Source organism: Phaseolus vulgaris, chromosome 7 (genome assembly GCF_051622355.1).
Source record: "Phaseolus vulgaris cultivar YP4 chromosome 7, ASM5162235v1, whole genome shotgun sequence".
NCBI classification, from domain to species: Eukaryota; Viridiplantae; Streptophyta; class Magnoliopsida; order Fabales; family Fabaceae; genus Phaseolus; species Phaseolus vulgaris.
This window is the reverse complement of record NC_143504.1, coordinates 40622043-40766221: the sequence shown is the minus strand read 5'-3', so window position 1 is coordinate 40766221 and position 144179 is coordinate 40622043. Positions and strand designations below refer to the sequence as shown.

At 35.5% G+C, this 144179-nt stretch overlaps 6 protein-coding genes across 15 annotated transcripts; 3 read left to right on the top strand and 3 right to left on the bottom strand.

Moving 5' to 3' along the window:
• Window positions 1-33224: 33224 nt before the first annotated feature.
• On the bottom strand, window positions 33225-34826 carry LOC150025898 (uncharacterized). The gene is made up of 2 exons (XM_090304806.1): window positions 34752-34826; window positions 33225-34057 (listed from the first exon to the last, which is right to left on the bottom strand). Exons 1-2 carry the CDS (start codon window positions 34824-34826, stop codon window positions 33467-33469), a joined length of 666 nt encoding a protein of 221 aa, XP_090160932.1. The 3' UTR covers window positions 33225-33466.
• Window positions 34827-35398: 572 nt separating this feature from the next.
• Window positions 35399-44750, top strand: LOC137817448 (uncharacterized). Of its 3 annotated transcripts, XM_090305421.1 has the most exons (10): window positions 35399-35659; window positions 37044-37104; window positions 37803-37849; window positions 41686-42084; window positions 42162-42403; window positions 42477-42689; window positions 42771-42863; window positions 42952-43053; window positions 44065-44421; window positions 44509-44750. In XM_090305421.1, exons 4-10 carry the CDS (start codon window positions 41688-41690, stop codon window positions 44581-44583), a joined length of 1479 nt encoding a protein of 492 aa, XP_090161547.1. In that variant the 5' UTR covers window positions 35399-35659; window positions 37044-37104; window positions 37803-37849; window positions 41686-41687; the 3' UTR covers window positions 44584-44750. The 3 variants fall into 3 exon arrangements, with proteins under 3 accessions (XP_090161547.1, XP_090161548.1, XP_068476839.1); XM_090305422.1 differs by lacking the exon at window positions 37803-37849; XM_068620738.2 differs by lacking the exons at window positions 35399-35659; window positions 37044-37104; window positions 37803-37849 and adding an exon at window positions 41505-41602.
• Window positions 37856-40857, top strand: LOC137817447 (uncharacterized). Its single transcript, XM_068620737.2, has 3 exons — window positions 37856-40196; window positions 40272-40580; window positions 40674-40857. Exons 1-3 carry the CDS (start codon window positions 37951-37953, stop codon window positions 40831-40833), a joined length of 2715 nt encoding a protein of 904 aa, XP_068476838.2. The 5' UTR covers window positions 37856-37950; the 3' UTR covers window positions 40834-40857.
• A 3177-nt stretch (window positions 44751-47927) lies between the features above and the next one.
• On the top strand, window positions 47928-96693 carry SRS2 (P-loop containing nucleoside triphosphate hydrolases superfamily protein). 8 transcript variants are annotated; one of them, XR_011081964.2, is made up of 30 exons: window positions 47928-48140; window positions 48324-48930; window positions 49050-49091; window positions 49257-49420; window positions 51974-52172; window positions 53755-53811; window positions 53916-54021; window positions 54118-54251; window positions 54375-54449; window positions 59294-59419; window positions 59509-59640; window positions 59732-59815; window positions 65766-65879; window positions 66016-66116; window positions 66589-66655; window positions 76616-76666; window positions 77059-77136; window positions 78351-78557; window positions 78635-78673; window positions 79498-79569; window positions 79671-79757; window positions 79826-79882; window positions 84843-85054; window positions 85158-85251; window positions 88820-88870; window positions 93528-93590; window positions 93683-93742; window positions 95120-95262; window positions 95465-95527; window positions 96451-96693. XR_011081964.2 is itself a non-coding variant. In XM_068620734.2 (29 exons), the coding sequence occupies exons 1-29, from the start codon at window positions 48037-48039 to the stop codon at window positions 96538-96540; spliced, it is 3294 nt and encodes a 1097-aa protein (XP_068476835.1). In that variant the 5' UTR covers window positions 47928-48036; the 3' UTR covers window positions 96541-96693. The 8 variants fall into 8 exon arrangements, 5 of the variants coding, with proteins under 5 accessions (XP_068476835.1, XP_068476833.1, XP_068476836.1 ...); XR_011081963.2 differs by having other exon boundaries at window positions 95120-95389; XR_011081962.2 differs by lacking the exon at window positions 95120-95262 and adding an exon at window positions 94262-94673.
• Window positions 96694-116065: 19372 nt separating this feature from the next.
• On the bottom strand, window positions 116066-125919 carry LOC137817446 (Mitochondrial import inner membrane translocase subunit Tim17/Tim22/Tim23 family protein). Its single transcript, XM_068620736.2, has 8 exons — window positions 125267-125919; window positions 124674-124813; window positions 124402-124501; window positions 124179-124277; window positions 123246-123593; window positions 122235-122327; window positions 121932-122138; window positions 116066-116561 (listed from the first exon to the last, which is right to left on the bottom strand). Exons 1-8 carry the CDS (start codon window positions 125582-125584, stop codon window positions 116304-116306), a joined length of 1563 nt encoding a protein of 520 aa, XP_068476837.2. The 5' UTR covers window positions 125585-125919; the 3' UTR covers window positions 116066-116303.
• A 10279-nt stretch (window positions 125920-136198) lies between these two features.
• LOC137817449 (2-isopropylmalate synthase) lies at window positions 136199-140873 on the bottom strand. Its single transcript, XM_068620739.2, has 4 exons — window positions 140337-140873; window positions 137634-138863; window positions 137488-137558; window positions 136199-136649 (listed from the first exon to the last, which is right to left on the bottom strand). The coding sequence occupies exons 1-4, from the start codon at window positions 140781-140783 to the stop codon at window positions 136385-136387; spliced, it is 2013 nt and encodes a 670-aa protein (XP_068476840.2). The 5' UTR covers window positions 140784-140873; the 3' UTR covers window positions 136199-136384.
• Between the last annotated feature and the right edge of the window lie 3306 nt (window positions 140874-144179).

Below are 144179 nucleotides of genomic sequence, written 5' to 3'. Positions count from 1 at the left end.
GGAATCCTGGTAGGTGGCATCACCTTTTTCCCTCAGTTATCTAGAATGTTTAAGTAGCAATTATCAATCAATAAGGTCAACCCTCCACGATTGTATGATCTTTTCAATCTCAAACAGAGGGAATGAGAGTTTCTTAAAGAATATTTGAATAGATTCTGTGCGGTATCAGTAAGACTTCAAACTCAAGACGAAGAGATGGTGGTCATTGCTTTCGTACAAGGGATGACAACAAGACTATTCAATGATTCATTAATCAGGAATCTGGCAGAGATGTTATCCAAGGTGCGTGAACGAGCTACAACCCATATCGAGGCTGAAGAGGTCATGCTCAGGAAAAATGAAAGCTCACAGTTGAAACAACCCAAGCACAAGGAAAACAACCGAGAATATTCTTGTAGGAGCAATTAAGCATCCATCGAGAAGAGAACAAATCTGAGGTAGGAGGAGTGGTTTCTGGTCTCTTCTTCTTGAAGAAAAGGCCTGAGATGGTATGCTCGTTCTTGTCATATTGGATTTGAACAACCCCAACTGAAGCTTTTCTCTTTTGTGGCAAAGAATCCTTGTGCAAGCTTGCATTTGCCCTCATTTTCCTAGTGAGTTCGGCTAGCTCAGCCTTGCTAATATTGGAAAGCATGCTTTTTGCAAAAACGAATAAATATTTAGAGGTCATAGATTAACTATTCCCTTCAAGGGTGAGAAAGAAGATGTACCAATATAGGCTTTAAGAACACCAGTGAGATATACTTTAGTCAACAGTTTCAGAGTATCAAAGACGACTTTCAGATTCACCAAAAATTCATAAATGCCTTGGTCCCTTGGGGGCATATCTTCCAAGCATCGAGCACTCTGGAACTAAGAATTGAGTGTTCAATAAAAAGGAAAGCCATCCAATAAAGATGGATCTCCTCCTGAGGCTCAGACTTTGATAAATCAACCTTTGACATTTGATCCGGTCGATCATCGGTAGTCGATGACGTCAGCAAGCAGATAACCACGTGGACCACTCGCAGGGTGACACGTGGACCAGGTGACAGAGAGATCAGGGAGGCGATCACCCAGAACGGTAATCGATGGTCAGTAACCATGTGGCCACCGACATATCAGGTGGCAGAGAAGTCAGGGGATCGATCTTCCAGAACGGTGGTCGGTGGTCACACCAAGTGGCCACCGACAGATCAGTTCCCAGACGAACACCTGGGGGCAGAACGCGAGAAGCAATAGAGCACCGATCAGTCATCGGGGTGCATGGTCATCGGGGTTTCGTGTTACACGCAGTTAAACTGGGATTGAGATTCCCAGCGAGAGCGTTACGCATGGACCTCGCATGATCATACCTCAGAGAAAGAAGAGCTCATCGTCGGTATAATTGTGCACGAGAGTGGCCTGAGGAAGTTAGTAAACCAGTCAGTGATTGGTGACTTCCTCAACCCATTACGTGCATGACGTCGTGGAGGGGAAATCGCGTATGCAGAGAGCAGTGCTTGGTGAGTGTGCCTAGTCCAGCCACACCTGGTGTTCTCCTGGGAATGTGCGATTCGCCCAGATGGAAGAAACGCGCTAAGTTACTCCGCAAGGGAACAACTTATGCGCACAAAGAGATGCACTAGAGCTCTTCAGGTGGTGGCACGTGTACGGTTAGATGTGAGTTGCATGCCTCCACGTGTCACTGTCTGAGAGGGGCGCGGCCCAGATAAAAGTGCACTCCGTGTCGTGAAAGGTACAGACAGAAAACCCAGACACCCACGACCCTGACTGTGGTACGTTTTCGTACAAAAGCATAACAGAATTCTGACACACGCAGAGAACAGCGTAACAGAATTCTGTTAGGCACAGACACAGAGGGAGATAAAAAGAGAATCAGTGAGAAATACAGACAAATTATTTTTGTTAGTGATTCTGTGATCTAACTTGAGCGTTGGAGTGCAAACGGCCGCTAGAGGCGCCGTCTGTGTGTTTTGCAGGTTGCATTTGAAGTTCCCAGAGGTTCTAAGTGCACTCTTGCAGATAGCACAGTTGCCATAGGCGGGGCAAGGAAGCGACGAGGCAATTCCTCCACGCTTGAGTTGTCGGCAGGATCTACATTTTTGTAGGATGACTGGAAAAAAGTAAGCAAACCTCTCCCAGCAACACCGTTTAGATAAACCCATAGTTGACGACCTGAGTGTTTAGCTTCGAAAAAATATAGGAAAACCTCCATAGTCGGCGAAATGCCGACTTGGGATTACAAAATTATAAAACCTCAGATGAATGTCCGGCTATTCGGATGTAGCTGGGCAGGTGCTACGTTTAACTCGATTAGTAACTCCTTTTAGAAAATGGACAAGAGAAGACAATGTAAGACCTTTTTAAAGAATGTAGCATAGAAAAAAAAAATGGACCATCAGAATCCGATGACTCATCGTTATATATAGGCTCCCCTTCCCTACACTTTACTACTTTGACTAAACTTTCATGTTTTATGCTCAGACAACCCTCTGATTCCCTAAACTCCCTAATTCGCAAACGAGAGGGATAGTAAGAGGTCTCTTTAAGAAGTTCATTTTTAGCCTAGGGATACATATAACTATAATCCATCGTCGAAGACAACTAAGGCATAAACAAAGATAGAATACGAATACCATTCAAGACAAGGCAGAATGAATCGAATCAACAAAAACTAAGATGCCTTTCTCAAAGTATAATCAATAAGGTAAACAATAATCATCCAGTGAGATTGAGTGGATAAAGCATACCTGGTCTTCCGGTGGGAAATGGCAGTGCGAGGTGGCGCGAAGAAGGAGAGGGAAGATAGTTCGAGCACAATGATGGGTTCGGAGTGAAAGAGTGAAAAGTGGTTGATTCGAAGGGAGAACAAAAGGGGTTATTTTGGAAAAAGAAGAAGTTGAAACGGTAATATTTTCCCACCGTTGATAATGTGCCACGTGTACGCATCAGATTTAGTATGGTGAGATGCCTGTTCAGGAGACGTTTCAACAACCGTGCCCTAGCTACCCTTGTAAGAAACGTCATGTCAGTCGTCGGTGCAAAAGAGCCTTTTCGCCTCGTCAAGCTCGGCTTGAGCCTGGGGGACTTGTGTACTGGTCGGACATGCTCGAGTCCTCGAGTTAAACACTTAAGTGTAATAGCTCGGTTCGACAGGCCACTTTGAGAGATACTTAGCTCGGCCTAAGGTGAGTAACAGGCCCAATGGTTTGCCATGAGGTCGGTCCAGATGTTTGGCAGTCTATATCAAAAGGATGACTCAAAGCCAAACCACATGGTGAATAACTGAAGTAGTTGAGCATATATATATTTTCAATGTAAATAAAATCTGTTAGGAATAATGTTGCATTGTACTCGAAAAATAAAGATATACATCAACAAAAATATTCTTGTCGTTGAAAATTATATTTTTGCTGTTGAAATTATATTCTTGTTGTTGAATTTATATTCTTGTTGAAGAAATGTCTATAAAAAGGGGGTTAAGCCCCTGAGTAAGGCTAAGCTTTTCTCATAAATCTACACTGATACAAATTTTATACTTTGAATGCTCTCATTGACTTGATCGTCAGAGTGTGATCAACAGGTGAAGCTCCCTTTGTCACAAAGCGTCTTCATCTCGGTTCAATGCACCAAGCAAAGTCGTTTTAACCTGAAGCTCACTATCAAGTCCGACCGAGGTCAATCGGCGAGAATAGGCACTTATGAGTATTAATTGCTAAATTACATATAAAATAATCCATAATTTATGAATGTATACCTTTTTACATATTTTATGATCTTTATTTGAATAAGAACATTTTATTCCCAAATTTGGTGTTAATTTTAGGTTTCTAGGGAAGAATAGAGATGATTGGGCTAAAGAGGAATGATACCAACAACAGGGAATCTCGCTCAAGCGAGATCATTCTCGCTTGAGCGAGAATGCTCCAGTAGCGGTATAAAAAATCGACGCCTTTCTCGCTTAAGCGAGAATGCGTTAGAAACATTGGGCAACTTTTATGTTTTAATCAACAAGCCCATCAGTGCAAGGCAGGAAGTCATCTAACCCCAGCAAATTAGGTTAAATAGGGGGTTGAGGCTCAACCCCAATATGCCAGATTGAGAGGAAAACACCATTAAGTGACTTGTAACCTAATTGGGAGAATAAAAGGTGCTAGAAGATGTGTGGCTAATTCTACCATTTGGGATTGGGAGTAATCTATTTAAACTCTTATGTATTGAGGTGATATTTAAATATAGTATAATATTATGTTTTTGATTGATTATTGGTATTGTTGTTTGTTTCTAACTCTTGATCTAGAATGTTAAATATGTCTAGAAAGTGTTTTTATGGTTATGACTTAAACAACAATACTTAACATATTTGGGTGCTAGGAATAGACTTGGAATGTTAGTTGCTATCAACGTCTGAGTTTGACTCTAAGTTGTTTTTATAAATATGCGAGGAATCGATATTTTAGAAACATTCTTAATAATTTTTTATGCGAGAAATCGATATAAATGATTATACGGACATCAATTTCAATCAAAGAACATAATGTTACCATGCTAATCATAATACATGAGACTGAGAAAGAAGAAACTTAATCGTTACTTTTCCAACTTGAAGGAACCAATTCTTTGCCAGTTTTCTTATTAATCATCGCCAACACAATTACTTTCAACACACTTTTTTATTATTCTGTTTCATATTTAGCGAATATTGTATTTGATAATTCAAATGTTCCTTGTGGGATCGATATCCGTCCTTGGGGACAAATTATTACTTTTGACAATGCAGTGCACTTGCCGTAAAATATAGAAAATGATGGTGCTTCGAACTTCAAATATAGCAATATGTAGATACAATCAACATTCAGGATCAAACTAAAACAATAAAATGACAATTCATCAAAGAATTTCTTCTCATATTCTCACAGGTAAGTGTTTCTTTCTATTTTTACTGAATCCTAACAAATTATAGTTGTTTTTCATTTCATCTTCGTATCACATTCATATAATAAACATGAATCTTAAGGTCTTTTATAGGATTATAATGAGGTTGGGCTTCCAAAAAGTATTGGTTTTTCAAAAACTAATGCACTGAACAACAATTCTTGCATAACACAAAACAAATACCATTCCGAAATACCATATCTGGAAGGAAAATTTCCTCACCTCGTTGTTACTATATCTGACAACATTTTCTAAAATTGTTCCGGATCATGATATCTTCAAGATAAAAAAACGTAACCCTCACTTTTAGGGAAGTCACTAAAGAAAATGGTTTTTTTCCCACAATTTTATTTATTTTTTTGAAAAATGAGGGAATGGAAAAATTTCTATGTTCTTTTTTAATAAAAAAAATGGTTGATATGGAATAAAAAAATCTTAGAAAAAATAGTCTATTTATTAAATAACACTTATAAATGTCATATTTTGAATAAAAAGTGTGACAATTATAAATGTGTCATATTATAAAGATAATTCTGACAATTTTTTATAACTGTTACATTAAAGTTGTGATGTGGGTTGATTTTAGGATTGTACATTTTATTGGTTGCTCTTTGTTTAAGATTTTTTATTTAGCAATTACGGTGAGAACCCTAGGAAGATTCACACTGGACACGAACTTAACCAAGTGATTAAGTAAGTGTGAAAGTTCACTTCAGAATGACAAAGAGAAAAAGACAATTATAAGGTGACAAATGATGCAGTGGAAATTAAAACAAGGAATAAGTAAAGAATAAGAACAAAGCAAAGACCAATTTATTTACAAACATGTTTTTGTCTTTCAAAAAGACTAGAAGAAAGAACATTTGATGTTATGGTCTAAGCCCAGTTCTTCTTCTGGTGAGGTCCATCTGATCTTTGGTGGGGTCTTGACTTGATTGCTAAGATGACTATTCACAATGTGAATTGTCTCTTGAGTCCTTGATCATCTTTTTGGCTACTTGGATTGTATAAAGTTGTCCCTACTTACACAATTTTTTTATAGTGAATTCATAAGAAATAAGGTGACATGAGTAAGAATAAAGGGATATAATAAAGAACATATATGTATTTACTGTATTGACTCAAGTCAAGTTGATCTAATATGTTAAAGACACGTGACAAGGTGAAAGAGTAAGATGACACAATTAATAAGAATATTCTTATTATGGTGACTTAAGTCTTTCCAAGTCAATTTTGTTAGGTCTAACTTAAAAGATCACCCAATTTAATTGAATTTGCAAATAAAATATCAATGTAGTTTAAATTCACAGTATTTTAGACAAATTTCATGAGAAAATTTGTTAAGTTCTTCAATAATTCTAAGTAAATTTTCTAAATTCTTTCCAAATCCAATAGCTCAAGCAATTAATTCAAATGAATCAATCAATATTAGTTTAAAAGTCATTCTTGTTTAGATTTGTAATACCCTTAAAAGGATTGTCTAATGTCTTTTTAGTCATCTAATCCTCCTTTGACCATCTATTAAAGTGTTGACTGTCTGATTTAGGATTGATAATCCAAGGTTGACCGTCTAGTCAAAGTTTGGCTTTCTAAAGGCAGATTAATAGTCAACTCAAAAGTTAATTTTTATTCTTTGATTATTATTCAAAGATGTTTTATTTTAGACGGTCTGATGACTTAGTGTCATTATATCTCATTAGATGACTTGGTTAGGAAACTATTAATTTATTGAAAGTTTAGTAATTTCTACATTTACCATATGTATTATATTATATAAACGTCAAATAAACAATTATTATATATAAAAATATTATAAATTTATGGAGATTATAGAGCCACCACAATCCACACTAAAAAACATTCCCAGAAAACCTCAAACTAGACAAATACGCTCACAAATATCTACAAACTACTCACAATTGCTCTTAATCAATGAAAATGGAGACTCAATAATCAAGAAACACCGTTGTACAATGGAAGCCTCACGTTGTGCACGAGGGAAGTGCCAACCCTAAGTTTTATCGAAAATGATTATTTGACATCCCAAGAGTGCTTGCTCTAAATTACACCTGCTGACATGGATTAATTGATGATGTGGCATGGGCAGTTTTGGTAATTTCGAAAAGGGCAACATGGCATGGGCAGTTTCTGTAATTGTGAAAAGGGAAACACTCCAATTTGAAAAGGGTTTCAATTTGAAAATTCCCGCAAGCATAGCATCGTAGAGAGAGACGAACGACAAAGGTGCGAAACGGTGACGGCGGAGACGTACGGTGACGGCAGAGACGTACGGTGACGAAGGAGACGTACTTGGATAGTGACGGCGGAGACGTACTTGGACGGTGATTATATGCTTTCTTTTTTTTCAGAATTATATGTGTTAAGTTGATTGCTCCCATTTGTAAGTGTATGTTGCCCTGTTTGATGAGCTGAAGACAAGTGCCAATTGATGCCACTTTTCTGATGATACTGCTTACTAATTGCTTGGATGTCTCAAAACCTTTTGTATTGGGATTTTTTTTATTGGCTTGATTTCTCCCATTTGTAAGTGTATGTTGCCCTGTTTGATGAGCTGAAGACAAGTGCCAATTGATGTCACTTTTCTAATTCTGTAATGTCCTCCTGACAATCTTTTACAAATAATTTCTTACTAGCGAGATTGATATAGAGATATGATTTCTCTTAGTATGGAGAAAACTTTATTAGAAGAAGTGTATGTTGGTTTGGTTCTGAATGGGAAACATTCACACAAATTAATTTTTCTTAATTTGAAATCAACGAAGATTAAATAAAAAGGAAGATTTACCTCAAAGTTAGGATTATGATAGTCATTTTTGTGTGTTGTTTGCAAAGTCCTAAAGGGGGAATTGTTTGGGGTATCATATATATATATATATATATATATATATATAGGTTTATATTATTGTTTTAATTTTTTTAACACTGGGACTTCAATTGTGTCTATTTTACAATGTTCATATTTACCCTTATAGTGTAAGTGGGGACCCATGTGTTAATAAGTGAGGACCCATGAATTACTTTCTGCATGGTCATTGTCTTAAATTTTGTTTTTGGATTCCAGGAACTGGAACTGATTGTTGTGTGTAGTTTAGACATAGTTGGATGGTATGAATGTTAATTGGGTGGGTTTTAGCATAATGTGGTGGTCATTGGAACCCTTATAGTGTAAGTGGGGACCCATGAGTAACTTTCTGCATGGTCTTTCTCTTCAATTTTGTTTTTGGATTCCTGGAACTAGAAATGAATGTTGTGTGTAGTTTAGACATATTTAGATGATATGAATTTTAATTGGGTGGGTTTTAGCATGATGTGGTTGTCATTGGAACCTTTATAGTGTAAGTGGGGACCCATGTGTTAATAAGTGGGGACCCATGAATTCCTTTCTGCATGGTCATTGTCTTAAATTTTGTTTTTGGATTCCAGGAACTGGAACTGATTGTTGTGTGTAGTTTAGACATAGTTGGATGGTATGAATGTTAATTGGGTGGGTTGTACCATGATGTGGTGGTCATTGGAACCCTTATAGTGTAAGTGGGGACCCATGTGTTAATAAGTGGAGACCCATGAATAACTTTCAGCATGGTCATTGTCTTAAATTTTGTTTTTGGATTCCTGGAACTGGAACTGATTGTTGTATGTAGTTTATGTTGGGTTTAATAGTGCCAAAGTTCAAGAGGGGGGGTGAATTGACCTTTTAAAACTTTCTCGCAGAAACAATGTTTAACCCAGTTTTACAGAAAATAAATCGATTTATGTGAAAATGAACAGATTTATTTCAGCACTGTTTTTCTGTTTGAAACGCTTTTAATACAGCAAGGTTAATCACAAGACTATGCAGATAGTTTTTCCAGATGTACACACACAGATATCAGATTGAAAAACAGTGAAACACCAAAACAGCTAACTTCAGTTTCAAGCAAGTGATTAAGGTTCAATTGATAGCATGCTAGTTAATTGAGTGACCTTTGCAAACAAGCTGTTTCAGTGGCTTTTAACAGACTATGAGTGTTCTTCTTGATGACAAGCAATTTTCCAGAAATTAAGAACAATGAATCACAGAACAGCAAGCTTCAACTTTAAGCAATTGTTTAATGTTCAATTAATAGCATTGACAGTTTCTTGAGCAGCCTATCACAGTCAATCTGTTCCAATGGTTTTTAGCAGATTATATATGTTCTTATCAGATTCAAACACCTTTTTCAGAAATCAATAACAGTATGCACAGTGCCCAGAAAGAACAGATTTATTTTCAATTGAACAGATTTATTTCTTTGCTGTTTTATCAATTATGCAGAAACGAAATTGCAGAGAGTGAGAGAGAATGAACACAAGCAGTTATACTGGTTCACTCAACCTGAGCTACATCCAGTCTTCACCAACAACAGGTGGAAATCACTAAAACACAGTACAATCAAGTACACTTCCCACTGTTCTTGAAACCTACAAGAACTTAGGTACTCTTGCTGAAAAAACCTATTTCAGCACACACACACACCCACTCTCCAAGAACACCTATCAAGAAGAGGGTTCAACCAAACTATTACAAGTAATAAGAAGTGAAACGACTACACCTGATTGAGGTAACAAAGATCAGCCTTAAACCAGTAGGCAAGATTGCTAGAACAGTAGCTGCACCTCACACCAAACTTTTGGAACCAAACCAAGAACAAGCACTTTGTGATTTTGTCGAAATCTTTGAAGAACAAATGCTAATCCTTTGTAAACTTTTGATTCTCTGCTGTAAAAACTTGTTTTTGCAAATGTATGAACTGTTGAATTGCTTATTAACTCAGAAAATAAGTTTGCATTTTATAGAAAACCAGCTTATAACAGATATTTGAAAAACAGTTAAAGCTGTTATAAAATGAACCGATTGAAAATAAAAAGAACAGATTTATTTTCAAAAAACAGTTAGAGAATCTGTTAAGAGAGGTGACTTAGTCAACCATTCTGGTGCAGAGATAAAACTGAAAACGTTTAAGCTTGACATGGCACCAGAGACAAAAAGAATCTATTCATTTACAGATGAACAGATTTATTTTTCAAAACGAAAACAGAGAAAGTTTAACTATTTAAAACTCAGTCGTTTTGAAAAGAAGAAGACTTAGTCAAAATACCTGATGCACAAAATCTAATTTTTACAAGACTTAGCCAAGGCATCAGTGAAAAAAATGAATCTGTTTATTTAGAAAAGAACAGATTTATTTTTATGCAGTAAACGTGTTTTTGTGTAAAACATGTGAAAAACAGTTTAAGAAAACTTATGCTTGTTCTTATCACATGGCCAGTGGTTATGAGGTGAGTTACTCAGCAAAAAGCCCACTCTTAGACAACCTCTAAGCACTACCTAAGACATACTTAAAGCAAAGCAAAATACAAATGAAATGTACATATAAGTCTTCATCAAACACTACATATAAGTCTTCATCAAACACAATCTTGAAGGGGCAGCAACCATCTTCAACAGTTTAGACATAGTTGGATGGTATCAATGTTAATTAGGTGGGTTTTAGCATGATGTGGTGGTCATTGGAACCCTTATAATGTAAGTGGGGACCCATGTGTTAATAAGTGGGGACCCATGAATAAATTTTTGCATGGTTATTGTCTTCAATTTTGTTTTTGCATTCCTGTAAGTGGAACTGAATGTTGTGTGTAAGTGACACATAGTTGGACTGTATTAGTGTTAATTGGGTGGGTTTTAACATGATGTGGTGGTCATTGGTTTTTTGAAGGTTTAAAGAATGGAAACTTCACGGTCCAAGAATTTTGTCCCTCATGCAAAAGCTAATATGAAGGTACTAATTTTACATTTTGTTCATAATAGTTGAATATTTTGTGAATTGACATGGTTGAATAAATAAAGTTGTTGTTATTGGTTTATGTTCTGATGTTGCAGGTACGAGTTAGGCACAATGTGCTGACTCAATATATTGTTGATGTCAACCATAAACTTAGTAGGTTTCAACAAGAAAGGATTAAACAAATTTCATTTAAGTGGATGCTTGAAATGGACAAAGTGTTGGAGATTTCTAACAGCCTCATGAGATAACTAGTAAGTAGATGGGCAGCCGATAAGGAAGCATTTAGGATTAGAAAAAGTATAGTTCCATTTTCAACTCTTGATGTGTGTTTTGCATTAGGATTGCCGGTTGTGGGGGAGGAGGTGAAAATGGAGAATGACGGGGGAGGTGTTGTGAATACATTGTTTGATGAAGGGGAGGAAATTAATTTATCAACAATTTTGAAAAAGTTGGAGGATAAAAATCTGAACAGAAAAAAAAATGTTGATGATTTTGTTAGGTTATACATATTGTTAGGGATATATGTATTTTATGTTCCTAGAACTTCTAAAACATTTACTTCTTTTGCTTTTAAGTGTTTAGACAATTTAGATGCATTACAATTATATAATTGGGGGGTGCAGTGTATAATGTCTTAGTTACAAGTTTGACGAGGGCATCCCAAGTTTACTATGAAGAGAAGAATGTTAGTGAAATATATTTGGCAGGTTGTGTCGTTGTTTTGCAGGTTAGTTAAAATTTGTAAAATTATGTTGTCTTAAATTATTAGTGATTTTGTTTAATTGTTAATTAGTTGCGTATTATGTTTTTGGAAATAGGTGTGGGCGGTTCACCATGTGGGTGTTGGCGACCGTGCCCAATGTATTGGTTTTCCACGATTTTTGCATTGGCCGAGTGTTAATAATCGTGGAAGAAGGTTACATGAAGTTTTTTTTATTTGCTGAGGTATATTTGCGAATTGTTTAGTTTTTGGTGCATGTTATTGCAGAAAATTTAGATTAACTCAAAAGTAATTTTTTTTTTTAGATTGTATGGGATTGGCCAGTAAGTGCTGAAGAGGAAGAAATCCAAATTTTGAAAGAAGCCTTAGCAGATTCTGATGAGGGTGTTGGGGAAGGTAGTGGTGGTAAAAGTGAGTGGGATGACTTACTTTACCAGCACAAACTTTCTGAGAAGAAAGTTGTAGATAACGAATTAAAAATTGATCATTTGGATAAGCAAATTAAAGAGGTCAGACAAATGCTTGTTAAGGAAAACGAGTGGTCAGTTGGATTTGTGCGTGGAGCCAACCCAACCTCTCATGGAGCAACGTGTGTTGGTCCAAGCTCATGCAGTTTGGATATTTCCAAAATTTATAAAACATTTTTTGCATTCAAGTTTGACATGAAACGGTAAGTACATATAATTGTAGCCATTACTTCATTTGTTGTTATTGCTTGATTATTGAGTTGGTGTTAAATGTTGATGTAGTGTCATTGTGGATATACAAAACAACATGTTGACGAGGCTGGATTTGCAATCATTAAGGTCGCGGTCAAGAGTTGACATTATGGTAAAAATGTACATATTGTAGTAGTTGTTCTATTTACTTCTAATATTTACTTAGTTATGTTGAATGTGTTTGTAGGTTATGCTATTTGTAACCGGCTTCTTAAATATGAATCAAATTGTTCATTTTGGAGTGGTGAATCGCTTTTCATTCAATCCGTTTTTTGCGGTTAGTGTTGATTTAAATTGATTTTGATTTCTTTTAAGTTTTTGTTATTACTAATAATAGAGTTTGTTGTTGCAGACTCGTGTAATTAAGGAGATGATCAACAATGGGGGACAAAATTCATGGTCTAGTTTGGATTACATGTCATTTTATGAGAATGCTTTATTCCCATATCAGGGAATATCTTATTGTGATTATGTAAGTTAATATTATTGATGTTTTCTGTGAAATTTGTCGGTGTTTGTTAGAATGGTGATGTTGAGTGTGACTTTAAACTTTGCAACGTTTTGTAGGTGTTTGTCCCAACCGTGTTCAAGGAGCACTGGTGGTTGTACGCACTCAATTGTCGAACCAAGCAATTGCATGTATTGGACTCCATTGGTAATGGAATTGAAGATCGATTCAAGATTGATAAAGCAATGGTAAATACCTGGATGTTCTTGAATACTTATGAATATATTTGGTTTGGATTTCTTTATCATTGTTGTTAAATTGCATGTTGTAGGTTGATCGTCTACAACACCTTTTTGAAATTCTTGACGAATTTTCTGGAAAGAGTGGTGCTCAAATTTCATTGGTAAAAGAAAATGTTCCCCTACAACCGAATAGGTTAGTATTGACAGTAATATTCATATTTATTTTGATTTGATATTTTCTCTAATTTGGTTTGGAGTTAATATTTTGAATTGTTCTTTAGGGTTAAATTTATTTTGGTTGTATACAGTTATGACTGTGGTATTTTAGTTGTGAAATATATGGAGTTGTGGAATGGTTCACAGCACTTGGAAGGGAATACCTTTCCCAATTACACCACGGTAAGAGTTATTTTGATTACTTAACACGTTTTATTTATAGTTTGGTGATTGCAAACTGATTCCATGATATATTATTTAGAAGGAGCTCCTACTCTTTCGTCAAGAGATGCTATTTTCGTGGGTGTTGCATGAGTCTAACGTTCAACGAAAAGCCGTATTGACAGATTTGGAAGTAGATTGCCCTTGATTTTTATTGTACACTTTCAATTGTAACAAAAAAAGTGTTAGTTATTATGAGCTGATGATAGATACTTTTATTTCATGAATGGAAGTATTCTCAATTTCATTTAACTTATTTAGTTTAAGTATTGTTTTATATCATATTTTGGGCAGAAGGTTGTCATTGGAGCACAGTAATGTGAAGGTCTTTGTTAATAAATTAATTGGAACCCTTATAGTGTAAGTGGGGACCCGTGTGTTAATAAGTGGGGACCCAAGAATAACTTTGTGCATGGTCATTGTTTTCAAATATTTTTTTGGATTCTTGTAAATGGAAGTGAATGTTGTGTGTAAGTGAGACATAGTTGCAGTGTATGAATGTTAATTGGGTGGGTTTTACCTTGATGTGGTGGTCATTGGAACCCTTATACTGTAAGTGGGGACCCGTGTGTTAATAAGTGGGGACCCAAGAACAACTTTCTGCATGGTCATTGTTTTCAAATATTTTTTTGGATTCCTGTAAATGGAAGTGAATGTTGTGTGTAAGTGACACATAGTTGGACTGTATTAATGTTAATTGGGTGGGTTTTACCATGATGTGGTGGTCATTGGAACCCTTATACTGTAAGTGGGGACCTAAGAACAACTTTGTGCATGGTCATTATTTTCAAATATTTTTTTGGATTCCTGTAAATGGAAGTGAATGTTGTGTGTAAGTGACACATAGTTGGACTGTATTAATGTTAATTGGGTGGGTTTTACCATGATGTGGTGGTCATAGAAACCCTTATACTGGAAATGGGGACCCATGTGTTAATAAGTGGGGACCCAAGAACAACTTTGTGCATGGTCATTATTTTCAAATATTTTTTTGGATTCCTGTAAATGGAAGTGAATGTTGTGTGTAAGTGACACATAGTTGGACTATATTAATGTTAATTGGGTGGGTTTTACCATGATGTGGTGGTCATAGAAACCCTTATACTGTAAGTGGGGACCCATGTGTTAATAAGTGGGGACCCAAGAACAACTTTCTACATGGTCATTGTTTTCAAATATTTTTTTGGATTCCTCTTTGGAGGTTCAGGCCATTCATTGGTCAAAGACTACCTCGGTTTTTTGGTGTTTTTATGTAAGTGGGGACCCCTTTGATTTTAATTGGGGACCTATGTTGAAATTTTTGCACAGTCATTTGGTCCTCTAAGTGAGTTATTAGTTTTGGGTGTTTTGGCTGCAAAGAGGGTTCAGATGGGAGTCCAGGGACCTCTTTGGAGGTTCAGGCCATTCATTGGTCAAAGACTACCTCAAATTTTTGGTGTTTTTATGTAAGTGGAGATCCCTTTCATTTTAACTAGTGACCTATGTTGTACTTTTTGCACAGTCATTTAATCCTGCAAATGTAAGTGGGGACCCCTTTCATTTTAACTAGGGACCTATGTTGTACTTTTTGCACAGTCATTTAATCTTGCAACTGAGTGATTAGTTTTGGGTGTTTTGGCTGCAAAGAGGGTTCAGATGGGAGTCCAGGGACCTCTTTGGAGGTTCAGGCCCTTCATTGGTCAAAGACTACCTCAAATTTTTGGTCTTTTTATGTAAGTGGGGACCCCTTTCATTTTAACTGGGGACCTATGTTGTACTTTTTGCACACTCATTTAGTCCTCCACCTGAGTGATTAGTTTTGAGTTTTTTGGCTGCACACATGGTTCAGATGGGAGTCCAGGGACCTCATTGGAGGTTCAGGCCATTCATTGGTGAAACACTACCTCAAATTCTGGTGTTTTAATGTAAGTGGGGACCCCTTTGATTTTAATTGGGGACCTATGTTCAACTTTTTGCACACTCATTTCGTCCTCCAAGTGAGTGATTAGTTTTGGGTTTTTTAGATGCAAACATGCTTCACATGGGAGTCCAGGGACCTCATTAGAGGTTCAAACTATTCATTCGTGAAAGACTACCTCAAATTCTGGTGTTTTAATGTAAGTGGTGACCCCTTTGATTTTAACTGGGGACCTATGTTCAACTTCTTGCACTGTCATTTGGTCCTGCAAGTGACAAATTACTATTGGGGTTTTTTGATGCAAAGAGGGTTCACATGGGAGTCCAAGGACCTCATTGGAGGTTTAGCCCATTCATTGGTGAAAGACTATATAACTTTTGGGTTTTTTTGGATGCAAACAGGGTTGACAATATAATTGCCACCATTCAGTACAAAGTTGAATAATAAAAACAATAGTACATAATTAATCAATAACAATACTATTAATGAATAACAAAATTAATCCACTTACACATTCAGAGTTTCCACAATAATTACTCCTGAACAAAATTATTGGTGCAATACTACAAATTACAATGGTTTCAACAATGTCAATAAAGCATAAATTTACTAACTTAAAAACAGAAAGCACCTAAAAACATATCCATTAATGAAGCATCAATTTTTGGGTTTTTTTGGCTTCCTCCTTGAATATGTGGTCCAAGGTGTTTTCAAAACAGCACTCTTGAAACGTTTCCTTGGTTCACCGTTCATTTTAGGAAACATGTTCACTTCTTCATTTGGTTGGACTTCATCTACATGTAATTGTTTATCTTCATCTACATCTTCATGACTGTTGACTTCTTCATTTGGTTGGACTTCATCTACATGTAATTGTTTATCTTCATCTAAATCTTCATGACTGCTTTCTGCCTTTTTGAAGTATGTGCAATCCATTGCAAGAGGTTCAACTTCAACTACTTCTGACTGAGTATCACGACGAAGACAATTTCTCCTTGCAATTAACTCAACTATCCATACTTGTGATTAATACTTCTTGCTCCTCAGATTTCCGCATTAGTTCAAGAACTTTCACCCTCATTGCACGAACTTCATCCTTTGTTGGTTTCTTCTTCGTAATTCGACACCCAATTTGGTCAAAAGCTTCTTCAACAAATTTACTGCAAAGTTCTTCATTGGAAGCACATAACTCAAGAATAACCTATTTGTTGACATATATAATTCCAAAATTAATTATCTACATTCAAAACAACATTAATGTAATACAAAGTACAAAAAAAAAACATACCTTATTCTTACGCAAACCATGTCCAAGTTCATGGTCACCAACTCTAACATCCATCCAATGCATGATACGGGGATATTTATTCCCACACGTAGGTACTTGACGCTTATAAGAGAACAAATGTTCCATCGCCCATATCTGAACAATGAATACAAAAAAACCATTTATTAAAACGTCAACACAGATGCACAATTATTACAAACATTTACCAATAACAAAAATGTTTCATATTACCTGCAAGAGGTAAACGCAACCATCCACATGGATATACGACATATTTCCCCACGTAATCCATTTTGAAGCTGAACACAAACTATCAACCAAAATCTCATACACTAAACCCCCCCAATTGTACATATCAAGTTTGTCTAAATCATCAACAAGGTTAAACAACCCATCATGAACTAAACCCAATCTAGTAGGGAGAATAAACTCCGACAAACCTAACAAGATATACAACTTACAAAAGTTCTATGAGGAAATATCATTCCCAAGTTTCAAAATAACAGAATATATCATTTCCACAGTTACATGACCTTCTTCAAAAAAACTCCTTATGTGAGATATAATACTACTTTTCCTTAAATCAATTTTTCTACCAGCTACTCTAAGACCTACACCTAAACGCACATCTACCAAACTAAACAACACAAATTGATACTTGTACCGCCCTGATGGTCGGATGCGATGACGTGGCATCCTGTTGCAGTGTAGGCGTGTTGACAAGGCGCCAGGTTGACAGTTGAGAAGGAAGTCAGGAGGCACGTGTAGTCGCCCATAGTTAAGTTGGCGTGTTCCGATCTCTAGCTTACCAGAATAGGCGATCGCCAGGTTGAGGACGAAGTCGCCAGATACAGACTCAGGCGACCAGACAGTCGGAGATCGCTAGAACAAATACATCGCCGAAGTTAAAGGAGAAGCAGATTATGAAGGCGGCCGGCGAGACCACAGGGAAGGTGTATGAAGGCCCTACCTCGCCAGTTCCAGTAGAGATCGCACTCCTGAGTTAGCTATGCACTGGGCAGTACCATGCATAGGTAACTTAGCCAAAATGAGAGTAGAAGCAGCGCCAAGTCAGTGAGCCTCCAGATGATGGCACGTGTACGGTTAGATGCAGGCCACGTGTCCAAGCCTGTAACTGCCAGGAGAGAGAAAACCACCAGGTATATAAGAGTTCCTAACAGATTTTCTAAGGTACGCACGTTCAGTTCATACACTTTACGCTTGCGAGTGACAGAGCTGTTTGTGAGAGAGATTTGCACGGTTCCAGTTCTTAGTATTTGGTGATACCGTCACTGACTTGAGCGTCGGAGTGCGATCGGCCGCAGCGGCGCCGTATCGTTTCTTTGCAGGTTCTTGAGATAGATCCAGAGGAGGAACGGAAGTAAGAAGCGGCGCGCACGTCGATCCTTTGACGAGGCATTCTCCAGCGCTCTGGTCAACAGACAGGATCATCAGGCGCCCACCGTGGGGCCGTGTAAAACGTGCTCCCATCCACAGCGTGAGTTCGTGGAGGTTTCCGAGGTTTTCTGCGCGGTTGTGTGTTGGTGCAACCATCGTTCTTGGTTTCTTTGAGTTTCGTTCGGTGAAGTTTGTGTTTTAAACCGTTCGTTTGGTTTTTCGATCGGTGGATTCGAGTTTTTTCGAGTGGTTGTTTGGTTCGAGGGGAAACGGTGGTTTTGGTGAAGCAGCGGTTTTCTTCGAAGGTTTGCGGTGTTCTTGAGGTTCTTACGCGGTTTCTTGAATCTTCTCCGTTCGGTCGCTGATTCGTTCGTGGTTGAAGTGTTATTTGCTGTATTTCTGTGGTTCGCTGAAGTTGATGAGAAAGATGAGGAGCAATCGTTCCAGTCCCGTGGCTCCCGTCGCAGCTGAAGGCGACGCCGCCATGACCATGGCGCAGATGGCAGAAATGATGCGCTCATTGCAGGCTACTGCAGAAGCCTCGCGCGTCGAGCAGGCCAGGATACATGAAGACCTGGTCGCCTCTCGCGCCAGAAACGAGGAGCTCAGCAAGGTAGCTGAGGAGCTACGTCGAGCTCTTCAGGAGCAGCAGGTTCGTTCTTCCGCTGAGGAGGTGGCACCGTCAACGCCGCCTCGTGTTTTCCCAATGCCTTTCATTCAGGCGATTACCGACACGCCAATTCCCACGAGCGTGGTCCCGGTTAAAGCTGTTTTTACTGGCGTGGAAGATCCAGAGGCTCATCTGACCACGTTCCACACACAGATGATGCTGTCGGGGGGGTCGGATGCTGTCTATTGTAAGATGTTCGTGAGCACGCTCCAGGGAACGGCGATGGAGTGGTTTGTGAGCCTGCCTAATGGCCACATAACTAATTTTCAGCAATTCTCGAAAATCTTCGTCGAGCAGTATATTGTGAACAAGGCACCGCCCAGGGTGTCCTATGATCTGTTTGATATAAGGCAGTACCAGGGGGAGTCCCTCAGAGACTACCTCAATCGCTTCGGAGCACAGATGGTCAGATCGCCGGCCAAGGATGAAGAAATGCTGGTTTATGCCTTCAAGAAGGGCGTGCAGCCAGGGCCATTCTGCGAAGCCTTGATCAGGGCTCATCCAGCGACGTTCGCTGAGGTCAGGCGACTTGCGGTGGCTCACATCGCCGACGAGAGTGAGGTCGCCGAGAAGAGAGGCAGTGTGGCTCCCGTCAGGCCACGCGCCCCGACCAGGATCCAGCCACAGAGGGTGCTGGAAACGGCAGCGGCGACCAGAAAGGATCAAAGGACTCTCTATCCTTACGATAGGAGAAACAAGGGAAGAAGCCAAGCGCGCCAACCGCCAGCACGCCAACAACCAGCACGCCGGGAATACAACCGCCCGCCTAAGAACAAATTCGTTATGGGACTAGCGGACCTGATCGCTATCCCTAACATATCTGCTAGATTGAAGGCGCCCGAGAAGGTGGGCGACAAGGTGCTAGGGTCGAAGCCGGATGTCTGGTGCGAGTTCCACCAGTGCTTTGGCCACAACCTGGACTCGTGTTTGTCTTTAGGGTACCAGCTCGACGATCTGGTTAAGAGCGGGTTCCTAAACGACTATCTGCTGGACAGAAGGACCGGAGGAGCGTCGAGTTCCCAGCCGGCAGGGGGAGAAGCCCAGCAACACGAGATGCCTATCCATGGGGAGATCCACACCATTGCAGGGGGTTTCTCAGGTGGTGGATGCACCGCATCGCAGAGGAAAAAGTACGCGCGATCGGTGATGTCGGTGGACATGTTTGAAGATCACTCGCCCGAAGTGGACATTACGTTCACCAAGCAGGATCTTCGGGACGTTGTGCCTCATGACAACGATCCCATTGTTATTTCGTTGATCACGGCGGGGAGGAAGGTTCACCGAGTTCTGGTAGACCAAGGAAGTTCGGCAGACGTGATGTTCTGGCCGACTTTCACGCAGCTAGAGTTGCCCCTTGACCAGCTGAGGCCCTATGGAGGGTGCTTGTATGGGTTCGCCGGCGACCAGGTGGAAGTCAGGGGGTACATTGAGCTGAGAACCACGTTTACCGATGAGGCTGGGTCGAGGACGGAGAAAATCAAGTACCTCATCGTAAACGCCCCTTCAGCATATAACATCCTGCTGGGAAGGCCCACCCTTAACAGGATAGGCGCAATTCCATCGACTCGGCACATGAAGGTGAAGCTGCCGTCCATGGAAGGGGTGGTAATCACGATAAAGTCTGATCAGAAGGAAGCGAAAAAGTGCTATGAAAATAGCCTGAAAAATAAAAGATCAGTAAGCTATGTCACAACCACCCCACCTCCCGGTGTGAAGCCCAGACCGCCGATAATGGAGGAGGCCGCCGGAAGGGACGTAGAGATGGTAGATGCTGAGCTGGGGGAGAGGAATGCTGGCCCGGAGGAAGAAGAGGCGCGGAATCGACCGGAGGAAGCCAGGGAGCTGGCAATCACCAAGGCGGTGATCGCCAGAGAATCAAGGCCCAAGCCTGTCGAGCAGTGGCTCGAGAAGGAGATCGGGGGGAAAGTTTTCAAGCTCGGAAGATCTCTGGAGGTCGATCTCCAGGACCAGATCGCCAAGGTGATTGAACGGCATCTGGACGCGTTTGCCTGGTCTGCTTCGGACATGCCCGGGATCGATCCCGACTTCTTGTGCCATCATCTGGCGATGGACGACATGGTGAGACCGGTGCGGCAAAGAAGGAGGAAATTTAATGAAGAAAGGAGGCAGGCGATCAAGGATGAGACCCAGAAACTCCTCGCTGCAGGCCACATCAGGGAAGTCCAGTACCCTGAGTGGCTGGCAAATGTCGTGCTGGTAAAAAAGAGCAACGGGAAATGGCGCATGTGCGTCGATTTCACCGACCTGAATAAGGCTTGCCCAAAGGATTCGTATCCTTTACCAAGCATTGATGCCCTGGTTGATAGTGCTGCAGGGTGCAAGCTGCTGAGTTTCCTGGACGCCTTCTCGGGCTACAATCAGATCAAGATGCATCCCATGGATGAAGAAAAAACAGCCTTCATGACGGAGAGGTCGTGCTACTGCTATAAGGTGATGTCGTTCGGGCTGAAGAACGCGGGGGCCACATACCAGAGGCTGATGGATCGAGTACTTGCACCGATGCTGGGAAGGAACGTGCAAGCTTACGTCGATGACATGGTCGTGACCTCGCAGGAGAAAAGCAAGCACGTTGCAGACTTGGAAGAATTGTTCACGACGATCGCCAAGTTCAAGTTGAAGCTCAACCCGGAGAAATGCATTTTCGGCGTGGAGGCTGGAAAATTTTTGGGTTTCCTCTTGACTGAAAGAGGGATAGAGGCCAACCCGGACAAGTGCGCCGCCATCTTGGCGATGAGAAGCCCGACTACAGTGAAAGAAGTCCAGCAGCTGACGGGTCGGATGGCGGCCCTATCCCGCTTTGTGTCAGCAAGCGGAGAAAAGGGACATCCCTATTTCCAGTGTCTGCGGCGCAATAACAAGTTCGCTTGGACGAAAGAGTGCGAGGAAGCTTTCGTCAGGCTGAAGGAATATTTGGCGAGCCCGCCGGTTTTGTGCAAACCACTGGCGGGAATCCCTCTCAGGTTGTATTTCGCAGTGACTGAGAGGGCGGTGAGTGCTGTGCTCGCCCAGGACCAGGATCAGGCTCAGAAACCTATTTATTTCGTGAGTAAAGTGTTGCAGGGCCCAGAAACGAGATATCAGGCCCTAGAGAAGGCTGCATTGGCTGTGGTGTTTTCGGCGAGGAGGTTGTGCCACTATTTCCACAGTTTCACAATACTGGTGATGACTGACCTGCCCATCCAGAAGGTCTTGAAGAAACCTGACGTTGCAGGAAGAATGGTGAAGTGGGCAGTCGAGTTGTCAGAGTTTGACATTAAATATGAGCCTCGAGGCCCGATCAAGGGGCAAATCTTCGCAGATTTTGTAGTCGAGCTCTCTTCAGAGGCGACGCGGGTTGAAGGAGATGATTTCCGTTGGGTACTCTCGGTGGACGGATCGTGAAACCAGCAGGGTAGCGGTGCTGGGGTCATATTGGAAGGACCCAACGGCGTGCTGATCGAACAATCGTTGAGATTCGCCTTCAAAGCCAGCAACAACCAAGCAGAGTATGAGGCGCTGATCGCCGGGATTCTGCTGGCTAAAGAAATGGGAGCCAGAGTGCTGATGGCTAAGAGCGACTCGCTGCTAGTCACAGGGCAAGTAACAGGCGAGTTCCAGGCTAAAGATCCACAAATGGCGGCTTACTTGGCATATGTGCAGGAATTGAAGAGTTCCTTTGCCTCTTTTGAAGTGGTGCATGTGCCCCGGGAACAAAATGCCCGAGCTGACTTGCTTGCTAAGCTCGCCAGTTCGGGCAAGGGGGGTAGGCAGAGGACAGTGATTCAAGAAACTTTGAAGACGCCGAGGGCATTTGTAGCAGATCACCTGGTCCTTCAGATAAGCAGGTCGACGGAGAGAGCAGCGAGAAGCCATAAGTCTTTGACGCAAGAAACCCTGAGATCGCCAAGAATTAGAGCATGTCGAGGAGAGAAGGTGGACGTGATGCAGGTCTGCGCCACCCACGAGCCAGACACTTGGATAACACAGTACAAGCGGTGCTTGGCAGATGGTCTCCTCCCGCTGGATCCAGCAGAAGCTAGGAAGGTAAAGAAAAATTCCAGCAAGTATACATTGATTGACGGCGATCTGTACAGGTTCGGATTCACTCACCCACTCCTGGAATGTATACACGGCGAGAAGTGCACGAGGATTATGGCAGAGCTCCACGAAGGAATATGTGGAAGTCACGTCGGGGGTCGAGCTCTGGCCGCGAGGACTCTCCGTGCAGGCTACTATTGGCCATCCATGAGAGAAGATTGCAAGAAGTACGCCCAGTGCTGCAAACAATGCCAGCAGCACGCCGATTGGCACAAGGCGCCTCCCGAGGAGTTGAAGTCGATCTATAGCCCTTGGCCGTTTCATACTTGGGGAATCGACATCCTGGGACCTTTTCCACTGGCGATCAGGCAGATGAAGTACTTGGTGGTGGCGATTGAGTATTTCACCAAGTGGATTGAAGCAGAACCAGTGGCCCAGATCACCGCGCACAAGATCGAAGGCTTCGTATGGAAGAATATTGTGTGCCGGTTTGGAGTGCCTAAGCGCCTGGTATCAGATAATGGGACTCAGTTTGCGAGCCACCTGTTGAAGAAGCTTTGCAAAGGGGTCGGAATTCAGCAAGTGTTTGCATCCGTCGAGCACCCTCAAACTAATGGCCAGGTGGAATCAGCTAACCGGGTGTTGCTGAGAGGTTTGAAGAGGAGGCTCGAGAAAGCCAAGGGGAGTTGGGCTGAGGAGGTACCCCGAATAGTTTGGGCGTACCACACCACCGAGCAGTCAGGAACCCATGAGACCCCGTTCAGCCTGGTCTATGGGTGTGATGCCATGATTCCAGTCGAGATTCATGAGAGCTCGCCGAGATTCCAGAACTTTGTAGAGGAAGACTCGAATGAAGAGAGAAGACTGAACCTGGATCTGCTGGACGAAGTCAGGGAGGAGGCAAGGCTGAAGGCTGAGGCGGTGAAGAGAAGGGTCGAGCGAAGGTACAACTCAAAGGTGATGCCAAGGCAGTTTAGAGAAGGCAATCTGGTGATGAGAAAGGCCCACCAGTACGAGATGGAGAACAAGCTATCACCTAAGTGGACTGGACCGTTCAGAATAACCGAGGCACTCGGGAACGGAGCCTATCGCTTGGAGACGCTGGAAGGAGGGGCGATCCCTCGTACCTGGAACGCCACACACCTGAAGTTGTACTATAGCTAAGAGATTTGTAAGTAAAGACAAACACAAATATTACATTGCGATGCCTCTGTTAAAACAGTTTTAAGGGGGCACTCTTTTTTCCCTAAGGAGGGTTTTTAATGAGGCCACCCAATAAAAGAAGAGTTTTCGAAGTATAAGGTGTTTTCAGATCGCATGTGTGTTATTTCCAAAAAGTTTCGAAGAAAGACCTTGTCATTTGTACATGATTTCAGGCACGAAGAGATATGTCGCATGTTTTCTAAAGTTTTAAAGTCCTCATCGTTTTTCGGCGATTAAAGGCACCAGTTAAGTTTTAAAGTCCTCATCGTTTCTCGGCGATCGGAGGCACCAGATGGAAGACCTCAACGCCCTCGCGCGTTTTGAGGCAAGTTAAAGACCTCCTCGCCGTTGAGCGAGTGCAGGCGAGAAAGAGAAAAAGTCCTCCGTGTTTCTGGGAGCGAGAAGATGTAACTCCCGGGGCAACGTAGAGGCAAGTTAAAGACCTCCCCGCCGTTGTGCGGGCGCAGGCGAGAAAGGTCCTCAGTGCATCCAGGGGGGAGGAGATGTACGCCCTGGGCAAGTTGAGGCACCGGATAAAGTCCTTATCGCCGTTGTGCGAACTAAGGCCCATCAAAGACCTCCTCGCCGTCGAGCGAGTGCAGGCGTGAGAAAGAAAAGGTCCTCAGTGCATCCAGGGGGAAGGAGATGTACACCCTGGGCAAGTTGAGGCACCTGACAAAGTCCTTCTCGCCGTCGAGCGAGTTAAGGCCGTTTAAAGTCCTTCTCGCCGATGAGCGAGTTCAGGCGAGTAAAAGTCCTTCTCGCCGATGAGCGAGTTCAGGTGAGTTAAAAGACCTTCTCGCCTGTGCGCGAGTATAGGCAAGATAAAATCCTTCTCGTCTTGAACGAGTTCAGGTATGGCGGAGAGGGTGGAAGAAGCTTGAAAGGCGGCTAAGGCAGGTTCGAAGAGAACGCCTAGCCAGCCAGTCTTTAGCTCTGAGGTTCAGGAGAGGTAAAGGAAGGTTCCAAAGGGCATTTCTGCCTCAGATAAAGAGATGACTACCAAAGCCTGAGGCTAAGGAAAGCTGGTGTTTCCAAGAGGTCTAGGTGATCGCGAAAGTTCAAACACGGCGAGAAGGTTGAAAGACTTGTTTGATAAAGCGGGTCAAGTGGGATGTTGTTCGAACCAATGATTGAACCACAGTTCATTGCTCGGAACTTTTCTTACGATCAGGTTAGTGCCTCAGGGGTACGAGTTGTTTAAAGCGATTATTGCTTAAGTTTGAATTGGCTCGAAGCAGTTACGCCAAAGGTCATGTTTGCAAAATCGCTAAGTTAAACGCAGCAAAGTTAGGCATACAAAGAAAGTAAAGCGCTCAAGAGAAGTCAGAAGACATATCCAAATTTCGCTATTGAAATAAGTAGCTGTTCAAAATACATGTGCAAGAATTTTTACAAGATAAATACAAATGAATTCATAAAGAGGCAGATGGGGTAGAGTTGGTTGAGCCTTCGGCGGGAACGACCTTCCCATCTACTACTTCGTTGTCTAACGACACCATGCTAAGGTCAAGATCAGGGAAGAGGCATGCAAACTGTTCTCGAGCGGCATCAAACCCAGCAACCAGAATCTGAGCAGAGCTTAGCTTAAGTTCTTCAATTTGCTTTTGAAATCCTTCAACCTGCTGCTTAAGCTCCTTGTTCTGCTGCTCCAGCTCTTCGACCTGTTTTTGGAGTTGTTTGTTGGTCTCTTGAGCTTGAAGAAGGTCGTCAGCTACCTTCTTAGATTCTGTTTGAGCTTGAGCCAACTCGGTAGCCATCTTCACCTTTTCTTTGTTTGCCTCGGTGAGATCGGCCATGGCGTCGTCTCTTGCCTTCTCTACTTGCCCAAGTAGCTTCTCGCGGTCGATCGACCTTTGCTCCAGCCTCAGTACCTTGTCGGCATTGGCTTGAATTTGAGCCTCCAGGTTGCTCGCCTTGGTACGCAGAGGCACGATTCTGCTTTCAAGCTCGACTTTTTCTTGGGCAAGTTCGTGGACTTTGCGGCGAAGGTCGACAGCTTCCTTGCGCGCAAGCCTAAGCTCGGTGTTTAGGGCATCCTCCACTCGAGAATGTTCCATTTCCGCGAGCGTTAGGCTGAATGACACCTTCTCCACCTCGACCTTCATTGTGCTGTTCTCGGTCTTGAGGTTGTAGATGTCATCCTGTAGCCGCCTGGTGGAGCTCTCCACAGCTCTCGTTATGATTGATGGGATATCCTCTGCAATGGTTTTGAGCTTAGCAGTCAGAGGTTCCCACATCCTCGTCACCTCGAGGGAAAGATTTGCAGCTTGGAGAGGCGCCAGGGGGGCTTGTTGAGGGTTCTCGTCGCCGCCTTCCTTAGCAATATTTTCGGTGTTTGCTTCTTGGCGCGGCGACGCAATCGGGGACTCGGTGATTAGGATTGGAGAGGTGTGAGCGGCCTCATCCCCGACTGGAACGACTCCTGCAGCTGAGTTGTTGGAAGGAGGGCCCCCTCCTGCTGATATATGCGGAGTGGAGGCGCTCGGGGGGTCCTCTAAGAAGTTTGGCTCTTGGGCCTCAGTTGCAGGTGGCGCAGTGGCCAAGGGAACCGCTTGGACTGGTGGTGAAGGAGCTCGTGGCGTTGGCGACGAGGGAGGAGGGGCAGGTGTTGATGGTGGTGTTGAAGCTGGAAGGGGGGGTGGGGCAGGTAGAGAGGGTGGTGCCACCCTTGTCCTCTTTGTAACGAGGCCATCCTCAGTGACCTCGTCGTCCTCTTCCTCATCCTCTTGGACAACTTGGGGGGCTTTCCGTTTTGGCCTCTTAAGGACCAGTTTCTTTCGTTGGGCGGGCGCCTTAGGCGGTGATCGCCCCTGGATGATGGCCTTCTCGACCGCCGAGTTGGGAACCGTCTGGGAGCCGGTCGCCAACCCGTGGTTGCGGGCGAGCGCCTTTAGATCGGCGAGCATATTCTTACCCAACATGGTGTCTGCGTGAAATGAAAGTGCATAAGTTAGCTTAAAGGAGAATAGAGTAAGTGCACAAGGCAATGAAACAACAAAAGCAGGCATATGCAGAAAAGATAAAACCAAAGTCTTGTGTGTGTCGCACAAGACGCCCAGAAACAATATCAGAAGCAATGTGGAGACAAGGATGTAGCGTCCTAACCTATTTGGAATTCCAACTGGTCCTCGAAGAACTCGAAGGAAATCAGGGTGGGGGTCAAGAATGTTATGTGGGCATCTGCCACCCTCTTCCAGAAGAGACAAAGGTCTCTGTCCAAAGCTCCCATGCTATCAGGACTTCTGGGCCTCCTGAAGCAGCTCTTGGACTCTTTTTTCCCCTTGTCCACCCAGTACAAGGGGAAACCGTCGAGAAGGGAAGGGTCCTTGTCGTTTGCGCGGACCTGGATGAACTTCCCCTTCCAATCCTTATACGACTGCTGGAAGATGGTGAAGATGGATCTCCCAGCAATGGCGTTCAGACTGACCCAAAGGCGATCGCCTGGGTGTTTGGCCTCAAACAGAAATAAAAATACGTCCACTGACGCAGGCAACCCCAGGTGGGCGCACGTTACCTCAAAGGCTCGGACGAACGCCCAGCTATTGGGGTGAAGCTGGGCGGCAGCGATATTGAGCTCGGTTAAGAGTTCCCTCTCAAATCGAGTGAGAGGGAACCTGAGTTTAACTTTCTTGAAGAGGGTGGTGTAGACGAAGCAGAAGGGCCCGTCGGCGCTCACTTTATCATCTACGCACACTGGCAGAGTGGCTGGGCAAGGTAGCACCATCATTCTCTCATCGTGCTCCTTGTGGAATGATTGGTGGGCCTCGTCCCCATTGGTCAATCGCAGAACCGCTCCCGCGGTGTTCACCGACGACGTTTCCTTTAGGAGGGTTGAGTTGGCCCATGGGTATAACGTCTTGAAGTCTGGTAGTGGGGTGGGGGCTCCTCCAGCGTTTGGTGGAGTCGCCTGGGCCAGAGTGGTTTGCGAAGACGCGGGCCTCACAGCCTGCGAAGAGGGGGCACCACGAACTTGCGTAGAGTCGTGTGCTTGTGAATGGGGGTTTCGCGCTGACGGAGGGGGGTTCGGGGTGATCTTCGTGCGGGTCATGGTAGCAAACTGCAAACGAAGAAGAAAGGAAAAATAATCAGGAGGGTTACAAAGGCTGACTCGATCAGGGAGGGAAGGAGAAAGACGAACGAATGTAAGTTCGTTGCGACGATCGGCAGAGCCCTAAGTTACGAGAAGGAGAAATGGAAAACAGCCCACAGCGTATGCACCAGACAGTTATAGGATGATGCAAATCGGTGAAAATGCAAGAAAACCCAGCAGATGAAGGAAAGTAGTTACCTTTCGATGATCGGGAGAATGTTAAGGGGAGTTGATGATCTGGAGCGTCGAGGAACGTTGAGAGCTTTCGCAGAAGAGAAGGAGAGTGTATGCAAGTGTGAAGAAAGTGATGGAACAGTAGGAGCGTAAGGGGTTTAGGGGTTTTCGAACGGTTTTGGGAAGCGCTAACGGCAGATGAAGATGGCCGTTGATGAGAGCCACGTGTCGAATGATGCGCGAAGAGTTTGGTGGAGCGTCAGAGCAACAGAAAGTACTACCGCTTGGAATTCCGCGCCCATGCCACGTAGACCGGTGTTAACGAAGGTTTTTTCAGTCTTTTCGCTAGACAAGTCTTCGCTTAAGACTGGGGGGCTTGTGTACCGCCCTGATGGTCGGATGCGATGACGTGGCATCCTGTTGCAGTGTAGGCGTGTTGACAAGGCGCCAGGTTGACAGTTGAGAAGGAAGTCAGGAGGCACGTGTAGTCGCCCATAGTTAAGTTGGCGTGTTCCGATCTCTAGCTTACCAGAATAGGCGATCGCCAGGTTGAGGACGAAGTCGCCAGATACAGACTCAGGCGACCAGACAGTCGGAGATCGCCAGAACAAATACATCGCCGAAGTTAAAGGAGAAGCAGATTATGAAGGCGGCCGGCGAGACCACAGGGAAGGTGTATGAAGGCCCTACCTCGCCAGTTCCAGTAGAGATCGCACTCCTGAGTTAGCTATGCACTGGGCAGTACCATGCATAGGTAACTTAGCCAAAATGAGAGTAGAAGCAGCGCCAAGTCAGTGAGCCTCCAGATGATGGCACGTGTACGGTTAGATGCAGGCCACGTGTCCAAGCCTGTAACTGCCAGGAGAGAGAAAACCACCAGGTATATAAGAGTTCCTAACAGATTTTCTAAGGTACGCACTTTCAGTTCATACACTTTACGCTTGCGAGTGACAGAGCTGTTTGTGAGAGAGATTTGCACGGTTCCAGTTCTTAGTATTTGGTGATACCGTCACTGACTTGAGCGTCGGAGTGCGATCGGCCGCAGCGGCGCCGTATCGTTTCTTTGCAGGTTCTTGAGATAGATCCAGAGGAGGAACGGAAGTAAGAAGCGGCGCGCACGTCGATCCTTTGACGAGGCATTCTCCAGCGCTCCGGTCAACAGACAGGATCAATACTAAATTGAAAAACTTTGCTTCCTCTCCACCCAAGAACTACATAACTTACTTAAAAGTCCACGGCTCAATTTGATGTCCTCACGAACAACAAAAGTCATCCAAATGGGGTGGACTGTATAATACTCTTTTGTTGCAAACATATAACCATGTTCACAACAGCCAAACGCTTTGACCTGCAATTATGCCTAAACACCTGTATATCAAAATCAAATACAAATACACTATAATAATTAAAATTAAAGATAAATAAATGTAAATATCATGTCTACTTTAAAAAAAAAACATCATTTCAAAGAAACCTTAACTTCACCCTCAGGATGACGATCAATCGTAAGAACCTCCTCATTTGAAAATCCGCTAATTGACATTATATCTTCAAACAATTTTGTGAATGTTTCCTATTCAGAACCAAACCAACATACACTCTTATAACATCGGTATGCTTATGCTTCAATAAAGAACATTCAGTAAATTTACAACAACATGAACCGAGTTGGATGCCTAGTTTTAATGGGAAAGTGGACTTACAAATACCTCAATTCTTAAATATATGTGTACTTCTATTAATAAATAAGTTTTTTTATTCTACATGCAAATTTGGGTCTATGGAAACAGTTTTCAATCTTTTTTGGTGGCAGTGGTGGTGCCTTAAAGAAACGCCCTTAAGGATTGAGCAGTGAAGCATAATTCTACAAATGATTTTAAATCTTTATTTCAAAATCAGAAGGCAGCAAAATACATTTTGGATGACCTCAAAAAGTCATTCACTTTTTTTAAGCTCTGTTTTCATTGTTGTTTTGCACTCAACAAGGACTAAAAAGTAGAATGTCTAATAATACAAGGCTTTTCAAATCATAGGGATTAAATTTCTCAACCCAAATAATGTCAAGGACTACCAACACCTTACTCCTACTTAGTTTCAGTCGTGGTCTTATACTATATTTTGATCTTCCTGGGTAAATATGAACATTGTAAAATAGACACAGTTGAAGTCCCAATGTTAAAAAAATTAAAACAATAATATAAACCTATATATATATATATATATATATATATGATACCCCAAACAATTCATCCTTTAAGACTTTGCAAACAACACACAAAAATGACTATCATAATCCTAACTTTGGTTGATTTAAAATTAAGAAAAAATAATTTGTGTGAATGTTTCGTGTTCAGAACCAAACCAACATACACTTCTTCTAATAAAATTTTCTCCATACAGAGAGGAATAATATCTCTATTTCAATGTCGCTAGTAACAAATTATTTGTAAAACATTGTCAGGAGGTTATTACAGAATGGATGTTATCAATTTTAAATATTGGAAGAAGAGTTAAGGATCACAATTACTATACACTACAATTTAATTCCAAGCAATTAGTAAGCAGTATCATAAAAAAAGTGGCATCAATTGGCACTTGTCTTCAGCTCATCAAACAGGGCACACATACACTTACAAATGGGAGCAATCAAGCCAATAAAAAAATCCCAATAAACAAGGTTTAGAGACACACATTATTGACACACTTCATCTCTCAAAATATCAATATTTTCTTAGGTTTTGATCTATCCTTTTAAGCAGGCTAACTTTCATTTAAGAAAGAAGGCATATAATTCTGAAAAAAAATTTTACTTAACACAACAACTTACATGAAGTCAATTTCTTCTTCAAAAAACTAAAACAAAATCTAGAAACGAAAATTAACCTTTCCTCCCGTGACTTCTTCCTAAAGAAGAATAAGTGACCATACTTGTACTTTGATACTGGAATCGATGAGATTTGTTCTTGAGAGAGACTACGACTCTCACTTCCAACAGTATCACCTAATTCAAGTAGTTCCTGCGATAAATAAATTGATATCAACGTGAAGAATCGAGTTGGATGCCTACTTTTAATGGGAAAGTGGACTTTCAAATACCTCAATTCTTAAATATATGTGTAATTCTATTAATAAATAAGTTTTTTTATTCTACATGCATATTTGGTGGTATGGAAACAATTTATAATCTTTTTTTATGGTAGTTGTGGTCCATGAAAGAAACGCTCTTAAGGATTGGGCAGTGAAGCATAATTCTGCAGATGATTTTAAATCTTTATTTGAAAATTCGAAGGCAACAAAATACATTTTGGATGACCTCAAAAAGTCATTCACTTTTTTTTAGCTATGTTTTCATTGTTATTTTGCACTCAACAAGGTCTACCACTGCCATAGGGATTAAATTGCTCAACCACTACAAAAAAATGTGTAAAAAGTGGCGGTTTTAATATGGCGGTTATTAATAACCGCCACAAATTTCAGTATAATACGTCATTTCATTAACCGCCACAATTATCTTTCAAATTATGTCATTTTTAACTGTCATAATTTTCCTTCAGAATTGAAATTGCTTTATTCCTTTATTCCTATATTCACATTTTTTATTTAAAAATCCTTCAGTTTTTCAATTGAAAATAATTTTTTTTTTTAAAACTTAAGAAAATAATTTTTTTTTTGAATTTCAGGAAACCAGAGTGAACCTAACTCCTAACTCTTCACTCTCGTCTCTCTCAGCCTCACGAACCCTAACTTTTCACTCTCGTCTCTCTCTGCCTCACGAACCCTAACTTTTCACTCTCGTCTCTCTTTGCCTCACGAACCCTAACTCTTCACTCTCGCCTCTCTCTGCCTCACGAACCCTAGCGCTCTCTGCCTACTCACGAACCCTACCGCTCTCGGGCCCCACACGAACCCTAGCGCTCTCGGCCTCCACACGAACCCTAGCGCTTTCTACATGGAACCGATTTGAAGGTAATTAAATGCTCGCACGTTCTCTTATCAATGTCGACCATCAACTTCATTCAACTTTATCCTTTACATTTTAGGTTTTATGCAATGAACCCGCGCTCTCTGCCTCCACACGAATCCGCGCATCATTCTTCTTGTTGAGATGTTGCAGGTAACATGAATGTCAGCTCGTCCTGTGGTTTCTATGGTCATATAATTTTTAGTCTGTCTGTGTCTGGTTGTGATTGTAATTCAAGTTAGGTTCCAATGAATGCAGTAGTCTAACAAACAGAGGAGCTACTGTTGGGTAGGTTTGGGTGAGTAGCTGCCAAATTTAGAGACAATGCAATTAAAGTTCTCACTTTCTGTTTGTAAAATATTATGTCATTAGATTCTAAAACCCACACAATTTGTTCTGACCACCTTTTGGTCTCATGTCCGACAGCAAACTCTGTCACCGACCATTTATGAATCTTCTAGTTGTATATTACATAATGGTAAACTAAGTGCTATTTCTTGGTTTGCTAACTGGACAAACTCTTCTAACAGAGAGGTATGGCTAATTACAAAATGAAAATAAACCAAATTATCAAGGGAAAATAGAACAGAAAGAAATCAAACTGTCTGAATAGTTTGCACTTAATTGGTGTTCACTAGCGCTTTAAAAAGAATGCTCACGATTCAGTGTGAATTGAATGGGCTCATTTCTCCAGAAATTTCCCAGATCTATTTGCCACACACTCACCCCGTACCTTTTTTAAAAAATATTTTGCTCCTTTTTGATTTTGGATTTGGCCCACATCATGTGGCTTTGCTAGATTTCCTTATCTTGTTACATACTATATGAAATGAAAAGAATAGTAGGTCAAAAATGATACATGAATGGTTATGTTTACAGATAATTGTTCCAGTGAGAAAGACATTCATTTAAGAGAAACTGTGTTCCTACACCATCTAATTTATCATTTTAAGCTAAAAATTTAAAATTGGACCTACCTTTTCCTTGGCTTTAACTCTTCAAGTTGCCAAAATTATGAAATAGTAATCTTCCGGACAGGGCCATTAACATTGTTACCCCATTTTCTGCTTCTAGTAAATGACATGTTGGCATTACAAAGACCTATCCTTCCCTTCAAATCGCATTCTTACAACTAAGTTCGGACAACAAACATTGATGGGTTTTAATGAAATGTTAGTTCGCATGCCCACTGTTCTCACAACTACTACTTCCATTAGGGTCCTTACTTGAGACACTAATGGGGTCATTTCTTCATGTCAGTCCATCTGGAAAGTACAAATTTTACAGTACAATTACATCATACATAGTCATGAACTAAAGAAACTCTATAGCCTAGAAATTCACCCCTTACAGCTCTGTATTTTTTTTGTAATGAAAATGGCATCTATGAACTCTAGTTTACAAAGATGAGAATCATAATCTTATTAAACCAAACTAGCTATCTGCTTCACCGATTTCTGAACTGTGTTTCATGCCTGAAGTATAGGCATGAGTAATACTATTTCCTGCATTAATTTCCTCATCAGCATCGTTCTTTGATGCTTCCAAATTCACTTCAACAGTGTTATCTTCTACGTATGTGACTTCATATATGTGTCCTCTGAGCCAACTTCCTTTACTAACACTTGACAGGTTTTCTTCATGCCGGATGTGTGCCCGACCAAATACTATTTCAGTTTCATTGACATCAGGTGGGACACCATTTTCATCATGAAAGCTTTGGACCTCATCTATTTCTTCTGTCAATTCAGCATTTGTGGCACCCTCCACCACATTTTTCTGTATCCCGGTTTTCTTTTCTCTAATTATTGGCCATTCATCTCCATCATTCTCTTTTTCTGAGAAATCTAATGTAGCATTCTGTCTAGCAGGCACATCATTTAGCTGTTTCCTGAGTTGTACTTCTTTTTCTTTGCCATTACTTTTGGAATCATTTACTATTGATCCCTTTGGGTATTTCACATCACCATGCTCTTTGTGACCTGACTCACTTCTCCTTGATTCTATACCAACCTTTCCGCCATTCTATAAAAATTTAAAAAGTATTCTATAAAAATTTAAAAAGTATTTACAGTTAAAATAAGTTGAACTATGGATAAAGAATATTATTAAAAAACAAAGGGAGCTTGAACATTTTTATATCATAAAAAAATGAATTAAATTAAATACAACATTTTAGTGTATTCCAACTGATTCCCAACAAAATCTGTTTTTCAAATTTACAATTGAAAACATGAATGCAATGTTAGGGGAGGAGTTTGAGTGAGTATGTATAAAGGAAAGGAAAATAGTTAGTTATTTGAGAAATGTAGGGGAAGGAGATTGCATAGAAGAAGTGGAGCAGTTTGGAGCTAACTAGAATATTTGGTTGTTAGTGATAGTATGAAAGTGAAGAGAGAGTGACAGGGAGAGAAAGGTGAAAACTGATGTGTCCCTAACAATGGAAGATTAGAGAGTATTGATGGGAGAAGTTAATGCAGGAAAGGAAAATGGTGGAAAGCATAAGGGTCTGAAGTCAGCGGATACAGCTTGGGTGGCAGATGAATCCATCATAAATATACTCATACAATTTTTGCAGTACTGGAAAGCAACAAAAGCGAGAAACAAAAGCCAAGACATGGTTACAATACATGAATAAATGAAACTACACCAACAACTCTCTACCATCTACTCCCCCTAATCTTCCTAGAGCCTACGCAATTCATGCTTCGAAAGCGACCTGACACCAACATAGCCCAACGGTTTTATCAGACCCTGTGTCACCCTGTGTCACCCTGTGTTCTTCTTCTTCCATAACCCAAGACTAATACACTACTACCCTCCAACTTCTTTTTATTTACTTTCACATGTTCACCTCTCAGTATTACAATTTGCATGTTTTTTTATTAGTTTTTGAGTTGTGTTGTGGTCCAAAAAAAAAAAGATGAAGGGGGGGGTTTGGTTTGCATGATCTGAAGGCTGAAAAATGGAAACTGTAATAACATATGCTTCAACAGCTACCTACCTAGCTGCAGGCTGAAGCTATACTATTTATATATTGTGTGCACTTGATGTGTCTCTTACATTTAGTTATACATGCTCTTCAAATGGAATTATTGGGTAAGCTCACCACCACTGAATAAAGTTCCTTTTTCCAGCAATCTGGTTGATTTGAATGTGTCCCCATTCCCTTACATATGGTCCCACCCTCTATTTCTGTGGTCTCCCTTTGTCCCATGGTGGCCAGATTTTTTGGATCATTGAGTCTGTGATAGATCAATGATGTTTTGTCCTTTTGATAAACTCTCCCTCATCAGATCATTTTGTCCCATCTGTATGCATTGGCTAATGGCTATTTTGGTAGGGCTATCCTCTTTCATCAACTCCATCCCTCATCTCATCATTTTTTTTTTCTCTCTCTCTCTCTCTCAATATAGCTATTTTTCATATATATAGATTTATGTTTGAAAATCTTATTTTGTGAATCAGGACATTTTTGGAAAACCGCCATTCTAAGTAGAAAATCCCAACACTTTCTGGAGGTGGTGTTAGCAGTGTTTTCATCAATGGTTGAAGGGTGAAGAAAAGAAGAAGGTCGTGAAAAGAGAAAAGAGAAGTTTAGATAATTTGGAGTTATAGCAAAAAAGGGTACGTTTGAATATCAGATTTACTCTCCCTCCCTTGACAGTTGTAAAAATCAATCTACCTCTCTGTCTGTCTCTGACTAGCTAGCTCGTGATTATGTTAACTGTTTGACCTGTGCTAGGGACTTCTCACTTTTATGCTAATTATCACACGCACAATAATTATACGCTTTCTTTATTTGAAAATTTATTTTAAACCTCAGGTTTATGACAAAGAAAATAGAAAGGAAGAATGTGTTTTGTTTCTCTGTCCTTCTTCCTTAAAAAAATATAAAATATGAGTGATATATGAATAATATTACTGTCAGCTTAATTGAACATGCTAGCTATAACTCCATATTCTTAATATAGGTGCATGTATGTTGTGGACCCCAGTTTTAATCCACCTTTTGTTTTCTTTCCAACTAAACTAAGACTTTTTTCTCTCACATTGTTGGTATAATTAATAAGCAAACAATAAAAATGGCTACTAGCTTGATGGTACCTCTTTACTGAATTTGTCTCTTGCAAATGTGAAGTTGTAGATTATAGTTTTTTATATATATATGTATGGAATATATATGAGAAAAAGCAAAAGTTAATAGTTTGAATGTGATTGTACCATTTATTTATAGTATTCTCTTCTTAATATGCTTTCATAATGTGTGGGGTGTAAGCAACTTTTGTGTGTGAGTTGTGCCCTTCCCTTCCTTTTAAATAGTCATAACCATTCCAGAATTACCACATTACAACGTCTTCAGTTTTTTCAGTCAACAATAATTTTTAATATACTTAAAAATACTAATGTTCAACAAAAACAAATATTAAATACCAGAATCTAAATGATTCCTAATTAATAACTGTTTTGAAAATTGATTTAAAAGTGAATGCCACAATTATAGTGCATTATTATTCTGAAAGCTGTTGATGAATCACACAGAGAAGGATTTGGTTTGCTGCAGAAACTGCTTTTCTGTATTAAGCATTGGATCTATGGAAATTGTTAAAGAAGTCAAGTCAAGGGATTTTATTAAGTCCTTAATCATGACTAAAAGATTATATAAAAGTGAGTTTATATTTTAATTTTTTTAGTTTTTTATTTAATTTTTAGTTTATAAAAGAATTGAGTTTTCACAACTCTTTTTAGAATTCAGTTTTCACTATGATGCCCATAACTTGTCCCTCTTGATGCTTTGGTGATGGTGACTATGCTCTCCTGATTGAGTGACTATTCTGATTTGCTATATTCTGTGTATTTGATTGACCAAACTTATCTAAGTTTATTTAAGTTGGATGTCACTTGTTTGGAATATTCTTACCCTGCTCTTTTAAGTTCATGTTGCTATCAATATAGTGTGTAAGGTGATTATTGTATTTTATGTACTAATCTGAATCATTTTGTGAATCAGGACTTCTTTGATAATTAGGAATCATAGGACAAGAATTGCTCTTAAGGCAGCACCCAAAAGGGTACGTTCAAAGACAAATTACTCACCAATTATATCAGATTTTATAAATTAATGTATTTTGAATATTGCTTAATACAATTCATATAGTTTATTATATGTTGTTTATATAGTTTATTATTTTATTTTAGATTGAGTGAGTTGTATTAATTTTTTTAGTTAACCTAATTCATAACATCTAATACTTTTACAATTGTTTTTATGTTTTATCATATTAATATTAATTATTTGTATATCATATTCTTAACATGTTGCCAATACTAAAGAACGTTAAATTTTATTTTGAATGGATAAATTTTTTATAATTAAAATTAATGAATTTGATAACTTGACCTAACTTAATTGAATTATAATCTGGTTGATTATTAAACAAAATATAAATGTCAATTTAATCTAATCAAATACTTTCAGGCCTGTGCAAAAGTTACTTTAGCTTATTTTTATATCCTTTCTGGGGAAAAGAGATACCCAATCTAATAGTTCCTAAGAAAGGCCAAATATAATTATCATAGTTATTGAGCTTTAGATGTGTCAAAAAATGTTTTAGATCTTAAAAAAATTACATTCCTTCTAAATTATATAATATTATTTTCATCCATTTTAAATTATGGATTTGCCAGAATAAAATGTAGTTTAGATTGTAAAGATTGATTATATTATGACTCAATTAATGGATAAAACCTACTATATTACAATTTCCAGCTTCACAATCATCTAGCAGTTTCACAACTTCACAACCATCACTCCAAGTAAGTTTGTTTTAGTTAACTTTTTTTACTTCAGTTTAATATATAATATATGTACACATTACTAGATAAGTAATGTTCTATTTTGCTGTTTTGGTGTAGTCATGCCAATTGATAAATCGTGGATTTGTAAACCACGAAACACCATTGAGTATGCAAATGGGTTGAATGTGTTTTTGGATATTGCATTTCAACATGCTAATGGTCCTGTAATTAAGTGTCCATGTGCAAAATGTGGTTTCAAAAAGTGGCAAACAAGGGATGTAGTTCAAGAACACTTAACATGTACAGCTTTCCCTCAGAACTACAAAACTTGGTATTTGCATGGTGAAGGATCAAGTGTAATTGATTCAATGGTCGCCACAAGTGCGCATGTCACTGAAGATTTATTGGAATCTCAAAATCCGATGGAAGACATGTTGAATGATGCATTCGGGTTTGCGGGGCATGATGAGGATACTGAAGCTGATGATCTGCAAACTAATATGGTGGGTGATGAAGGAAAGACAAACTTTGATGAATTGATGAGGGACAATAATGAACCCTTATATGAAGGTTGTACAAAGTATTCAAAATTATCATTCATGTTGAAGTTGTACCATATCAAATGCATGAGTAGAATGAGTGACAAAGCAATGACCATGATTCTAGAGTTGCTAAAGGACGCATTTGAACATGCTAAGTTTCCTAACTCGTTCTATGAGGCGAAAACTGTGATTACCAAACTTGGACTTAACTATGTCAAAATACCAGCTTGCCCAAAAGACTGTATGCTATATTGGGGTGAAGACAATGAAGGCTTAGAAGAATGTAAACGATGCAAAACATCTAAGTGGAAAAATAAAGATAAGAAGCAATACGCAAAAATCTTGCGTTACTTTCCATTAAAACCGCGTTTGCAAAGATTGTTTATGAGTTCTAAGACGATTGAGTCTATGACATGGCATGCATCAAAGGATAATCAAGATGGGTTGATGAGGCATCCTAGAGATTCCGAGGCTTGGAAATCATTTGATTTATTGCATCCAGAATTTGCAAATGATCCTCGAAATGTACGATTAGGCTTAGCTGCTGATGGCTTCAATCCTTATGGAAACATGAGTACAAACCATAGTATATGGCCAGTGGTTCTCATCCCATACAATCGCCCCCCTTGGCAGTGTATGAAGCAAACATCTTTTATCCTCTCCATGATAATTCCTGGAAAACAAATGGTAGGAAATGACATTGATGTTTACTTAGAACCACTCATAAGCGAATTGAAGGATTTATGGTTTGATGGAGTGCAAACATTTGACTATTCAAAAAAAGAAATGTTTACTTTGCGAGCAGCTTTGTTGTGGACAATTAGTGACTTCCCTGGGCTAGGTAATTTGTCTGGATGGAACACGCACACTGGTCTTGCTTGCCCTACCTGTAACTTTGAAACCGACTCTTCTTGGTTGTACAGGGGCAAATTCTGCTTTATGGGACATCGTAGATTTTTAAATAAAGAGCACAGATTCAGATTCAATAATCATCTTTTTGATGGAACAAATGAACTAAGGGATGCACCAAAACCTTTGTTAGGGTCAGACATATGGAATCAAATTGAGGGTATGAATGTTACATTTGGAAAACCATTAGACCCTATAGATACAAGTAAGAGGGCTCGTGGAAAGAATGTTGTTCAAGTTGGAGCAGAGCAATGGAGAAAGAGAAGTATATTTTTTGAACTTCCTTATTGGCGGACCAACTTGTTACGCCATTGTCTAGATGTGATGCATATTGAGAAAAATGTTTGTGACAATGTTTTGTACACATTACTTAATGATCCTAAGAAGTCCAAAGATAATCTCAAAGCCCGAAAGGTTCTTAAAGAAATGGGTATAAGGAAAGAGCTTTGGCCAAATGATAAAGGAAGATTTCGGCCAAGTGTATTTTCATTGTCAAAAACAAAGAAAAAAACGTTTTTGCGGACGTTGAAAAAGGCTAAAATGCCAGATGGATACTCAAGTAATATTGCAAGGTGTGTAGATTTGAAAGGTGGAAAGATTTTTGGACTCAAGAGTCATGATTGTCATATTCTTATGGAACAATTACTACCTATTGCCATACGTAATGTTCTACCAAACAATGTGATTGCCGTGATAGTAGAAATGTGTTCATTTTTTCGACAATTATGTGGGAAAAGTATAAGTCAATTTGATCTTAATAAACTTGAGTCTCGCATGATTCAAACTCTTTGCCACTTGGAAATGTTATTTCCTCCTTCCTTCTTTACAATCATGGTTCATTTAACATGTCATCTAGCTGGTGAGGCAAAACTTGAAGGACCGGTACATTACCGTTGGATGTATCCCATAGAAAGGTAAATTTCCTACGAACCTTTGTACTTTTTTTAAGTTCAAAGTTTGATTATTCTAATTGCAAAAGAATTTTATAGGTATTTGGGACACTTAAAATCGTATGTTCGAAACAAGGCACAACCTGAAGGTTCTATTGCTGAAGGATACCTAGCTGAAGAGGTTTTGACCTTTTGTTCTCAATATATGGAAGGGATGAAAACAAGAACTAATAGACCTTCACGTGTAGATGACTTTTTCAACACAAATATTTCAGAATTGAATACCCTATTTCCACCAATTGGTAGAGTTGTAAGTGCTGCTTCAACTTTTGAGATGTCAACTATTGAGAGAACACAAGCACATCGATATGTGTTATTTAATTGCCCTCAAGTTCAACCTTACATTGAGTGAGTATTAACACTCAATATAAATCTAATTATGTTGAAAAGTTGTCCTTTATGGAATTATTAGTAATATATTGGTTTCAAATTTTTTCTTAGGGAATTTAGACAACATTTACGAAGAAGGTCTAGAGGGAGAAGAATTCCAAATACAGAGCTAGAAAAGATTATCAATAAGGATTTCATGAATTGGTTTCCTCAAAGGGTAGGTACAATATGTTTTTACAAGTTTAAAATGTCAATTTCAAAGATATACTGACAACAAGCATTATTTTTGTAGATTAATAACACAGCCATTTCAAGTACAGTTGCAAATGATCTTAAGTATCTAGCTCAAGGTCCAACAACACATGCTAGAAGAATTTCTGCCTTTAATGTAAATGGTTTCAAATTTAGAACTGAAAGTCGAGAACATGACCTAAAAACCCAAAACTGTGGAGTGTTCTTAACTTCTTCAACATCATGTGTTGTAAGTGGTGTGGATCAAAATATTAGACAAGCAGATTTGGCATATTATGGAAAATTAGAAGATATAATTGAGCTTAATTACTATGGTCATTTTAAGGTTATCTTGTTCAAATGTAAATGGGCTGACACCACAAGGGACTGTGGGTTGAGGAAGGATCCTTGGGGTTTCACTTGTATTAATTTTTCAAGGTTAATTCACACGGGAGATCGTGAGGAGCATGATCCATACATTGAAGCTTCACAAGCTGGAATGGTATATTATATAGATGATGAGGTGAATAAGGAATGGTCAATTGTTGTCCATTTGAAACCACGAGACTTGTATGATATGGGAGAAGGAGATGGTGAAGTTTGTGAAGTAGAACCGTGTCCACAACAAGACTTACATGAATTTTTCAGCAACTCTGACCAATTGGCATTATTTAGGGAGGATGAAGATGATGAATTACTAAATGAGGACAACAATGATGATGAACTTCATGAAAATGACTCAATGTCAGAGTAATAATAACCTTGGTTCAGCTGCACTATTAATATGTTCATTCATCTACTATGTGCATGTATGAAGCTTTTAATATATCTCCACTTTTAATATATCTTCAAATTTAAATTATGTTGTTGATTACTTCAATTTTATGTGCAGATATGCCTAAACCTAAAAGGATCAAGAACTTGCTTAAGTCAGTTGCTGGTTCAGACAAATCTGTGGCCAACTATGTAAACATTAATGCTACGCCTTCTACTACACAGGACCAGACAAGAACTACTTCTGCAAGTCCATTTGGATCTCCACTACCACAAGCTTCTCAATCTATTCATCAACAAACCTCACAACCTACACAATCACAAACTTCACAAGTTCCACAATCACAAGCTTCACAAGTTCCACAACCACAGACTGAATCTGAAAATCTTGAATCATCTGAATCTGTACCTCCAGCAACTTCTGAATCTGCACCTGCACAACCAACTTCTGAGTCTGAAAGAGTGCAACCAAGAAAATCAAGGCAATCAAACCACTATTGGTTTGTTGATGCTATAGGTAAAATCTTTTGTTTTTTTTTCTTTACATGTAATAAGTTTCACTGCACATGAAATAATGTATTTGGATTTTTATAGATGGCGAAGGAGTTAGTCAAAAACTAAAGGTGAAGGTTAGGGATGCTCATAACTTACCTACCGGATTACGTGTGGTGGTGAACTATGATGACAATTTTCAACCAATTGGAGAAGCATCTGGTTTACTTGCTGGAGTTTGTGGACAACTAGCAGCAAATCATGTATTGTTCCCTATTAGTTTTGAAAAGTGGTCAACTTTGCCAGATACTTACAAGGATACAGTGTGGGAGAGTGTACTAAAGGTAATATAACTTACATTGAAATAACTTTAATTTATTCAATACATTTGGACTAACTTCTTTTCTTTTTTTGAAGTCTCGATTTTGTTTCAAAGTAAATGAAGATTTGGCTAAAAGAGATGTTATGTTTAAAATTGGGAAACTGTGGAGGGAATACAGATGCAAGCTTTGGAATGAATTTTATGACCCTCTTATGAGCAGAAGTGACCTCATCAAGAATGTTCCAGCTGGATTAAACATGGAACAATGGGCTGTTTTTGTTGATTATCGTTTGAGGCCTTCTACAGTGGTATAGTAAACTCTGTTTTTTATTATTATTAATAAGCTTACTTTAAGTTTACACAGAACTGATTTCATTTTCACTTTGTAGAACATGTGTAATAGAAATAGAGATATAAGGAAGAGACAAATTATTCCTCACACTGGTGGTGCTATGTCTTTGTCAAGAAGAAGAAATAATTTGGTATTTGTTTACTTATATTGTGCTCTTTATTTTAATATATTACAATTTCCACCACATTATACTTATATTATTATTGTTGAACATATAGAAAATTGAGACTGGTAAAAATATTGGACGAGCTGAAATGTGGAAGATCACACATAAGAGGAAAAATGGCATATATGTGAATGAAGAGGCGCTGGAAATTGGGGTAAGTGTTTGGACTACTTTGATGATGATGTATTGATCATAGAAATATATTGGACTGCTTTGATGATGATGTATTGATCATGGAAATATACTGGACTACTTTGATGATGATGTATTGATCATGGAAATATACTGGACTGCTTTGATGATGTATTGATCATGATGATATATTGATCTGCTTTGATGATGATGTATTGATCATGATGATATATTGAACTGCTTTGATGATGATGTATTGATATGGGAAGTGGTGGATAGGAAAAAGAAAAAGCAGGAAATCTAGAAATAGTAATAATAATAAGAATTATAATGATAAAAATGAATGGTAGTTTATGTGATGGTGACCGGCACAGAGAGGTATGATAGCATGAACTTAAGTGGAATCAGGGGTGGGTAATTGTTATGTATAGATGAATAGGTGCATCTATATTTAGGGGTATGATTTTACAGATTTTGTCTCTAAGGTTCCAACCACATGGTCTTAATTTGGATAGTGATTGATGAGTGAGAATGCTATCATATAGATTTTAGCACTAGATTGATTGATGACCAAACACATGGTCTGTTCTTAATCGCACTAGATTTTAGCATGCTATGGGAAATTAATAATGGAGTGCAGGTATAAAGAACCTTTTACCACAAGGGAATTTTAAAATTAATCAATATTTTCTTTTATAGCATGCTTTAATTATTACGTACCATTATTCCAAACACAATCACATTATTATGTATAAATAATTAATAACCAAATGATAAAGTCACTAATCAATATCTGCATGCATGCTCCCCTTTTTCTTTAGTCAGTATATTCAGGCCTTTAATTTCTCAGTTTTTTTTCTTACCTTTTTACCTTCTTTGGGTTTTAAGTCACTGTCATCAAAATTGTAGAGAATTGGGATGAACTTTGGATGGTTTCTTTTATACCTTACTCTCATTCTATGTTGTAGTTGAGAGTTCAACCATTTCATTATGTTTACTGCTGCTGCCATGATATATTTTCAATTTTATCCAGGAAAAAATTGATGAACTAATATTGACAAATCCAAAAGGTGGTTCAAATATATCTCCAGAAGATCCAATTGGTGTCATATTTGGTAAGGAGCATCCGGGTCGAGTTAGAGGGCTATCATATGGAGCTTGTCCCAGCCTTGCTTTCAAAGGATCCACAACAAGGCTAAGTGGTATGAACCATGCTTCCTCTAGTTCAACTTCATCAAATGTGGAGGACAAGATAACTCAAATGGAAAATGAGCTTGCAACTGTGAAAAATCAAATGAACACTTTGCTTGCTTATATTGCTTCAAGAAAAGACGTTCCAGAACATTTTGCTGCAATAGCAGCTAATTTGGTTCATGCATCCACCAATGAGGTATTAATATATTTAAATATTTATTGGTGTCTTTTATTTTATAATTATAAACATACAAATTCATTAACTTAAAATTATTTATTTCAGGCATCAGATTATGGAAGTGGTGCTCCATCACCTAATCAAGTAATAGGATCAAGTGCCGGAAGCAAAACTGATTAGAGATGTGTGTTTTAATTTTAAACTTGACTAGGAATGTATGAACTTTTGAACAACTATGTGTTGGAATTTTAAACTTAATTAGGGATGTATGAACTTTTTATGTGTTTTAAACTTTTGAACATTATTATGTGTGTTTTAACTTTCAATTACATATAAACATTTGAACATTATTATGTGTGCTTTAATTTTTAATGAAATGAATGGATGATTATAACTTTATACATTATTTTATTTTATTTTGAAAAAGTGGTGGTTAAATTTTATAATTGTATAAAACAGATTATAAAAAAGATTATAGAAAAGTGGTGGTTAAATTTTATAATTGTATAAAACAGATTATAAAAAAAATTATAAAAAAAATTATAAAAAAGTGGTTAAATTTTCCTTATTCAGTAATAAAATTACGTCAGTTAAAAACGCCACTACTTACGAATATTATGGTGTCAGAATCTTCTTCAATGATTGTAAATTGCGACAGTTATAACTGACACTACTTACAGATAAAAACCGCCACTACTTACACTATGTTTAAAGTGGCGGGTGTTGCGGCGGGTAACATAAAACCGCCACATTAAACTTTGTGGCGCCCAGTTCTATGGCGGTTTGGGAAACCGCCACAAGCGTATATTGTGGCGGTTATAAATGCCACTTTATACGAAAAAAACCGCCACAATATACACTTTTTTTTGTAGTGAACTCAAATAATCTCAAGGACTACCAACAGCTTACTCGTAGTTAGTTTCAGTCGTACTATTATACTATATTTTGATCTTGTGGGTAAATATGACGCTGTTGATATTCTCTCAGTTTTAATCTTTTTGTCAATAATGTAAAATAGACACAGTTGAACTCCCAGTGTTAAAACAATAATATAAACATATATATATATATATATATATATATATATATAGAGAGAGAGAGAGAGAACTATTCAGTGTGCTTTTTCTCACTGACCAAATGGGGCAAATACTTACTTACAAGATCGAAACAAAGAGGTACGATACATGATGTTGGAACAGGACAATTCTTTTAAAAAAAATTACAACTAATGAGGTATAATGAGGTGGAGAAAAATGTTTACCTGACTGAACATATTTGTCAAGTGGTCAAGAAGAGAAAAAGAAGAAGAAAATTAAGAATTGTGATGTGATAAGGAATTAAGGTTGTCCAAAATAAAATTGTTAAAATTAAAAATTTATTTTAATAATTGCTAAAAGCTGTTCACCTTGAACCAAATCCCTTTCACATGGACAGAGATCTGATAACTCCCACATTCAAGTTCAAAAGACTGCAATTGCTCAAGCACTACAAGGTTTGTTTCATGTTCTACGATCAATATTAGTAGTATGGTTCATGGTTTGCTAAAATGTGCACCACTTTTGGCTAAATAAAATCTCACTCTCTTGCCAACATCAATTACAAGATTGTATTGATCAACTATACAAGGAAGTAGATGACGCGGGGATTATATATGCAATTATGATGATTCAAAATTTTCCACATAAACCATTTTGATTTTTTTTTACACTTTGCTTCTTTCAATAAAGTGAATAGCTATAAACAAAACCTTATATTAATAGCAACTAAGCATATCCACTCATCCATTCATTATTGAAAAGATTACAAAATGATCGTTTCATAACGGAAATCAACCAAACCAAAATAAGGCAAACCCTAAACCAAACCAAAATACATACCTAATGGCAACGCTCGTCTTTAAAGCTTCTGTCTCCCTTCAATAATCGCCGCACGCTTGTTTACCGGCCAATCAAAAACCCTATCCGCCGCGCCCAATCCAAAACCCCACCAATCGAAAACCCTACCAATCGAAAACGCAAATTCGAACCTGTTTTTCCGCAATGAAGAGCAAAGGCAACAAAGTCCCTTCGCAATCCACAACACTACCTTTCAAACGCACAACTCAATGAAAGAACAAATCCTTTTTTCGAACGCACTCCCTCTCCCTTTCAAAAACCCTTTTTCGAACTCACTCCTTCTCCCTTTCAGAAACTCTTTTCTCAAACGCACCTTCCAAATGAGGTTTATTTTGTTTTTTTTTTCCAACTCAGCAACTGGACTCACACACTCTTTCTTTAATATTAAAAGTGCCATGTCAACCGGATGTAATTTGGAGCAACCTCAACAGAGGTGTCAAAATATCGGTACTCAAGTTTTATTTAGTACGCATTAAGGAAAATTAACCATCAAGTGCAGGTTCAAAATTATCAGGTGTAACAAAAGTTTGTCTATATTTGTAAAGAATTGATAATTTTATTTGAAAAAATATTAATACCGAAGACTATGAACATCTCAACTGGTTCTTACAAGTCATGCATAAGTTTTTATTATACTTTAATTATATTTATTATGTCACATATTTTTAAATAACATATATTAATTTTTTATAAATTTTGTTCTAATAAATAATTTTCATAAATATTTACACTTTTATAATTTTTTATTATTTTTAAAACATCATTTCTTATAAAAATAATATTTTTAAAATTTTAGAAGTTTCTTTTACCACTTATGAGAGATAGCTATATTTTTTTTATCAATGAGCGAGTGAAAATAATTTAGTATAAATGGAATATAAAGTAATATGAAATTAAAAATCTAACTATTAAATATAAAAAATTAAATTGGTGGGACTTTTCATTACCCGAAACTGATATTTTATTTTTTCATTTACTCTAGTTTAAATATTTTCTAGAATTTCATAAAATACTTTTGAAATGTTCATAAATTTATAAAAATATTTTTAAAGTTACTATATAAATTTATTAAAATTAAAATTACTAAATCTTAAGATTCTTAAAAAATTTGACCCACAATATTTAGACAAATTCTTTCTGTACCCAATAATTTCGAACCTACACCCACATAGTTTTAAATTTCTAAAATATCCTTTATTTCAGATAAAAATCTAAAATTAAAATAATATATTATGGAAAAGTAGATCTAGAAAAATTATTGTGTTCCAAAAATAAAAATTCGGAATGAAATTAAAAAATCAAAATTTCATTATGAATTTTTTTTTTCATAATACAAAAAATTTATTATAGAAAAAAATCTGAAAAAATATTCTAAAACAAATCCAAAAATGTATTTTTATAGGTACCCGTTTTATTTATTATTTAAAGGTATTTTCATCTGAAATTTGGTAGAGTGATATTATTATGCAAGAAGTAATTGCCTAACATTCGAACATGATATTTGAAATTATATAAGACATTCTTATGTAAAAATAATATTTTAAAATGACAATTATAGTTATTTTTCTCTAAAAGGAAATAAATAAATAAAAATGGTTTTTTAAAGGAGGGAAAGAAAGAAAACCCATTCAAAAGAGGGGGAAAGAGACGATAGTGATTAGTGGCTTCCTTCATGTACATAGCAGCATACTCTGTGAGTAACTGCGGCAGGGTTTGACGTTGTGCAGTTCCCACAGAAATGACAGAGCAACGAAGTGGCCGAATCAGCGCTTATTTCAGTTCTTCAAAGCCCATTCTCCCTCGAAAAAGACCTTGTGATTCTTCTCCCCGTCACCCTAACCGGTAACCCTCTCTCTCTCTCTCTACTCCTCCCCAATTTTCCATTTTCTGCAATGCCGTATTTCCTTTTAACTAGCTTTGCCAAGATCGAATGCGAGAAAGAGAATAAACGTCAATGCATTTTCAAACGCCTGCGCGCGAATTAATTTCGTTATTTGAAGCTCCGTAATCTATTGCTGTTTGTAGAGTCAAGAATGCTGGTGATGTTGGTTTGGATTCTGTTGCGGAGAGAGTTCCTCTTGCGGAGGTGCCGCTGAATGTGTTCAATGCAAGGAATGTGTCTGTTTCTGCACTTGGTTCCGCGAATCAGAATCTGTGTCAATCTCTTTTTGAAACTCCAAGGAGAGAACCTGAAGGCTCTAAACCTAAAGAGCTGGATTATTTTTCGGCGAGTGGCCTTCTTGATGACCATTTTGATGACTCTATTTTGGAGCAGATTGACATTTTGGTTGAGCAGAAATCTGCAGAGAAGGCAGCAGAGCAGCAGTTAGTTCGTAGATGTGACGAGAAAGTTTTGAGCAAGAGCAATGTTGCTGGTGAGGTTAGTGTGAGTTCAGGATGCGATTCTGTTTCTGGGGGTTTAGGAAATGATTACCTGCTTAGCTCTGGGGTTGAGCTACATACTAAACAAGAGGAAGTGGATACAAGCTTGCAAGGTTTACTAAATAGCAACAGCAGCATGCCTGAGGAATATTTGAAATACTTGCAGTCCCTAAATGACAGGCAAAGAGAAGCAGCTTGCACTGATATTTCAACCCCTTTAATGATTGTAGCTGGTCCAGGAAGCGGAAAGGTCTTCGTCTACTTTAGGGCCCTTTTTGGTCCATATTGAATGTGGATTTTCTTTTCCCCTTGAGTTTTTTGATTTTCATATTAAAGATATATTTTTCTTGTTATTTTTTTTTATATCAGACATCCACAATGGTAGGGCGTGTATTGATGCTGCTCAATGAGGTGATACAAAATAATTGTTCCCAAGAGATACATGCTTTTCACTTGAGTATCTTTGATCTCTGTCCATCTTTTTCTACCTTTATGGATTAAGTGTTTTTACCTCTGTAAATTTTGTTGCTCAATTGTTTGTAATTTCTATTTCTATTCTCTGCTAAATATGAGCAGGGCATTAGTCCATCAAAAATTCTGGCTATGACATTCACAACAGCAGCTGCTTCTGAAATGAGAGAACGTATAGGATCTATAGCTGGGAAGACAACAGCTAAAGAACTCACTATCAGCACTTTTCACTCATTTTCCTTGCAACTTTGTCGTTCACATGGAGAAAAGTATGTTGTTCTGAATTTGATCCTGATTTCACTTTAATTTGTCCTTGATATGTGGCTCATTAGATATAACTTGTGTCCTCCTCTGTTTTCTGTTATAGATACTAAAGTTGCAGTTAATTTCCTTGTTATTTAAATGCTAGTTTTGGCATTTGTCATAATTCACAATCCATTAATCAATTCACAAACTGATATTCCATTTGAATGATTAGTGTTGAATATATTTTGTTGATTTTTTCTAATGAACAAGTTAACATTCTGAGATTAAGCTAGCAGAATAGAACAGTCAGTTTAAGGACAATTTTCGTATATTTTACTTTGAAAGATAATGACTTCAACTTCTTATATTTTAGGAATGAATATTTGGAGACATAATTCAAATGAACTAGCTCTAGGGAAAAAGTGCTAGTTTGGCTGCAATATTTATTAGTTGAGTTGCAAGAGTGACTAGTTCCTCACCAAATTCTTTTTAAATTGTATTTCTTACAAACATATCTATAGTACAGCACATGCTTTCCTTGATCATGCTAAGTGTTCGAAATTCTACATCGACTAGAAATATGATCAGATTATATAATATGTAAGACTAGAAATATGATCAAATTAGAATATATAAGTGAGTGAAAATCTTACAATCTGGTTTTATGAGGTTGAATAAGTCTTAAAGTGTACTTTCTAAGATGGTGGCCGAACTTGTCCTAATAAGGGTGGTTGGACTTATTGTGCCATTTACTATCAGCCCACTATCAGACCACCCACAAATATCTATTCATTTGCTTGAGATGTCTAATTCTCGCCTGGGGATGTGTGTTGGAGATTTCACGTCAACGAGAAACATAATCAAATTATACTATATAAGTGGGTGTAAAACTCATGTTACAAGTTGATTCTGTAAGGTTGAGTTAGACTTAAGAGCTTTGACACTGTAATAAGGCTAAATTGTTTGGCTTTCATTCTTTCACATGCATGAGATAAAAATAGTGTACAAAGTTTCATGTGTTTTCTTTAACTTGCAATAAGAAGCCTAGATTAGACGTATGATTTGACAAATGATCCCACGCATTATGATTTGAAGATGGAGGAAGAAGGGAAAGGAAGGAATAGAAAGACTAGGTGTTTGGCCTTTTGAGGGGGATCCACCGAGGTGATTTGTTAATAATGAGACCTCAGCCAAACCGATATAAGGGATTGACACCACCTCCAATCGAAAACCTTAAAGCAATGAGTTTTTGAGTCTTCTTCCTCATATGTTGCTCAACTTTTTCATTTGTACTCAATGTAATACTTAGACTCACACTTGGATTTCTAACAATCTCCTCCTCAAGAGTGAGTCCGTTTCACATTGGTAAACTTCCCCCTCGAGCAGAAACATTCCAACCACAAGTACCTCAACGATGAGTTTTACTTGTACTAGTGTTTTACCACAACAACGTGATACCCTTGGCAGAAAATGAAGAAGGGACCGTGCGGTGCATGGAGATAGAAGACCTTAAACCTAATTTTGAAAGATCCCTAATAAGTTTGGGCCTTTGGCCCATTCCAACTTTTAACTAATAAAATCCTAAAACTCTAATTATTCAAATAAAATTTGAATGTGCTGCGGCTGCATGAACTCTTAAACCTAATTAAGAGTTCAAAACCAACGTAAAATTAGGTTTTTTTGGCCTATTTTTTGCCCAATTAAAACATTATACTTTTTAACTAATAAAACCTTAAACTCCAATTATTCAAATAAAATTTGAATGTGCTGTGGCCGCATGAACTCTTAAACCTAATTAAGAGTTCAAAACCTACTTAAAATTAGGTTTGTTTTAGCCTATTTTTGGCCCAATTGAAACATTATACTTATTGCAATCCACAACACATCTTTTTATCTTTCCCATAACATCTTTCGCCATAACCCGTTATAACTTTATAAATGATTTATGGGGTCTCCGATATGATCCGTTATCCAATATCGATAACATTGCTTCTTTTGCAACTTTTACAAGGATAAAATTGCAAACTCTCTTATGACACACAACTACCCTCCCCTTTACACCCAAGAGACTTATTGAATTGTGGTGATAATACTCATATCAACTTTTCATTTTTATAGTAGTTTCCATGAATAGTACTTTGTATATCAACTTTGTCTTAATGTCATAAATGGAAACTCCCATGAAAAATTATGAACACTGGGTAAAGGAGAAACGATAAAGATAGTCCTACCTTATAGGTCATCCTAGGGCAAAGAGACTGTGCTTAAATATAAATATAATTGCATTAACTGCCTCAAAATTTTTGAATTGAGTAATTGAGGCTCATTACTATGGGATGCCGCTTGGAGCCTTGGAGGAAACATTTTTGGTGAAAGGAGAGAAAGACATACAAGAACAATATTTAAGATCATTAAAAATGGTATATCACATTTTGTTTTAAAGCCATTGCCAGGTTCTTGATCACAGTGCATGCATTTATTATATGAATGGATCTGTGTGAACTATCTGTTGCTTCAGTAAGCTTTTTTCTCTTATTGTTAGAATGATCCCTGAATATATTTGAATTATGCTGCAGGTTAGGTCGTACTTCTGAATTCTTTATTTATGGACAGGGGCAGCAGCGAAATGCAATTATTGAGGCCATCAGATTGTTAGAAAATGAAAAGAGTGGAAATAAAAATGGTGCATTATTAATGGGTGATTTGTCCAATGGTCTAAAGGATCCTAAACAGTTCAAGGATAAGGCAAAGAAATGGCAAAAGTTTGTGGCTCAGGTACTTGGTTTATTTAAAGAGTCAGTCATTCTAAACCTCTGTTTTAAATGCTTCTGCAAAAGCTACATCAATCTCCCTCAGTTCTGATGTAAAATTATAATCATTCATTGTATATATTAAAAAACAATTTATATGTTTACAAGAAGTTCTATTTGTTGTAGAAGTTGGTGTTTTTTTATTAGAAGTATCTAGTGTATGTGTAAGGCATATAGCTCTAGTTAAAGTGAAAATCACTATTGTCTGTCATTTGCAATTAAAACTTTACTATTGCAAATATGTCACTGTGTGATGTGGCGTGATTTGACCCGTCTTGCTGCTCATATGGTAAGACCTTATGTATTCACTGCTCAACAATGCCTTAATGCATGCTTTTTGAGAAGGATATTCCCAATTAAAATATCTAAACAGTAAATTGAAAACTTTAATTTGAAGAGATACTTTATGTTAGAATATTGATATTAACAACATGTTTCATCTTATCACTATAATGTCAAGGAAAGAGCTCTCACTCCCTTGTCCTTGATGTTTGTATTATAAAGTGTATGTATGTGAAGTAAAGTGTCATTCCACTTTAGTTATTCCATTCACTTGGCTTGAAGGGGGTGTGTTTAGTCTAACATAGACTAAAGATATGATATGACTTGATTAGATCTTATAATACGTGAAGTAAAGTGTCATTCCACTCAGGCTATTCCATTCATCTGGCTTGAAAGGGGTGAGACAATATATTATGGGTGGTCCGATAGCGGGTGACACGATAGGCCCAACACAAACACTCGCTAGGATAGGCTCGAAATGGCTCTGATACCATATTACAAAGTGGACTTTAAGCCTAACTCAACCCCATAAAACCGGCTCATGAGGTTGAGGTTTGCACCCACTTATATACTATGAAAGACTCTAATCTCTAGTCGATGTGGGATCTCCTACAATTACAATTTGAATTTTTAGACTATTTACAACCTAATTAAGGAAAAAAAATAATATAGACTGAATTTGTTAATATTTTTACTAAATCTTACGGGGATCTAGAATTTATTATATTTGTAATAAGGTTGATATATACAATTTGTATGCACCAACTTAAGAGGTGTTTTAGATGTAATGAGCTTAGTCCATACTTTTTGTATGTTTTTTTTCTTCTATAAAGACATAACTTTATGTGTTCATTATATGCAAAGGATTAATTCTATACTTTTTACTTTATTTTCACAACTATAATTTCACCGTTTTTTTTATTTCTACTATTTTCTTAATGTGGATCTTGTGACTTCTTTTGTATGTACTGGGAGGCATTTACCTATGTACAAATGTCTTTATAATCTTTAGATTGATAGTTCTTTAGTCTTCTCGAGTCAATTGGTTGTTCATCTTGTTAGGGACTAGAAAGTTGAGTTGTAAGCTGTTTGCTTCTAAATTATTAATAAGAAATTTTGTGGTAAAATTATGCATTTCTTAGTGGCTATATTAAGCTGTCACCTATAATTGCTTCATAAGGATATTTTAATTCGTACTTTTAATTTCTTATGCTTAATAGGTAAAATTTTATCCTATCACATGTAATAACTTTACATTCTTTCAGGCCAAAGCTTCAGGAAGAACTTCTGCAGAATATCGTGCAATGGGCAATGAAATTGGAGTAAGCTGATAAATAAAAACTTTTTCCACATGCATGCACACATGAATACCAACAACTTGTTTTGCTTGTCATACTTCTAATTTTTTTTTCTGGACTGTAATAAGGCAGAAATTCTCGAGAATTACAACAACATATTAAAATCTTGTAATGCTTTGGATTATCATGACTTGATAAGCTGTTCTGTGATGCTACTAAGTGAATTTCCTGAAGGTAATACTTTGATTTTCATAATATACAACTAATTAAAATCTATTCATTTGTTACTGTTAGTTGGACTAAGTTGTGTTTGTTTAAACTATGAATAAGTGTTGAAAGAATGTCAGGATTCATGGAAAGCTATTGTTATAGATGAATTCCAAGATACTAGTGGTATGCAATACAAGTTTCTAAAGATACTTGCATCTCATCATAAAATAACAATTGTTGGTGATGACGATCAGGTATGAATATTTTCTTCTTAATACCTAAAGTTTGATAAGTCTGTGGTTGGATATTTGTATTGTTTTGTTTCTTAAAAGATCATCCTTTTAACTGTTGGTCTAATGTCTTAATTTTCCTGGCAGTCTATTTACAGTTTCAACGGAGCTGACATATCTGGATTTAGGTCATTTCGAAATGATTTTCCAAACTACAAAGAGGTTTTTCTCACTCTTAGACTAATTATGTTTTTATGCTAGATACTTGACTTTGTTTCCTCCAGCCACAAATATAAGCAAAATAAGCACTTGTGTTGGTCTCAAATATAAGCAAATCTAAACTAATTTTAACTGATTTAACGAGACCATTTCCCAAATACCCTTCATTTAATTGAGGTTTAATTTTCGGTGACTCACTTTTATTCTTGAATGATAGTAGGCAGTTTAGATAGAGAAATATTATTATTTTTAAATGAGATTACGATAGGAGACAAATAGGCAAAGGAAGCCATAACAAGAAGCAAAACAAAAACAAGAACTTGGAAAGGAAATGGAATCTCATCTATGCCTTGAAACGTGAAGGACTTCATGTGATGCTAGGATTCACGGATTCTTACAATTCAAGTACATATAGAACAATATATTAAAATAAAATTAAGATCATGAACCAAATTGAAAAGGAACTAGGTGTGAGCAAAACAAGCAAAGAAAAATAAGAACTAGATAGAACAATAGAGCATAGGAAAATCAAAGGAAATAAATAGGGATGAAGGAGACTTGGGAGATCGAAGAACATGCCACTTGAAGTTGAAGATCATCTTCAAGATAAATGCATCAAAGAATTTCCACTTGAATCCAATGATTTTTAAGAAGTAAATGTGAAAGAGTCATATGATGGAATCCTTGTGTGTCTCAAGCACAACAAAGGAACATATTATGCATAGATTGTACATTGCATTACATAGAGATGGTCCTAGGCCCATATAGTAAAATACATCTAATACTCCCTCTCAAGATGATGCATATAAATCATATACACCAAGTTTGTTACAAATATATTAAATTCTAGAACCCCATGATGATTTGGTCAAAAGTTATTCTTTCTTTTTATGTGTCTTCATCTAATCAAGTTAATATTCCTCTTGTTGTGCCTAGTGCACCTAAAGATTCAGCACCGCCACCAACTTTTCATGTGTATAGTCGTCGTCAGACGTCCCATTGTTCATCAGATGACTCTCTTCTAGTTCCAACACCTCCATCCCCTCCAGCTTTGACAATTGAACATGATCTTCCTATTTTCATCCGTAAAGGTATACGTTCTACCCGTAATCCTTATCCATAATATACTATTTTGAGTTACCATAAACCATAGTAGTTAGAAAGAATCGTATGAATCTTACGATACCAATCGCGATTTGAATCAAAATATGGCTTTGTCGATTCAAATCGGAAGATGAATCGTTTTAGGGTTTGAATTCGTGACATGAATCGAGTGATTCGCGATTTTGTTTCGTTATTTCCGATTCAATCAATGAACGACAGTGGAGAAGAGAAGAAAATAAATAGAAGAGAAGAGAAGAACAATGTAGAACGCATAGAAGAAGAAAATTGAGGAACACAGACAAAAGGTTTCCTCACCGGAGAAGAGGGAGTCCACAGGAGAGGAAGGGCCACAAACGAGAAAAAGAAAAGCTTCTTTGATAAAGTTTATTTGTTATGAGTAAGAAGCAAAATTTTAAGAAAAGCTGAACCGCTTAATCTGAAAAGCTGAACATTTACTAAAAGGCTGGACCACTCTTAATTTTTTTTATAGGATTATTTATTTTTAAAAAACCAATTTTATTTTTTAAGACTATTTAAGTTTCTATTCATTTTAATTAATTTTTAAAAAAAATTGTATTTTAAAATAAAAACTATTTATGTTATTTTAAAATCAATTTTATTTATGTTATTTATTCTTATTTAAAAATATATAATATTTTATTTATTATGTATCTTACGATTCATAATAAGATTCGATTCATGATTCTAAATAATCGAAAAACGATTCACGATTCGTATCTCGATTCTATAACCATGCCATAAACCATCTCAACCTTTTCATACCTGCTTTTTGTCTATTTCTTTTGTATTGGTTGGGCATCCGACAACGACTAGAGATTATGACATTTCATAATTTATAACTGGGTGCAAACCTCACCTTATAAGCCGGTTTTATAAGGTAGAGTTAGACTTAAAGTCCACTTCTTAATATGTTATCAGAGCCATTTTGAGCCTATACTAGCAAGAGTTTGTTGGACTTATCAGACCACCTACTGTTAGGCCGTTATCAAACTATCCATAACATATAGTTCCATGCATGAGTTGGTAGCCTTGGTATGGGGGGTTGTGTTGGAGATCCTACATCGACTAGAGGTTATGATATTTCATAGTTTATAAGTGGGTGCAAACTCACCTTATAAGTCGGTTTTAAGGTTGAGTTAGGTTTATAGTCCACTTTTTAATAATATCCATTCCAAAATGTGTAGGTGATGCCTTAGCCCATCTTGGTTGTGTTGGAGTTCATCGACTAGAGATTAAGATATTTCATAGTTTATAAGTGGGTGCAAACTCACCTTATAAGCCGGTTTTACAAGGTTGAGTTAGATTTAAAGTTCACTTTTTAATAATTTCCATTCCAAAATCTATAGGTGATGCCTTAACCCATCCTAGTTGGCGTCAGGCCATGCTTGATGAAATGAATGCGCTCTAGAATAATGAAACTTGGGAACTTGTTCCTTTACCTTCTAGGAAATCCGTTGTTGGTTGCAGGTGGATTGTTGCTATCAAAGTTGGTCTTGATGATACTATTGATCGTCTCAAAGCTCATCTTGTTGCTAAGGGTTATACCCAAAGTTTTGATTTAGACTATGGTGATACTTTTTCTCTAGTGGCAAAGATGACTTTTGTTCGCTTATTCATAGTCATGGACTGCTCTTCAGCTATGGCTTCTTTATCAACTGGATGTCAAAAATGCCTTTCTTATTGGGGGTTTGCAGGAAGAAATTTATGTGGAGCAACCTCCCGATTTTGTTGCTTAAGGGGAGTCTTCTGGATTGGTATGTCGTCTTTGCAAATCTTTATATGGCCTCAAGCAGTTTTCCAAGGCTTGGTTCGGAAAATTTAGCAATATTGTTCAATAGTTTGGTTTGACTCGCAGTGAAGTAGATCATTTAGTTTTTTTATCATCACTCGAGTGTTGGGTATATCTAGCTTGTAGTATATGTTGATGACATTATTCTTACATGCAGTGATCACCATGGCAACTCACAAGTAAAACAACACCTTTGTCCCTTTCAAACCAAAGATCTTGGCAAACACAAATATTTCTTGGGGATTGAGGTAGCATAATCCAATAATGATATTGTTATCTCTCAAAGAAAATATGCATTGGATATTTTGGAAGAAATTGAGTTGATGAATTCGTGATTTGTTGATACTCCTATGGTTCCCAATGTCAAACTTCTACTCAAACAGGAGGAGCCTCTTTCAGATCCTGAGAAGTACAAAAGATTAGTTGGAAAATTGAACTTTCTCACTGATATTCGTCCTGATATTTCCTTTGAAGTCAGTGTGGTGAGTCAATTTCTTAATTCTCCATGTGAAGACTATTGGAATGTAATCATTCATACACTGAAGTACATTAAAGGCTCTCCTGGAAAAGATTTGTTATATGGTTACAATAACCATACTAAAGTTGTTTGTTATTCAGATGTTGATTGGGCAGGATCTCCATCTGATAGAAGATCAACTTCCGGTTATTGTGTTTCCATTGGTGATACCCTGATCTCTTGGAAGAGCAAGAAACAAAGTGTTGTGGTGAGATCTAGTGCAAAAACAAATATAGAGCTATGACCTCAGTTACTTGTAAGCTTGTTTTGCTTAGACAATTACTTAAAGAATTGCAATTTGGTGATGTTACTTAAATGACACTTATATGTGATAATTAGGTTGCTCTTCGTATTAGCTCAAATCCAGTTTTTCAGAGGGGTGGCAAAGTGGGGCGGGCCGGCCCGCGGCCTACTTTAAAAAACGTGGGGTGGGTTGCTTATTTCAACCTGTTGGCCCGCACTGCGGGCCAAGTGCGGGCCGGGGCGAGTTGTCCCGCATTACCCACATAACTTTAAAATGTATAATTTTTTTTTTCTACACCCCCATATTTTCTTCATGTAGCCTCATATTTTACATTCCGAAATTTTTAATAACATCTTATTACGCATGTTTCATGAAAATAATATTATGAGACCATTTACCTAATGTATCTAAATAAAAAAAATTCAAAATATGTATTTAAAAAATTACTTTTTTAATAAATATTTCTTATGTGGGCTAGACCGCAGGCCCACGGGCCAACCCTTATGCGGGGCGGGCCAGCCCGCATTGCCACCCCTAGTTTTTCATGAAAGGACCAAACATATTGGGATTGATTGTCATTTCATTCGAGAAAATATTATATCCGGAGATATCTAGATTGAGTTCGTTAATTCAAATGATCAATTAGTAGACATTTTTACTAAACCCTTACGAGGGTCTAGGATTGATTATATTTGTAACAAGTTGGGTACATATAATTTATATGCACCAGCTTGAGGGGAGTGTTAGATATTATTATATATTATGAGATATTATATATATTGTTAGATATTTCTATTTATGTAATGGACTTAGCACATATGTTTCTTTTTCTATATAAGCATAATCTATGTGTTCAATATACACAAGGGATTTATCCTATTCTTCTTTTTATATTTTAATACTTGTCATGTAACCCTCCTTGGTATTATTCTTGTGCACTCTTGGTCTTTTTTATCTTCTCCATTCTTGCACTCTTCAGATTGGTAAAATTAAATAATGCTAACCAACTCTTAATTAGTGTGGGTTTATTTATTTTTGTTTAGATTCAAGGCTGCAGTGAGTAATTGGTTATGTTATACCCATATACATATATGATTTGATAGAAGAATGGATACGCTATATTTCCTTATTAAATGTCTTCATTGGATACTTGCATAACTTTTTTGGTTCAGATTAGGCTTAACAAAAACTATCGATCCACACGTTGCATTGTTGAGGCTGCATCTTCTCTTATTCAAAACAATTCCAAGCGATGTCAGCTGAAGAATGTTCTTACTGATAACTCCTCTGGTTCTAAGGTTACATCTTGCTGCATGCTTTTTTGAAAAGTATGTTTAATTGTGATTTTTGTATATATAGTTAAAATTATTTTGTTAATAATGTGCAGATAGTTATGAAGGAGTGTCACAGTGAGGATGCACAATGCGCATTTGTTGTTGACAAAATCTTAGAAATTTCATCAAATCATTCAGCAGATAACTGTTGTTTTGGCAACATTGCAATTCTCTACCGTAGGCAGGTGATGTTTATTGGTATTATAACTATGTACAAGAGCAATTACCCTATTTCTGACAGAATGGTTTTTCCTACTGCCTTTCTTCCTGTTTCAGGTATCGGGGAAAGCCTTCCAAATGGCTTTTCGTGATAGGAAAATACCATTTAACATTCATGGTGTAGCTTTTTACAGAAGAAAGGTAATTTATTTTTCAATAATATGAAACTGTGTTTATATTGAACAATTTATATTTGACTATTGTTAAAAATATTAACATTTCTGGGCCGCTGGGCCTCCACTAATAACTAATACCTTTGATTTTAAGTTGATCATAACTATTTTATGGTCATTGTAAACCTTGGGATTTTATTTCCTAGTACAGAATGATATCTAAATGTGGTGTCATAGGTACGTCAGCAAGTAACTGAGAAAGTATTGATTGTCATTTCATTAGGTTCAAAGTATTGAGAAAGAAACAGTGTATACCTATGTCTACGTCAGCAAGTAATTAATTCACAACAGGAAAACTAATCTGTTACAAAGAAAGCTAAACAAAATTACAATGAAATGAATATATGTATAGCTTCAAAATACTCCCGTTCAAACACAAGGTGGTTGACTGAGGTAGAATTGATCATATATCCAAGTTCTCTCATCTCATGGCTAGAACTCTAAGAGAGGAAAGTGGTTTGTTGAGGGTGTCTGCATTCTCGTCAGGATCTGGAATATGCTCAGCCATGGAACTTTTATTTAGTATCTTCTCCCAGAGATTCTAGCCTCATCATCTTTAGTGATGACAAAGTTTGAAACACAGGAATGAGAATGAATGGAAAGACAAAGTGACGTACCTCACATTTGGTAATGAAGTTCTCCTAGGACTTAAAGGATCGATAAACTCTTTGAAAGATTTACAACTTAGAACTCAAGATGGGAATATCTCATGGTGGTTTCAGCCATTGAGGAAAAAGAGAAAAAATAGAAAATATGGAAAGGATAGAGAATGGTAGAACACGCCACCTTAAATGAGACTTCAAGGATAATTGCATTGTAGATTCACTACTTGAAAAGGCTCTCTCTCCTAAGATAAGAACCTAAGCAAAGAGCCAAATTTTCAAGATACTCAAGTCTCACAAAAACATCATACAAGAGAGGAGCCTTCTATTTATAGGATTAGAAGGTGTATTCAAGAAGCTAACAAAAGGTGTAAAGAAGTCAAACAACTAATCCTAGGCGAATCTACATGGGTTTGCAAGATTATAGATGCATGAATGAGAGGGAGTTGCAACTCCTTTGGATCATGTAATGATGAGGTAGTTAGGTGTATGAAGTAGCTCTGAAGTTAGTTTATGACACTTAACCACTCTGTTTAGAACATGCTAGAAGTATCTAGAAACCTAAAATATTCCAACATATTTGAAACAAATAATTTCATTTTTACAGAAGAGATTTTTCTATTCTATGCTATCTAATCTCCTTCTCTAGTTTCTTTATTCTTGCTTTTGTCATTTTCTCTTGAGGAATCTTCATCTCTTGTTTTTCCTTTATCTGCAAATGATTGTAGATGGGTGGAACTAGAACGCCCAAAAACCAGGCCAGAATGGTCTGTTTTAAACTATAGAGAGCAACACATCCAACCAACAAGATGACAGTCAATTGTTGTTGAGAAACTGGAAGTTAAATGGCATTTTTTATGTCTACTAAGTCAATCGGCAGATAATGAATGAATTTATAGAAAGGGTGAAGAATTTGGGACCATTAATGTCAATTACATAAAACATCCATTTGTTCTAAGTGTAAATTATTAACAACTGTAATCTTGGTCACAACGGGGTGACGATAAAACTTTGGAAACAGAGAAATCGCCAAGGAAAACTACGAAAAATCCTTTCAAAGAAAGTGGTCTCGAAACCACATTTAGGTATGAGAGTTGATTACATGTAGGTAAGGTATTAGCGTCGTACTATGTTCGTCCAAAGACAATTACCTTTTATTAAATGTGCAAAATAAATTTGGTTTTTAAAATGTTTATTTATTTCCCTGAAACATAATGCATATTTTTATTTAGACTAGATAAGCAATGACCTTGCTTTTACGTATTTCCATTTACAATGAAAAATCAGTTCTTTGTCTAAAAAGATATTTTTTAATTTTAATATTTGTTAGTTTTTTTCATTTTCTATAGTTCACGCCAATTTGAGTGTAAGATAGGACAAACGACTATACTTGATGCACAATAAGCCAAGATATTGTAAATTATGCATTGATATTGTAGATTGTTGAATGAGTTTTATTTAGAAGAAAAACATTTAATCAAAATAAATTGCTATATAAGAATAAATTATTGAATATAAGATGATGTGTATGATTATTAATATACTCAAATGGTTATTTTTATTATATTATATTCTTATGATTTTCTTTTATTTTTAGATAATTAAATATAAGATGGCACATGCAGCTATACAAATATCTCAAATTTATTTAAGGTAGTACAAAATTATTTTACTTATCATATTAAAAATGCAGATGTATTATAATCAATAGGCACTAGGTACGAGATAACGTGACGTGTGTTGTCATACATATACCTAAATGACTCTTTAATATAAAGGTAATGTAATCTACACAATTATATTAAAAGAATCAAAAAAAGTTAGCACATAACAAACATTTGAAGATTGTCATTATATTTTAAATGAATCTTAGTGTGTATGATGATGCAATCCTACATACAATTATAAAATTTAATTTTTTACTATTAGAAGTAGAGTTACCTACACATGTTCTAAAAAAGGGGTACTAAAATTTAATTAACAAACATAATTAAGTAAATAGCCGTCAATAAAATAATTTAGAATAAGTAAATAGCATTTTAAAATAAAAAACTAAACAAAAATAATTGCAACGTACAAAGTTTAAAAGGTGTGTCCATCAATTGATTGTGGCACCAGGAAATCCCACATGCATAGTTGAGTTTTAATTTTACCATTCAGCAAAAAAACAAACATAGCCGTCAACATATTGATAACATGCATGCATTGAAGTGAAAAGGAGAAAATAATAACAACATGAATGTAGTTGTAATTGGCAGTCAAGGCACCCATCATTTCTCCTTGCCCAATATAAAGCCCATTACATTCAAAATAATAAGCATCTGTCTTAGGTCCTTGGAGATCAGTGCCATGTCATAGGAATTCCCCACCTCCCATTAGCACCCAACTTTGCGAAAACACTAAGCCATGCATGTGCATGCACGTATTGAAGTCTAAATTGCACTTGAATCAAGCAAACTATCCAGATGATTAAGTCTACACACAAACTAGTTCTCCATGTGATGCATACAAGAACACTAGAATCAAGGGCATGGCATTTTGAGGGGTTGCATTGTGAACCAAATTTGTCATTATCTTTAATGCAAAAGAGAAGGTTAAAATAAATATTAGCCAAACCTTTTTACATTGTAACAAAGGAAAAATATTTTATCTCCCTAAGAATATGGTCTGTGTTTTTAACCAAGATACCAATTGGAGTGATCGTTGTCATTTAGGCGATCAAATTGAAAGAAATTCTAGTTCCATTGCAGAGACTGTCTAACAACAATGTTAGACCATCTAACACTAGAGAAATGATAGTATAGATAAGTTCAGGTGATCCCAAGTTGTCTCTCAACAAATCCAATAGTGATTCTAGTAGATCAGTATTCATAATCTATCTGCAAACAATGAGCTTAGTGATACTAGTAAGGATTAAAGTGAGGTTTAAACGTGTTTTAGCAAAAGATTAAGATAGGCTATTATGAAACTGTAAAGAAAGTAGGTTCTTTAATGTACTCTTCATTAGTTGATATAAATATTTTATTCATTCAACCATCCAAACATAATTGAATTGAGTAAACATGCGTCAGCAAAGACAATGGAATCTAATTAATGAAACATGCGTCCATTAATTTATTCAGTACCTTACTCCTCCATGCGTCTACTAAGGTTTTTAAATCTTTTACCTCTTGAATCATGCACCCAAGAGATTGTTCATAATACTGCAAACTTAACAAGAGTTTTGTTTAAAGACAAAATTGAATAATTCTAGAAACAATTCCCAAAATAGAAACTAAAACTCAATAAGACCAGAATGTCTATATTGAAGAACAAAACTTTAATTACAATGAATCTCAGAATTCATTTTGTAATTACAAGAGAATCAACCCAAAGAAATCTAGCCTTCTATGCGGAGGCAAAACCAAAGAATTACAAAGAAAAAAAAAGAAATCTAAGAAAACTTATTCCTTTCTCCTTGAATCTTGCATCTTTTTATAGGTTTCTTTGCTTAAGTGATCTCATTATTATTTTTCGTTTCAAATATTGTTCACAATTTCTCACTTCCAACTTTTCAGAATTTTCGAATTTTGTGGCCTCGTATTTTTGCAAATGATTTATATCCAATTTTGTTTCCGAGATATTGTAGATTTTGTTATCTTATTCTTCTATTCAGATTTTGTTTCTCGTTTTGATTCAAAGAAACAACTTGGACTTTTGCTTGATTAGGCCCACTCGCAACGTTAATGATTCCTTGAGACAGTCTACTAGATCGTCTAGTCTATTATTTTCATCAGACCCTTTTCACAGGTTCATCTTCATTATAGTTGATGTTGAGGTGTTTTCTTCAGTCTTGCTAGATGGGTTGTTGGGCCTTCTACTCCATGTACCCACTCGATTGTCTAGCCAGACCATCTACACAAAGTAATATTGGACCATGTACTGCGACTACAACACAAGATTAGTAGAAATAACAGATAAACCCAATTAGATGAATCTGAATTAAAACAATTAATTTATTCATGATTACAGTCCAAGAATTTATGATTAAAGTTTTAAAGTGAGTAAAATTATGCTCATCATGGAGCCACCTTTTTTTTAGCAACAATAAACTGTCTTGTGCAACACTCATTTCTTATTATGCTCAATAGCTCAAATGGCTTCTTCACCTATTGCTTCCTCTTGACATACTTGAACTAAGGAATCCAATGGTATCAGATGGTGATGCATATGCCATTATTCCAAATCTTGAGACATGCATGTTGGCTTCAAACTTACAACACCACAAAAAGATGTTCGTTGCCTTACACCTCCAACAGAGTCACTTCCCAACGTTGTCGAATGTCACCATAATATACCAGCCTAAGATTGGGGAACCTTTGTGGGGTTATCACAGCCCACATCATTGGACTAATAGATAATGCATGTGGCGTTGAGGGTGGGGTAGTAGGAGTAGTTGCCGATCGAATCCTTAACTTGGAAGTGGTAGGTGTAGTTAGCTTAACAATTGATTATTATTATATGTTTTGGGGACGAGGAGGAGTGTGAAGCAATTGTAGCTATGATTTTTAAGAAAAACTAGTGATAATATTCGTTGTTATGCATTGCATTTGTAATGAAGCTAGAGAATACCATGAAACTATACTCCTAATCTAAATCAAAACCTCACAGTAAAGCATAATGAACGTTATGGAGAAAGAACATATCTCTTAGCTTTTTACTTTTTTTTGGATGTGAGAAAAATCCTTCTTTTCTTATGCTCGTTTCACTCCAATACCTCATTTTATAATCCTAGCCAACCGGATCTAAAGTAGCTTCTTAAGGAATTGGTCAAGTTTTCCTTTCTCTTGTTCTTTATTTTCTCAAAATATATGTAATTGTGTTTTCAACTAGAGTTGTATTTTTACTAGGATAATCAGTCACATGTATCCTATCAACATAAACCTCGCCTAATTTGTATCAACAAAACCCTAAATTCTATAGTGGACAATTTTCTTGTATAGAATCCTCTACCCAGGTTTTCATTGAGATAGTTCCAGGATGTGAAGAATGAGTTAAGTCATATTTACATGAACTGGCTAATTACACTCCCTAAGACTTCCCCTCTGTCAAACTAAGCTAGTGCATATATGTCTTGCATCCAGCTTCTTACATGTGTATGTTATCCCTGGGCTCAACAGATTTGTTTAGCATATCTTCTAGACTATTTTATAATTGAAGTTCACAAGCTGTTGAAAGTTTTATGATTATAATCTTACAACTATTGGACCTACAAATGATTGTATCTTTATCTCTGCATGTATGCATAATTTGTTTACTTTTGCCTTCTTATAATAGGTAGTCAGAACTATCATTGCCATGCTTCGAACGACACTGCCTGATTGTGATGATGGGTCATATAGTAGAGTCTTCAAGGCTTTATTGCCTTTGGAGAAAGATAAAACAATGAAGGTACATCTTTTATAAAGGTTTTCAGTTTTAACCTTCATAACAGATGGACCATATGGCCATGGAGGCTTCATATATTTTCTTTAGTTTTCATATATTGTTTCAGTGTAAATGTTTCTGATTAGTGTTTCCCTTGCAGATAATTGACCATATCAACAAAATATCAACAATTAGAAAATGTAGTTTCGTGTCAGCTGCCTTTGACATATTTAGTGCAAAGATTTCTGGTACCTTTAAAAGGTTTTGCATAAATTCTTCCCTAAAATGTTATCTTGCTATATTAAGTATTTGAAAAAACAATTGCTTTGTAAGAGTGTGCATGACACATTTTATTTTCTAAAGTGTTGTGTTTCTTTTACTAAGTAATCTAGTTATCCATGTTTTAATTGAATAACAATGGCTTGATCTTGGAACTAGAATGATCAGCCCTACACATCAAGGCTTCACTCTGGAATATTTATTATTACGAATATAATCTTTAGTGAGCAATATTTTTTTGAATCTCGGGTTGTTTTATTTATTTATTTAGGGCATATTTCTTGCTTTTGTGGTTGTCCCTTGAACTTCAATGTGAATTTCTTACTTGCGGGCATATACCATATGTTGATAATTACCTAAGCTAATGTTCTTTGTGCTTTGAATCAGTTCATAGACATGCTTTTTTCTGTATTATTATGTTGTATAATGACATTCATACCTGTTATTGCAACAGAAGTGAACTTACTCATGGAAGGAAGGTTTTAATGACTCTAGAGATGATATCAAAACATATTCAGAGGGTAGACTCTTTCTGCAAACTTTAATTACCAATCTAATTTATATTTGCAATGGCAATTATTGAAGCAATCTTTGTTGTTGAATGGAAATAAAGTATATTTCGGTGATATTTGATTGTTCTATCTTATATATGGGGAACACTGAATGAGGAATTTTTAATACAGGGGACAAACTCAGACACAAGCATTGAGCATTTGGTCATGCATTAACCGTTTGTATAAAATGGATTTCATCAATGATTGTTAGAGATCTTAGGTTATGATGCTGTATCTGCTGCAATCAAGTGCAGGGTATTGGATCCTGTTCTGGCAAGTTGGTTATCGGTAACTGACAGTTGGGTTGTCAGTTGCAGTTAGTCAGACTTTGTTGCAATTAGGATTAATGTTGCAATATCTATCTCTTGTCAGTTTGAATCACTTTAGAAAATGTTCTGTTTCAGAAGTTTAGGTGGCATTTACTTTGAACATTTTCTGTTTTAATTTCCAAAGAAAACAGAAAAGGAAGCTGAAAATATGTTTGATAGAATATTAGAAAGCATTTTCAGAAGAAAATGATTTTGAAAAATAAGCCAAAATTTTACTTCTTGATGTTGATGATAGATGTTATACTTTAGGAGCAACCATCTTTCTTGGTCCTAATTTGATATCTTGGTGGTCTCTTAAAGAAACAAGTTACTGCTTTGTCCAGTGCTGAGGCAGAATACAAAAGTTTGTCTCAAACTTCCACTGAACTATCATGGATTTCTTTGTGCGAGAAAAGGTTATGGCCAAGCAAATCTACATCTATCATATTCTGCTCTTGATCAGTGTTTAGATGTACTGACCAAGCCTCTATCTTGGGTTCGATTTATGTTTCTTCGAAGCAAAACAATGTGAAGAATTTTTCATCTGAAAAATCTTCTTTAGTTTGAGAGGGGATGGTGTAAAAATAAGTTTGTAAGTTTAGTTTGTACTACTGTTAGTCTTTTATAGCTATCAGCCATTGCTAAGAATAGCCTAATGGTGCCTAGCAAGAACTTATATTAGTTAAATGGTGCTGAGCGGCATACAGTGCCTATAAATACATTGTTGTAGTCCTATTATTGAGTGTATTGTGAAATTTATAAAATATCAGTTAATTATTCAGTTTAGTTTCTCTTAAGAGTTTTACTAGTTTCTTTTCGGATAAAACAAAAAGTTCTTCTAATATTAAATACGTCCGCATTGTTTTTTGTATTGTTTTTGTCATTCTAAAATTTAAATGTTTTTCAAGTTCCTCTAAAATTTAAGCATATACTTTTAGGTCTTTCTTAGTGTTAGATGTACGACCACTAGGCGACCACCATGCCGCAAAGATCACAGTGGTCGAAGCTCCTCGCCAAGCAGTGTCACAGCCAACACTTTCTGCCGAGCATGGAAGCATGTCTGATGTCTTTTCTGGCTGCAATTACCAATGTTGTTATCGCCTTATTGTCCTTCTACTTCACTACGCTCGATCCCCAATCTACTCTAATTATGTCAATGTACTTCTATTCATTGAAAAATTGGATGGAACTAATTATGATACCTGGGCATCAGATAATAAACTATGACTTAAGAGTTAGGGTTATGTTGATCATCTTACATAAAGTGTTGCCATTATTGCTAAAAATGAGGTTTCCCATTAGTTGAAAATGGCTTCTCAATTTTGCATTGTACTAAAGTCTATTATTCACTCATCTTTAAAACAAAATTTTTGTGCTTATGAGACATGTTCAGAGGTTTGGGAACAAGCCAAATTATTGTACACCAATGGTACTCAACTTCTTTATGGTGTTTGTAAAAAAATCCTCAATATTGTTGTCCACAAACATGTTAATGGTGCAATGGTCGTATATCTGGTTAAAGTTCATGTTCTTCTTCATGACTTCAATGAGTTATTGCCTCATGCCTCTACTCCATCTCAAGAACTCGAGCAATGGTCAAAGTTCTTGTTATTGGCTTTACATGGACTTCTTGATGATTATTAAATTTTCCACGATCTGAGTTTGGGATCCCTAGTTGTGTGTAATTTTTCATCCACTTGTTCCACCCTTTTGTGTGTCAGGTAAGCCAACTAATGATATATCTGCTTTTGCAAATGACTCTTCTGCTTCTGCTTTGGTATCTCAGTGTGATGATCACAATCGTCCTTGTAAGTCTGGCTGAGGGCGTCACATGTGTGGACATTGTCACAAGTTAGACCACAAAATTGACAAGTTTTATGCCTTACATGGTCATTCTCCTCGATCTGCTTAGTTGTCCAAACTGCTCCTTTGCAATTGTCTACTTTGACCCTACTTCATCAAATAACTCAGGACAACTTGTTATTTTCAATGAATTTCTCCAATGGTATAAGGATCATTAGAACTCTAGTTTAACTTCTTTTGTTGTACGCATAGGTATGTATTTTGTTTCTTTTAATTACTCCAATTCTCTTTGTTCTTTGGTTCTAGACTCAACATTCATAGATCATATTATTGATAACAAATCTTTTTTCTCTTCTTTGTCTACTTTGGGTTGTTTACCTTCTATTACCATGACATGGCTCTAGGGTCTCATTTGATGGTTTTGGTATTATTCATTGGCAATGTTCTTTATGTCCTGAGTCTCCATTTAACTTATTATCCATTAGTCATCTTACTCGTTCCTTTGATTGTATTATCTCTTTTAGCAAAGATTATGTTTGTTTATAGGGTCAAATGTGAGTCTCATGGTCTTTATCACCTCTGTGCATGCTGGCACAATATTGGATTCTCCATCTCTCCTCCATGCTCAACTGGGTCATCCTAGTCTTGCCTAGATGTAGTAGTTTGTTTTAGGTTAGTCCAAGTTATCAAGTTTTTCTTGTGAGTCATGTCAATTAGGGAAAAAAGTCAAAGTTTTGTTGTTAGTAGTGTCTCGTAATGTGTTTTGTCTTCTTTTGCTTTAATTCATTTTGACATTTGGGGATCAAGTTATATTAAATCTAATTTAGAATTTCAGTATTTTGTTACAGTGGAAAGAAATAGATGAAATATATTTCTAAGCTGTATTACAAATGTGATTACAATATCTATTTATAGACTGTTTTACAACCTAATTAAGGAAAGAAATAATAGGTAATGAAAGCTAGAAATAATGGGTGTTTAAAGCTGTACAAATCAAATAAAATCAAATTACTAACAAATTTGTCCTAATAAATATAAAATGGAATATGCACTTAATTATAACATAATTCTCCTGATTATGCAACACTCCCCCTCAAGTTGGTGAATGTATATCTATCATTCCCAACTTGCAAGTAAGATCTTCGAATTGTTTTGTGGGAAGTCCCTTAGTAAACATATCTGCCAATTGGAGTCTTGAAGGGATGTACTCAGTGGCTATAAGACCATCATCCAACTTCTCTTTAATAAAGTGTCGGTCTATCTCTACGTTCTTTGTTCGATCATGTTGAACTGGATTGTGTGCAATATTGATAGCAGACTTATTATCACACACCAAACCCATAGGAGCTTCATATTTTATTTTTAGGTCATCAAGTATGATCTCCATCCATAAAAGTTCTCACACTCCTTGAGCCATGGCTCTAAATTCTGCCTTTGCATTTGATCTTGCAACTACATTTTGCTTCTTGCTCCTCCACGTCACCTGATTTCCACCCAAGAACATGCAGTAGCCTGTGGTGGATCTCCTATCAACAATCGATCCTGCATAGTCAGCATCAGTATATACTTTCATTGATAAGTTTTCCCCCTTTTTGAATAGCAATCCTTTTCCTGGAGAGGCTTTTAAGTACTGAATAATTTTATCTACTGCCTGCAAGTGTCTTTCTCTTGGATCATGCATAAATTGGCTAACCACACTAATTGCATAGGCTATGTCTGGCCTAGTGTGTGATAGATAAATGAGTTTTCCCACAAGTCTTTGATATTGTGTCTTCTCCACTTTTGGGTTTTCTTCATCATTCCCAATCCTATGATTTTGCTCTATTGGCACTCCAGTGGGCTTACAACCCAACTTACCAATCTCTTTGAGAAGATCAATGATGTATTTCCTTTGAGAAATAAAGATGCCCTATCTCGAGTAAGCAACCTCTATCCCAAGGAAGTACTTCTGCTTCCCAAGATCCTTCATTTGAAATTGAGCAGCTAGTCTCTCCCTCAAATTTTGTTTTTCAATCTCATCATCACCTGTAATAATCATGTCATCTACATAGACCAAAAGTAGAGTGAGTTTACCATTTTGAGAATGTTTTATAAACAGAGTATGGTCACCTTGGCTTTGTCGGTACCCCAAAGATACCATAGCTTGAGTAAACCTTCCAAACCAAGCACGAGGTGATTGTTTAAGACCATATAGGGCCTTCTTAAGTCTGCACGCCTTATTCCCTTCATTAACAATACCATAACCACGTGGAATCTCCATGTATACTTCTTCCTCCAAGCTTCAATGCAAGAAGGCATTTTTAACATCAAATTGATGCATTGCCCAACCAAAGTGTGCTGCAGGGAGAGAATATTCCTGACTGTATTCATTTTTGCCACTGGAGCAAAAGTCTCCTCATAATTGATCCCATAGGTTTGAGTGTACTTTTTTGCAACCAACCTTGCTTTATACCGATCCAGTGTGCCATCAGACTTATACTTAACTGTGTATATCCACCTACAACCCACTGCTTTCTTATCTTTTGGTCTCTCTACAATCTCCCAAGTCTCATTCCTTTCTAACGCGCTCATTTCTTCATTCATGGCTCGAATCAAATTCTCATCTTTTAAGGCTTCTTGTACCGATGTAGGGATTTTGATAGAATCAATAGCTAAAAGAAAACTCTGGTGCTACATAGAAAGTTTTTCTGTAGACACAAATTGGGATATAGGATATTTGGCCCAAGATCTTTTTTCTTTTCTCAAGGCAATAGGTAAATCATTTAGGTTAGGTTCAAAAGCAGTATTTAAGGTGTCCTCAAGAGTCTCACTGGTATGAGTTCTTACCTCCGGTTCAAACAATTGAAGTTGTTGTTCGACCAGGACGGGTTCTTGTTGCCTTCGCTAATATTGTTTTCCAAAATATTTGTCTTCATTATTCTTCTCTGGTAATGATGTTGGTGAAGGGTCTTTATCATCCTCCCTAAGAATGAAATCCTGCAACAAAGGAAAAGGTGGCAACTCTAGATTCTCAACTTCTTGAATACTTTCCCCTGAAGCTGAGAACTAGGAAAGAAAGTCTCTGTTTCATGAAAGGTAACATCTTTGGAAACATAAACTTTACGACTTTGAGGGTGATAACATTTGTACCCCTTTTTGTTGGGGGCATAACCAATGAAGACACATTTGATGGCACGAGGATCTAACTTACCCCGATAAGGACTATGAACATGGACAAAAGCAGGACAACCAAAGACACGATTCTGAAGACTAGTCAACATGGGAATAGAAGGATAGAATGTGGTCATAACCTGAATAGGAGTAACACCCTCTAGAACCCGAGAGGGTAATCTATTAATCAAATAAGTGGCAGTCAGGACTGCTTCCCCCCAATAAGATCTAGGAACAGATGTTTGGAAAAGTAAAGCTCGAGTAACCTCAAAGAGATGACGATTTTTCCTTTCAGCAACCCCATTTTGTTGAGGAGTGTCCACACAGGTTAATTCATGAACAACTCCATTTTCCTGAAGGAACTTGGAAAAGTTTTGGTTCACATATTCTCTTCCATTATCAGAACGCAATCTCTTAATTGGACTTTCAAATTGTGTTTGAATCATTCTGTAAAACTTTACAAACAGGTGAAAAACTTCAGACTTATCTTTCATGAGAAATATCTAGGTAACCTGAGTACAATCATCAATAAATGAAACAAACCATTTTGCACCCGAGATATTAGGAATAGGTGAAGGTCCCCACACATCTGAATGAATAAGATCAAAAGGTTTAGAACTTTTATTACCATTGGGAGGAAAAGTTGTCCGATGGTGTTTAGCAAACTGACGAACATCACAATGAAATGACTCAGCAGACACTTTTGTAAATAAAACAGGAAATAAGGACTTTAGGGTACTAAAGGCAGGATGACCAAGACGTTTGTGTTCAAGCCATATCTGAGAGGATGACCAAGATTCACGACCTTGCTAGAGATTAGAAGTGTGTGCCTGTAGTCTAGCACACTTTTTATTTTCTTCATGCTGTAAATAATATAACTCGGCCTGCTCTTTAGCAATTCCAATAGTCTTCCCCGTGGCAAGATCCTGAAAAACACAATGGGAAGGGAAAAATACCACTGTACAATTTAAATCTTGGGTAACTTTTTGAATAGACAAGAGGTGATTGGATAATTTGGGAACATGAAGCACATTTTTTAAAGGAAATGAAGGTTGAAGGTGAATGTTACCACAACCATTAACGGGGGTAGTGGAACCATTAGCAACAGTAATATATGGGTTACCAGATAAAGCAGTGTAGGATGAAAAAGAAGAGTAATGAGGTGTCATATGATCAGTAGCACCAGAGTCTATAATCCAGATATTTTCAGTACTAGAAGCATTAAAGGATAAAAAACTTGAACTCTTACCACTCATAGTGAATGAACAATAGCTAGATGACTTACTAAGGGAGTCCATGAGAGCTCAAAACCAACTGAGTTTTTCAGATTGGCAAAATTGATCCAGTTCAAAAAAAATCCACCGAAAAAAATTTTCCGGTGGCGGTTTCCGGCGAACGGCGGGAGTTTCCGGTGATCAGCGTCGGCGGCGGTGGTCGGCGACAGCGGTCAATGGCAGTGGCAGTTGTTGGGTCTATTAGTGTCTAAGTTCAAGAGGGGAGGGGTGAATTGAGCTTATAAAATTTTCGCAAGAACACACAATTTTTAAGTATTCCAGAGGCAAAAAGAACAGATTGTTTTTACATGAAACAGATTGATTCTTCAGAGCAGTCTTGGCACAATTTGAATTTTGTTCAATGTAAAATTGTGATCAACAGAGAAATATGACAGAACCAGATCAGCTTAATATAGTGAGGATGAAGGATACAACTATGCTTAGAAATCAACCAAAAATTTACACAACACTAGATTTCAAGAAGTATGATCCTTTCTTAGGTTTTAATGAATGGTCAGTTTGTTCACAATTCACTTAAACCATTATATGCAGCAACCTTGTTTATGATCAGAAAACTTTAACAAATCAGGAAGAACAGTTTTCACTTAACCCAGAATTAACAGATTCAATTTAAAAAGAACAGATTTAGTTCTTGACAGAATTAAGCAAAAACCAGAAAAGAGTGCAGGGATGAGAATACAAGGTACACACGTTTTTATACTGGTTCACTCATACAGAGCTACATCCAGTCTCACCTTACCCCAAGGTGGAATTCACTAAAAACAGTGCCAAACACTTACAAAACCAGCAGTTCTTGAACACTACAAGAACAACACACACAATGCTGAAAAACCCTATTTCAGCACACCTTGCACTCCAAGAAACCCTATCAAGGAGTGACTAACACTTATACCTTTACAAAACAGAATAAAGGAAAGATTACACCTGAAAAGAAGATGCAAGAACTCAAAAACAGTAGTTCAATTTGCTGCAGAACTGCACCAGCACCTTCACCAAGATCAAAGGTTTCCTAGAACAAGCACACTTGAAAATCTCTTTGGAAAACCTTTCAAAAACTCTTTCAATCCTTCTTCTCACATGGGAATTGTTTGATCTCTGTCAAAAGCGTAATTCCTCAGCACTTATTCATGTGAGAGAGACTTTTCTTTATATAGAAAACAGTTTCTAACTTCTTTTCAAAAAACAGTTGAAAAACAGTTAAGAAAACAACAGATTCATTTTTGAACTTAACAGATTTATTTTGTGAAAACTGCCAACTCAGCTTAACAGAAATAACTGTCTGAGTGATACCTTTGGTGCCCTAACTAACTTGTGAAAAACCTTTCAGCTCACCAAAGAATAAACATGTTCTTTCACAGTAAAACAGATTAAAGTATAACACACAGGTCAGCTAAGCTTAACTGAAATAACGACCTGAGCTTTCCCTTGGTGCCTTAACAGAAATTTAGAAAAGCCTTTTAACAGAGAAGAAATAAACAGATTCTTTCTCCATAAAACAGATTTATTTGTGTACTGTTTTAAAACTGTTAAAGACATTTTAAAAAGCTTTTCAAAAACTATTTAACAAAAGCCTTTTTAACAGAGAAGAAATAAACAGATTCTTTCTCCATAAAACAGATTTATTTGTGTACTGTTTTAAAAACTGTTAAGAACATTTTAAAAAGCTTTTCAAAAACCATTTAACCACATCATGTGCTTGATCTAGACTTGGTTAGGCATCTAGGCTAGGTTATACAGCAAAAGGCAATCATACACACTTACAAGCCTAATACCAAATGAATCTAAAAACCTATTACAATCTTCAAAGCACTCAAGCCATTTTCTTCATCAAACACACATCAAGCCTTGGTGGGGAAGAAGCTTCCTCCAGCTTCAACAGCAGTAACAGTCAATGGTGCAAGGTGGTGGTGGTGGTCAATGGAGAAAAGATAAGTAAAATAAAAAAGTTGCAGCAATGAAGGCTGCTAAAAAAATATTGCAGAAGCAGAGTCTCCCAGATCAGGAGCTCTGATACCATATTGCGAAGTGGACTTTAAGCCTAACTCAACCCCATAAAATCGGCTCATAGGGTTGAGGTTTGCACCCACTTATATACAATGAAAGACTCTAATCTCTAGGCAATGTGGGATCTCCAACACACCCCCTCACGCCGAGACTGCCAACTCGTGCGTGGGACTATATATTATGGGTGGTCCGATAGCGGGTGACACGATAGGCCCAACACAAACACTCACTAGGATAGGCTTGAAAATGGCTCTGATACCAAGTGGAAAGAAATAGATGAAATATATTTCTAAGCTGTATTACAAATGTGATTACAGTCTCTATTTATAGACTGTTTTACAACCTAATTAAGGAAAGAAATAATAGGTAATGAAAGCCAGAAATAATGGGTGTTTAAAGCTGTACAAATCAAATAAAATCAAATCACTAACAAATCTGTCCTAATAAATATAAAATGGAATATGCACTTAATTATAACTTAATTCTCCTGATTATGCAACAATTACTTTTATTGATAATTATTGGATATTTTTTGGTTGTTTTTAATGAAAAATTGTTCTGAGACGTTTTCTATATTCCAATCTTTTTACAATGAAATTAAAAATTCAATTTGGAGTTTTGTTCGGAACTTGCGCAGTGATAATGCCCATAAGTATCGTTCTTATTCTTTTAAAAATTTTATGGCTTCTCATAGTATTCTGTTAGGTAGGAAACTAAGGACAGTCCTTGGAGGGTGTATCATAGAAGTAAAGTTTAAAATAAGGGATAAGGGGGTTAGTTAGTTGTTATGGGGGGTCTTTAAATAAAGACCAACCTGTTGTGAGGAGAGTATTAGGTATAACAGTATTAACTGTAGAGGTTAGCTGATTTGTTGTGTAAAGTTGACAGGATCAAGCCTGTGTGAAAGGAGCTATACACCTTTGTAATTCTTTTGTGAGTTCTGAAAAGTGCTGGAATAAACCAGAGTTTTCTTTCTTTTTACTGTGTTCGTGAGGGAGTCTTTGTTTTTCTTTTTGGGAACCTAACATATTCATCATCAAATCTCATTTGCTTATAAACCTCAACAATATGGTGCGGTTGAGCGCAAGAATAGATATCTTGTTGAAATAAATTGCACAATTTTAATCCATGATAAGGTGTCTCAACGTTTTTGGAGTGATGTTGTTCTTAGTGCGTGTTATCTCATTAATCGCATGCCTATTGCTTCATGTTACTAATTTACTAGGTTGTTGTACTACCTTTATTTTTCAAGTAGTTATTGCTTTTCTTCTGAACTTTTTAAGAGAGGATGCTTCATCAGCATGTTTGTTTTTCTCCTCTTCCTTAATAGTAATTTACTCGAGGCTATATTTATATTTATTTGACAGGAAAAATCAATCTCAGCTGTCATAACTTCTGTTGCAAACATGATACCCGAGGTTTGTCTTGCATCTTACTTGGAATCTTTTCTCTAATATCCTTTTAGTCCATGAGTTATTGCATTTTCTTAAAGTGGTACAATCAATTTGCTTACTGTTGTTTGAACGGTTTTTGTTTATTTTTAATTATATTTATTGCTCTATCTGTATGAAACATTCTTGTGTGTATGTGTCAATCATACAATTGTATTAGTGGACTACCTAGCATTTTATTTAAGATTTCTTGCTTTTGTTTTTAGATAAATATGAAGATACATTAATTTAATTTTGACCTACGTTTTAATGAATTTGAGAATAGGCACATAGTTTTTTTATCAAAATATTTCTTAAAAATACAATGTCATATTCTTCAATATCTATTTAATTATTATTCCATGAATTATGAATTTCAGAAATACCTTCTTGAGCAACGAGCAATTACTGATGTTGATGGAGGGACATTCCTCAATGAAGACTACGACATCAGATCTGTAAGTTTTCGATGCAAAAGGAAACATAGATTACCATTAGAGATTGTTGTGTTAGGAAAAAAATGGTTGTTGTGTTAGTAATGTATATATATTGAAAACATCAATAATTTTTTTATTTTGTAGTAATTATTGTGTATGTTTTTGCTCTTTTACTTGTAGTTGTAGTTGGACTCTTGCGTTATACTCGTTCTACATATTACTCACGTGCCCTTGTACTGCGCTTTAAATAATTTTGGGTCTATTCATTTTCAAAAGCATGGCCCCGCTCTTAGATCCTTTTCTCCCTCTTACACATGGTATTAGTTATTGGGGTAGAAGCCTAAAGTTAAAGTTATCGTTTTTCTCATACTAAGGTATTTGTTAAACGAGAGAAATTATAGACAATAGTAAGCTGAAATAATGTGTCTGAATACACAATGGATGTGGGTTTGTATATACTGTATTGTGTTAATTATACATGAATAAAATATATTCTGTTTCCTCTAAACTACACATTACATGTCTAAAAATGCAATTTTTCAATTAATACAAAGTATTTTATTTTCATTATGAACACTCAGTCTCTAGCTACAACAATATAAATCATATGCACTAAGTTCGTTGCATTTATTGCCAATTCTCAGACCCTTCAAGGTCTTGGTGAAGACATTTCTCAATTGGTCACTAGAGTTAACAGAGCTTGTGGCAGTATCTCATGACTCGATCATCTTCCTAGTGAATGACAATTAACCTTAATATACTTGGTACTCGAATGAAATATTGGATTAGAGACAATAGGTGAGGCTGCTTATCACAGGTCAAAAGTTATTTGTGTAGTCTCTTCAAAATCGAGCTCTTTGAGAAGTTTTCTGGTCCCGTAAGTTCGCAAGTTACTAAATCATATATGTTCTGCTTCAGCATGTGATCTCACTACACTATTTTGCTTCTTACTTTTCCAAGATACCAAGTTTCTCCAATCAATACACAATACCCAGTAGCAGTTCACCTATCAGTTTGTGAACTGATCCAATCTACATTTGAGTAGCTTAAATATCCAACCGAGCATGTACCCTTTCTTCATAAATGAGGCCTCAGCTGTTGGCATAAAATGTTTGAAGGAACATATTGTTCTAAATTTTATAATTTTAAGTATAACTTTGTATTCTTCTTTTGTGTTAAATTCATTTTGACCTAGACCTTGTTCATCCATGGTTTGGATTACACCTTTTCTTCAGGTTCTCCAATACCTGTTAGACGATGTCTCTGAGTTTCTATCCACTAAATTAGTTGAGGTAAAAGGGGAAAGGGAAATATCAGAAGATAAGGGCTGCACTTTTGTCTTAAAAGCATTCATTGATTATTTATTTGAATGTGAGAGAAAAAATTTTCGTGATCGGAGGAGGGACAATGAGAACTCCGTGACACTGACTACCATTCATCAGGTACCCGTCTCACTTGCTTAGCATCTAATTGAGTTTAGCTCAATGATAATGAAGGTTTTAGTTTTTTTTACCTGCAGGCAAAAGGTTTAGAGTGGGATGTTGTCTTCATTGTTAAGGTATGTGATTGCTCTTTGTCAAGCTCTTAAGCAAGTAGAGGGATATGTGATTTCTTATGTTTCTCGGAAATATATGATCAGATTTTTATGCTCCATTTTTCATCGTAACCTTGGATGCCTATATGGCTATATTTATACCTCAATAAACTGCAACATGACCATGCTGCTTATTGGAAGTCAGTGAGTCAGCATACTCGGGAAAAGGTGCACCAAAAAGACTTTTTTTCCCTTTCAGAAATTAATTGGAGATTGAGTTAAACAATTATCAATTTGTTGCAGTTTGGTACAAGACGAACACATCTTTGTTGTCACCTGAATCTTGATATTCGATTACCTTTTTCATATCTTGCCGTGTTTGGCATATTCTTTTGTTGTTATTTAAAAAGTTTAAGTTATTTTTTGTCTTTGATCCTTTAACAATTTATTGACCGACATTTTAACCTGGTTATCTGCAACAAGTCCTTGCAACTGCTCATTGGAAGTCACTAACTGATATTAAATTAGTAGTTAAATATTGTGTAAAAAGTTAATTAGGTTTCTTGTATATTTGTTTTTAACTACACCCAATGGTGTTGTATGGTTTATGCAGCCTACCTCACCTAGTAAGATTTACTATTCTGGTTAATGTTTTGAAGTTAACAAAGTGTCATAGTTTTGAAGATTGAGGAGTTTATCTTTATTGTGCTTTCACTTTTGTTGTTTGACTACCTTGTGTAGCGGGATGATAGTTCCTTGTTTTGTTCAACTAGTTACTACAAAAAGTTATGAATTACCTTTGTTTTTTGGCTGTGTTTCCTTCACTGATATTTTGTTGTATCAAATAGGCAAATGACTCTGAGATCCCTCTGTTACACAATTTCAAGGGTACTCTAAAGGACACTGCAGCCTTGGTTGAGGTACATTGTTATTGTTTTTTAGTTGGATGGATTATTTATGTGTTCATCTGTCTTTGACTGCATTCTTTAAATTATGATTCTAATTATTATGTCACTCCTAGGAAGAACGACGCTTATTGTATGTTGCAATGACTCGTGCTCGGCAGAAGCTTTTTATTCTTCATGTATTGATGGACTCAAACTGGCAGGTATGTTCAGTATAATTTTAAATTCAACTTTTTAATTGTCGGCTTTTGCTAATTCTTTGCATTTCTAGATGCTTCAACCGTCAAGATTTTTGAAAGAAATCCCTCATCATCTCATTGAAATTCAGGTATTTTTGCCTTATTATAAATTATTGACTATCAAACTATATTAGAATACTTGTTTTGAAATACTTATCCTTTTTGTTGTCTTGATCCGCTCTAAAACCATGACCAGCATAATGGTTAACACCAACTTAAATGACCTTTAGCTTGACAAGCTTACGGGTCACACTGAAAGAGGAATGCTTGCTCTAACAAATAAAAAAACGAGTTAATGAAAATTTGATGGAGTTTTCTATGTATCTCCAATATTTCAAGGATAACAAACACATGTCAATCACTTAATGGAGGTAGCTAGAATTCTTCAAAAAAGTTCTTATGATTTAAATATAATATAAAAGGGTGAGTTCTCAAACAAAGGTATTCAACCATGTCACATAAAGCCCAGTGAATAGTATGTATTGCAATAATTAACAACTCCTGTCCTTATAGTTGCATTATATTCTATACTAAATTTGAATCACCATACTAACCACCACCACTCAAAAGGATGAGGCCTAACAAGTGAAACTTTGGAATCTTCTCTCCTTGAGCTTTTGGATGCTCTTTGCTTTTGCAGTTACATTTCCCAAGAGAAGAAGGAACAAAGAGTTCACATGTTTCCTGAACAATTATAGGAACAAAAAGATATGACAAAGCATAGAAACAGGCATAAATTGTGACAGCTTAATAAATTATAGATAGGATGAGGATTGCAAATTGTTAGATTTCATCTTGAAACCAATTGATATTGTTAGATATTGAGAGATATCTTGGCAATCTTTGGTCTGAAAGTGTTGACAAAGGTGTTGTTTTACTTGTGAGATGCCATGGTGATCACTGCCTGTAAGAACAATGTCATCAACATATACTACAAGATAGATACACCCAGCACTCGAGTGACGATAAAAAACTGAATGATCGCCTTCACTGCGAGTCATACCAAATTGTTGAACAACATTGCTAAATTTTCCAAACCAAGCCCTAGGAGACTGCTTGAGGCCATATAAGGATTTGCGAAGACGACATACCAATCCAGAAGACTCCCCCTGAGCAACAAAACCGGGAGGTTGCTCCATATAAATTTCTTCCTGCAAATCCCCATTAAGAAAAGCATTTTTAACATCCAGTTGATAAAGAGGCCATTGTTGAAGAGCAGCCATAGCTATGAATAAGCGAACAGAGGCCATCTTTGCTACCGGAGAAAGTATCACCATAGTCTAAACCAAAAATTTGGGTATAACCCTTAGCCACAAGACGAGCTTTGAGACGATCAATAGTACCATCAGGACCAACTTTGATAGCAAAAATCCACCTGCAACCAACAACAGATTTCCTAGATGGTAAAGGAACAAGTTCCCAAGTTCCATTATTCTGAAGTGCATTCATTTCATCAAGCATGGCCTGACGCCAACCAGGATGGGCTAAGGCATCACCTACAGATTTTGGAATGGATACAGAAGAAATAGACGAAAGGCAGGTATAAAAGGGTTGAGATAGTCTATATGGTAACTCAAAGCAGTATAATGTGGAGAGGGATTACGAGTAGAACGTATACCTTTACGGATAGCAATAGGAAGATCAGGTTCAACAGTCGAAGGTTCAACTATAGGAGCCGGAGGGGGATGAGGTGTTGGCACCAGAATAGAGTCTGCTGATGGACGATGAGACGGTTGACGACGACTATACACCTGAAGAGTTGGCGGCGGTGGTGAATTGTTAGGTGCACTAGGCACAACAAGAGGAATATTAACTTGATTAGATGAAGAAATTGAAGGAGAAGGACAAGACTTAAAGTAAAGGGAAGATTCACTGAAGGTGACATCTGCTGAAATAAAATAACGGTTTAAAGACGGTGAGAAACATTTATATCCTTTTTGTGATCTAGTGAACCCTAAAAAGACACATTTGTGTGACTTAGGAGATAATTTATCAAGACCAGGACTAAAATTATGAACAAAACATGTGGACCCAAAAACTTTGGGAGGTAAAGAGTGGAGAGGGTCATGTGGGAATAAAATAGAATGAGGAATTTTGTTATCTAAAACTGAAGATGGCATGCGATTAATGAGATAACATGCACTAAGAACAGCATCACCCCAAAAACGCCGAGGAACATCACCATGGATTAAAATAGTACGAGTTGTTTCAACAAGATGTCTATTCTTGCGCTCAGCTACCCCATTTTGTTGAGGTGTATAAGCACATGAAGTTTGATGAAGAATACCATGAGAAGTCATAAAATTTTTAAAAGAATGAGAAAGATACTCACGTCCATTATCACTGCGCAAAATTCGGATGGAAATTCCAAATTGATTTTTAATTTCATTGTAAAATATTTGAAATATAGAAAACAACTCAGAACGGTTTTTCATTAAAAATACCCAAGTACATCTTGAATAATCATCAATAAAAGTAACAAAATACTGAAATCCTAAATTAGACTTAATACGACTTGGTCCCCAAATGTCAGAGTGAACTAAGGCAAAAGGAGATGAAGCACGTTGTGAGACACTACGAGGAAAAGAACTACGAATGTGTTTCCCTAACTGACACGACTCACCTGAACAAGCTGTTGCTTCTTGGCAAGACTAGGATGACCCAATCGAGCATGAATGAGAGATGGAGAATCCATAATTGTGCCAACATGTGCAGAGATCTGTAGTTGATAAAGTCCATGAGACTCACATCCGGTGCCAATCATCCGTCCCGAACTCCGGTCCTGTAAAGTAACAGAATCTTTGGTAAAAGAAATAACACAGTCAAGGGAACGAGTGAGACGACTAATGGATAATAAGTTAAATGGAGACCCAGGGACATAAAGAACATTATCAATAGATAAAGATGAAAAAAGATTAATAGTACCAACACCATGTGATGGTACCCTATATTCATTGGCCATGGTAACTGAAGGTAAATAACCTGTAGTAGATAGGGAAGAGAAAAAAGATTTATTACCAGTAATGTGATCAGTGGCACCTGAATCTAGAACCCAAGGGCCATGGGAAGTGGAGTGAGTGAGGCCAACAAAAGATGTACCTGAATGTGCAACAGAAGCCGTGGAACTAGGGTTCTGACGATCCTCATACCATTTAAGAAATTCATTGAAAATAGCAGGCTGCCTTGGGGTATCAATTGAAGTATGGTCCATGGTAGAAGGTTGCACAGGGGCAATTTGAGCAACCGCAACAAATCTAGGAGGACGACCATGTAAGGCATAACATCTGTCAATTTTGTGGCCAAGTTTGCCACAATGGTCACACTTGTGACGCCCTTTGCCCGGCTTGTGAGGCCGAGTACGATCATTATGCTGAGATACTAAAGCAGAAGAGTCATCAACATGAGACGTTATATCAGCGGTGTGTTTACCTGGCACGCGCAAAAGGGTAGAACAAGTGGAAGTAAAATTGGGCACAATAGGAGATCCCAAAATTTGATCACGAACGTGAGAATAATCATCCGGAAGACCATGTAAACCCAATAACATGAAGAACTTGGATCTTTGTTCTAGTTCTTGAGAAGGAGTAGAGGCAGGAGGTAATAACTCATTAAAATCATGAAGAAGAGCATGAAGTTTACCTAGATATTCTGCCATTGTACCATCAAGACGTTTGGGAGCAACAATTGTGAGAAGATTTTGACACACACCATAAAGACGTTGAGTATCATTGGTGTATAATAATTTTGCTTGTTCCCAAACTTCTGAACATGTTTCATAGGTACGAAAAATTTGTTTTAAAGATGAGTGAATGGTCGATTTGATAACAATGCATAATTGAGCATCAATTTTCGACCAACGAACAACCTCATTTTCAGCAAGAGTAGGATGAGTAAGATGATCAACATAACCTTGACTCTTAAGCCATAATTTAATATCTGATGCCCAAGTGTCATAATTGGTTCCATCCAATTTGTCAATGGAAAGATGAACATTGACGTAATTAGTATAAATAGATGAATCCGGCATAATGATTGAAGAAGAAGCCATAGTGGCAGCGGAAGCGGAAGAAGCCATAAAAGATAAGGACAAATCCAGTCACCGGTTAATTGGCGGGAGCAACAAAGATGAAGGCTCCGACAGCGATTCCGGCGGCGGCTACGGCGAAGGTCCGGCGAAGTTCCGGTGAAGGTCCGGCAAAGGTCCGGAGGCGGGTACGGCGAGACAGTGGGGGTGGTGGCTGGAAAATTCCAGTGAATAGTGGATTCACCAATAAAAATTGAACCCTAAACCCTAAACTCTAACCTTATGCTCTAGATACCATATTAAAGGAAAAGAAAGAATAGGGTAAATTCCTTGTGTATATTGAACACATAGGGTTATGTTTATATAGGAAAAAAGTTTCCTTTCAGATATATAAGTTGTACTTCAAGAATTGAGTAGGTGATGTAGTACTTCTCACCCTCGCCCTAGTGAAGATGGTAGGCGAGCATACCAAATATGCAATTTATTAAGATGAACTATATAGACTTTGATACCATTTTGAACTTGATCTTAAAACTAATTGACATTAAGCGAAGTTGTTCAAAAGATATATAAGCCACATTCCAAGAATTGAGGTAGGCAATGTAGGTTTTCCCAGCACAAATTTAACATATAATATCTCAAATAGCCAAGCCATGGTCTTATAATGGTTTAGCAGAAGAATGAATTATTAAATATTGGTGTTTAACTTCGAAATAATATGTTGATTCTAGAGGAGAGGTTGAATAGAGTTTAAATTTCTTCCACAAATGCTTGGAAAACAGTAAGCAACTGTAGACGATTAATAGATGAAAGCCTATACTTTTAAAAAGGATTTTAATAAAAATAACTATACCAAAACTTGAGTGTAAAGGTTTATCAAAATAGACAGTCTTCAAAAACTGTTCCTTTGTGTTACTTAACCAAATAAATGCCAGTCTTCTTCCTAGCATGTATCTAGGTTATGGGATTATCATATTTATGCTTAAGTATAAAAGAAGTTCAGTGAATTGTATATTCTTGTGTAGGGTGAAATAAATTTACAAGAACTACAGATAAAGCAAGAAGCCCTTCAAAAGGAGCTTACCCATTGTACCACTGACTTGTTGGTAAAAGAGAGACAATCTGAAGCAGATGAGGTCCCTATGCCTCATGAAATACTTAATAATCATGGTAGTGAGACTTCCAATGAGCTTGCGCAATTTGCTGAGGCAAACAATGGAAATGATTTCTTAAGAAGGTTTCTCTAATTCAATAATCATATTACTATTATTTGTCATCGACCTAACCTGTATTTGATTTTGGAATATTAATGTTAATCATTACGTATTATTTTTTTGCAGATTTAGTGTTGAGGACAGATCTATTGTTTCCCATTTATTCCATCAATGGGCCAAAAAGAAAGCATTTCAAGATCCAAAGAGATTGCTTGACAAGGTGATTACTCTGTTGGATCTATCTACATCTCTACCTACCCATTTATCAATTTTGTTGACAACTGCATGTAATTTTATTTTAAAATTAAAGATCAAGATCAGGTAATAGAAATTTGATTAATATTTACTCTAGAATAATTTGATTTTGTTTTTTATTTTCTTCCTATCTTGTCCTTAAATTTTTTATGTAATCATGGTAATTAGGAACTCTCCCAGTCATCTCTGCTTATCTAACTCATCTAATTTTGATCTATCAATATAATGAAAGATCATTAACTGCTCCTAAAATTACACGCACACTTGTACAATACTTGGCATATCAAATGAGAAGACCTTTTTTATGTGAGAGTGAGAGGAACAAATATCATTAAATCAACATACCTTACCATGAGACGGTAAAATAGAAAAATCAGAGTTTAATTTTCATGTTCTATTACTGTTAAGATTTCACTATTGACCAGTTAGAAATCACCCTAAATATAACTTCTAAAGCACTCCTTTCATTTTCAATACAAGTCACATTTTAATACAATTATGTTAAGTGACATTTTAGGTTTTCAGTTAAACATTAAAATTTTCAATCGAATCTCACCCTAAACAAATTATCAACAAGATGCTTTTTTAGTACTCGTGTACCTATGATGCAACAACCAATACTGATAATTTAACCCTTGTTTGGATGGAGTAATGGAAAGTGAGGAAGTGGAAAAGGAAAGAAAAAAAGAGAATTAGAATATCAAAAAACTGAGATTGTTTGGATTAGTGGAAAAATATTAGAAATGAGTGAATTTTGTTTGGATATATGTGATTCATTTGATAGAAGTGAAAAGGTTAGGTAGTTTTTTTTGTAAAGTCCTAATTGCCCTTATGCCATCTTTTTGTAGATTTAAACATGCAATGCACAAAATGACCGCTGTTGGTGGAAAAAAATATATTCAAAACGTACATCTTGTTCAAAAACAACCCAAATAGTAGATTATGCTAAAGGCATAATTGATTATGTGAACATGTTGCATTCAAAACACTGTGTTTTTAGCCCTATATAATTAATTGTGCCTGAGCCATGCATAATCAATTGTGTAGGTTTTAAATACAAATAATTTAAATTCAAATAATTTAAATACACATTGGCATTATTGTTCCCAAGTCACATCCATGGCTAAAAAATTGTGCAAAATGTTTGTTGTAAATAATGGATTAATAGGATAAAAATATCAATATCTTCAAATTGATTAGGAGAAAATATCTTTAGAATATTATTCATTTGAGCATATTTTTATTTCCTTATTTTAGAGAGTTTGATTATTTCAAAATGAGGTGATGAGAATGTAATAAGTGTGATTGTTATCTATAAAATAGTTCTTTATTTTCTTACGCAATTCAAGTTGGTATTAGATAGTTGCAATGTAAACAGCTGCCATGGCTGTTTTCACTCTCTCATTGTTATCATTGTGGTGGTGGTTGGCTTGAAAGGTTTTTCAAAAATGAGTTTTCTTTCTTATGTCCTTGTTTTGTGATTTTTTCAATGGTCTAAGGTGAAATTCATCTCTTGGGTATTAATGATCTTCCAAATGTGTTGATTCACTATTGCTTTGACAACCAAAATTATTTCCAATTGAGCCCGTATTTTTGGAGGATTCTCAAGGGACGATCAAGATAAGACCACATCAATGGTGGAGGATTGAGGTCAACTGACTCTAATTTTGTGATTTGGAATAAGGAAGGTTCTTTGATCATGAGCTGGATGTGGCATTCCATGGGTTCTAAGATAAGTCGAAACTATATATTCTATTCTTCTGCCAAAGAGATATGGGATGACTTAAATAAAATTTTCTTTTAGGAATGTTGGGTATGACATTAAGAACAATGTTTAATACTAAACATGATTTTCTCTCAACATTTATCACAAAATTTTGAATGTGTGTTGGATTGAAACAAAAGAACCTCATTATGATAGGCATACAATACTACCTCAACATGAAGAAACAAATCAACCAATTGCTCCATGTCAAAAAGATCTTGATATGAAAGTCTATAGGGAAGAACTTGCTCGTATGAGAACAATGATTGGATCAATGAATAAGTCTTTTGGATTGTGTATCCTATCTATGAAAGATAAGAGTTCATTCAATAGTGTTGGCCCAGTGTCTTCGGGTGTTTACATTCTTGATTCATAAGCAATTAATTACATCTCTCCATTTGCTAAATTTTTAAATTCGTATGTCAAAATGACTAGATAACAACTCATTACATTTGCAAATCACCTCAAATTCATCCGTGGTTACACTACTCACCCTGAAATTAGCGAAGCATTACAGTCTGCTTGGGTTGATTGCACTCATAGTAAATTGTCCACTCATTAAATTTTTTATAATTCTTTTTAATCCTCGGTAAAAAACCTTAAACACTTATTATTCTAAAATGGAGTGAGTAGATATTATAAATGTCTATAATGTTAACAAATGATTCTCGAAGGGTCTAAGTTAACAAATTTTGCTTCAATAGAGGTCTGGTAAGAACCAACATTTTATAGTTTTTTATTTGAAATATTGTATTTTATTGTTGAGATTCAGGTTTTAATACAAGATCTAGTTCTTAATTTTAAGACCCCATCATACCACATCAACTTGCTCCAATAGGAATTTCTTATTAAACTCGATCCTTAAATTTAATAACCTTTTTAAGACCTTTACATTGGAGATGTTTTAAGGTTTTCTTAATCAATAAAATATCCCCATTTTTATTATTTAAATTTCTGAATTTGTAGGATTTTACAAAATCTATTAAGAAGTGAACTTTAAGCCTAACTCAACCTTATAAAACCGGCTTATAAGGTTTGATTTGCACCCACTTATATACTATGAAATGTTTTCATCTTTAGTCCGTGTGAGATCTCAAACACATCCCCTAACACCGAGACCTGCCAACTCGTGTGTGTGACTATATATTTATGGGTGGTCTGATAATGGTCCGATAGCAGGTGACCTGATAAATCCTACAAACTCTCGCTAGGATAGACTTTAGATGATTTTGATACCATATTAAGAAGTGAACATTAAGCCAAACTCAACCTTATAAAACCGACTTATAAAGTGAGGTTTGCATCCAATTATATACTATGAAATGTTCTTATCTTTAGTCGATATGGGATCTCCAACAAAATTCCTATGCAAAAATTCATATGATGAAATATATATGAAAGTAAGGCCATTTTATCTTTAAAACAGAAGTGCTGGAAGACAATAACTACTCAGACCTATATGGGGGGTTTTAATGTTGGTATTACGAGGAAATAATGCTTGATCAAGTCCCTCAACATTGATTTCAAGGAAATAATGCTTGAAATGCTGACAAGTGTTCTCTTATGTTGTAATTATAAGATACATATATTTCATTATATTTCATCTTTATTATATACATAATTAACAACGATTGATAGCTAAAGCATTTATAGATATTGTGCATTATAATATTGAGATATCTTTTTAAATAAGTATTGTAGGATGCACACCATGAATGTAATTTATATTTTCTTATTTGGTAACTAAATCACTTTTTCCTCTTAACAGGTAAGTTTTGTAATTGATGAACGCCTGAGACAGAAGAGAAACAAAAACAAGGTCCACCAATATCCATATTTTTCTGACCTGACTTTTATGCTGCCTATTGTTCTCTCTTTCTTGTTTGTGTACTTTGCTTTGACAGACTTTCAGTTATATGGAATGAACCCTGATACAAAGAGACATGTTAGATATAATTAGATATTATGAGCTATTATAGATATTTCATATTTATGTAATGGGCTTAACCCATATGTTTCTTTTCTTATATAACCATATACCCCTATGTGTTCAATTCACACAAGGAATTTATCCTATTTTTTCTTTTTCTTTAATATGGTATCTAGAGCATAGGGTTAGGGTTCAATTTTAATTGGTGAACCCACTATTCACTAGAATTTTCCAGCCACTACCCTACCTCTTTGCTGGAGTCGCCGTCAGAATCTCGTCGGAGCCGCTGTCAGAATCTCGCAGGAACTACCGCCGCAATCTCGCCAAACCACCGTTGCGATCTCGTCGGAATTGTTGTCGGAGCCTTCATCTATGTTGTTGCTTCCAATTGACCGGTGATTGGATTTGTCCTTGTCCTCTATGGCTTCTTTTGTTCCCTCTTCCGCTTCCGCTCCCAGTATGGCTTCTTCTATTCCCTCTTTCGCTTCCGCTGCCACTATGGCTTCTTCCGTTGCCAATGGTCGTACTTGCCCTCACAAGCTGGGCAAAGGGCATCACAAGTGTGACCTTTGTGGCAAACTTGGTCACAAAATTGATAGATGTTATGTCTTACATGGTTGTCCTCCTAAATCTGTTATGGTTGCCCAAACTGTTCCTGTACAACCTTCTACAGTGGGTCATACTTCATTTGATACCCAGGCCAGCCTGCTATTTTCAAAGAATTTCTTAAATGGTATGAGGATCGTCTGAACCCTAGTTCCATTGCTTTTGTTGCACATTCAGGTACATCTTTTGTTAGCCTCACTCACTCTACTTCCATTGGCCCTTGGGTTCTAGATTCAAGTGCCACAAATCACATTACTGGTAATCAATCTTTTTTCTCTTCCCTATCTACTACGGGTTATTTACCTTCGGTTACCATGGCCAATGGATATAGGGTACCATCACATGGTGTTGGTACTATTAATCTTTTTCCTTCTTTATCTATTGATAATGTTTTTTATTTCTCTGGGTCTCCATTAACTTATTATCCAGTAGTCGTGTCACTCGTTCCCTTGATTGTGTTATTTCTTTTCCCAAAGATTTTGTTTCTTTACAGGAGCAGAGTTCGAGACGGATGATTGGCACCGGATGTGAGTCTCATGAACTACAGATCTATGCACATGTTGGCGCAATTATGGATTCTCCATCTCTCATTCATGCTCAGTTGGGTCATCCTAGTCTTGCCAAGATGTTGCAACTTGTTCCAAGTTTTTCTAATATATCTAGTTTATCATGTGAGACGTGTCAATTAAGGAAGCACATTCGTAGTTCTTTTCCTAGTAGTGTCTCAAACGTGCTTCATCTCCTTTTGTCTTAGTTCACTCTGACATTTGGGGACCACGTCGTATTAAGTCTAATTTAGGATTTTAGTATTTTGTTACTTTTATTGATGATTATTCAAGATGTACTTTGGTGTTTTTGATGAAAAACCGTTATGAGTTGTTTTCTATATTTCAAATATTTTTCAATGAAATTAAAAATCAATTTGGAATTTCCATTTGAATTTTGCGCAATGATAATGGACGTGAGTATCTTTCTCATTCTTTTAAAAATTTTATGGCTTCTCATGGTATTCTTCATCAAACTTCATGTGCTTATATACCTCAACAAAATGGGGTAGCTGAGCGCAAGAATAAACATCTTGTTGAAACAACTCGTACTATGTTAATCCATGGTGATGTTCCTCAACGTTTTTGGGTGATGTTGTTCTTAGTGCATGTTATCTCATTAATCGCATGCCATCTTCAGTTTTAGATGACAAAATTCCTCATTCTATTTTGTTTTCGCATGACCCTCTCCACTTTTTACCTCTCAAAGTTTTTGTGTCCACATTCTTTGTTCATAATTTTAGTCCTGGTCTAGATAAATTATCTCCTAAGTCACACAAATGTGTCTTTTTAGGGTTCACTAGATCACAAAAAGGATATAAATGTTTCTCACCTTCTCTTAACCGTTATTTTATTTCAGCAAATGTCACCATCAGTGAATCTTCCCTTTACTTTAAGTCTTGTCCTTCTCCTTTTATGTCTTCATCTAATCAAGTTAATATTCCTCTTGTTGTGCCTAGTGCACCTAAAGATTCACCACTGCCACCAACTCTTCAAGTGTATAATCGTCGTCAAATGTCTCATCGTCCATCAGATGACTCTCTTCTAGTGCCAACACCTCATCCCCCTCCTACTCCGACAGTTGAACCTGATCTTCCTATTGCTATATGTAAAGGTATACGTTATACCCCTAATCCCTCTCCATATTATACTGCTTTGAGTTGGTCCTGATGGTACTATTGATCGTCTCAAAGCTCGTCTTGTGGCTAAAGGTTATACCCAAATTTTTGGTTTAGACTATGGTGATATTTTTTCTTCAGTGGCAAAGATGGCTTATGTTCGCTTATTCATAGCCATGGCTGCTCTACAACAATAACCTCTAAGTCAAAAATGCCTTTCTTATTTAGGATTTGCAGGAAGAAATTTATATGGAGCAACCTCCTAGTTTTGTGTCTCAGGGGGAGTCTTCTAGATTGGTATGTCGTCTTCGCAAATCCTAGGGCTTGGTTTTGAAAATTTAGCAATGTTGTTCAACACTTTGGTATGACTTGCAATGAAGCAGATCAATCAGATTTTTATCGTCACTAGAGTGTTGGGTGTATCTATCTTGTAGTATATGTTGATAACATTGTTCTTATAGGCAGTGATCACCATGGCATCTCACAAGTAAAACAACACCTTTGTCAACACTTTCAGACCAAAGATCTTGGCAAACTCAAACATTTCTTGGGGATTGAGGTAGCACAATCCAATACTGGTATTGTTATCTCTCAAAGAAAATATGCATTAGATATTTTGGAGGAAATTGGGTTGATGAATTCGAAATCTGTTGATACTCCCATGGATCCCAATGTCAAACTTCTACCCAATCGGGGGAGCCTCTTTCGGATCCTGAGAAATACAGAAGATTAGTTGGAAAATTAAACTATCTCACTGTTACTCGTCCTGATATTTCCTTTGCAATTAGTGTGGTGAGTCAATTTCTCAATTTTCATGTGAAGATCATTGGAATGCAGTCATTCGTATACTAAAGTACATTAAAGGCTCCCAGGAAAAGGTTTGTTATATGGTCATAATAACCATACTAAAGTTGTTTGTTATTCAGATGCTGATTAGGCAGGATCTCCATCTAATAGAAGCTCAACTTCCGGTTATTGTGTCTCCATTGGTGATAACTTGATCTCTTGGAAGAGCAAAAAACAAAGTGTTGTGGGAATATCTAGTGCAGAAGCAGAATATAGAGCTATAGCCTCGGCTACTTGTGAGCTTATTTAGCTTAAACAATTACTTAACGAATTGCAATTTGGAGAGGTCACTCAAATGACACTTATATGTGATAACCAGACTGCTCTTCATATTAGCTCAAACATACTGAGATTGGTTGTCATTTCATTCGAGAAAAGATTATATCGAGAGATATCAAGACTGAGTTTGTTAATTCAAATAATCAATTAGTAGATATTTTTACTAAATCCTTACTAGGGCCTAAGATTGATTACATTTGTAACAAACTGGGTACATATGATCTATATGCACCAGCTTGAGGGGGAGTGTTAGATCTAATTAGATATTATTAGATATTTCATATTTATGTAATGGGTTTAGCCCATATGTTTCTTTTCTTACATAAACATAACCCTATGTGTTCAATATACCCAAGGGATTTATCCTATTTTTTATTTTTCTTTAATAAGACATATCTCTAACAAACCCTTGGATGCTTTTTTTGTCATGTACTTTAAAGTGCATGTGCATATTATCATTGAGGCTGGGTTGAATATTTCCAATATTTAAATTTAAAAGCATTGGACATGAAATGATATCAGGAGCTACTTAAGAACAGTTTTGTTGAATAGTACCTATAGCACTATTACGGGCGGAATCCCTTGGATCTGCAATTGCAACTGTGTCCGCTTCTGCGACCACTGCGGGTTTCTAGGTTGCCACATGCATCCTCTTGTCATCTCTGACAATTCTCCAGACAATAGGACTTTTGAGTTAATAATATGCTAATTTTTATTGATTTTGTTTTCATTTGCATACTCTTAATTTGTATACACATATAATTGATATATATTTCAACTATTATGCAAATTCAACTAATTGGCCGTTGTGCTATCTGCTATATAATGTAGACATAGCGGATTATAGGGTATCCTTCTTCAATCTAAAATTAATGACACTGCTTAAGAATAAAATTATTATGCTTAAATGTTTTGGGGCTCATGTGTTGATAATATCAGAAGCAAAAACAATTTCCTTTTTCTTTCTGCCTCTTACCGGACAAACACTGACACTTTGTTACAGTAATCTGTCAATTATTGTTCTCATTACTTATCTTAATATAAGTTGTCCAAACTCACATGACAACTGTCAATGGCGTGAATTCTTGTTTTCCGTGTTACCAAAATATCTTGTTAACTGATTTGTATGCTAATTTCTAATTTCATTTTCAGGACTTGTTGAATACATTAAAACCTTGTTTAAGCTGTGTCGAAGCATTTCAGTATGCTCAATATGTAAGCACCTTTATATATTATTTAAACTAAATATGTTTCCATATCTTGGATACTGCATCTGTAGAAAAAATCTGATATTTATTTCCTGATAGGTTTTGAGATGGGAGCAGATTCCTGCTGATAAACGTGCTCATCTTATGAGAGAAAAACAGGTTTTCTGGATTTTCACTAGTTACTGTTTGGCCTAGAAAATTAGTATAGATTAATGTGAATAATTTGTATCTTATATCATCTCATATTATTTTCAGAGTTTTAATTGTTTTCTTCTGTTGGAAATATTATAGTTAATGCGGATATAAAATAGTAGATTCATGCATAACATGATAAAGGCATTTACCATTTAGTACTAATGGATTTTATTTGTTCCTAGCAAGTTTTACATAGTCAATATCTAGAGACTATATATGTATATGATATGCAAAACCTATGTACCACACTCTATATGTAATATTGTGTTCTATCGTCCTTTAATCTCCCCCGATAAAATCAACATGATAACATATAAGTACCATACACCATGACTCCTAGACATGGAATTGTTCTGTTTCAATAGTTTTCCTCATTTTAGTGTCAATTTGCTCATTCAAAATCATTTTCCTTATTTTTTGAGTGACCCCTCTTTCAAACTTCCTAGCAACCTCTCCTGACCAGGCGTCGTCTTTCAATTGCAGTCGTGGCAGTCAAGCCTGGTGGTAGATTTGCTAATTTTCAGTTCCAAATTTGTCTCAAATATGGTCACACACTACTAATATTTGCTTTTACCGTGGAGATTCTTCTTATCAACCACATGAATCTCTTGTTGTATATGACCCTACTACAAATCAGCCTCTCTAGTCCTCTGCTACAATATCCAACCCTTCTTTCAAATCTAAAAGCTTGACTAATCCTTCTACTGCACTTATTCTTCCAAGACTCACTGCTGATGTGCCTAGTGCAGTGAAAGCAAATTCTTCTGCCCAAGAACCTGGCAACTCCAGTTGGGTACCTATTTCTGGGGGGACTTTTCATGTTATTGGAGACTCAATATTCAACAATTTAATTATTTTGAAGGCCCATATCAGATTTATGTTGGCAATGGTGAAGGTTTGAAAGTTCTTCGTTCTGGTTCTTCTTGTCTCAAGAAGTCTATTAATTCTAATCTTTTTCTCTGCTTACACAATTTACTGCATGTTCCCTCAATTACTAAAAATCTTCTTAGTGTCAGTAAATTTGCTCTTGATAATAATGTCTATTTTGAATTCTGTCCTCACTGTTTTCCAAAATTTGAAATCTATGGTTGAACTGCAGTTTGCTACCAAAATTAAGAGTATTCAAACTAATTGGAAGGGGGGTTGAGTTTCGGTCATTTACATCTTTCTTGCTAGTCATCATATACATAGATTCATTTGCCCTCACACGCATCACCAAAATGGTGTAGTTGAATGAAAACACCAACACATAACTGAATTGGGTCTAACATTACTACATGTTTTCCTTCCCTTGAAGTTTTGGTTTTGCATTTCAAACAACAATTTACTTTATTTTTTCAGACCCTACTCTTTATAGATCGGTTGTTGAAGCATTGCAGTATGCTACTCTCGCCAGACCAGATATAACTATGCTGTCAATAAAGTTTGTCAATTTTGTAAAATCCATTGGAAGCTCATTGGACTACTGTTAAAAGGATTTTACGGTATCTCAAGGATACCATTTCTTATGGTCTTCATATGCAACCTGCTTTTGCTTCATATGCATTTATGTAGTTTTTCCCGTGCTATTGAGTGGTTTGCATAAAAACTATTTTCGTGGATGGGGTTGAGGTATAAATATAACAACCATGATTTTCGTTGTTTTGATATTGAATGAGACTTATGACTATTTGTTTCACTTTTCAGGAACATTTCCTGAAATTAAAGATTGAGAATGCAATGTGTTCGGCAACACCAACTGCCAAGCAGGTAACAATTCATGGTGACAAGATATGTTAGACCTATATGGTTAATAAAAACTAAGATATCAAGTTATTTTTCATAATAAACTTAATAAAAATTCAGAAAAATATGCAATTTTAATGAGATTAATTTGATAACATATTTTGTTTGTGTTGCGCTTCTTACAAAATAGTTTAGGCCTAATTTAACCTATAAGCTTGACGATTGTCCATGTGGATATATATATATATATATATATATATATATATATTTATTGAAATAATCTCTAATCAATATAGGACTCAACACTAGTTCTGGTCGAATTTGGAATTTTTTTTTCCAATAGCGCTAGTTTATATTTTGACCTTTTACTGATTAGGGCAATGCAACCTACTATTACATTTATGAATACATGGTTATTTATCAATAAGTTGAAAAATTATCTTGTTGATTTTTCGTAGCAAATTCTATGATTAGGATTGGATAACTATACTATGTATCTTAATTCTTACCATTTTCTCTTTTTATATTGTTTGTACATTCATACCTTTCGTTTACTAACTTAATACCTAATGGTGGTGGTGTCACATTTCATAGGAAGTCTCATCTCCAATGTTTTCATTAATTAGTTAGCATTGCTAATTATCTGTGTCAACTTTCGTATAAAAAGACGGACTAAAAAGAAACTTTTTCGAACTTTAGTTCATTGATTTTCTTGTTGAAACTTGAATGTTTTCTGAAGTATCAAATTGTTTTCTTCGCATACCAAATAACACTTTCCATATAACCCACTTTGCCATTTATTAGATTCATGGATTGTTTCGATAGTAGTGTAGGTAACTTGCTTTTATTTCTTGGTAATGATTCGGTTGCTTTATTTTCTTTGGGGATATTGTTAGGCATCTAAATTTGTAGTTTGGTTGTGACATATGTAGCAATTGTTTTCGCAGATTTCATATTTGAAAAAACTGGGTTGCACTGTGACCCCTACATCCCGCCTTCATGCGTCTCATCTTATTGAGCAGTACAAATCACTGTAAGAATCCAATGTAAGATTATTGAATCTCTATACACTCAACTTCAATGTAAGATTATATCGCAGACTAAGCTGGTTTGCAAGATTACTACTGTTTGAATTTTAATCATCCACTAAATTTTTGCCCTTGTTATGGAACAGTTATTTTATGCTGTCACATTTGTTTTCTTTCTTTACATTTTGTAACTACTCCATCAAAATCTAAATTGAAGGGATTACTACGAAAAAGAACCTGCGTAATATTGGGTGGAGAACCACCGGGCTATAATTTTAAATAGTATATAATTATAAAAATAAATTATTCTTGTTTTTCTTGTGTTTTTTTGGATTTCGTCTTATACCTCTTCTATTTTTTTTTATATCTATAGAAAACTCTTTTAATTGTTATAATATTACACTAACACTATAAATTATATTAATTCTTGATTGGTAGAAAAAGTATCACTTTATATTATAAGGGTGATTGTTGTAAATTTGAAAAAAGAAAAGTTGTTATGTGTAATTCAAAAACATTTCGGAGTGTAAATGTGACTTCCTAATTGGCGTTTCAATAGTAGTGGTGTATAGGTTGTTTTTTTCCTTCACCTCATGTTCTCGTGACACTCAAATAATAAATATAAAAATATGATTTTGACCTTTAATAAAAAAAACCTTAAAGTTTTAATTAGTTTTTCACCTTCCTTCTTTTTATGGTCATTTCTTCTTGCACCATATCATTTAAGACATGCACCTAATTCAAAATTTAAAACCCAAAATTTAAAACCCAACATTGTTCTTGTTTCATTTTTGCATTCGGATGCAAAACTTTGGAAGTGACTCTTATAAATTTTGGATTTTGATATCTGGAAGGTTATTTTTGTACTTCATTTAAGTTTTTGGATGGCCATATTCAAAAGTGAGTTATGAGTTTTGGATTTTCATATTTGGAATGGTGTGTTGTAAATGGTGCTGAGGATCGAGATATGGAACTAATTTATGTTTGCTTACGAATCTTGGCATTTGAAAGGTCATTTATGTTGTTTAGGTAAGCTTCCGGATGTGACATATTAGTTCTAGACTTGTATATTTGGACTTTGTGATTTGACTTACATATATGAATATCCGAAAGACAAAAATTTTAAATCATTAAGGACAAAACAAACATTTCATGTCAGTGTGTTTGGTAAAAATTTCATTTGTAGTTTTTTTTTTCTTGTGGAAAAAATTAATCTTTATATTTTGTTGTTATTGTAATGTGTCTTTTGTCATTTCATTTTCTGTGTTTTATAAATATTTCATATTATCTATGCAGGAAGGCTTTTATAATCAGAAATTGTATTTCGATTTATTTAATTTGAAATATATTTTGTTGAAAAAATACTTTTAGATTCATGTATCTAAAAGTATACATTTGCTTTATATTCTTTCTTCTCTTTTGTTTGAGCTTTTCTTTTTGTTCAGACTTTTACTCTTCTTCTGCTTGAGTTTTGGAATTGAATAGTATGATGGGTTCAGACTAAGGTTGAGATTCACTTTATGGTAAATGCAAAAGAATGATGGTTTCATCAAGGAATAGAATTGCTTGAAGTGGAGTGGAACAATAAAGAGAATGACTACAAATTGAAATTATTTTCTTTTATATGTGAGATTTCGTGTTCATTCTTTTTGTCGTTGTCTTCTTATTTCCCAAAAAAAATCCCTTCCATTTGTGTCTTAGGTCCTTAAAATAAGGACTTGAGGGAAGAGTACCTCTCCCATTTGTGCCTTAGGCCCTTAAAATAAGGGGTTAAGGGAAGGGTATCTCTCCCATTTGTGCAGTAGGCCCTTAATAAGGATTTATGCTTTGTTTGGATTTAGGGAAAGAATTGAGAGAGTGAATTTGAGATGATTTGAAGGGAAAGTGTGAAGAAAGTTAGGGTGTTCGGATTAAGGTAAATAAAGTGAAAAATGTAGGAAAAGTTTATGAAAGTTTGTGAGTGATGTGATGGATTTGATTGAAATTGTATTTTTTTTAATTTATAAAAATGTAAGTTTACATATTTGTCTTTGTATTAAAAAATTGCTGAAAAAATAATTTGATTGATTATTTGTGAATTATAATAGTTTTGAAATAAAATATTATTTTTGGTAATTGAAATATTATTTCTGGTATTGTATTAGAACTAACTTCAGAAAAATATAATATAAATTATTTAAAATTTTCGTACCATGTTTACGATTGTCAGAAACTTTAATTAGAAAAAAAGTTGTAACTGTGATTTATTTATTTTTTAAATTATAGTTGTATGAAATTAAAAGATTATTTTTGTTACTACGTTGGAGCATATTATTTTCAATACTCTATTGGATATATAATTTGATGAAGCAAAAAATATTTATGAAATAAATATTAATGCAATAAATTAAAATTTAAAGCAAAATTTATGGATAAAGTTCGTGCATGAAAAATATTATAAATGTGCATAGAATTCATGTCATAATTAAGATTACAAATTCGAAAAGAAAACCACATATGCATAATAAAAGACAACCAAATTTTTACATAATTTAGAGATTTGTAGTCATTATCTTCACAAGCTTTCTCATTCGTCTCTCGAGAGGTAGGCCAAAAAGTTGTTTCACCGCATTAGGATGACCACACAGGAAGTCGTAACAATTATCCAACAAATCTTCATCCTGTATCTTCATCTCCACTAACATTTCCCAAATACCAGATTCAGAGTATTGAAAACTCGATGTACGACGGAGTGTGCTTGTGTGTTCACGAAATATGGAGTTTCGTTCTTCTTCTGCAACAACATGACATCTGTTATATTGCAGATTTTCTTTTGTAGCATTACCCACTCGTTGTGATGACAAAGCGACAACCTCATAAAATGGCTTATCGCTCAACAATATGACATAACCTATCTAACTGATCGTTACCCCTCCCAATAATATTAGTTAATCCTTCAAACCTTCTATTGAGCTTTTCCAATTGCATATCAATGACGTCCACCATGGGGGCTTTTCTTTTTTATCCCCTAGAGGAAGAAGTACTACCTGATGGCTGGGATGACTGAGGTGGCATCGATGGGGTGTCAGACTAGGGTCAGGATTGTATGAATCGACATTAGGGCCCACTAAGCGAGGAGTTTCACATTGGGTCGCATAAATATCTGGCTCCTCCGGGATGTACTCCATATTGTGATCGTTAACTGTTCGAGTTGATGACTGAGTCATGTTCTCCCATCGTGGTCGCTAGCACGATCAAGCTCTCATAAGTTTTCCATTAACTTGTAGTGTCTGATGGGTTTAACGCGCCATTTTGCGACTGTGGGTTTTGCCTGTTCATTAATGAAAAGAAATACATTGATATTCATAATTAATTGTTAATGTATACGATAAGTCAACATCAGGTTGAATACGTTACCTTTATCAACACCTCCCACACTTCATCCTCAACCTCAAAAATTTTCGAGCTTTGATTCTAAGCGAAATCACTCAGTCCACTAAATAGATCATGTATCTCACGCCATTTGTCCTTGAGGCTTTTCTGCTTGTTCTTCACATGATTTTTTTGTAATCCCTACCAATCCACTTTCATGTAGGGATTTAACGATGTTTGTGTAACCCTAGGTCGTCCAACTACCATCAATGTGATTACCCATAGATGTTTCATTGATCATGGCATTCAGCAGTCGGAAATCCATGTCAGTAGTCCATTTTTGGTGTTCACGGATACCTCCTTGAGGCTTTTCTACTTGTTCTTCACATGATTTTTTTGTAATCCCTACCAATCCACTTTCATGTAGGGATTTAACGATGTTTGTGTAACCCTAGGTCGTCCAACTACCATCAATGTGATTACCCATAGATGTTTCATTGATCATGGCATTCAGCAATCGGAAATCCATGTCAGTAGTCCATTTTTGGTGTTCACGGATACCTGCTAATGACTCCGAAGCAATACCCTTCCCACGATCCATGATAAAACCTAATAAAAAATATTGAACTTTTGCATAAAATAAATAGTTCAATACGTAAATATTAATAAAGGTGGAATGTCAACATTAAACCATGACATTGTTCTTAACAATATAAATATAAGTTCACGAATGTTACATCAAATTAATTATTACAATAATTTGTCCACATTTCATTTGTTGTAGTATCCCTAATTTGTGACTCAAGCCTATAATCATCTTCACGAGTTTGCGAGTGTAACACATCTATATCTCCTTGCATCAAGTCACAATCAACTTCTTCCAACAAAGACTCATCATTATCCACCCCGCGAAGAAAGTTATGAAGAATACAACATGTTAAAACAATATCGGTCATAGTGTCCACAGAGTAATGAGCCTTTGTTTCGCTAGTGATTATTGGAAATCATTTTTTTAGAACACAAATGTTCTTTCGATAATATTTCTAAGTGAGGAATGACGATGATTAAACATCTCACGTTCATTTTGTGAACCTGTTCAGGAATACTCTTTTAAATGGTATTGAACTTTGCGATATGGAGTTATAACTTGAGTTTTGACCATAAAACTAGTGTCTCCAAGGTAGTATTTGCCTAGAACTATCCATTAACACTTATTACTTATAAGTAATGTCACCAAATGAATATTTATTGCACTTGTAACGGAGCACTAAACTAACCTTCTGGAATGACCAATGGATCCTCTCGTATAAATACATCCTTCAATATCCTAGAATTAGAGGCGGTTCCTTCCCACCCGGAAAGAACATATGTGAATTTCATGTCAAAACCACAAGCAACAAATACGTTTTGAGTTGGCCAATCTTTTCTTCCGCGAAAACGAGGTGCATCAGATCGTGGGACTTTGACACGGACATGAGTGTCATCTATGGCACCTAAACAATCCTATTACGTAACAAATTCACATTTATAAATAACTTCAATTGTATAGAACATAATTTAAGTATTTAAGTATGGTTTCTCATATTCATATCTTAAAGTATGGAAAAAAATTGACTGTTTAAGATATGAGGTTCAACCTCGGTCCCAGATGGTTGAATTAAGAACTCTCATGCAACATCAATATTACCTTTAAAACATTATGAAAGTGACGAGATACTGTTTCCCCGGATCGATGAAAGAATAATGAAACACTTCGACTCTTGACGTTATGACCAATGATCTGTAAAAATTTAGCCACTTGTTATTCAACTGTAGATCGAAATGCATCTTTTGTTAGAATATATGGCCTTAAACGAGAGGGGGGTGAATTGTTTAAAGGGGGTTTTCAAAAACTTTTTAAGCTAAAACAAAATCCTTTGAATGAAACTCAATCAGAAATTTAGTTAGCAAATATATAAAGCACAAAACAACAAAGCACCAGAAAAACAATCGGTTGTTTCTGTGAAACAATCGGTTGTTTATATCAACAAAGCAATAACAACTGAATTTAAATGAGTTTAAGGGAAGAAAAAGAGATACACAAACAGTTTATACTGGTTCACTCTTAAACCAAGAGCTACATCCAGTCCCCAAAATCCACTGGGCAATCCACTAAGCAATCAAATACAGATTACACACAAAACCACCAAAGAAGTGACCTTGAACCCTTCAAGAAACACACTTCCTTTGGCACAACACACACCAAGAATGTTGATCTTGACAACCTCAAAAGCACACAACACTTGATATGATTCCAATAGCACAATATGAATGATTCTTGACATTCTTAGGAATCATCTTGAGTTGGATATGAGATAGGCACTTTAAGATAGAATTGGATCAAGGTTCTATAATCAAGAACTCACCAAAACTAGTACCAAAACCCAAACTCATATGGAAGTTCCATGTATTGTCAAATTGAACCGAACAAAATGGAAGAAAAGGCAAAGGCACCGAACAAATAGCACAAAAATAGAATTGCACCGAACAAAAAGACTAGGAATGAAGAAGAAACAATGAAGAACAACAAAGAAGCAAAAGAAGCGAAGCAAAACTCATAAGAACTGAAAGTGCCGAACTGAAAATCAAAAGAAGCAAACTAAGACATGAACATAAAAAGAGAAGGAAGGAAGGAGAAGAGAAAGCTCATGAAGATGGAGGAATGGTTGGATGATCACGCCACTTAGAGGATGGTGACTCCAAGATGAGTGTGCAAGCCGCCACTTGAGGTAACCAAAGAACTCTCAAGATAAGACTAAGTGAGGAAGGCACAAAGCTCTCCAATTGTTCTCTCAAAAATTGAGTATAGTTTCTCTAATCAAAATTCAAATCTGAAAAATACAAAGGCAGCACCTTAATTTATAGCCTAGAGGTGCTGAAATGCAAAGCTAATTAAATTCAAAATTCCCCCCAAATACAAATGAAAGTGGCGCCAAACTAAGTCATGAGGAAGGTGTGACCTCCTCTCTCACTTTGGCACCTCCCTATTACTCCTACACCTATCACTAACGCACACCCCCCCTAAGACTCCTAACTAAAGACCTAAAGATGCTTTAACAAAAGAGGTTTCTAATGTTTCCCTCTAAGCACCTTCAAACAAAGAAATTACAAAAAGAGAAAATAAACGTCCATTAGCTCCTAAAGCTTTGAACATGCTCCTTGTAAGCCTTTGAGGTGGGCTTTGACCTCCATGAGCGTCCTCTATTTGAGCCTCAACCTCTTCTTGCTCTTGATGATTGGCCTCCATGTCCACTTGAGCTTGATCTCCATCAACACTCCTTGGCTTACAACACCAGAAAGTATAAAGTATTCAAAACGAATTACACTTGTTTACGGAATAAACTTAAATCAATACAGATGTAATCCTATTTCACTCTCTCTTGAGAAAACCAAAGCTGAAAAGGTGAATGTTCAAATCTTGAAAGCAATTTCTCACAACTGATGATGTGATTCCAATAGCCACAAAGAGAAAGGTTCTTGACCTTCTTAGGAATCAACTTGAGTTGGACAATAGTTAGGCACTTTTTCTTAGAATTGGATCATTGTTCTAAGTCAAGAACTCTCCAAAAACTAGCACCAATTCCAAACTCATATGGAAGTTCCAATTATAGTCAAATTGAACCGAACAAAATGGAACAAAAGATAAGCAAACTGAATTTGAAGTGCTGGAAATTAAAATGCACCGAACCAAAACAGAAAAGAATAAGAACAGCTGCTGGAAAATGAAAGATAACCAAACCAAAACTCAAGAACACAAGCTAAACATGAACAATTGAAAGAGTAGGAAGGAAGGAGAAGAGAAAAGCTTATGGAGATGGAAGAGAAGGTGAGTGATCACGCCACTAGAAGGTTGGTTGCTCCTAGATGAGTGTGTTGCCGCCACTTGAGGACACCATGGATCCTTCAAGATAAGACTACAGAAGAAGGCTCAAAAGCTCTCCAATGCTCACTCAAAAATTGAGTATAGTTTCTTTACTCCAATTTCAATTCTAAAAAATACAAAGGGAGCACCTCTATTTATAGTCTAAGGTGCTGAAATGCAAGCTACACAAATTCAAAAACTCCCTCCTAAAAACTTCTAGAATTGGTGCCTAAAACAATGCATGAGGAAGGTGTGATCCCTTCTCTCACTTTGGCACCTCCTTATTTATTCCTACACCTATCTACTAACACACACCCCCTAAGACTCCTAACTAAAGACTAAAAGATGCTTTAACAATAGAGGTTTCTAATGTTTCCCTCTTAGCACCTTCAACAATATTCTTTATTATTTACTACTTGGCCTTGCCCTTCATAGGATGGACTTGGGCTTGGGCTTGGGCTTTGGGCTTGGGCCTCTCTTTATTTTATGTCTTCTTTTAATTTTGAGAAGACTAGAAGGAAGAACTTCAAGTGTGATGGTGAATTGCCTCTTCCTTCATTAATAAAAACCTCCTTTACTTGACTCTCATCAACTAAGAAACTCAAATATGTTTTTCTTGTTTGTTATAAAACATAAACAAACTATTTAAAGCTTTCAAAGATTGGTCAAAGCATTTAATACAAGAGTGTATTCAGTTGAAAATCATTTAAAGCACACTCAACTAACAAAACAGATTCTGTTAGGATTTTTAAACAAACAATCGATTGAAAGCACGAAACAATCGATTGTTTTGGTTTGACAGCAAGTCAACCAACCAAAACAGTTTTCAAACTTTTCAAAAACACCTAAGAGTAAAACAATCGGTTGTTTCGACACAACAACAAGTTATTTTTCACTTAGTTTGAAAAACACTTTCATCTTTAAAGGTTTAAAAACACTTTAGCTTTAGATTCAACAAAGAGTGGATTACACAGATAAACTACCCAGATCCTATTCTAAACACAGCAGCAACTTCAGCCTTGCATCAACCACTTGGATTTGGATTCTTCAAAGCCTTTGATCATACTTGTTTCAACAATCTCCCCCTATTTGATGAAGACAAATCCCTGGTTGCTTGTGTTGGACTTGTTTGAATCTGAAGCAGTTCCTGCAAAACAAAACTTGTGCAATACACTACATCTATAGCAGCAGGTTAGAATAGTAATTCACTAAATATTGTATCAGACAAACAACCAGTTGTTTCCTCGATTCAATCGGTTGTTTTCTGTCAGCATAAGTAGAAAATAATTTGAATTTCAGAATTTTGGAGAGATTTAACAGTTTGAAACATATTATAAAGAGCAGACAAGACAAAAACCAACCAATTCTCCCCCTATTTTTCTTCACAAATAGACTTTAAGAATTAAAAAAAATTAAGAGAGATTTTTGTTAAAATTGATGGCTTTAAACTAGAGGGGGTGAATTGTTTAAAGAGGGTTTTCGCAAACTTTTAAGTCAAGAATGAAATTATCTCAAGAAACAATTGATAAGAAATCCAGTTTGCCAAATCAATAAGCAAAAACAACAACACCAGAAAAACTCATTTTCATCCCATGATAAAGCTTTTTCTCCTTGCTCTTGTTTGGACAATCTGCCTCTATATGACCTTGCTCACCACAACCAAAACAAGTATAGTTATTGGAATTAAAATCATTAGATTTCTTGTTTTCATACCTATCTTTGTTGTTGTCCTTGTTGCGGTTCCTCTTCAAGAATTTGCTGAACTTTCTTGATAGCAAGCTAAGGTTTTCCTCATCACTATCATCGTTGGATTCTTGTTTGCTTTTGTGCTTGGAAGCTTTTAAGGCTATGCTCCTTATGTGCTTGTCTTCGCTTTCTTGAACATTGAGTTGATTCATCTCTAACTCATGTTCCCTAAGCTTACCAAACAAAGAAGCCATACTCAAGGATGTTAGATCTTTAGATTCAGAAATAGCAGTTACCTTGGGTTGCCATGCTCTATCAAGACATTTCAAGATCTTGATGTTCAGCTCTTCCTTTTCAAGGTCTTGTCAAGGCTCATGAGATGATTGATGATGTGCGTAAATCTTTTATGCACTTCAGCAATTGTTTCACCTTTTAGCATTCTGAACATCTCATACTCTTGGATTAGAGTATGCTTCCTAGCTCTCTTCACCTCATTTGTACCTTCATGAGTTACCTCCAAGGTGTCTCACATTTCCTTTGATGATTTGCATTGAGAGGCCCTGAAAAACTCATCAGAATTTAAAGCAGAGGTTATTATATTTTTGGCAATGCGATCGAATTTGGCCTTCTTGCTTTCTGAATAAGTTCATTGAGACCAAGGCTTTTCAATGACAGATCCATTTTTTTCAAACTTTGGGACAAAAGAACCATTTTCAATTGAATCCCAAATTCCTTTGTCAAGTGATTCCATAATGACAGATCCATTCTTACTTTCCAAAATTGGTAGTTCAAACCACAAAACAGAGGTGGTCTGTTGATTGAAGCACCTTCCCCAAAAGGTAGTCTATCAGTCATTTTAAAAATAGTTTTAGGATCAACTTGAATAACTTTCAAGAACCAAGCTCTTGATGCCAATTGTTAGAATGGATGGCTTTAAACTAGAGGGGGGGTGAATTGTTTAAAGAGGGTTTTCGCAAACTTTTAAGTCAAAAATGAAATTATCTCAAGAAACAATTGATAAGATATCCAGTTTGCCAAATCAATAAGCAAAAACAGCAGCACCAGAAAAACAATCGGTTGTTTCGCAGAAACAATCGATTGTTTATACTAGTAAACAAAATCAAAACTGAATTTAAAGAGATTAAGGATAGAGAGATTGCACACAGATGTTTATACTGGTTCACTCTAAACCCAGAGCTACATCCAGTCTTCTCAGAAACCACTGAGGAATTCCACTAAGCAATCACACCTAGATCACTTACACCACAACCAAGAAAGTGACCTTGATCCCCTCAAGACACACACTTCTCTTGGCCAACACACCAACACTAAGAATGCTGATCTTGATCCCCTCAAGAACACACAGCACTTCTCAGCAAACACACAGAAGAAACTTGTTCAACAGAATACAAGGATTACACTTGTTACAGAAGCAAATCTGAAATCAATACAAGCAGAAATCCTATCTTACACTCTTTGATCAATCACAAACTCTAAGCAATCTCAACTCTTTGAAAAAACTCAAAAACTTGTATTCAAAAAGATTGTTACTCAAATCTGTTTTTCTGAATTTAATCAAATATGTTTGTTATCAAATCTTAACAAACTATTAATTGCATTTAAAGATTTGTCAAAGCATTTAAAACTGGAGCGTAATCAGTTAAAACATTTAATGCTCAGTCAAAACTAAAACAGTTTTTCTGTTATGGTACCAAAACAAACAATCGGTTGTTTCCTCGAATGAATCGGTTGTTTTGGTTTTAACACCTCAACCATTTGAAAAACAGTTTTCAATCTTTTCTAAAAACATCTAAGTATAAAACAATCGGTTGTTTCGACAAAACAATTGGTTGTTTCGACAAAACAATCGGTTGTTTTTCACTTAGTTTGAAAAACACATTTCTTTTAAAAATATTGAGAATGCCTATGCTTTGGATTCAATCATAGAGTGGATTACAAAACTCAAACTACCCCAGATCCTAACTAAGACACCTCAACAACAACAAGCACAGTCAAGCCTTCAACATCCTTCAAAGGGTTTGGATTCTTCAAAGCTTGAACACCACTTGGTTCAATAATTTTGAGAGTCAAGAAAGCCTAACTCATATCTTAAGAAGAAAAACCTTTCTTTTGGTAGAGGTTTTGTGAATATATCAGCCAGCTGCAATTTTATTTCAATGAATTTCACATCACAGTCTCCATTGTTCACATGATCTCGTATGAAGTGATGACGAATCTCAATGTGCTTAGTTCTTGAATGCTGAATCTGATTTTTGGTGAGATTTATAGCACTTGTGTTGTCACAAAGCAAAGGAACCCTGTTGATCTTCAATCTAAAATCTGCAAGTTGTTGTTTAAGCCAAAGTATTTGTGCACAGCAGCTTCCAGCAACAATGTATTCAACCTCTGCAGTAGAAAGAGCCACACAAGCTTGCTTCTTACTATGCCAAGAGATGAGGCTTGATCCAAGGAGATGACAAGTGCCACTTGTGCTTTTTCTGTCTAGCTTACACCCTGCAAAATCAGAATCTGAATAACCAACTAAGTGTATAAGAGAGTGAGAAGGATACCATAGACCAACATTGGTTGTTCCTTTGAGATATTTAAGAATCCTTTTTGCATCTTTGAAGTGAGATTCCTTTGGATTTGCTTGATATCTTGCACAAAGACATACGACAAACATGATATCCGGTCTACTTGCTATGAGATAGAGTAAGGAGCCAATTAAACCTTTGTATTTTGTTTGATCTACCCCTTTTCCAGCAGTATTTTCATCCATATAACAGCTTGAAGGCATGGGTGTGTTTGCTTCTTTGCAACTTTCCATTTCAAATTTCTTGAGAATTTCTTTGCAATATTTTTATTGGCATAGAAAGATTCCATCCTTTGTTTGCTTAACCTGCAATCCAAGAAAGAAAGAAAGTTCCCCCATCATAGACATTTCAAACTCACCTTGCATAGCTGCCACAAATTCTTCACTCACACTATCTTGGGTAGCACCAAAGATGATGTCATCAACATAGATTTGCACTAGAATAATTTCAGAATTTTACTTCTTGATGAAGAGAGTTTTGTCAATCATTCCTCTTTCATAACCATGTGACAAAAGAAAATTGATAAGTCTTTCATACCACTGCCTTGGAGCTTGCTTAAGCCCATACAATGCCTTTTTCAACTTAAAAACATGATTAGGATGTTGATGATCTTCAAAACCCGGTGGTTGCTCAACATACACTCCTTCATTGATAAATCCATTGAGAAAAGCACTCTTCACATCCATTTGAAAGAGTTTGAATCCATTCATACAAGCAAAAGCCAGCAACAACCTCACAGCTTCCAATCTTGCAACAGGGGCAAGGGTTTCTCCATAGTCAATCTCTTCCTTTTGATTGTATCCTTTGGCAACTAGCCTTGCCTTGTTCCTTGTAATTACTCCAGCCTCATCAAGCTTGTTTCTGAAAACCCATTTAGATCCAATGATGTTCATCTCATCTATTTTAGGAACCAGAAACCACACATCATTCCTAGCAAACTGATTCAGCTCTTCATGCATAGCTTCCACCCATTTTTCATCTTTAAGAGCTTCTTCAATAGACTTTGGTTCAACTTGAGAGACAAAAGCAGTGTGCCTGCAGAAGTTTGAGATAGAGCTACGTGTAAAAACACCCTCCTTTATCTGCCCAATGATGTTCTCCACTGACAAATCTCTTGGTATTCTCCATTCTTTAGGTAGCTCATTCTGTTGCAGAATTTCAATCGGTTGTTTCGATGAATCAACCGGTTGTTTTTATGCACAACAGTCCAGCTTCTCCAGATTGATGTTCTGTTCATCCTCTTTTGTGCTATTCTTTGAGACTTGAATGCTTTTGTGATCAACTTCATCAAAAACCACATGAACAGATTCTTCTACAGTCATGAGCCTCTTGTTGTAGATCCTATATGCATGACTTTTTAAGGAATAGCCAATAAAGATTCCATGATCAGCTTTTTCATCAAACTTTCCTAGATTTTCTTTTCCATTATTCAGAACAAAACAGTTGCATACAAACACTCTTAGGTGACCGATTTTTGGCTTCCTTCCATTGAAGAGTTCATAAGGAGTTTTCTTCAAGATTGGCCTTATTAGCACTCTATTCATCACATAGCAAGAGGTGCTAACAACATCAGCCCAAAAATACTTGGGTAAGGAGGATTCACTTAGCATGGTTCTTGCTAACTCTTCAAGAGATTTGTTCTTTCTTTCCACTACACCATTTTGTTAAGGAGTTCTTGGTGCAGACAATTTGTGTAAGATCTCCATCTTCTCACAGAATTTGCTGAATTTCTCATTTTGAAATTCCCCTCCATGATCACTCCTTATAGAACCAATGTTGTTGTTTTTTTGTGTTTTGTAACCTTCTAGCAAGCTTTTTGAAGGTAGAAATGGCATCACTCTTTGATTCCAAGAAGAGAGTCCATGTGTACCTAGAGAAATCATCCACAATAACAAGAGCATAATAGTTGCCACCAAGACTCAAGATTCTTGAAGGTCCAAACAAATCCATATGGAGCAACTCAAGGGGTTTTAAAGATGAAACAACATTTTTAATTTTGAAAGAATTTTTAACTTGTTTCCCCTTTTGACATGCTTCACATATGTGGTCCTTCTCAAACTTAAGCTTGGGTAACCCAATCACAAGATCTTTTGAGATTAATTTGTTTAAGTGATTCATGTGAATGTGAGCAATTGTTTTATGCCATAACCAAGATTCATCATGCTTAGAAAGAAGACAACCTATAGAACAAGGAGAAGAAATATCCAAGAGATAGACATTGTTGATTCTCTTACCAATCAACACTACCTCTTTTGAGTTAGGAGGCAGATTTCACAAGAGTTTGTCTTGAAGATTACTTTATAGCTTTTGTCACATAGCTGGCTAATGCTGAGCAAGTTGTGCTTTAGTCCCTCTACATACAAGACATCATGAATGATCAAGATACTCTTATCTCCTATAGAGCCTCTTCCAAGAATTCTTCCTTTGTTGTTATCTCCATATGTTACATAGCCTTCTTGTTTGAAGGTGATGCTCACAAACTTTGATTTATCTCTTGTCTTGTGTTTTGAGCAGCCAATGTCCAGATACCACTGCTGCATGCTCTCCATCAAATTTCCCTACAAAGTGAAATTTCAAGTACAAAGATTTGGTCCCCTTTTAAATGTGGGTCCTTTTGATTTACATTCATCACTAGGAACTCCAGAATCTTTAGGAATCCATTTCATAATTCCTTTAGGAACAAAATATTTCCTAATTTTACAGAATCTGACAGAATGGCCTCTTTTCATGCAATAGAAGCATGTAAACAATCGGTTGTTTTTCTGGCAGTTTAGAAAATGATTTTGAAAACTTGTCTTGCTTGTTTTGTGGATTAAAACCTAATCCAACTTTTCCAAAAACACAATTTTGAGATGCCAAGACATTCTAAAAGTTGGATTTACCCTTTGAAAGCTTATCCACAGTTTTTACAAGATAATGAACTTTCTTTCCAAGATTTTCACAATTTTCACAAATAAGAGAGTCACACTTGCAAGAAGATTTTTTGTAAAGAATTTCAAGGTTTTCAAAATCTGTTTTTGAATTTTCTAATTCTTCTTCCAGTGACTTGACTTTGTTTTCAAGCCAGTTGTTCATTCCCTTAAACCGGATGTTCAAGAGAGTCAATCGGTTAGCTTCTTCATGTGTTTCTTGAAAAGCTTGAAGTAATTGACTGTAATTTTCAGCATTTGAAGAATTAGAGGAACTTACACTGCTTGAATCATCTTCCTTTTTGGCCATGAAGCATAGATTGAGACCTTTTTTATTTTGTCTCCTTTTTCTTCTTGTCTTTGATTTCTTTATTTCAGTGGTATTCTCATGAGTTGCCTTTGGGACCAAGGTTTTTTAATAAAAGATCCTTTCTTTTTAATTTTTGGAATGAAATGGTCATTTTCAATTGCATCCCAAATCCCTTGATCAATGGATTCAACAAAGATTTTCATTCTAGCTTCCCAATACTTATAATTCAAACCACATAACAAAGGTGGTTTGTTAATTGAAACACCCTCCTCAAAAGGTAGTTTTCCAGCCATTGAAAAAGATTTTAGGATCAAACTTGAGTATTTTTCAAGTACCAAGCTCTGATACCAATTGTTAGAATATATGACCTTAAACGAGAGGGGGTGAGTTGTTTAAAGGGGGTTTTCGAAAACTTTTTAAGCTAGAACAAAATCCTTTGAATGAAACTCAATCAGAAATTCAATTAGCCAAGATATAAAGCACAAATCAGCAAAGCACCAGAAAAACAATCGGTTGTTTCTACGAAACAATCGATTGTTTATACCAGCAAAACAATAACAACTGAATTTAAATGAGTTTAAGGGAAGAAAAAGATACACAAACAGTTTATACTGGTTCACTCTTAAACCAAGAGCTACATCTAGTCCCCAGAATCCACTAGGCAATCCACTAAGCAATCAAATACAAATTACACACAAAACCACCAAAGAAGTGACCTTGAACCCTTCAAGAAACACACTTCCTTTGGCACAGCACACACCAAGAATGTTGATCTTGACAACCTCAAGAGCACACAACACTCCTTGGCTTACAACACCAGAAAGTACAAAGTATTCAGAACGAATTACATTTGTTTACAAAATAAATTGAAATCAATACAGATGTAATCCTATTCACTCTCTCTTGAGAAAACCAAAGCTGAAAAGGTGAATGTTCAAATCTTGAAAGCAATTTCTCACAACTGAGAAACTCAAATCTGTTTTTCTTGTTTGTTATAAAACATAAACAAACTATTTAAAGCTTTCAAAGATTGGTCAAAGCATTTAATACATGAGCGTATTCAGTTGAAAATCATTTAAAGCACACTCAACAAACAAAATAGATTATGTTAGGATTTTCAAACAAACAATCGATTGAAAGCACGAAACAATCAATTGTTTTGGTTTGACAGCAAGTCAACCAACCAAAACAGTTTACAACCTTTTCAAAAACACCTAAGAGTAAAACAATCGGTTGTTTCGACAAAACAACAGGTTGTTTTTCACTTAGTTTGAAAAAACACTTTAATCTTAAAAGGTTTAAAAACACTTTAGCTTTAGATTCAACAAAGAGTGGATTACACAGATAAACTACCCAGATCCTATTCTAAACACAGCAACAACTTCAGCCTTACATCAACCACTTGAATTTGGATTCTTCAAAGCCTTTGATCATACTTGTTTCAACATCTTTAACCATTCTCGTTCCTCTTAGTCATTGACATAAAATAATAAATGCTTCTGGACCCAAGCGAATAATGTCACGGCATCTTTCAATATGGACCAAGTACGACATCAATTCTTGTCGACAACGCTATTTTTGTGGAACCAACTCCGGCATAACATTATTTGTCTCCGTTAACACACGCAACAGATTCAATCCATATCCAATCATGCAAAGGACTGTCATTGTTGCTACTTACGTCCACACATTTATTTGTTCTTGTATTTGTGAAATTAGTGTGAAATCAACACCAACAACATCAAAATTCATGTCATTCGTGCTAGACATTTCCACATTGTCGAAATACATAGACATATGGTTATCGTTATCCATGGTCACAAAATATTCACAATCATATATGTTTAACTATTAGGTATAAAGAACCACATTTTAGAAAAATAATAATAATACATAAAATAAAAAATTAAATTATATAATTAATTTATAAAATCTTAGCATAAAATTAATTTGGAGTTTATATTGTGCTTTTTTCACTTCTAAGTTTTTTTTTACTTCATCTTGAAAAAAAAAATATTATATGTAAAGTAGTGTTTTTATACTTATAAATCATTTATAAATTCAAAAATAATATTCTTTATACTTATACCTATTTTATAAATTCACAATAATATTTATCAACTTTTTTTTACTTCATTTAAATAAATATTATATCTAAAGTATTTGTACAGTAGTATTTTCAAAAACTAAAATATGCTTTATACTTATAACTATTTTATAAATTCAAAATAATATTTATAAAGTTTTTTTACCTGATTTATTTTTAAAATTCAATATTGTATGTAAAGTAGGCTTTTCCAAATATTATCTGTAAAGTAATATTTTTAAATCTTTAAATATTTTTTATACTTATAATTATTTCTTAAATTCAAAATAATATTTATAATTTGTTTTACTTGAATTTTAAAAACAAATTAAATACTGTAAAGTAGTATTTTAAAAAATTTAAATATTCTTTATAGTTTTAATTATTTTATAAATTCAAAACAATATTTATAAAGTTTTCTACTTTATTTTGTCAAAAAACATTCAGTATTATACGTATAGTAAGCTTTCCTAAAGATTAAAACGCAGAAGTAGTATTTTTAAATCTTTAAATATTCTTTATAATTATAATTATTTCTTAAATTTAAAATAATATTTATAAACTTTTCTTACTTGATTTAAAAGTAAAAACTAAATACTGTAAATAGTTTCTTCAAATATTTAATTATTTTTTATGCTTTATAATTATTTCTTAAATGCAAAATAATATTTATAAACTTTTTTACCTGAATTTTAAAAACAAATTAAACAATGTAAAGTAGTGTTTTCAAATATTTAAATATTCTTTATACTTTTAATTATTTTATAAATTCAAAATAATATTTATAAAAAAAAAAATTATTTTTTTCAAAAAAAATAATTCAATATATTATATGTAAAGTAGGTTTTTGAAATATTAAAATGTACAAGTAGTATTTTTAAATGTTTACATATTAATTTATATTTATAATTATTTCTTAAATTTAGAATAATATTTATAATATTTTTTACTTGACTTTTTCAAAAAAAAAAATTAATATTATCTATAGAGTAGGCTTCTCCAAATATTAAAACGTACAAGTAGTATTTTAAAATCTTTAAATATTTTTTATACATATAATTATTTCTTAAATATTGAAATTTATGAGGAATATTTATTATATTGGCTCAAAATCCGTTTAACAAGTTAAATATACATAAATTTTGATATCTTAACTAATTCTACTTAATATTATTTTCTCAAAAATATTTATAATTTTAAACCTAATTATCATTATCAATAATTATGCTATCAGATTTTGACAAATAATACACTTATTCAACAAAAACAAACCACCTAATTATCATTATATTCATTCAGCCAAACTAATTTATTTATTTTACATATATACATAAATCAAATCACACTACACATACACACATAAAAATAAAAAATAATTATTAAAACATCAGAACAGCACACATACATACATAAAATAAATAAAATAAAATAAAAATTATCAAAACATCAGAACGTGTAACTGGTGGTTTTTTCCAATACTAAAACACTCATTAGGTACTAGTTTTGACTTTTCACAACTCTCCATCAATTATAAGTTCTTCTTTGTGTACTCGAGACCACCGTGTACCGTTGTCCAACCACAGCCGTCGTGCACCACTCACCAATGGCAACCACCGCACACCACGACCAACCACACCCATTGACCACCACAAACGGACCACCACCGGCGGAGCCACACACCACCACAGGACCAACTTGCACCACACACCGCCAACATCCAAGGACCTCTTCACCAAGCCCAAACTCTTCATAACACACTCACATCCTTCCTCAACTCAATGCATTCCCTCTCTCATTCCACTATTTATTATTTCATTCACTCATCAACTATCACTTTTATGACCGTCACAGCTGAGAGAATCTCTGTTCTATGGAAGATGAGAACAGTTGAACACGTTTTTTTGTTGTATGAGAACTGTTGAACGCTATTTTCTTGTTGTTTTCTTTGGAAAAACATTTCTCTTCATGACATATAACACTGCTCAATGTCATGCTTTATTTGAAAAATCAAGGATAAAAATGTAAAAGCACAATTTAATACTAATTTTCTCTGCTATTGACAAAATTTGTAGTTTCTCACCTCTCCTCACCATTCTTTCCGCAACACTTCCTAGATACAAGCAGAAATTTTATGCGCTTTTCTTTCCAGGTGAACATCCGGAGTGCGTTAAAGAAAAAGTATGAGATAAGTTTACATACAAAAGTTGTCCTTAATATTAATTTAAAAATTAAAAATAATTTTATTTTTAAATAATTCATGTTAAATAACGAAATGCTCATTTTTATAATTTTAAAATATAAAAAATAAAATAATAAAATAAATATTAATAAAACTAAAATAGAAAAAAAAAATTGTGTTCACCAAAAATAAAACAGTTATGAAAAGAATTCTCTTTTAACAACTATCAAAACCGAAACTTGTTGCGATGTTAAATAAAATAAAGAAGTCATTTAATTGCAGCAATTTAACATTATAATACTTAAAATGTTCAAATACATAATTGAGAATTCAAAATAAGCTGAACACCACACCACCCTCCTCCCCCTTTCACTTTAAATAATTTATTTAGTTTCAAACTAATACAATCCACACAAGAATTAAAGTATGAGTCGATTTGAACTTTCTATCATGGGTTATGGCCCCTTTATTTGTCAGAATATGATCATGAAGGTTAATTGTTCCATCAAGCACTTCACTAAATTTGAAGGCACAGTCAGATCATTTTTTTATTTATTTATTTTTGGCACAACTTTTTCATTTTTGACAATTTCCGCTCACAATTAGAAAGCATTAAGAAGAACATCTAAACATTGAGAGCACCTTCATTGGCAATCAATAAATAATGAGGAAGCTAACATAGGACTGGCTCCCGATACAAGATAACCTATAACCTAATATAAGAAACATTAGTTCAAAGAGCATCCCTTCCCAATGTTAAAGCCCAGGAATAGATTCAAGATTGTACTTTTGGGAAGATTCAGTATCCCTCTTTTCCTGTAATGTTGGTGGCGACATGCCATCAATAGCATGCAGGTATGCGTAGGAAGCAGTCCGATTAAATGGTGGGCTTGGATTGCTGATTCTGCTGGCAAGGAAGCGACGGATCAGGCCCCTCAGAAATGGAGCCATGGTTTCTGGCTCGTGTTCCAAGTAATACATTATTCCTCCCATACACACAGAAAACAAGAAAACCTGTACAAGTTGAAAGCATAAAATGAAACAATTTCTATAGTTGTCATGCAAGGCGTCGCCTAATTTCTATAGTTTTCTATAACTGATAAAAAAAATAAAAAATGCAAGGCCTCGCCTAATTTTCTAAACTATAACCTTAAACCCTTAAGAAAAATGAAAACAAGAATCATGTACATGATTAACTAGGAAAAAGACAATAAATGAGCGGCAACGCTTGGAGGCATTGTTTTTAAACTGATAAAATACTCGCATTCTCGATCTGCGTGATATTGGAGGTAAAAAAAACCTCTAAAGAGGTACCGACTATAAAAACTAGCTTTCATCTCAAACAAAGTAAGGCTGTGTTACAAGAGTACTATAATATTATTTTTGGAAAAGGCTAGAAAAACAGATCAGATAAGAGTTTCCTTTAATTCATTATAAGTTGAGAAGTTAACAGAAAACTGAACAAGGAGATGTGATCGTTGAATCATGCCGTACTTCAAGAAACCTTCTTTCTCCTTGCTTGCGATCTACGGCACTTTCTTCTCTTGTTACTTTTAGTTAACTTCCTGTCTGCCATTATTCCTTGGAAATTTATTGTTTCTCATGAGGTCTCTCAGCCTTCTATACTACTCTGTTTCTGGTAAGGATTCATCTCGACCAGGTTCTACTATAAGGTTGTTGCTATAGCAATTAAAATTCCGGTAGATGAATACCTTGCGGATTTAGTAGGATGCAAGAATCATCATCAAGTACGGTTCATTCTTTATAAAAGGTGTTACTCTCTAGTGGTTAATGCTGTTAAAAATGAACTTTTGTCTCTATGGAGTCCTGTCAAGAACAGGATTTGATTTTTTTGGGGAGTGCTTATATTGAATTCTCCTTTGAATCTTCCAAGCATATGAAACAAGTGTTTTCTGCAGGTTCTTGGATTTAAATCCTACTGTTCTTCAGCTTTTTCTGTGGCCCCCTGATTTCAATCCAGAAAAGCAAAGAAATTATAATGCTCGTGTTTGGGTTCATAGCTATGGAATGCCCACATGAGTATTGGAGTCCCAAATTTTTTTACTCAATACTCAATGGGATTGGAGTGCCTATTAGGCTTGATGCAGCTACTTGGAATAGGTCTTTTGGTCACTTTCCAAGAATATAATTGACATGGATCTTAGTAATACTGTTCTTCATCAAATCTTCCAAGGCTTGCCGCTTTTTGTTCACATTGTCAAGCTATTGGACATGAAAACAGTAATTCTAAAAGACTTAATTCAGTTGATCCTCAAATCAAGACTTGCCAAGAAAAGTTTGGAAGTGTAAATTAGAGAGTGTGGACAGAGGTGCAGCTTTTGAGGTTGCTTCAGTTGACCAATTTTGTCTCCTCAAGAAGTAAAGATCATGATTGTGGTATAGTAAGGAAGTTGTGGTAAAGTGATCAAGTAGATGAAGAATAGATGAAGAAGATTGTAACACTGAAGATTTTCAGCTTGTTATTTCTAAGGCCATTAAGAAGGAACAAGCTACATGAAGGATGCTGTATATGTCCAATTGGCCAATAGTCTTATCTCTGTCGAGAAACTTACAAAATACTTGAATTGTTCAGTAATTTTTTTCTCTTTTTAGTGTGTATCCCAGTACCCTAGCATAAGGAAGGCGATTTTAATTGCTAAGGAGCAGACCAAATTGTATTTGTTAGAGTCCAAGGGCCAAAACAAAACAAAGGCATCATGCAACATCAGAATCATGGGCAAGTTTTGAAATATGGCTTCAACATAGAAGACTTGGACCTCCCTCATTCCGCCTTATCAAATTCTTGTTCACTCATTTGTTTGTTTACCAAAGAGTCCGAGTCTTTCAATTGTCAAAGTACCATCATGCATCTTATTCCATTAGTAATAAAAAGAGTAATTTGTCATTTGATTTTATTCACTCTGATGTTTGAGGACGTATTTTAGAATCTATTTCTTGAACAAAATGCTTTGTTACTTCTATTGACAATTGTACATGTGTCACTTGGACATATTGTATGAAAAGTAAATGAGGTATTTCAAATCTTTAATTTTTTTCGTCTTGTCCAAAATTAATTTGGAATAAACATCAAAAATATGATAATTGCCCTAAATATGTGAATCATGAATTCTCCAAATTTTTGTCTCATAATGGTATTTTTCATGAACTAATACATCTTAGCACTCCACAATAATATGGGGTTGCAAAAAGGAAGAATTATCTTTTTCTAAATGTATGTTCTCAAAAGCTATTGGGAAAAGTTGTGTCAATTGCCACATACCTCATCAATAGGTTACACATTTGTGTCTTAAATGACATTAGTCCTAAAAGTTGGGTTAATGGTCACATATCTCGTCGATAGGTTACACATTTGGGTCTTAAATGACATTAGTCCTATTGAGTCAATATTGTGTTTTGTTCCCTCTTCTTCTTTAGTGTCAAGTCTAACCTTGTTTTGATCTTCAAATGTTGTGTTTTTGTTCACTCTCCTAATTCTAATCATAGTAAATTACATTCTAGAGCACTTAAATGTGTCTTTATTGGTTATCCCTCTAACAAAAAGGGATGCAAATGTTATCATCCTCAAATTCGTCATGACTTTATCACTATGGATATCACCTCTTTGCTAGCCCTCCAGATCCAAAGAGAGAAAGGACTAGAAGCGAATAAGCTCATCTTCTTGTCATTACTATATCTGTGCAAGATGTCCAATTTCTCAATGATGCATACAACACATATGGAATAGAACTAAACTATAGTAAGGAAGTAGATTGATTCTTTAACATAAAATATTAAAGGTGTTAGATATAATTAGATATTATTTGATATTATGAAATATTATAGATATTGTTAGATATCTCATATTTATGTAATGGGCTTAGCCCATATGTTTCTTTTCCTATATAAACATAATCCTATGTGTTCAATTTACCCTATTCTTTCTTTTCCTTTAATAAAAGGAAACAATTCACTTTGGGTTATGAGCAAGAAAAGTTGTCTGACTCAGAGGTTAAGAGTTCCTGAAGATAATAGTGAGGAGGAGGTGAGTATTATTGAGATTTTACCCATTGCATTGAGAAAGAAAAAAATAGTGTTAAATATCATATTCCTCAATATGCATGCACTGATAATCTCTAATAAATATCGAAGCTTTATTGTTGTCATTAATACCACAAAAATTCATTCCTCAATTCAAGAAACAATGAAAAGTGAAAATTGGACTCAAGTCATGAGAGAAGATGAATATATTAGAGAAAAAACTAGACATGGAAGATTTTTGACAAACCAAGAGACAAAAAGTCAGAGGATGCAAATGGGTATTACATTGAGATATTACATTGAAAAAATATAAGGCATATTTGGATAATAGACAAATAGAAAGTCAAATTGGTCCCAAAGATTACACCAGTTTGACGTGACGAATGACTTTCTTTGTGGAACTTTACCGTCCTCATACTGATGGCAGAGCCCCGAGCCACAAGTTCTACTAGAGCAAGAATCAGAATACTCCAAGAAGAATGGAACTCAACAAAGACTATTAGAGGAACATTCTTAGGAATCCAAGGAGAATGGAACTTAGCCGAGACTCTCAGAGAGACATTCCTACATATCTTAGACCTTGTTCTAGTTATTAAATATTAGAATAAAATTTCATTTCTTATAAGATAATGTTAACCTACACAATTAGGTCAAGTAGTGTAGAAATTTGAATTGTATTTGCATTTAATTAAACTAGGTTTAGGTTTATGTTTATGATTTCTAAACCTACCTAGGGTTTAATTGGGCTCAATTATGACTCGTCTTAAACCCTAGGCCGATCATCGATAACCTAGAAGGTGCACATGAAACAGATTGCCTTCACATGGCAAGTGTGACTTGTTTTAAGCACCTATTTTCAAACTTTTGCATTTGAATTTTCCCACTCTTTTTTCTTGTAATTGGCCAGCCCTCTAAGCTATAAATTGGGGTTCTTGGCTCATGTTTTAGTAGATCAAATATATGTGTTATGCTGCCAAATTGCAAGCCTAAGCACTCTCTTGTATAGCCTCTCTAGGATAGACACCTTTGGTCTCTTTTTCCACCTCTTCCAAGTGATATGGCCGAACCAATCACTCTCCCACTCCTTACGACAACTACAAGGAATCCATGGCTCCAATGGAGCTCTCCTTGACTCACTACTTCCATTAAGCTTTCGCCAACTCTCACAAAATTCCAAGGAAAACCCATTCGGATGAAGATGTTATCAAATACCTGATGGGTATGAAATTTTCTATGGAGATTACGCTATAGACTTTCCTTGCCACATGATAATCTTAAATGTGGTTGGTATATTGTTTCTAGATGTCATCATTGTAGAAATCAAATTGAAATTGTTGTGCACTTGTCCATTTGTTGTTAAGTTCTAGTTAGTTCATATCTGCATGATCATATTAATCATCAAAGCCTTGATTGGGTGTTGCTATGTACTAATGCTTCATATTAATCATCAAGTTGCCAACTTGTGTCATTGATGCCATTCGGTATAGTAAAAAATCTATTTGTTTTGAAGGATACATGATTCATTATTCCAGCTTCAAAAAACCGTGTCTTCTCTATCTTGAACATATTCGGTAATATATGCTTTTATTCTCTGAAATCTAAGATCAAAGAGTTCAGCATTCTTAAAGAATTTGGCATCTCTATTAAATTGGGTCTAGCTCCTTCTGTCATACCAGTATTTTGGCTATCTCCACCTTGTTTTTGAATGAACTGTAATATTGATGAAGCTGCTCATGGTGCTCTTAGTCTTGCTGCTAGTGGGGACCTATTTCATGACAGAGTTGTTGCTTTTGTTGGTTGTTTCACTCACTATCTTGGTGTAGAATCAGCTAATTATGCAAAACTTCTTGGTGCTATCGTAGGTACTGAAATTGTAGTTGAGAAAGGATGCCATAGTCTATGGATTGAAAGTGACTATGTGTTGGTAATTCAAGCTTTCTCCAATTATCACGTTGTTCTTTGGCATCTTCATAATCGGAGGCAGAATATGTTGTATAGGTAGGAGTATGAGATTTCAAGTATCTCATATATATAGAGGGAAACCATTGTGCCAACAAACTTTCTGATTTGGGGGTTAGACATAGACGTACTATGTCATGGGATCTTATTCCAGATTTAAGTTTCATTTTTATAGGATTAGATGAAATCTACCAAGTAATAGGTTTGTTTCTTGAGTGAGTTTTAGTATAGTCCCCTCATTCTCTTTTCTGTTTTTTACAATATTATGTATGCAGCAAAAAATTAATATAGCTTGGGATGTCAACCTAATCGGAATTGCAAGTTATATAATGATGTTTGTGCAGTCCTTCTTTACTTAATAAATAAATAAAAATAAATCAGGAGTACCTCAGCGTTCCTGATATTTGGAAGGAGGTGCCTGTTTACCAAGATATACCATAATGAATCTCCTGCTCTGGGAAGAACATATAAAGCTAGCTCACCACGCTTAGCTTTTTTCTCCAATAGCACAGATAGGGCAGATATTCCACCTGCTATCCAATATACCAGCTTGTGATCTCTTGAAAAAACTTTTCTATGTAAACATATCACTCCCTGCATAACCAGAAAGACACAGAACATAAAAATTACATTTATCTATAAAAAAATATTATAATAATAATAACAATGAGAACAACAACAAAAATACACCTGAAAGATTCCAACAAAAGCAGACAAAAAAGTCGTTGAGCGAACACCTCCTTTAATGGCAAGCCAGAAAGTACGGAAAGGAGCATCAGTGAACTGAAAAACATAATTTTTCTCATCAGCAAAAAGAAATGTACAAAAATTACAGATATGTCAGCAATAAAAGCAAGACTTGTGACATTGGTTGATGTAGACAGAAGTCGGTTACCTGTCTTATTCAAAGCACAAAAATAACTCAATGTTAAAATTAGCAAGATTTCAGTAAAATATTTGTTTCGATCTTAAAATCAAGCAATGACATTGAAAATACCAAAAAAAATCACATTGGTTAGATTAAAGAAAAAGGTGAAGCATGAAACCAAGATTACAAGTAATCATCATGAGAGTTTGACTACCAAAACCCTAATGAACTAATTCATACTGAAGGAACTGAGGCACCTCAACAAGTGCATTATAGTAGGATAAAGATAAGGAGCCTATGTTTAAGAAATCCTCAAGAGGAAACTGGAAATCAGTCCTGAACTTTGAAAATTTCTTTATTTAACTATTCTCGTGTACTAAATTGCATGAAAAGGAAAAAATAACAATTTCAAACTTGAATGTCCACTGAGTATTACTATAGATTAAAACAAGAATGGCAGTAAGTAGCTAATTATGGGCATAAAGTTGAGTACTGACCAATCACAAAATGTCATAGGTTATATGGTCAAGTTTGTTGACTTTTACAATAGCAATACCTTAAAAGTCATACCCTGTGTGCTTTACATTGACAAGACAATGCATAAAAATTAAAAATTTAAAGTTTTATAAGCCCACAAAATAAAAAAGGAACCTAACAACTAGCAATTTACTTAGCTGTGGTTTCCTTCCAGGACCTTAGAAAAGACACTTGCCACAAACACTTCCAAATTAAGCATAACAGTTCTCTTTACATATAACTATTTTCTTGATAAATTATGCAAGTATTTGATTTGCTGATACACAAGTAAGAGAAATAATTAGGTAAGAGAATACCTTCTGTAGGTGCAGAACAACAAAAGGCACAAAGGTCAAAGAGAAGTAAAGCGGGAATGTTTTCTTAAACGTAGTTGAAGTTGCATTTACTTGATGGGCTAAACATGAAAGTGTTTCAGGATGAATGATGGAACACGGAATAGTGGAGGGAAATTCTTCCAACTTTATATAGTCAGACCTTCCTACATGAGATAAATAGGTATGTAGTGAAGCAACATCAACTGGATGACCTCTACAGCTATCCCTCACAGCCTTGTACACAGGCTCTGCAACTGGCCCTGTTTTTTGAATGAAGTCTTGATAGGATTTTGGCAAGCTCTCAGGACGCATAACAAAGGCATACATAACCTGAAATATTTTTTTGACTGTAAAATTAATAAAAGTAATTTCATGAAGCGTAATAAAAGATGATGCTATAGACAAAAATTTGAAGGTTTACATGAAAACAATAGTGACAAATATTTTAAAGACACTGAGGAACCATAAAGCATCTCCCTAGAAACAATCAAGTTTAAGAAATTAACTAGTAGTTATACAAGGTAATTTACTTAACATTTTGGGCATGGTTGGAATCAGCTACATGGGCATTATTAAGACAAATACAGAATAAACATTCTCACATGGCTCCTCTCAGCTTTTCATAAGAAAATGCAAAATGGTAGAAATGTGCTAACTTGTGAGAAAAGTAAAAAGTGTTGTATTTTTTCCAACAACAATTCATTTTTTTCTCTCGCCAGAATTGGCTGTGAAGCTTTGTAACAACATATAAAAGCTTTTGCATCAAATAACATTATTGCTGGTATTCATAAAAAAATTTCCCACTAGTTTTATGGCTATTTTACCAGTATCAATTATCAGGCACACATAAAGATTACAAGAGTGATAGTTAAGAGTAAACCCTAGCCCAAAAAAGTCAGAGTGAGGATTGAATACCTGTGCACAAGCAATAGCAAACAGCAATGAATCTCCATGCCTCCAATGACTCCCCCAAAGGTGAAACTTGTTCTTAGACTTTGCAGAGTTATAAGCACACTAATATATAAGAATATGTATTAGCCTGGCATATGCAAATCCTTTTCAAGAGGCTAAAAATGCATTAAATACATCCATGTAAGTCAATGTCCAGAAATCATTTTGGGGATGTACTTTAGAATACCTGGGCCAGCCTCGCCAACAGGTACAAAGCCAGTGTACGTCTCCTATTTGAATCATTCAATGCCAGAATTGAGAAACCCGCTATTGAACCTGCTAAAATTCTGCACCATCATCGCCCTAAACAAAGTCATAAATAAGCAACACGTGCAAACACAAACAGCAAAAAACAATCTCCAAGAATTTTAAATATAGATGAACAAAAACTTAAAATAAATAATTCAAATAGAAAACCTAGAAGAATAAATCAAGGAAGTTGTTCGACTTGTAACTTACGCATTAAGTGGTGCCTCCTTCTTCCTCAATTTACGCAACAAACATCTAAGAGCATGATAAGATCCAGTGAAACCACCAAAGAGTAAACCAATTCGGCATGCTTCTTCCCTTACTATTAGATCTTTCTCGGATACAAGTTGCTGGAAACAACAAAAAACAATATCCATAACCTCGTATATTCTCCACTTGTACAAATACCGAAATCATAACATCTACCACAATACTGTCAATACTTCCACGCTACATAAATATTACGCAACAACAACTAAAAGCTACAAAATTCCACTCAATAATATTAGCTACAAAAGAATTGAACCGAACTGAATAACATATGCAGGAACAATTTCAATAGAATATATTAAAATAAAGAAAATCGAAAGTGCAATTGCTTTAAATTCCGCTTTAAGCTACTCCAAAACGCCGATTCTGTTACTTTCTGCTCATTCAGATTAAAACATAATTGAATTTTAAGAGAAATGTTTCAGCTAAACAAATACACCTCAAATCTGACACGAGGACGATATTTGATTCAAGTAAGAAATCAATGTTGTTATAGAAGGAAAATTCGGAACCCTAATTTGATTTGAAGTAACCTTGAGATCGAGGAGAGAGGAGTAGGACTGCCTCCGAACGAGCTTGAAGGCGCGGAGGAGTATACCAATGCCGACTCTGACGCCATAGGAGAGAAGGAAGGTCTGACAGAGGTTGCCAATGGCGTGAGCGACACATGACTCGTCGGGGCCATGATCGCAGGGAGGCGATTCCACGCGGAGGTGTTGCTGAGCATGAGCGGCAGCCCGGCGCTGCCGGCGCTGGAGCTCCTCGATGGCGTCGCGGAGGCGCTCCTCCGCTTCGCGAAGACGGCGCTCGGCGTCGGAATTGTCGGACGGCGGAGGCGAGGATGGTGTCATGGGAGTGGAATAGAGTTACAGCCCCACCATTGCTTGATTTCAAATCCAATCACACCAAGGTAGCCATTTCATGCTTTCTTCTACTTTTTCCTTTTATTATTAATTGCTCTGAATTATTCAGAAATAAATAATAATTAATTCTTTAAATTAAATTATTGTAATTAGATTATTGATTTTGTAGAAATTTTATAATTGAATATCAAATGAGAATTTGAAATTCTTAGAAAAATGTGAATTTGCGGTTTCTTGAAAAACCTAATTTGTACACTTGAGAAAGCTATTAAGACTTTAACACTGACTTTATAATAATGAAATAAAATACAAGAGCGCTAAACGCGTGTCTTTCCGTTTTTGTGCATTTTATTTGGGAGAGTCTGACATGGAACTTTCTTTCTTACACTGCGTTTGGATCTATTTATCAGAAATTAAGAGCCGAGAAATAGAAAAAGGGGTGACAAAAGAAGAAAATATGAAAATACCTTCATAGTTCTATGATTTGTTTATTAAAAATATACATAAAATAATAAAAAAATGTCGAATAATAACATAATCAATTATCGTACCTTATACGTATAACATAAACAATTGATTATGTTATATATAACGTAATCGATTAAGTATATAAATATTTATATATAATATAATAAAATAAAACTAAAAATAATAACTAAAATATTTATAAAGTAAAATAATTATTATAATTAAAATAATTATATTATTATTAATATTAATGATAAATTATAAAAATAATACTATTTAAAAAATAATAAAATATATTTATAAAATACTAATAATATTGATGTTACAATTAAAAATAATAATAATAATAAGAAAATCATAAATAATAATTATAATAATAAATATAATTATAAAATAATAATAAAAGTAATAATAATATAAATATAAAATAATAATAACAACTTAATTTTCATTTTTATTTTACTTTATGGGTTTTTTATACATTTTAGATGTAACACCCCATCAATTACATATCACTATTACAATAAAAATTGTACCAGTTTCTATACAAACTTGGAGTTTTTCAAAACATTCATAATACATTATTAGGACTTATGGAAACACAAATATTTACAATATATAGTTCAAAAAAACATCCTAATGCCCTCCAGAACCTCCAACACCTGTATGGTCATATGCTCATGTACGTAGTATAGTCATCACAGTTCAAACACAATATGAAAAGCAAGGGTAAGCTAATGAAAAGAAATTTCATATCTTATCTAATTTTTGCAAAAAAAACCAATAAAACAGATCATTTATAAACATTTCTTTAAATGTTGTCATATAAAATTTCAATATCAATTTCATCATTCATATAGACCACACATGGATCTATTTTCAATCACAATCATTGGATTTCATTTCAATTCCACTTCATCTTCCGGAAGACTCATTAAGTATGCCCCTACCAGAGACTAACACTTGATCTAAAGATTACCAGCAAATCCAATAGAAAGGATCAGCGTAAGTTCAAGCATCCAATACCAAGTGTCTACCGTGGGACCCGGTGTGTATGAACTCTCTCTCAGCTTCTCACCACCTGATATCTTAGTCTACATGACTTAGATCATCAGTGAAGCCAGAGGATCTCCGTTAAACATAGGTTTTATTCTAGGGTGCTATTAAAAATTAAATTTAGCTCCCCTTACCTTAATTGCTTTATTTTCAAGCAACTTCTAGAATTTTATTCCTCACAATTTGGATAAGCTTCAAGATTTATGGGCCTAATGTAAATTATCCAAACAAAACAAAAATTCAGTATATAATAGAATAAGTTGGAAGGATTAAACTTTTCAACTGATCCCACCAAGATTGATGACTAAATCCTAAGGAAAAATAGAAAACAAAGGATATTTAGAGTAAAAATGAACTTACTCTATTTGAAAATATGATCGGGTAGAAATGTTCATTAACTCCTTCCTCAACTACAGCGTGGTATGATCAGATTCTAAAATAAATGAGGTATGGAGTGGAAAATTAAGAGAAAAGATAGAAGAGAGAGATGGAGGGAGAAAGAAAAAAGAAAAAGAATGGTGCGTGATAGTGGGGACAAGGATTCTGCTTCTTTATTTTTTTATTTTTATTTTTTACGTTGTTACATTAAATGTATGGACAATGTTAAACAATTTACAGTTTTATGAGTTTATGAATAATGCATTAATCAAATGTCAATATCAGTAGCTATAAATAACTTATCATCATCTATGTTTAATATTTATTATGTGCTGAATTTTTATACTATTTTTTTTTGTTTATTTTATTAAATTTTAGGAAAATTTACAACTCCAATTAAATCTTTTACAATAATTATTATTTTCAGAATCTATTTTCAACAATTTTATATGTATCCGTAATATTATATTATTTATATTTTTTAAATTTAAAAATCATAACGGAATAATATTTTAATCACACTCAGTTTCATATATAAATAAACAATTATATTTTAATTTAGTTTTAACTTAAAAAAAAAAATCTTACAATTTAAAAAAAAATTATCAATCACACATTATTTACAAATTTTTATAAATTTTCCCTTTATTCTTCTTTTTTTAAAGATCAGAACTTTCCATTATATTTTCTCTCAAATTCTTCACTTTTCATTAGCGTGGGATCGCCATAGGTGAGAGAAATGAAGAAGAAAAGCTGATGGTATGTGAATATTACTAAATCATTTTAAAGTATTATTATATATGGACACGCTTTTGTTTTCTCATGAAGATATACTTCCTTCCTTCAAAATGATTGTAATTTTAATTTTTTAAATAAATTGTCTATATTTTTAGTTTTAATGGACATTATTTATTTCTTTTCCAATACTTATATGAATATTTTTATTTATAACATGAAAATAATGTATTTTTATTATATTAGAACTATCTATAAAATGTTCTTTTTAAAGTTTCACTGAGTCTTGAATCTGTGTTTGAATTATGTAACAGGTTTTTTTTATTGGGAATCAATTTGACTAAGTAGTTGATGAAGCAGTTTCTCCTTGATACAAACAGAATCAAAGTGAGAAGAAAAAAAATCATTTACAAAAACAACGACAACGTTGGTATAAAAAGAATACATTTGTGTAATTCGATTTTAGAAGGTTGGTGGTTTCTTTGTCCACTTACTTGTACATTTACAAAAATTGAGTTTCTAAAAATAAGGTTTTAACAACATATTTTAATTGGGGTTACATTGGAAGTGCATCATGGGATCACTTTGAAACGAACCATGTTATGTGTGGGACAATGGGCAATGTTGAGAATTATTTTGAAGTTATTGAGATTATTAAAGAAAACTTGGAAAACAGTCAACAAACAGTGAAATTGTGATTGAGAGTTAATAATTCTGAGTATAGGGAGATTAATTTTGATAGTGTAGCATTATAGAGATAGTTAACTATGCTATTTCTATTAAGGTTGAAATTAAAATGTTTATGGAGCATGAAGGTGGGATGAGAGTATATTCAATGATAATCTCTCCTACAATACTCATGATTTTGTTATGGATGTTTAATTAGACTATATAGAGAAAGATAAAGTAATTGGATTTGATGTTTGTTTTTAATGTTTCTGCTTCATAATTCCTAATTTGGTAGACTGGAATAGACATGTAGAAATATGAAACAAAAGGTATGAAGGTAATCTGAGTCATCATGAATGATAAAGATAGTCATGTTTGTCATAATCAATTCAATCAACGTGTTTGTGTTAAAGTTGTTTATGTATTAGTTTTAAAAAGATGTTGAAGTTGTAATGTATCTTATTGTCTCTTTGAAAATAATTATATTTCTAACATATCAATGTTATATCACAACTATAACAACATACACTTTCATTCATACACATTTAATTTCAATTCAATTATTAATAGTATCATTCATTCATCATTTATCACATTTAATAGCAATAAACCCAAATATATTGATCAATAATATGATAAAAGATAAACAAAAATGCATTTGAAAAGCTTAAAAACATGTTTTCCTTAATTGTGAAACTACTTTCTCACTTAGTCATTACTTCGCTCACCCATTTAATTAAGCACATTTGTCCAACCACTATTTTGATCGATCATCCAAAGACATCAACTTGCTCAACAAATTTTAGTCACCGAGCGAAAAATATGCTTGCCAATGACCAACATATTTGTCCAACGACTACATCACTAGAAATTTATATAAAAACATCTTGATTAACGAGAATTTATTCACCCAACAATAAAAACTCTCTTAAGTTTTCAATTAATTGGTTTTTTTTAGCAAGACTAGGTTCACTCATGAACTAAATCACAAAGATTTTTTATTTAAAGAGCTCACCCAACAAATTTGATGTGGCATAGAAAGTGGTACAATTGTAAACATGTGGACTATATAGTTAGGTACATAGTGACACAATTGTGACCACTGACGTAAGATATTCACGCTCTAACCCCAAGACCTTTATCACCTCCACACATCGTGCATCCTCCAGTGACGCCGCACCATGTTCGTTTTAGTCATCTGCTTCTCCTTTTTCTTCTCCTTCATATCCTAGGGTTACCTTCCCACTGTCTTACCACCGACAATAGGCCTGGTGATTTTGAAATTAAGAGTCAGATTATTGGATGTTGTTGGAGCGGGAGTACTATAGAGAAGATTGCATAGAAGACATTAACATAAAACAACAGACAAAATACAAGACACTAATCTTAAGAAAGTGACATGTAGGGATATCGTGTGTGGAAGTGTGATAATTTCAACCAAATATTATGAGAAATTAAAGTAACAAGAAAAATGAGAATGATACCATAATTTTTAGGTGGAAAACCCCTTTAAATAAAGGTAAAAAACCATCGGCAAGAGAGCTAAAACTTCCATTATAATGGTCTGGGAGTACAATGAATTCCTCTAAGGCTAATAGATAAATAGCCCCAAAACAAATTCTATCTATGTGGGTTAAACTCTTACACTCAGGAGAAGAAATAGAGAGTATATGAAAGGAGAGAGGAAGCAATTGTATGTTGCTATTTTGTTGTGTTACATTGCTTGAAGGAAGTCACTATATATAGTGGTTCTAGGAGACAACAATAATAAAAAATAATTAATTGAGAATGGTAAGTAACCTCCCTTTGATAACAATTAATTGTGAACGGTAAGTAACCACCCTTTGATTTCTTTGGATATACTCCTTCAATTATGCCAAGAAAACAGAAAAGGTGAGTCATATCCCACAAATCTCCACCTTGACTTGCCTTTGACTGGAACACTCTCTCACCATGAAGCCTTGATTGTATGAATAATACCAACTAAGTTCAGGCAATGATCAAACTTAGCTGGTGGAAGTGACTTGGTCAACATGTCTGCAGGATTTTCGATCGTATGAATTTTGTCAACAATTATATCTCCCGTATCAACAATGTCTCGGATAAAATGGTGTTTAATTTCAATGTGCTTGGTCCTTGAGAGATACTTGTTGTTCCTGGTTAAGTGGACAACCCTCTGACTATCACAAAATATAACAAGAACATCTTGTTCAAGACCAAGTTCACTTACCAAGCCTCGAAGCCATATAACCTTTTTCGTACCTTTTATATCAGCGATATATTCTGCTTCAGTGGTGGACAAAGTCGCAATGGCTTGAAGTGAAGAATACCAACTGATAGCAAAACCACATGGGGTAAAAATGTAGGCTGAAAGTGACCTTCTCTGATCTAAATCACCATTATAGTCATCATCAACATAGCCAATTGCTCCTCCCGGATCGACTCTATGTTGATCCAATACCAAACCAAGATCTGGAGAACCTTTCAGATAACGATGTATCCATTTAACGGCTTCCCAGTGTGCCTTGCCTGGATTACGCATGAACCTACTAATAATGCTAACAACATAAGCTAAATCAGGCCTGGTACATACCATAGCATACATGAGACTTCCAATTGCATTTGAATACGGACATGTGACATGCGCCTTTTGTCCTCGTCTAATTTTGGACACTGATCTGATGACAACTTGAAGTGGGCGGCAATTGGAGTACTAACAGTTTTGCAATCTCGCATTCCAAATTTGTCAAGCATCTTAAGAACATACTTCTTTTGTGATAGAAAAAGTTTTCCAGCTTGACGATCTCTGTTGATCTCCATTCCTAAAATTTTCTTGGCAAAACCTAAGTCCTTCATATCAAATTCACTACTAAGTTGGGCCTTTAACTTGTTAACTAAAGATTTATCTCTTGCGACAATCAACATGTCATCAACATATAACAACAAGTATATGAATGACCCATCGAATGTCTTTCGAAAATGGACACAATTATCATAGCTACTTCTAGAGTAGCCATGTCCAACCATGAAAGAATCAAACCTCTTATACCATTGTCTTTGTGATTGCTTCAAACCATAGAGAGATTTCTTCAAACAACATACATGATCCTCCTTTCCAAGAACAACGAACCCCTCAGGTTGCTGGATATAAATCTCTTCCTCAAGATTACCATGAAGAAAAGCAGTTTTCACATCTAACTGTTCCAACTCCAAATCATACAAGGCAACTAAAGCAAGTAATATAAGTATTGAAGTATGACGAACAACAGGAGAAAATACTTCATTAAAGTCAATACCTTCCTCTTGATCAAAACCTCTTACAACAAATCTTGCTTTATTCCTTATACTCTCAACACCAGGAGTCCCTTCTTTTCTCTTAAAGATCCACTTGCAACTAATGACTCGTTTTCCTTCTAGTAACTTTACCAATTCCCATGTTTTGTTTTTTAGAAGACTCTCAACTTCTTCTTGCATAGCAGCAATCCACTTTATTGAGTCGTCACTAGAGATAGCTTTAGAGGAATTCTTAGGTTCACCTTCTTCACCCATCTCTTGTGCAATAGTTAAAGTATAAGCAATGTTGGCAGATTCTGCAATTAATCTTTAAGTCAGTTTTATTGGTCTCTGTTGTGGAAGTTCTTGAGCCATAGACCATGACTGTGGTAACCCTCGTCGTTGAGGTGAACATTGCTCATGTGGACTCAAATGTTCATTTGTACCATCAATAGCAGTGGCTTGATTATCTTGAGTATTGGAGGAATTGGGAATGTTTTCCTCATGAGCGGGTGTTTTAATCTCAAACTCCACCTTCTCTCGAGCATCTTCTTGGTCACTTGTATCAATTGAGGAAATGACTATCTTTTACAAAAGAGAGCATAGCATTTTCATTAAAGGTCACATTCCAACTGTGAATTACTTTGTGAGATTCTGGGTCATATAAACGATAGCCTTTAACCCGTGAGCCATAACCCAAGAAAATGCACTTCTTAGCACGAGGTTCTAATTTTCCCTCGTTTACATGAGAATAAGCAGGGCAACCAAATATTTTAAGATTAGAATAATCAACAGGGTTACCTGACCAAACTTCTTCTGAAATGTTGCAATCAATTGATCTGTTAGGAGAGCGATTTATCAGATAACATGTTGTTGAAGTCGCTTCAGCCCAAAAAGATTTCCTCAAACCAGAATGGGAAAGCATGCAACAAACTCTCTCTAGGATAGTTTTATTCATCCTTTCTGCAACCTCGTTCTGTTGTGGAGTCCTTGGGATGGTGAGGTGTCTGGAAATGAGTTCCTTCTTGCAGAAATCATTAAATTCATTCGAACAAAACTCAAGGTCATTGTCTGTCCTTAGCCTTTTTATCTTCTTGCCAGCTTGATTCTCAATCAATAATTTCCACTCTTTAAAAGTGGAAAATGCTTCATTCTTATGTTTGAGAAAATACACCCAAAGTTTTCATGAGAAATCATCAATAATTGTCATCATATAACGACATTTACCTCTAGAGGGAACTTTTAACAGACCCCAAAAACCCGAATGAATATAATCCAAAGTACCTTTGGTTCTGTGTATGACTTTAGAAAAACTAACCTTCTTCTGCTTACCAAAAATGCAATGTTCGCATAAATCAACCTTTCCAGTACAGTGGTTACCAAGGTGACCCTTCTTCTTAAGGATTCGAATTCCCTTCTCACTCATGCGGCCTAATCTCATATGCCACAACTTGGTGTTATCTTTGTTGGGTGACGCAACAGCTGCAAAACATGTAATTGTTGAACCCTGCAGCACAAACAAACTATCACATCGAATTGCCTTTAGTAACACAATAACTCCTTTAGACACTTTTAAAACTCCACCTTCAACTGAGTATCTACACCCATAAGATTCAAGGGTACCTAAGGAAATGAGATTTCGTTTCAACTCAGGGACATATCTGACACCTGTTAAAGTTCTAACAATTCCATCATGTGTCTTGATTTTGATTGTTCCTTCACCAACAACTTTACATTGAGCATCGTTTCCCATTAAAACAAGACCATCATAAATTGGTTCATATGTGGTAAACCAGTCTCTATTGTGAGACATGTGAAAAGTACAACTAGAATCAAGAATCCATTCATTTTTATACCTTTTGTTCAGTGTTGGAAGCTACAAAACAATCCCCATTAGATTCAGTTTCAACAATACTGGCTTCGACAGATTTTTCTGGTTGTTTACCATTTCTCTTATCTTCTCTATCTTGCTTATTCTTCAATTTATAACATTCAAAGATCTCGTATCCCTTTTTCTAGCAATAATGACAATATTTGGAGTTCTTGCCTCTAGATTTTGACCTGGATTTATAATCCTTCACCGGAGATTCCATAATGAATTTCAGTGTCAAATTTTTCTTTGGCTAGTAAATTAGTTTTGACATCATCAAAGCTTAAGATAAGATAATTATCGTATAACATAATTTCTATGAATTGTCGATACGAGGGTGGTAGAGAAACAATAAGTAGAGCGGCTTTATCCTCATCATCAATTTTAACATCCAAATTTTCCAAATCAATTATGATGGAAATAAATTCATCAAGGTGAGATTGGATGGGAGTACCTTCGGACATACAGAGTGTAAAGAGTCGCTCCTTTAACCAGAGTTTGTTTGCAAGACTTTTGGTCATGTATAGAGACTCCAATTTACTCCATATGCCTGTTGCAGTTTTCTCGTTGATGACCTCACGCAACACCTCACGGGACAAGCATAACTGGATTGCAGACAATGCCTTTTCATTCATCTCATCCCACTGCTCCTCCGTCATAGCGGTTGGCTTCGTCATTTTACCAGCTAGAACTTTCTTTAAACCATTCTGGGTGAGAACAGCTAACATCTGGACTCGCCAGATAGCAAAACTTATTTTACCATCAAATTTCTCAATATCGAATTTTGACATTATTGAATAACAAATCCAGGTTGAATTATCAAAAAAGCTTTGATGCCAATTTGTAGGGATATCGTGTGTGGAAGCGTGATAATTTCAACCAAAGATTATGAGAAATTAAAGTAACAAGAAAAATGAGAATGATACCAGAATTTTTAGGTGGAAAACCCCTTTAAATAAAAGTAAAAACCACCGGCGAGAGAGTCAAAACTTCCACTATAATGGTACTGGGAGTACTATGAATTCCTCTCAACCTAATAGATAAATAACCCCAAAACAAATTCTCTCTATATGGGTTAACACTTACACCCAAGAGAAGAAATAGAGAGTATATGAAAGGAGAGAGGAAACAAGTGTATGTTGTTGTTTTGTTGTGTTACATTTCTTGAAAGAAGCCACTATATATATAGTGGTTCTAGGAGACAACAATAATAAAAAAACAATTAATTGAGAATGGTAAGTAACCTCCCTTTGATAACAATTAATTGTGAACGGTAAATAACTTCCATTTGATTTCTTTGGATATGCTCCTTCAATTATGCCAAGAAAATAAAAAAAGATGAGTCATATCCCACCTGACATGTTTTTGCCTTGTTTAAAAGGGGTTGTAAGTATGTATTTTGTTGAAGGTTAAAGACAATAGCAGTGACTAGTCGGTTTAGTGCTTTCAAACTTTTTCCCGACTCAACTTTATTTTTTAATTAAAATTAAAATAAAAAATAGTTTAAAAGAATAATTTTTTTCTATTATATTATTTGAAAAAATACAAATATACAATAATATTATAAATATTAATTATAATGGAACTATTTAACCTGTAAAAAGATAATTATTTTAGTTTATTGAATTAGAGACATTAATTAACCAATTAAAAATTTAGAAAATATTTATATGATTAAATGTACTTTTAATATATATATATATATATATATATAAATTTTAAAAAAGCACAAGATTTTAAAAAAATTACAGGATTTCAACCTATTTTATTAATTATCAATTCTTAAGAAAAAAAAGTGGAATCTGATAACATCACTAAATTTGTGAATTCCAATGATCAATTAGTTAATATATTACCTATAGGCTCCAAGTTAAAAAAGAAGTATTATAATTATAAAAATAAAGAAATCAGGAAAATATTGAAATAAGCAATTAATTTTATATCATCAATAATATCTGGATTATATATATATATATATATATATTAAGAATTTATTTTATTTATTCCCGTATCATATAATTATTATTAGAATATAGAAAATCCTCTATTTGTTTTTTGAGTATAAATAAAGCACCTTGGTATCGGAGATAAAGAGATTTTCATCTCAATGTTTATAATGTTTATATCCTCCCTAGGGTTTAACGAAAACTATATTCTCAATAAATTCATCATCTATTGTTAGCATAAGAAGTTTTTTAACCCTTGTCTTGGAGCTGTGCTCTTGAATGAAGAGCCAAAATATCTCTGCACTAAAATATAGCTAAGAATGAAGAGCCAAAAAATATAGGTTATTCATTTACATGTACACGGGGTAAGATCATGGATTATATCTATCACCTTCAATGCTTCTTCACAAACGTACGCTTTTTTTTCATCTTAGTTTTCCTTAATTCTAGTTTTTTCTTATACTTCCGATATCTATATTTTTGTCGATCAGTCAACCACTTGGAATAATTTTTCCCAGTCTTACACTCAAGGAAATCTGCAAGTTCATCATAGTCGGGTAAGTTTTTGGGGTTTTCGAATAAGCAATTAAGAAACATTTTCCCATTGCAGGTTTTCTCTGTGCCATCCTCGTCGTCACAGGAGGTCAAGGAATCCATTCTGAAAAATACAGGATAGTTCAGAAAAAGCACAAAAGAGGAATAGTACAAAAAACGAAACCAATCAATTGGAGGACAACTTATTTACGCAAATCATGTCACTTTACCAAAAAAAATGAGAAAATATAAGATATTTGCCACTTAATTTCAGTGGAGATTATAAATCATTGCATAATCATCGTTTTTTGGAGGTCAGAGAAAAAGTTTATGGGAAGCTAAGGAGGGAAGGTTGCCTTGTTCTTGGGAGACAATGGTACTTGCATATAATTCAAACAAAAAATGAAGGATAGGATCCCTAGCCCGAAGTGAGACCAAGACATTCCACTAGAGTTAACCCTCGTCGCTTGATTGCATAATGTTTGTTACTACATTTGGGTGGGAAAAAATGCATGAATAAAAATAACACGACAATAATTCATGCAATCTAAATATCACAAGTGGAACCACTGTTAAATTAAACTAAATGGAATCCCTCAAACTCTCTACCATTGATGCACTAAACTAAATGAAGTCCCTCAAGATCTAAATATGCCCCAAAATTCCAAGAGAATATGCAGTATAGTTTAATCAAATAAAGGGTAGTCCTTCAAAGAGGCCATAACTAGGACAGAAGACAACTGCTCCTTAACAAAACTAACAGCAAAATCAGTGGGCCTCTAACTATGTACCCCAACAGCGTGGTGTTTTCTTAGGCTTAACAATGAATTGAACTTATGATGGCTATTCAAGCACCCGTTAAGCAAGCCTCAAATTACATGCTTGAATAGAGAAATTGAGCATCTGTAACTGAAAAAGACAACACCATGTAAAGCCTAAAAAGATATAGATACAATATGTACCTCAAATTACATGATTGAATTCTACGAAACTCTTCTGCAACTTTATAGACAGATTGCTTATCTCTTGCACCCTGCAAAATTTATCCACAATTTAGAATGAAATATAAACTAAATTCAAGTTCATGAGAACTGAAGACACAATTCACCTTTCCGCTATTAACATATGAAATTTTGGACAAGCCAGGCCGCAATGACAGACCCCTCAATGATCCCAAAGCAAGTAAATCTCCCTCTTCAAAAACAAACAGATACACCAATGCCATAAGTACGGATATACACCCCTTTGCTAGCAATTCAAGTCCATTGTTAAAACTTAAAGATAACAAGCCAGTAAAGTGCACGAGCAATGACTTGGAGACTTTGTAATTTGATTTCTGACTTTTCATCTCATCATGCAAGAAAGTTTGAATTGGTAAACAAATCTTAAACGGTTGAAAATGGTCAATGATGCTGATCAATAAATCATATTTCTCACGCACAATGGCACTTTTCATGGTATTCAAACAATCCGAATCACCACTATTACTTAGATACTTAATTGCCTGTAGCAATGAAACACTCATCAGCTTCAATATGGATCCAAGAAGACATATATCTTGTGAACTAGTGTTTTCCTTTATATTGTATACAGCATCTCCAGCTGCATCTTGAGAGAAAGCTTGATGGATTATACAATTTAAGATTGAGGTAATCACTTCCCTGTATGAATCATCAAATAGGTATTGTCTCTCTTTCATAAATGCAATATATTCAGCCAAAAGATCGGCTTTTGTTTTGGAGAACAGTTTGCATTGATAGGAGTCCCATGAATCATCTGATTTTGGTAAGACTTTATTTAATCTGCTTCTGGTGCCTTGCTGGATATAAGATTCAAATTTTAGCTGACCTTGGTGAAGAAGATGTGAGTTGTTGGAACATTTCAAGTCAACACGAAAACCATCTATTTGCAAATTAGACACATGTGTAGAGTACAAGATAACAGATTTTTGAAGTGATGTTAACTGGAATGCTAAAATCTCTGAAGATAAGCCAGAACCAATGGCTTCAGCAACCATTGAGATTATGTGTGCCTGGAACATCTTTGGTGCAAAGAGCACAATAGGGTCATGCAGCAATACAATGGAGGGCGCAATGCTAAGTTCAGGAAATCTGAAATCCTTATCCCAATGTAAAAATAATCTAACAGTCAAATCCTCAACTGCTTTCTCATCAGAAACTGACAGGATGAAATGAGAACATAACACCTCCAGGACAATGGCAATGTCACCTTGGTTGAAATGACACATGAAAAGCTTTTCATGGATTGAAGATTTTGAAGCAACAATCATAAGATACCTTCTCAATGGTTGGTGTCTTAAAAGTTCATCTGCAAATACCTGAAACAACATGTTGATGAACATAAATTTATTCACACTTAATAACTTTAATAAAAGATTCTTGGATTGTAATCATGGATAAATCCATTGTTTTAATTAATATTCTTCTAATTGGGTTTATTAGGCCTTAATTGTCATTTCTGTTAATTATGTGTTTTTAACCGAAGTTGCTTTTTTTGAATCAAGACAGAAAATGAAATCTGAGATAAAGAATTAGAGAATTATATATGCAAATAACTCAAGAAAAATAATTGAAAGCAAATCATCAGCAGAGATATTCTCTCAAAATCATGCAATTAAAACTCCTCTGCAAAACCCTTCAAAAATAGAGTAAATGTATTTTGAAGATATTATTCAAGAAAATCTTCTGCAATATCTCACAGTATTACTGGAATCAATTACAATCAATGCGCAAATCTGAAGCAAAATTGGAAACAATATATTTGTTTGGGAATGAAGATATTTGTTTAATAATTTTAGGTATTGAATACATCAGCAAACGCATGTTTTGATAAGATTCAGTTGAATTGAATCAACACATGTTTAATTTAGTTTAACCCTATGTGAGAATTGAATGGTGATAATCTTTAGATAACCAGTGAGAAATTTATTGGTGGGGGAACTTAGGAGTCAACCTACATTATTTACAATTTTTAATTTCTACTTTATTTTTCTAAACAACTATCTCAATGCCCCTTTTATCTTTATTATTGTTGCTAATTTTTCTTGTTTGCAGATAGATTTTGAATACTTATTGATTTATTGATTCCACAATTATACTATCATCTCTCTAGCACTAGAAGGTCTACGTTGGAATCATTTTATGTTGAATGCTAAATGCCAACTATCAAATACCTGAGATAACATGTTCAAGTTTAGATTAATAGAACTCCAGTAAGAATCCTTTACAAAATTCTATGTGGCAGATGTTTAAAATGCAAAAAACAAGAGGGACAACCTTTGGCACAGCTGTAGACTGTTGCCTGGTGACCTGAAAGTTACTAGTTCAAATTCTGGAACAATCTCCCTGACCACAATAGGTGGGAGCCTAAAGCACTGGAAAAAAAACCCTTTGTAACAATCATTAATCATTTAACACTAGCACATACACATTTGGTCACATCCAAACTGAAACTAAATGAATCTACCATCTCCTCTAAGTTAAAATCTCCAAAAGCTTAAGTGAATAAGTCAATTTTCATTGCGAAAGAAGAACAATTCCTTTTACCTTTTTTTCATACAGTAAGTACTTAAGAAGAAGTATTTCCAAACAGGTTCTAAATCTACAAGAAAATGATAATAACAGAATTCTAGATTTAAAAACTATGTAGACAAAACTTTTAAAACAAAAAGCCACATTTAATTAGTAACCAGATCCAGAATCATATAAGTTAATATTAACCCGTTAATTGGAGCATATAGCTTCAGAACACACGTATATTATAAGATTAACTATGTGAACACGAAACCTACCTCAAGCAGCGAGCGCAGAAACGGACGGCAAGAATCATCGAGGTCCAAGTCGACGTCGGAGAGGAAGTTGCGAAAGCGCACGCCGTGATGTTCGGTGACATTGATAGAGAGGAAGGAGTTGAGGATGCGAAGAAGGGAGCGGCACTTGAGAAGTAGGAACTTCTGGTCGGAGTGCGGGATCGTCAGGAGAAGAAGACAGCAGCGCAGAATGAGACAAAGATTTTTAACAACTGGCCACAGCCGCGAATTCGGAGGCGGAAGGGGCCGATACTGAAGGTCATGGATGTGGTGCAAAGGAAGAGCGGAGAAGAATCGGTCGAAGGTGGAGTGGAGTTGCTCGAAGAGGGTTTCGCAGATCCTGCGATGGTCTTTGCCTTGGAGAAATGGATCTTCAACGGTGAAGTTGGAGAGCGATTGGTACAGTTCAGTATAATTTGCTTCGTCCATTAGGGTTTCATAGAATCGGACTTCTCTGTGACTGAAGGCGGGAAACAAGATGCAACACCACGCAACACAACCTTTTGAATTCCACAGTATAGATTTGACTCTTTTTACTAACAAAAGATATTAGTACCTTGAGAACAAAATCATTTTTTATTGCGTCAGGATAGAAAAAAAAAACAGTGGTTATTATTTTTATATTATATTTGTTAATATTATAATTAGTATTTAAAAATATAAAATATAGTTAATAATTTTATTAGTTTTCAAAATTATTAATAAACGAATTGTATTAGAAAAGTTTAAAATTATGATTATAAAATTAAAGTAATATATTAAGATAATAGAAACTAAATTATTGAATCTATCAAAAAGTAAATCATTAAAAAGAAAAGTAAAAAATAAATTAGTTAATAATAAATTGAAAATAATTGACAAAAAAAGTATTTCAATTATTTGATTCAGTTACGTACTTACAAAATATTACTATATTAAATATTATTTGTTATCTAACACCCTTATAAAACAATATAAACATAATATATAATTTTTCAAAATACATTTTAAATAAATATATAAATATAAACTTTTATAGAAATAAAGCATTAATAAAATTTTAATCTTTATCAAATGTTACTCATATACGCGTTACAAAATAAATAATAGATGTAACCTATTAAAATAAATTTTTAAGTTAAGAAAATATACATGTAAAGAAAACATCACGATTAGGAAATAAAGACCAATCCAACTCTATCAAAATATCAATATAAAAAAAAATTATAAGAACAAAATGAATTTTTATATTAAAGATATTCAACTCATGAAACATTAATTGAGGTTTTATGCAAGACTCGTATTAAGTATGTCATACTAGGTTAGAACATAAGTGTCAATACTTAATATACAAATCAAACAATTATCAACATATTATTCCATATTTGTTACATCAAATCCTTGTCAATAAGCATCATCATACAATATAATGTATTTAAACAAAACCATTATTCAACCAAATATACTAATTAATACTCACTTTGCATTTATAAAAACATACATATTCAATACATTAAAGAAACTAGAACGGACAGAAAAAAGAAAAGAAAAATAGTTTGAGCGTAAATATCCTTTCATGAGTAAAAATCTAGTAGAATCAAGGGTTGACTTATAGTGTTATTTTCGCTTGAGCGAAAATAGGATCAAAAGTAAGATTTGAATTTATAATCTATTTTTTACTTGAGCGAAAATCCTATACTTCGAAGGAAATATCAGAAAACGAGATTGATGCATTAAAGCAAATCAATTTTCAAAAAGTTTTATTTAAAGTCACTTTATCAAATATAACTTTTAAACCATTCAAAATATCAATACATTTTATAATATTCTCAAACATCAATATTCACTCTCTTCAATTTAGTCTTAGTGTCAACACCCAATTGCTTCTGGATAATTAAAAAAAATATTTTATAAAAATGAAAAATATGCTCGATTGAATATCAAATCATTAATTTGAGAGAAATGATAAAATAAAATTCAAAGTTTTTTTAAATAATATATATATATATATTAACAAATAAAATTAAAAAAAGAAAATTAGATAAAATAGAAATTGTATTTGCTAATATTTTAAAACTTAAAAATACATTAATATTTAATATGCAATTATAAATTTTTTATTATGTTGATTTATTTATTTTAAAATAAATATAAATAAATAAATTTTGGTCCAACCTATATTCTTTTTCTTTTAACCTAGTTTTAACTTAAAAGAAAAGCATTGGAAGACACAACAAAAATTCATGAGCACTAAAAACAACATATAAAAGAAAAAAGAGTGAAAAAAATTGCATAGAGAAAAATAAGAAAAAGTAAGCAACAAAATAACAAGAAAAGAGAGAAAGTGAGGACATAAAATGATGGAAAGCGTTATTTTTCTTCTTTTGATGGAAGATGAAGGAGAGTTGAGGAGCAAAAACATTCTTAGAAACTCAATAGGAGTTTTTATGGTTTGAATTGGAGTTAGAAATTGTGAGAGTGAGGGTGAGAGTGAGAGGTGAGACCAACTTACTAGGAAAGATTCTAGGCTAAGTCTTAAAGGACACTAACCTAGAAAAAACTTAGGAACAAGTAGAATGATGAAAATGAGTACCATTTCAATACTAATTCTAAGTTCCAAAAAATACAAGAGAGGAGCACTTCTATTTATAAGAGGCTTGATCATAAAAAAAGAAGAAAGAGTGTGAGGGAAGATTTTAACCATAGCTTAGTCTCCAAGTTTGAGTGAAACTTGGAAGTCAAGCTTCTAACCCTAACTTGGAGCTCAACCTCTACACCCCTTCCCTTGCATATCCTTCATAGGGTTTTCTCTTGGGCCATTAGAGGCCTAATTAAAATCTTAGCTAGACTTTACAAAATTTTATTCTACTTGGCCCAAATACATGACCCAAATATTTTATGCTACTAAGCCCAATTAGGCTCATATGCTATTAAGATTAACAAAATTTTAGGTCTTCATCCTTCTTATTGAGTGGATATTGTGACTAGATGGGTTTCCATCACAAAGGGAGGCATGAAACGAAAAAAGCAAGGGGCATAATAGAAAGAGAAAAGAAGATGTGAGAAGGAATAATAGAAAAAAGAAAAAAAAAGGAACAGAAAAGCAACATAATGAGAAATGAGAGAGAGAGAGAAGTCAAAGCGATGGGTGTAGCAATAGAAACCCAAACAGGTTTTCTTGTGTTCCTCACCAATGACAATGTCGTTTAAGTTTGCAAATTATGTGTGGGATGTATTATACGTAGTCCCAGAGCAAGTTGTGAGGTTGAAGATGAACTTCTTCGAAGTTTGAGTTCCAGAACGAATAAGTTTTTGGTTGCGTCTCTTCACCAATAGGGGCGGAGAATACATTTTTCACTGGGTGGTCCACATACTAGTAGAGGAGACCATAGCAAATGCTTAAGCCCTAGTTCAATTTTAAGGAGGCAAAAGAAGGTTGGTAATAATCCTACATTTATGTTCTTTGTCATGGACATTGTCGATTGCAATAACATCATTGCTAGGTTTTGTGATGATGGAATTTTTCCAAAGCTAAGACCTTGTTTGAAGAACTATGCTCTAATTCTTTGAACCCCGACGTGCCTATTCACAAAACTTTGATTGAAGCCTATTGAGAATGGAGAGGATCGATTATGCTTCCCAGGTGTTCAACAAAATGGTGGATGTTGGTTTGAGGTGGTTGCTAATTTTGGTAATACATTTTTTATAAATTGAATAAGAATGGTAAGGTTATTAACTATGCTCAAATTTTTAGTAAATGGGAGAGAAAGATCCAAAACCAGACCCCATTTTCTATGAGGTTATCAAGGGATTTTGTACCCATTGTGATGGAATTCTAGTTCCAAT

What these genes read in the sequence shown, in the direction of transcription:
- LOC150025898 (XM_090304806.1), bottom strand. Translation starts at nt 34,826, where the DNA reads ATGGAAGAAGAAGAACACAGGGTGACACAGGGTGACACAGGGTCTGAT. An exon ending in TTGGGCTATGTTGGTGTCAG is followed by an intron (nt 34,058 to 34,751) that starts GTCGCTTTCGAA and finishes AAATTTTTATAG; the next exon opens with AATGGCGGAAAGGTTGGTAT.
- LOC137817447 (XM_068620737.2), top strand. Translation starts at nt 37,951, where the DNA reads ATGCCAATTGATAAATCGTGGATTTGTAAACCACGAAACACCATTGAG. An exon ending in TGGATGTATCCCATAGAAAG is followed by an intron (nt 40,197 to 40,271) that starts GTAAATTTCCTA and finishes AGAATTTTATAG; the next exon opens with GTATTTGGGACACTTAAAAT. An exon ending in CAAGTTCAACCTTACATTGA is followed by an intron (nt 40,581 to 40,673) that starts GTGAGTATTAAC and finishes ATTTTTTCTTAG; the next exon opens with GGAATTTAGACAACATTTAC.
- LOC137817448 (XM_068620738.2), top strand. Translation starts at nt 41,578, where the DNA reads ATGTTCATTCATCTACTATGTGCAT. An exon ending in TGTGGGAGAGTGTACTAAAG is followed by an intron (nt 42,404 to 42,476) that starts GTAATATAACTT and finishes CTTTTTTTGAAG; the next exon opens with TCTCGATTTTGTTTCAAAGT. An exon ending in AAGAGGCGCTGGAAATTGGG is followed by an intron (nt 43,054 to 44,064) that starts GTAAGTGTTTGG and finishes AATTTTATCCAG; the next exon opens with GAAAAAATTGATGAACTAAT.
- SRS2 (XM_068620732.2), top strand. Translation starts at nt 48,037, where the DNA reads ATGACAGAGCAACGAAGTGGCCGAATCAGCGCTTATTTCAGTTCTTCA. An exon ending in TAGCTTTTTACAGAAGAAAG is followed by an intron (nt 59,816 to 65,765) that starts GTAATTTATTTT and finishes TTCTTATAATAG; the next exon opens with GTAGTCAGAACTATCATTGC. An exon ending in ATCTTATGAGAGAAAAACAG is followed by an intron (nt 93,743 to 95,464) that starts GTTTTCTGGATT and finishes TTCACTTTTCAG; the next exon opens with GAACATTTCCTGAAATTAAA.
- LOC137817446 (XM_068620736.2), bottom strand. Translation starts at nt 125,584, where the DNA reads ATGACACCATCCTCGCCTCCGCCGTCCGACAATTCCGACGCCGAGCGC. An exon ending in CCTCTCTCCTCGATCTCAAG is followed by an intron (nt 124,814 to 125,266) that starts GTTACTTCAAAT and finishes TGTTGTTTCCAG; the next exon opens with CAACTTGTATCCGAGAAAGA. An exon ending in TTGCTATTGCTTGTGCACAG is followed by an intron (nt 123,594 to 124,178) that starts GTATTCAATCCT and finishes AAAATATTTCAG; the next exon opens with GTTATGTATGCCTTTGTTAT.
- LOC137817449 (XM_068620739.2), bottom strand. Translation starts at nt 140,783, where the DNA reads ATGGACGAAGCAAATTATACTGAACTGTACCAATCGCTCTCCAACTTC. An exon ending in CATATGTTAATAGCGGAAAG is followed by an intron (nt 137,559 to 137,633) that starts GTGAATTGTGTC and finishes TAAATTTTGCAG; the next exon opens with GGTGCAAGAGATAAGCAATC. An exon ending in ATTCAATCATGTAATTTGAG is followed by an intron (nt 136,650 to 137,487) that starts GTACATATTGTA and finishes TGTATTTTTCAG; the next exon opens with AATGGATTCCTTGACCTCCT.